The sequence below is a fragment of the Macrobrachium nipponense genome, chromosome 22 (assembly GCF_015104395.2).
Source record: "Macrobrachium nipponense isolate FS-2020 chromosome 22, ASM1510439v2, whole genome shotgun sequence".
Lineage (NCBI taxonomy): Eukaryota > Metazoa > Arthropoda > Malacostraca > Decapoda > Palaemonidae > Macrobrachium > Macrobrachium nipponense.
Window position 1 is genome coordinate 7,463,976 of NC_087213.1, and position 144,179 is coordinate 7,608,154.

Sequence of the window (144,179 nt, forward strand, 5' to 3'; positions counted from 1 at the left end):
CCAGGACATCTAACTCCATAAAGGGAAAAGGCGGATTCAAAATCTTTTATGGTGATGATTTAGTCCAGGACATACAGTTTTGTTGTAAAAATTTTAGAATTTGGTTGATTGACAATCATGGAGAATCCAACAAAATTTCTTTAAACTGATTTGTTTCCAAAGCTTGACATTCATTATTATTTATATTTTGGACATTGACATGAAATATATTTAACTTTAGTATGTTATACAAAAACAGATTGGATCATGTAGGCAATTGTCAAAGATCCATTGGCCTAATTCTAAGGAGTCAAAATTATTTGTGTATGCATTTTTATATGATAACTTAATTGTTCCAAGATTAGGCTTGATCTGTTTCTAATTTGTTCCGGTCTTGTTCATTGTTTCATATATTCAGCCCTTTATTGATGATAATGGATTTTGGAGATGTTATGTAAGTTAGATAATATCACTAATGTGCTGATTTCATACGTATAAAATATCAGTACTAAAATTGTTTTTAGTATTAAGGTCACTAAAATTGTTTTAAAGTGTCTTTACATCAGAATGTAGTGGACAGACAGTAAAGTAAGGCCAAAATTCCAATAGCTATGCCTACTGGTTGATATTGGTGGAGGCACTTTTAATACTTTTTTGTATGTAAACAAAATTAAATAGAATTTTTAAATTGTGTACAGTAGTTGCAATTTATGCAATATAAGCACAATTTTAAACCTGGGTTTGGTACATTTATTGTTGACTACCATACACTTGCCTTGAGCAGTCTTGTGTTACACAGTTTAAATTAAAATTGTTTTAAAGTGTCTTTACATCAGAATGTAGTGGACAGACAGTAAAGTAAGGCCAAAATTCCAATAGCTATGCCTACTGGTTGATATTGGTGGATGCATTTTAATATTTTTTTAGTATGTAAACAAAATTAATGAAATAGAATTTTTAAATTGTGTACAGTAGTTGCAATTTATGCAATATAAGCACAATTTTAAACCTGGGTTTGGTACATTTATTGTTGACTACCATACATTTGCCTTGAGCAGTCTTGTGTTACACAATTTAAATTAAATTGCTATTGTATTCACAGAAATAAATCTGCTGCATCTAAGAGTTAGCAATGTTTGAAAAATTGTATGATTTTATGTAGCAGCACTTTTGAGCACCTATGTACAATAAGCTACGAATCACTGCCAATAGAGAAAGATGCCCTGTTTAGACATGATGATGCTCTAGACCTTCCAGTCTTTAGTTATATTTTTATGTACTGTAAAGTGTATTTGTTTCATTGTATTTCATTTAAACCTTGGATATTCAATTTGTGCTTCTTTTCTCAGTTTTCCATTTTCTTGCTTCTGGGAACTATAAATTACAAGCTTACCAAGAGAGTGAGTGTAATGGCATTAGCACTTGGAATTAAAACAATTCAGTCTTGCAAAAAAAAAAAAAAAAAAAAAAAAAAAAAAAAAAAAAAAAAAATGTTTTAGCAGGTTTGGACCCACTTGGTTTTTATACCAATGAAATAAAAAAAAATTTAGAGATGGGAATCTTATTGTTATACAATTCACCTTCAAGTACCATATTCCCCACTGTTGAAGACACATCCCAGTTCTTACAAGCAAAATTATGAAACAAAAAATAATCAGAAATATAGCAAAAGGATTTTTTCAATTGGTGCATGCAGAAATTTAACTCTCCCAAATGTTCAAGTAACTTGACTTTTGCTACTACATTTTGATTTTGTTAATTCATTTATTTAACAACGTGTTTTTCAAGTTTTTCTATTCTAATATTAAATAAGAGTTTCTGGCACATTTGTGTACTGAAAACTGTTAAGAATATGAAGTAACCTAGGGTTATGTATTAACACTTTAGTCTCAGAGAAAAAAAAACTAGACACCACATTAGAATATTACAAAATACAAAATATTTTATTGCACAGTGACATTTCATTAAAAGATGGCATAACATCAAATCTCAAGAACAAAATTAATATTGAATAAAGATTAAAAATCATAAAATACAGATCATATAAATAAGAAAAACATGCTATACTTTCAAAACCTGGAAAAATTTTGCAAATTGTTGCAAGGTAAAAAAGTCAGGTGTGAATTTCTGAAAAAAAAAAAATGATAAAATTTCCAATTTGATTTAAATAATCTAGTCTTGCTGTAGTAAGATTTACTGGTAAATCCTTTCTAACATATTGTTTTACCTATTTTTGTTAGCTCATAATGTTTACTGAAAGTCAGGGTTGTTTGAAAACAGCAAAAATACTGATAATATTGATATACAATACTTAAAATTTTATATTCACTTCATTATTCATGCAAGGGTTGTGTCCCAGAATAGGCTGGGTAAACTGAATTGAATTTGCACAAAAAATTTAGTGGTATAAGTGACAGACGTGTAACACAAGGATAACCTCATTATGTACAAATATTTTTTTATTTTTATATTTACATAATTATAAGAAACTTAACAAAATAATTTGCACATAAAAAACCACGGTATTACACATAAAATGTACCTCGAAAATAGTCAGCCTGATTAGCTTATAAATCAGAAAAATCACAATTTTTGGAAGTAAATTGTATTTTTCCTATCTATACAACCTGAGGTCCTTTACATAAGGAATTACTATTCAGCGCCAGCTGGACCAGTTGTAAGATTTCTAACAAGGTAGTTCGGTAGTAACTGCTTGTCCGATGGTCGGGAGCCCCGCCCGACTGAAGGTAAACATATCACTTTGTTTAGGCCCAGGAAGAGTAAGGGGTGGCATGAGGTGGGACTATACATAAAGGCCCTCATGTTTGTATAGTTAGGAAAAATACAATTTACTTCCAAAAATTGTGATTTGTTCCGACACGTAATACAAACCCTCGGTCCTTTACATAAGGAAGACTCACTTATTGGTGGATGGAATCTGAGTCTTGCGAACAGACTGATGTTCGCCCAACCTGGGTTTCCTCCCTGGTCGTAAGAGCAAAGGGGGGGAATTTAGCCTCTGTCCAACTGATTGGAGTGTGCGCTGCAAGATCAGTGGTCAGGCCTCTGGACCAATTCATAAGAGGGAGGCAAGCGTGCCTCTCATGAATAGCAAGCAAGAACTAGGTCCTATGTAAGAGCTAAATATAAAGTCTTGGGTTTGTCTCTCACTGGTGTCCGCTTTCCCCCTTGTTAGGGAAGGGACGGATAAACACTTCTATCCCTAATGAAAGGGACAGAATGGAGCTCGGTTACGTAGCTTACTTGCATTGTCATCCTGTCCAGCGTGGTGACGACTGCTACCCTCTGCCCGCAGGGAGAGGGAAGAAAAAGAGGAGGAAGAGAAGCCAGTCACACACTCATTCACTCTCCATTCATGCAGTCTCACAAGGATGAGATGCTACCTTGTGCCTCTGGCTTCGTGGGCTTTGGACGAAGGGTACTGGTGTCGGCATTACTGTCTGAGTCGACGCCTTCCGGATTACCTCACGAAGCCGGAAAGAAACTGTGTTTTTGGACACTTCTTTCTTGGTAACCCCAGTGCTAACGAAGAGGCGTCGACACTCAGGCCTGAGGTGTCGAGTTTTCTTCAGGTAGCGCATCATTATCGGTGAAGTCTTCCAGGGAGGGGATCGTGAAGGACTCGAACCTGGCGTCAGGGACCGAAGGGTTCTGCGTCTTCACTACGAAGTCCGGGATGAAATCAAGCGTCACTCTTCCCCATCCCCTCGAGTGTTTAACACTGAAGGAAAGACCGCGGAGTTCTACTCTCTTTGCCCTCTTTGCCGATACCAGGGCCAGCAGAAAGACGATCTTGAGGGTCAGATCCCTGTCTGATGACTCTCGGAGCGGCTCATAGGGTCTGCGAGTCAAGCTCCTAAGGACGAGTCACATCCCACCCTGGGGGCCTGAGATCCCTGGGTGGGCAAGACCTCTCGAAGCTCCTCATTAGGAGTGATGTTTTCATGAAGGTGGAAATGTCGACTCCTCGCAGTTTAAGGACTAGGGACAGGGCAGCTCTGTAGCCTTTAACTACAGAGAAAGGCTTCTCTCAGCGAAGAAAGACGAGGAAATCCGCTACCTGCTGAAGAGTGGCTCTAAGTGGAGAGAGACCCCGTCTACGACACCAACCACAGAAGACGGACCACTTTCCCTGGTATACTGCTGCAGAGGACTGTCTGAGGTACCCTGCCACCTCTGTTGCTGCTCGGTGAGAAAAGCCTCTCGCTCACAAGAGATGGTGGATAACCACCAGCCGTGAAGAGACAGGGACTGAACTGCTTGGTGGTCCCGTTCTATGTGCGGTTGGCACAGCAGCTTGTGCCAAGGGAGAATCTCTCGCAGTGCCTCCGAGAGAAGAGCCAGCAGGCCCAGGCCATTGGGTGTCACCAGAATCATCCGAAGGTTGCTAGTGATCAACACTGCTGATCCCCTTGCAAATCAGGCAGAACGGGGGAAAGGCATACACTACGAGGTTGTCCCTTGGGTGCTGGAACGCGTCCTCTGCAGCTGCTCATGGGTCCGGCACAACTGAGAAGAAAACCTGGAGTTTTCTGTTGTGCTGGGTGCCGAACAGATCCACAACTGGACGCCCCCACAGGTCGAAGAGCCTTTCCGCCACGTCTGAGTGTAGAGACCATTGGTCCCAATCACATGATTCTGGCAGCTGAGCTTGTCTGCCACTACATTCCTCTTGCCTGGAATGTATCTGGCTAACAGCTCTACCGAGTGAGCTACGGCCCACTTGTGCACCTGCATCGTCAACTGGTGCAACGAGAGGGACACTGGGCCCCCGTTTGTTGATGTATGCCACTACCATGGTGGTGTCGCTTATCAACACTACTGAGTGTCCCATCAGTCGTTCCCGGAACTCTTGGAATGTGAAGAACGCAGCCTTGAGATCCAGGAAGTTGATGTGAAGGTGCCTGTCGTGATGGTTCCACACTCCTGCAACCAGCAACTCTTCCAGGTGGGCGCCCCAACCCTTGGTCGATGCGTCTGAGAACAGCAGCATCTCCAGAGGGGGAGTGCGCAGGGGCATTCCTATTAAGAGGTTCCTGTCGTCTAGCCACCAGGCCAGGTCCTGTGAGAGGAACCAGGAAGGATTGTGGATCCCATGTCTATGACCAGCACTCCTTTAATCTCCACTGAAGAGACCGCAGGTGAAGACGCCGGTGAGGGACTAACTTCTCCAGTGACAACAGTTGACCGATCACAACTTGCCACTGCTGAGCTGACTGTTCCTGTCAAGACAGGAACCGTCTGGCTGCCTCCCTGAACCTGCTGATCCGCAAGTCTGCGGGAAAGACTTGTGCTGCTACCATATCGATCAGCATGCCCAGGTACTTTATCCTCTGCTTGGGCTCGAGATCTGACTTCTCGACATTACCACGATCCCCAGATCGCAGCATAAGTCAAGGAGTCAATCTCTGTCCTGTAGCAACTGCAAGCAGCAGCTCGCCAGGACCAGCCAATCATCGAGATACCTCATCAGACATATCCCGACCGAATGGGCCCAAGCCGACACCAGAGTGAACACTCGCGTGAACACCTGTGGGGCGGTTGAGAGACCTAAGCAAAGTGCCCTGAATTGGTACACCATCCCGTTGAGGATAAAGCGGAGGTACTTCCTGGAGGACTGATGGATGGGTGTTTGGAAATACGCATCCTTCAGGTCCACCTAAAGCATGAAGTCGTTCTACCTGATGGAATCGAGCACTGAGCATGCTGTTTCCATCGTGAACCGAGTCTGGCGAACAAATCGGTTCAAGGTAGAAGACATTCACCAGTCTCCAGCCCCTCGAAGACATCTCCACTAGGAAGAGTCGGCTGTAGAAACCCGGCGACTGATCTCGAACTGGGAACGTACGTCTGAAGGTGGACTGGGTACGAAGTGAGGGGTGGCCGCGACTGGAAGGGTAGTAGGTATCCCTCCTGAAGAACATCCACTACCCAGGTCTTGGCTCTGTAACGCTGCCAAGTTGCCCAATGGCTCGCCAGGAACCCCCCCTCCCTCCACTTCCAGCAGCAGGTGAGGGGAACACCGTCCTTAGTGTTTCCCTCTCTTTGTCTTCTGCTTGGCAGGTCTCCCATGGGATTAGGAGGCTTGGGAGGAGGGCTGATGCTCACTCCTCGAAGCAGAAGACAAAGGCTGGGTCTTTCCTCGCGACCTCGACAGTGCAGTGTCTTGCAAGCGGAGGAAGGGCTAGCCAAGCTCCGAGGCTTGGCCGCAGTTGCTCGAGGCTGCCCAGAAGCTTTCAAGACTGCCTGGTATACTAGGTGGTCACTGTCCTCAGTGCGACGCTTTTCCACCGCAGCATCCACCATCTCTCTGGAGAAGAGAGAGGAGGAACCCAGCAACAGTCCGTTCCGTAGACCCAGTGTCACCTCTCGACCAGCCGCTCTGGTCACCCGAGCCAGGACAGAGTCCCATCCTCTCAGGACCAGGTTGGCCGTCTGGTGGGCGAGGTAGGAGATGACCCTACCTCCAGACTGGCAGAGTCTCCCAGACGCCGAGCCTTCCTCAGGAACGATAGCTCCCGAGGAGGCTGCGACTCTGGATACTGTGAGAGACCACAGATCCAGCCAGGAGACTACCTGGAAGGCTGCCATGGCAGTTGCTTCAAGGGCCAATGCCTCTTGCTGTGAGAACCAGAGGTTCTCAGCCAGCAGGTGATGGAGAGGCACCCCCAGAGTTAGCCTAGCTATCTCTGGGTCAACCTCCTTGGTTGGCAACGGGTCCACTGATGGCACGTAGAAACGCCACTGGCGAGGCAGAGGAGGGGGAAGCAGCTTGTCCGACCTGCTGGACCTAAGCGAACCCTCCTGTCCAGAGACGAGAGCGTTCACCTGGCCCAGCACACCGTCAGCCAAGGTGGACCGGGGTAAACCCACCATTGCTCTGGGTTCCTTCTTGGGTCCCCAGAACGACTCCAACCTTGACGGAGGTTCAGAGGGAGCAACCACCGATCCTTCCCCCAAGGTCATTGTGCTGATGAATCAGCGTGATGAGCTCTGCGAAGGACCTCTGTATCTCGGGGGTGATCGTGTCCTGAGGCGATGGACCGTCAGACCCATCCAAGCCGATCACCTCTCTAGACACTCTTCCTTCAGAAGGAAGAACCTCACCAGACCCCGCATGGTCTCCTCCAACCACTTGCACCTACGACCTGCTAGGTCCAAGGACCTAGCCAGGATCATAGGCTCCCGTGGTGGGACCGTGAGGAGCGCTTCTCGTGGTCACCCCTGCTCGCCTCGCTCCTCCCGGTGTAACCCGAGGAGGTTGAAGAGACAGGTGAGATAGACCTGACGCTCCTACCCTGCCTACCACCAGAGCTGGTGGGCTGCGAGGACTGCAGATGATCGCCAACCCGCGGTAGCGATTGAGCTGCAGGTCTGGACCAGCGGTCTCAGTGTGGAGAAACGCTGGACTGAGAATGGTAGCGTCAGTCTCGTGCGTCAAGAGAACTGCTACCAGTCAGGTGACTGGTAGTGTCCCCACTGATGCATTGAGAGCAAGCCACGTCCTCTCGACGCGCCACGGTACCTGGTGACTGGGGGGACCTCTTCCTAGCCTCGACACGTGGATGGTCTGGTGGGAGCGTCACGTCAACCCTGGGAACCGGGGGATTGCCACGAGAGCGATCGCCGGCCTGGCGAGAGTCACCTGAATGACACTTTCCAGTCTTCCGGTCCGTGCCTGGGTCCTGACGGTGAGCAGGCTCAACAGTCTGGACCCTGGCTGCACGGTCACTGGTAGGTGACCGTACACTCTGTGACGCTCGCGAGCGAGCAGCCGAGACAGTTCCTGGGTCGGAGGTGGAACCTCTGGAACTAGGAGCAGAGGTACCAGCGGTAGCTGGCACCCCTACGGTCCCCGTCTTCATCATCCCTGGGGAAGGAGAGACAGGCCCTGTTCCCAAAGGAATGGGAGGACCAGCGGAAGACCCACCTGTTCCACCGAAGCGGGACAGACCCTTAGAAGTCTCTGTACAAGAATTCTTGGGGGAGGGTGGGGGGGCACCTTCTTCTTTCTCGGCTGGACTACTTCTTCGCCAACTTTCTCAGGACAAACAACAGGTCCTCCATCCAGGACAGAGCTGGGGTAGTTGCAGTAGCAACACGGCCCAACTGCACCTGTCCAGAGGAACCTGCGGAAGGAGCAGCACAATCACAGGCAGGAATGGAGACAGCAGGAACAGGCACAGGAACCGGTGAGCGGTCAAGTGGGGAGCTCTTTGGGCACTCAAAGTCGGGACGGGGGAAGGACAGCAAATCCAGGCGACGGAGAAACCATTTCCTTCCGCAGCACAAAAGTCAGCAGGGCTTGTACAGCGGCTGAAGGGGTCACCGAAGTCACATGCTGCGTGTACACCAGGTGCGGCATACCCTGGTGTTGATAGAGTGGTGGTGGTCATTGTCACCGCCCCATGAGTCACTGGGGCCACAGCCAGATGTTGTAACAGCCCCCGGATACTGGGAGTGCCCGGAAGACTCAACGAGCGCCATACCCGCTGAAGGTCTCCACTCGCGGAGGCAGACACACCTAGGGAAGCAACAGTTGGGTTAATGGGGGGGGTTCCTGTTTGCTCAGAGGGGGAAAGATCCCACCCTGAACGGACCGAAGACCCCGAGTACAACTCCATGTCGGGGTGTCGCGTTCCTTCCGCTGCGCTCGACAGATGGAATGAAGAGGCGGAACGGGACACGTTTCCCGAAGGGGAGAGAGCCATACGCGGGAGCCGTCTAGGAGTGAGGAAGACGACGTTTTAGTCACCAGAGGTGTCGAGAGAGAGCTTTCCGACGACACCTTGGCAACATGGTTTCCTCCTCTTCTCATAGAGCTCCCACTGCTGCTCCAACCAGGAGATACAAAAATCACATGGTATGGCCCGAGAGCATTCGCACCCTCGGCACCGCATACACAATAAATGAGGGTCCACCACATCAGTGGACCTGAATGCCCCACACTTACGGCCCTCCACTCCAGGGCACTTTCCAGTTGGATGGGGGACGAGGAGGCTTCTCCCCTTCATGAGCTTGCATGACATCAGCGATGCAAAACCACAAATAATAACAAAAAAGATTAATAAGTACTTACAGTGCCCACACACTAGTAATACAACAAGAAAAAGCGCAGAAGTAAGTAGCTCAATTATTGACATCAACGAAAATCTCATGACGAAGGCGGGCAAAGAGGCGAACGCACGTCTGCACCCGACAGCGGCCGAAAGCAAAGTGATATGTTTACCTCCAGTCGGGCGGAACTCCCGACCATCGGACAAGCAGTTACTACCGAACTACCTTGTTAGAAATCTTATGGCCAGTCCAGCTGGCACTGAATAGTAATACCTTATGTAAAGGACCGAGGGTTTGTATTACGTGTCAGAACAAAACTTTTGATATGGTGTGTTTTTGGCACACTGTTCATATTTACTTTGGTAGGCTGTGTTTTGGGTTCAGTAAAAATAAACTAGTTGGAGAATGGGAAAAATAAAACAAGACTTACTTGCAGAAAAGCTACATGACATTGGCTTGACAGGATGAAAAGGAGGCAGGTACAAGTTTGCAAGTTTGGCTGAAAGATAGAAGGATGATCCACAACAGGTTCTCCCTATTCTGACAAAGAAGTTTCTCTAACCTGTGTGCAGTTATGGTGAAGCAGAGGTGTCAGGGTTGGTGCTGGCACATGGGCTACAATATGCATCAATTGTTTGGTTTTCTTACATGCTGCCATTTTTCTAGCAGCAAATTCTAATAGCATGCAACATCTGAAAAAAATCTTACGCTACATGAGATTGCTTTGATCCATACTAGGATCAAAATCAGCAGCAGTTGAAAACCCTTCTGTATAAGTGCCAAAGCACAGCACAGTGTTTTCTCTAAAGTCATGTTGGTGTTGCAACCTGCAATTCCCACTCAGGTTCTTCTGTCCTGGCAATTGATGTAATTAATTTCTTCTTCATTCATCTCTCCTAAATTTAGTTGGCAAACTAACAGAAAACGGCTCTTCCTTGTTCTTACCTTGGACTGGGCAGGAACTAACAAAGGAAAAATTTGGGCAATATCTGGGCAAAGGTTCTTCCCATGAAAAAAAAACTTAAGAGCATCCTTAATATTGAACAGACCTCTTGAATGAAATTAAGGGCATCCTTAATATTGAAGCCCCCTAGGGGGTAGTGCCATCAGTGAACCTCATGCAGTGCACTGTAGGCATTAGTTAGATTCTTTGTAGTATGTCTTCAGCCCCTAGCTGCAACCAATTTCATTCTTATTACTGTACCTCCTTTCATATTCTCTTTCTTCATCTTATTTACCAACCTATATTAACACTTGATTAACAGTGCAACTGTGAGTTTTTTCATGATACACCTATCAAACCTTTACTGATAATTTCATTTTAGTGCTGAATGACCTTATAGATGCAGGTGCTTGGCCTCTGGTATAAATTCTATATTCAACTCAACTTAATATTGAAGGGCTACCAATAATCTTTACTGGTATACCAGTTTGCTGTCTTTTTATGAAGATCAGTGAAGCACATCATCTTCAAGGACTTTAGCTTGAAGAACTTATATATATTAATCCAGGGGCTGTTGAGGGACATGTGTCCAATCAAGAAGTAACAGGTTTGTACTAAAAAAAATTGTTTTAGTCATTCACTTTGTTTCATCACACACTCATAACTTTTACATATAACCTTAATAACAACCAAGATGGAGGAAGTTGAGCTGCTGTCACCCATTTGGTAGAAAGGATCTTAGAAAACAGTATACAGGCAGTACCCGGGTTACGACGGGGGTTCCGTTCTTGAGACGCCTTGTAACCTGAAAATCGTCATAAGCCGGAACATCATCAAAAATCCTAAGAAAACCTTACCTTTAATGCATTGGGTGCATTCAAAACTATGTAAACTGCATTCTTATTGCATTATTCATCAAAAAAATCCTTTCAATATTTATTTTGCATTTTTGGTGTCATATTTCTTCTGCCAGATCAGAGTTGTAGGCGTCGTAACCCTGGAAATAATTTCTGATGAATATAATTGAAAAGCGCCTTAATCTCGGAATGTCGTAAGCCGAACCCGTCGTAACCCGGGGACTGCCTTAGAATCTTTGAACTAGAACCCTCCATGTAAAATTACAAAGTTGTATTGTATAGAGGAAAACACTTTTGGTTATACTGAATATTGGTTGAAATTTTTCCTGTGACACTACAAGTACTAGATATAGAATACTAAAGATAGGTGGTTAATAAGGTGATAATGATCACCATAAGTCGTTAAGGTATGACCTGCAGCCTCCACTAAACCTTGAAAAGTAAAATATTATATTCTAAGTGCCTACCATTACAATAGAGTAGAGACTGAAAGGTCTGCAAAGTGAAGCCTAATCGATAGGTTCATAAAGCTGGATGAACAGTGCCATGGTCGGTATGGTGTTGGCATACCACCTCGGTGGCTGCAAGTTCGATTCTCGGCCATTCCATTGAGGTGTGAGAGGTGTATTTCTGGTGATAGAAATTCACTCTCGGTGTGGCTCGGAAGTCGCGTAAAGCCATTGGTCCCATTGCTGAGTAACCATTGGTTCCATAAATTTAGGGGCTTGAGGTGGTTTTTCCTTCTCAAAATACAGACAAAACCTCTTCAGTTGAGGTCAAGACCTATAAGGGCAGATGTTCATTCCTAAACTGCCTAGAAAAAAAAACCAGTCCTGACAAGGAAAAGTCTTGAACCACCTTAACATAAAGAACCTGCTACTTGTAGAACTGAGCCTCCAACCAGATCAAATTCCTCTCAGCACATCAATTAGACAGCAAATCTTCATAGGATCTGGTGATGACTTTGGCTACTGATACCAAAAATCATCTCTGTGAAGCTTTACTTGATAACCTCCTGGCATAAAGCCGACATGTTCAGGTTCTGGTGGAATATCCAATACTATGGTTGATGCAGTAACTTCTACACCCTAAAAAACTTCTAAGATACATCTAGATAGGATTGTAGGTCATAGAACTCTTGCAAGTCCAAAGTAAGGTCATGCATAGGTTTACTTACTGTTCCACAATTGCATGCTCCAGTGTTTGTGTTTGCTGAGCAATAGTTTACTTGTTTGCAAGCAGGGTCAAGAGCCACAGTTTCCACAGTGCATGGCATATCCTCTAAACTCTCAACAAACTGATTTGCTGAATTCAAATTGTCTCAAATATTTAAGGTGATCATTATCAAAGGTATAAAATAGTTTCTTACAAAATCTATCTAAAAAGAATACTATCATAATCTAAAGATGCAAATTATCAACATTTCAAATGATTAATTTGACATCTAGAAAAGCTGATGTCATTATCAGCCAAACAGGAAAAAAAAAATTGCATATTTTAATTTTGAGCTTCATTAAGAATTTAAACAACATTCCCGAGTAAAAAATATTTACTTTATTTGCACATCAGCTAAAGTTTGTGCTTTTACTACACCTTTACCTCCAACAGTTAGTGGGACACCTTTGTAAGTAGCAATCAAATTGCTGTCTGTCCTTAAGTCAGGAGCACAAGTTTCAAATATCTTCTTCTTGGGATTAAGCACGCTATCAGGATTTCGAGGATATCCCTCACATAACACAACATCACCTGGTTGACTTCCTTCTGGTGGTGCCAAAATCTCAACCTGTGTATGGGAAATTTTATGATCAGCTTGTACATCATACACACAATTCTGGTATCAATTACCTTCTGAGACTTTATACGACACAAAAAAACTAATCTGTACTGCATTACTTTTCAGAGCTTGATAAATAAATGTAGCCCAAAAATGCTCTAGTATTACCTCATTCAAGCCCTTGCAGGTAACAGAATTTTGCACTCTCAAAAAATACCTCTATAAATGTAAAACAGAATTTAGTAACTTAATATTCTACAAATCTCTACTCATCTCCAGCCTCCCTTTTCATAGATTTCATGCAAGTAGACTTGGGTCTTCTGATAAGAGCCAGTCTACCTTCTTCATGTTTTGCCTCAGGGATACAACTCTTTAAGCCCATAGCGAGTGTGGGGCAGATAGCACTGGTTGGGGATCTCCTGCAAGTGCTCTGACCTCCTAGACCTTCATAGGCCTCCTATTTTTGGAGCAGACCACAGTTATACCATGGCACATCTCTTGGCTTTTCCACCCTTTGCAGTGTGTCTATATTATAAAAGGACAAATTTTTTACAGTTATTTGTAATTTTCCAAAAATACAAGCCTGAGGTCTTTAAATATGGGGATTAACTTTCAGTGCAAGCTGGAGCTGGCCATTTAACTAAAACAAGGTGGTTATTAAGAGTTGGCTACTACTAATGTTAAGGGTGGAAGACCCACCATCCTTTTGGCCCAAGTAGCAGGATGGAGTAGCTAGAGATTAGCCATTTATGTAAAGACCTCAGGTTTGTACTTTAGGAAAAATACAAATTACTCGAAACATTTGTCATTTGTTCAGGCAAAATGCAGGGATTTGGGTACTGCATGTCTGGCTAAAGCAATCCTTTATAATAATAACAAGGAATAAGGCATGTTATAAACTACTATATTAGCTTTCTATTAAAATATTGTTTTTATAAAGAAAAATAACCTTTTCATATGATACTCCTTTCTTCCAGTAATAGGTATAATCTTTTAACACTTACTGGATGGATGGATACCTTCTTTAGGAGTAGTAATAACAGGTTTAGGGTGGTGGACAGATTGATCTTGTAGAGAAGCAATAATAAGCATCACCGATTTGGAAAAAATCGGGCGGATAGGAGGTGCCAATACTTTTATAGCCCATAAACTCACTAATGGCAACTTTTAAACTGGCTAAAATCAGGAGTCTAGTATTTCAGGACTTCAGTTCTGCTTCTGACTTGAAGGGAGAATGTACGACGTCTCTGACTCACATGACGTCTTTTGGTAAATCTGCTCAAATATACTAACTGGTTACTGTTGGTTTTAGTGCTTGTCCTTTATGATAGTATGTCAGCTGTAAATGTAATTTTGCAAAGAAATATTAGAAAAAACATGTATAAATCCAAACAAGTTACTGCATCTTCGTTCTTTGTAAATTTATGTAAACTATTTTTTAACACATATGCTACAAATTTGTTACTGCTTTTATTTCTTATCTGTTTTGATATTGTGTCAGCTGTAATTACAATTTTACAAAATGCAATAAAATAATTTATTAGAAAAAACATACGTTGGCAAAATTTACAATTGTCTTGTAAAAGAGGCCCCACAAGGAGTTATAAATAGCCTTTTTCAACTTCTCGTGGAAGGTAGGGAACATTTTTTTGAATTTTTTTTCTTCTCCATGTGCATTTGCATATCTTCCTCTTTCCATTGATATGTTTTTTCATAAATCAGCTGACCTCAAAGTTTACCCAGCCTGGGAGCTGCATATTGATTTTTTTTACCGGTCCAGGAAGGGCTAACTAGTTATCATCAGTTTCAATATTCCTTAAATTTCTATCTACTTAACATTTTAATGATCTTAGGAAATTACTCCAGGAGAATGGGTGTACAGTTTTTAATCTGGTGCTTTACTATAATCTTTTCAACAGACAACTAATAACAATGATGTAGGTAAACAAATTATGGGGTTTGTTTCCACGGCTTGATATTCAATGTTGGTTGCATATTACACAATCATATAAAACATTTTAAACTGAAATTATGTATTATTTTGCATTCTATGAATACTCGGACTGGGTCATGTGGATTTTACAAAAATACCCCTGCATCAAACAAGTGACCATTTTAAAGACTATAGAAAATTACTTCAATGTGGAATTTTTAAAATGCAAATGCCCTGAAAAACAGGTTTAATTTATTTTGTCATCAGATTCATTGTGCACACATCTTGTAAATATCACTTATATGAACAGTTATAGTAGATCTGGTCACAGCTTTGGCTGCTTTAGTAGCATCTTCATTTTCCTTAAAGTTTACATGAAAAGGATTAAAACATATTTTACTAATTAAACAGCTTCATATAGTGTGTAGAAACGTAAAATTTTAATCTGTTAGACATAAGGCTTTCATGATGATTTTAGGATAAGAGAAAAATAAGAGAAGGGCATTACTGCAATTTGTATGAGTAAATTTAGTTGCAACAGCAGTAGCATGAAATATGGGGAGATATTGGATTCAAGTACATTAACATTATATAGTAAAAGATGTTTACTGGGAACTATTAGAAATGAAGTGGGCTTCAGTTTGATTGTATTTATCAGTTTTGTAAGTTATTTTATTTTCATTTTCTGTAATTGTGAAATGTGGTCAATGTTCAATGTATGGGAAATGCGTTTGATTTTAGAAAATGTCTTAATGTACAAATATTTCTGTTGTGACGTCATAGAAGACAAGGTGACGGCAGTGTGCACTGGAAAGGTAAACAATAACAGAGCGTGCAGTAAAGGACACATGGAACTGGTGGTTGGTAGGGTAGGAGAGAGCTCTCAATCTTATAGGAGTTTGTGGATCGAAGTCATGTTGTGGTGTTGTTCTAAGTCTTAAGCTGGAGCACACTGGTACAGAAGAATGTGAACAGGTGGGTAAACAGTAGAATAGTATCACAAACGAAAGATTAAGCTAGGAGAATATTCAAACTGGTAGCATAGCATGGTTGATTAAGATAGTCAGATCAGATAGTGAACAAAGGGAGATAAGATGAAGAAGGGATTGTTAGAGATTTAGTGGGATACAAGAAAAGTTGAAGATTGGCTAGTGGTGTGTGGAGAGGAAGAAAAATATCCGGGGATAGAGATACGAATGAGCTTAAAAGGGAAAGCCCTAGAATTAGCAGAAGAATAGATAGAGATGAACTTAATGGTAAAGAGGGGTCAAAGATAATCCTATCCAAACTAGATGAAGTTCATCTAAAAGACATGCTAATGGAGAATTTCGGTAAAGTGAAAAACTATTTTAAAATAGGAAGAGAATCTAGTGAAAAGATAAGACTTTAATTAGGTTCAAAAAGACAGTCAAGAGTATAATAGAGCCATAGGGAACAGTATGCTTGAAAAAGCTAAGGGTTTTTGTGTATTGGAACAAGCAAATCTCACAAAAAATAAAAAACAAATGGTACTATGTAGCAGCTTGTGATCACAGAAAATTAGAATATAAAAAGAGTGTCACAAATAATGAAAAGAATATTTGAGGGATTAGGGAATAAAGAGGAACGGGAATGATGGGGCTCAGAAGGCAATGCAAATTCTAGTAGAGAGGGAAAACCAGAGATACATATTGGGGAAAATGAACCAAGGTAGAGGTGGAAGAAATCCTATAAACAAAGAAGGGAAAGTAACATTATATGTAATATGCAAATTGGAATGGCATTGGGCTAGGGATTGCCCTTAGAATTTTCAAAATAGGAAGAAAACAGAAACAAAACAACAAGAGGAAAATAAGCAGAAAACAGAAACTGAGCCAGTAGTAGTTTATGTAGAAGTTAGTAAAATACAGGAAGAGTCTTGGAAAGTGGTTGACACAATTTTAGACATAAGATGTAAATCGACAGTTTGTGGGGAATTGTGACTAGCAAGTATTGTCATGGGTTTGAGTCAAGAAAAGTTGAGGAGAATGGAAGATACTAGGGCAGAGTCTAATAAAGTATTTAATTTTGGTGAGACCTCTTAAAAGTCAAAAGGAGTAATAGAAATACCAGTGATTTTGAAAAACAAGTTTCATCTGAAGACAGAAGTTCTGCAGGGTGATATACCATGGTTCATAGGTAAGAAAACCATGAGCATTTAAAATGGGATGACCATAAATTTGAAAGAAAACTGTAATAATAGAAGTATTAGGGGAAACAAAGGTAAAGTTAAGAGAGGACAAACAGGGTAATTCAAGATTACCAATAAGGAGGAAGGTAGAAGAAGAATTATTACTGGAGGATTTGGAAAGGAAAGAGTCTGAGGGAAATTAAGGACACAACGATGAAATTACATCTACAGTCTGGTCACAGACGCAGAGATAAAATAAGGAAGCTAACAGAGGAAGCACAATGGAGTGATGGTTTGACAGAGAAAGAAAATAAGGAAATAAAGTTACTAACGGAATCGACTGGAAATTGTGAGGTATGTGAAAGATACAAAAGAACCCCAGCTAAAACTAGTAGTAGGATTTTCTTGGAGTAAAACTTTTAATGAAGTTGTAGCAATGGATGTGGGAGAGATACAAGAGAGAAAGTTCTGGGTAATGGTAGATATGGCCATGAAGTATTGTTAGGCTTTTTGGATAAAAGATAAACCAGAAACTATAATGAATTACTTTTTGATGGTAGGTTTGCAATATTTGGAGCACCTTCCAAAATATTCAGACAATGGGGGTGAATTTCAAAACGAAAATGTAAGGAGGGTGGCAGAAAGATGGAATATTAAAGTATTAGCCACAGCATCGGAATCTCCATGGAGTAAGAGATTATGTGAAAAGACTGTAGGCATAATCAAAGAAAGTTTAATATAGATGATGGAGGATGCGGAAGTGGATTGGTCCATAGCATTAAGATGGATACGTAGTGAGTGCTAGGAACTGCTTAATAAATAATGGAAGTTTCTCTCCTAACCAATTAGTATTTGGAAAAACCCTTCCTTGCCTAATCTAAAAGGAAAAGAGAGTTCAAGTCCTGCAAGCAGAGAGAAAGGTATGGAAGAGAGTATGATAAGGGGCACACTGAATGCAATGCAGAAGGCCAGAGAAGTGTTTATAAAAAATTAGATGTATAATAAAATAAGAATGGCTTTAAATAAAAATGTCAAAGAGAACATAAATTTGAAGAAGCATTAGTGGGAGATGAGGTATTCTATAAGAGATCAAATGAAAATGAATGGAGAGGACCTGCTCAGGTAGTGGGAGTATCAGGGAAAACAGTAGTAGTTAAACATGAGATTCTAAAATACACGTTATTAGGATTCAAAGACTATCACTAGAAACAGAAAAGATATCTAAAAGAGGTAAATCACATGTTGTGAAAGGTAGATCCAATGGTCCAAAGGATGGAAATGTAGATGGGTAGGAAAGAAAGGAGATAATAATGGGCTGGAGAAGGAATGCATACACAAGAGAGGCTCTAGAAAGAGATGTGGTAGAGGAAACAATGGAAGATGACGGGGAAGTGAGTTAATAGAAAAGATACCCAAATTCAAAAAGGGAAATAGAGTTAGAGTTGTAAACAATGATACAGGACAAGTAGAAGAATGGACTATAGTAAGTCTTGTAGAAAAAACCAAGCAAATCTTGTTCATACAATGAACAAGACTCTCAGACAGGTGATAAGGGATGGGTTAACTTAAGGGATTATAGTCATGTAGAAAAAACTGAAGATGAAGAAGAGCTGTTGCTAGGACTTGAAAATAGAAACATAACGGAACTAAAGAAAAAAGAACTACATTGAAAATAGAAACATAACGGCGCTAAAGAAAAAAGAACTACAAAGTAGGAGAAAAAACAAGGTATAAGAGGAGGTAAATGACATTGGACAAAAAGCTATATCTACAAGATGGATAGTAACTGAAAAGGTAAAAGGAGGGAGAAGGATATGTAAAGCAAGATTGGTAGCTAGAGGCTTTGAAGAAGAGATGGCTGAATGGGAAAATGACGCTCCTACATGCAATGCTGAAATTTTAAAATTTTGTTTGATAATAAAATTGAAAGACTGGAATTGTTATACATTGGATATCAAAACTGCATATTTACAAGGTGACAAAATACAAAGAGAAATATATTTAAAGCCACTTAAGGAAGATGGTTGAAGCAGATTATGGAAGTTGAAAAAAACTGTTTATGGGCAGAGGACGCAGCAAAAGCAAGGTATTGTAAGGTGGTAAAAGTAGTGGAGGAGCTTAAAGGTAAGAGAACTAGACTAGATCCTAATATATTCTTTTGGGAAAAAGACAATAAAGACAGTCTTTGGTTATCGGCGGACTCGGTTAATGGCGATCTGGTTTTATGTTGCGCCATAAAATCGGCGATTTATGGCGCCAAATTGTGCCAAGTTTCCGTTATCAGCGCCATTAAGCGCCGTAAATCACAGTTTCAGTTAATGATGGGTTTCGCTTATCAGGACCCTGCCAAGAACGGGACTCCCGCCAATAACCAGGGAATGCTTATAAATTGAATGGTATTTTGTGTCCACATTTGATGATTTTTGCTACAGAGGAACTGAAGGATTTTTAAAGGAAACCACTGGGAAACTGCAATGAAAATTCTAAGTAGGAGAACAAGAAAGTAAAAGGTTTAACTACATAGTGGTCCCCCCGTATTCACGGGGGATGCGTACCAGACCCCCCCGTGAATAGTTGGAACCCCTATAAAATGCTGAAAACAGTGTATTTTGTTAGATAAAACTCAAGAAAAACTCACTAAAAATTTTTATACTTGATTTTTTTTATAGTTTATCACAAAAAGTGCATTTTATGATGAAATTGATAAAAAAAACCCAGAAATTTGTGGATATTTCTCATAGAAAAATACCGCGAATAGGCGAATTTTCCGCAAATAATGCAGGGAAACGTTCCCAAGAGAAATCCGCGAAAGTGTGAGTCCGCGAATCCGGAGAACACGAATACGGGGGGGTCCACTGTATATGAGTAATAGCAGAGCAGAAGGAGAATAGATTTTGTCGTAATCAGTTGCAGTATAAAAATTCTATAAGAGAACTAAAAGTTAGAAGATTTACAAGTAATACAGTGTTAGGACAGAAAGAGTTACCAGAGTATAAATCAGTGGTAGGACAGTTGAATTGGGTATCGCTACATACCATGCCATGAATTAAGTAAAGCCTTTAAAGAAGGAATGACTCAAGATTTGAAGAAGCTTATTAAATTTATGAGAATAAGAACATAATGGGAGAAGTTACAATAAGTGAGATGGACGAAGAAAAGATTCATTGGGAGGCCTTTGCATATGTTAACCCTCTTACGCCGATTGGACGTATTAAACGTCGAGTCAAAATGTCTCCCGTATGCCGATTGGACGTATCATACGTCGGCTCAAAAAAGTTTTTTTAAAAATTCGCGGAAAAATACTTATAGGCCTACCAGCCGAAAACTTTTGTATCACGCGCCTTGGGGGATGCTGGGAGTTCACGGATCAAGGCGTTGTTTTGTTTACAATCGCTACGCAGGCGCGCAAGCGCGAATTTCTTTCTTATCGCACTAAAAAGTATCAGTGACACATCTCGGAAATTATTTTGTCACTTTGACATAATTATTGCACCATTTTAAATTATCCTTTACATGAAGTATTATATATGAAAATGTGCGCATTTCATGCACTACAACTAAAAAACAAAATATTCATGATTGTAGCTTTTATCAGTTTTGCAATATTTTCATATAAATAACGATAAGTGCAAAAATTTCAACCTTCGGTCAACTTTGACTCTACAGAAATGGTCGAGAAACGCAATTGTAAGCTACAACTCTTACATTATAGTAATATTCAATCATTTGCCTTCATTTTGCAACAAATTGGACGTCTCTAGCACAATATTTCGATTATGGTGAATTTATGAAAAAACTTTTTCCTTACGTTCGTGCGATAACTCTTCCGATAAATTTTTTCGTTTGCGATTGTCCTAATGTTTGCACCCTTTTAAATTGCCGTTACATAAAGTTTTATATATGGAAATGTGCGCAATTTCATGCACAATACAACAAAAACAACCCATGGTTGTAGCTTTTATCAGTTTTGAAATATTTTCATATAAATAACGTTAAGTGCAAAAATTTCAACTTTTCGGTCAACTTTGACTCTACCGAAATGGTCGAAAAAACGCAATTGTAAGCTAAAACTCTTATATTCTAGTAATATTCAATCATTTACCTTCATTTTGCAACGACTTGGAAGTCTCTAGCACAATATTTCGATTTATGGTGAATTTATGAAAAAAAAACATTACGTTCGCGCGGTAACTTCCGAAAAAATCAGAAGTGTGCGATTGTCGAAATGTTTGCACCATTTAAAATTAGCTGTTACATAAAGTTTTATATATGAAAATGTGCGTAATTTCATGTAGAATACAACTAAAAATGATTGAAGGTTGTAGCTTTTCTCTTTTTTCGAAATATTTGCATATAAATCACGATAAATAGAAAAAAAACCACGTTCGGTCAAATTTGACTCTCCAGAAATAGTTGAAAAAACGCAATTGTAAGCTAAAACTCTTACGGCCTAGTAATATTCTGTCATTTTTCTTCATTTTGAAACAAATTTGAAGTCTCTAAAACAATATTGTGATTTATGGTGAATTTTTGAAAAATATATTTACCTTCACTCCGCGCGCCGATTCGCGGCCGCAAGTCTCCGAAATACGTACATGGCATTATCCTAATATTTGCTCCTTTTCATATTAGCCTTTTTATAGAGTTTCATATATCAAAATGTGCGCAAATTCATGAAGAATACAATAAAAAATAATTGAAGGTTGTAGCTTTTTCGATCTTTGAATATGTCCATATAAAAAAATATATATAAAATTAAAATTTCGACATTCGGTCAAATTTAACTCGTCCGAAATGGTCGAAATCTGCAATTTCTAATCTAAAACTCTTACAGTATCGTAATATTCAATCATTTGTCTTAATTTTGAAACAAATTGGAAGTCTCTAGAACATTATTTAGAATTACGGTGAATTTTTGAAAATAACATTTTTTTACGTCCGCTCGTTACGAATTCGTACATCATTTTGTGATAATATTTTTCCGGTGTTGCTTTTATTGTTTTACAATGTATTATATATCAAAATGATCGCAATTTAGTGTACAATACAACGCAAATAAAAGTAACTGGTTAGGTTTGACCGTTTTCTGCACAGCGTGATTTGAATACAATTATGTATGAATTTTTTTTTTTTTCGCTACCATATATCGCATTATTTACATATGATAATGATATCATTTTTCATTTCTGATGGTTGCATTCTAAACTTCAGGCAATGACAAAAAAAGGAGCCAAAAATGAACTCTTAATCTTCAAAAGTACGCGCGCTGTAAATTTTTGAAAAAATTATTTTTTCCACTTCCGCGCTCACTCCAAACCAGGCCCGGCATACGGGAGACGTTTTGATTTTTAGGGCTCCGGCGTAAGAGGGTTAATATGGGTATACTATATGGAAGATGGTCATACTCAATTGGGTTATATTATATCCTTGACAGATGGTTAAGTAAAGTATATTTTAGTTTTACCAGACCACTGAGCTGATTAACAGCTCTCCTAGGGCTGGTCTGAAAGATTAGATATTTTTACTTGACTAGGAACCAATTGCTTAGCTAGCAACGGGACCTGCAGCTTATTGTGGGATCCGAATCACATTATGTCAAGGAATGAATTTCTATCATCAGAAATTAATTCCTCTGGTTTCGCATTGGTAAGAGAAGTCCCATATGGTGGAAGTCCAGAAAATCCCAGAAAATAGCAAAACCCACCATTGAAGCAGAAGCTCTGAGTATGGGGGAGGCTATAGAAGGATTGATATATTTCAAACATTTGTGGGAAGAGGCAGTAGGACGGAGAAAATTAGAAGTGTTGGTTAATACTGATAGTAAAACACTAATGACTGCAATAAAATAGAGTACAGGAGTTTCAAGGGAAAATATTAGAAACTATGTAAAGGGTAAAGAGTTGGAGAATACAGGAAATTAGAGGGGATTATGTTAGGAAGAGGTTGGAGGGTAGGGAGAAAGAGATAAGGGTTAGAAGAGGTTGGAGGAAAGGAAGAAAGAAATATGTGTAATTATATATATCGGTTTAGTAAAGTTATTCTATTTTTATGCTTAATTTCTGTATTGGTGAAATTTGGTCAATGTTCAATGTATGGAAAACGTGTTTGATTTTAGAAAATTTCTTGATGTATTTAAGTTGTGTTAAGACCTCATAGAAGACAAAATGGCAGCGGCGTGGGGTGGAAAGGTAAACAATAACAGAGCGTGCAGTAGAGCAGACACGGAACTGGTGTTTGGTAGGGTAGGTGAGAGCTCTCGGTCTTATAGGAGTTTGTGGGTTGTAAGTCATGTTGTTAGGTTGTTCAAAGTCTTAAGCTGGGGCATAATGGGACCGAAGAACGTGAACAGGTGGGTAAATTGCAGAGTTGTGTCACAAAGGAAAGATTAGGCTACGAAAATAGTCAAAACAGTTGCCATTGCTTTTTTACCATTGAATTATACATAAGTAAAATGACAAGAATGTAAGTCATTTTAAACATAACAGTATTTGTAACCCTGTTCCTCAGAGCTCTACACCATATCTCACACTAAAAATATATCTAAATTGGTGGGAACTAAGAATGATAAAGTTCAAAATATCATGTCACACTGGATTACACCTAAGCTACATACAAATATGGGAAAGAGTTTACACTAACCTTCTCAGGTGTTGAGGCGCACATAACCATGGCTTCAGATGTTACACCACGCATTTTAGCTGGTTTCAAGTTGCACAGTAAAACCACCATACGATTTTGCATCTCTGCTTCTGGGATAAATTTAACTAATCCAGATACCACCACTCTGTGTTTCTCTTCACCAACATCCACCTATAACAAATATAAAAATATTTTAATGAGTTAATTTTTAGCATGCAACAAACTGTTGTATTACATCATAAGTGCTCCCCACGTGATTACATAGCTGTAAGGGGATCTAGTTTGGATGTTTGTAAATGTTCCATCATAAGCTAGTCAATGAAAAGGTAATGTTTTTTTTATAAATTTTCCATCACAAGGTAGTTTATGAAAAGGTAACAAAATAAGCACACAGCCAATCCATTGATTACACACTTAGCCAATACAGAGTATAACCAAGAACCTAAAGTGAGGTCTAATGTAAAAGAAAGCAATTTTAAATTGTTCTTGATGAAAAAGTATTCATCAGTGAGAAGCAGTACAGTGCTTTTTTGAAGAATACAGAAACTTTAGTACTTTTTTCTAATGGTCACAAAGAGTATACCTATGGTGACCTTAAAGATGCAGGGTTCATTAGGTATCATAAATTTGGAGAAATTTTTAGAACCTTCTATGTAAGATTATTCTTCAAAATAAGCTGATTTCAGTTGTGATACTTGGTAACAAGGTAGTCAACTGGTGGTTGCAAGACACTTGCTCTAACTCCCTGTGACCAGAAATATTTTTCCAGCTTCTTGAGCAATGGGAAAAATGTCCACCTCACTGTAAAACTGTGTCTGCTTTATTGTTTCACAAAACAAGAAAGGAGTGCCTTGAACACTTCCTTTTTGTGCCTGCCAATACTACACAAAGACAACTACATTTTAAAAGAATGACACAACATATCAACCAAAGGTCTACCTATTCACTGTTCTTCTCACTTTCTCCTCTTTTTTTTTGTGAAGTATTATGGGCTGGATAAGGGTTTTTATTGTGTCAAACTGCCTTTCACATCAACAAAATTGCTGAAAATTATCAGTGCATCAATTTACAGATCACAGACAAGTGTTAAACATTCAAAACACTGAAATGATATACAGATAATAGGATGCTCTGTAGTACTAGTAACTGGAGTTTGAACATTTTTATACTTTGGAGGTACAAATTCACAATTGTAACTGACCACAACTGTAACTGACATTTTCTTATAACTAACTCACACAATTTCAGTTCAGCACATGTGCAAAACTTTTATACTTTTTTGGATGGATGTAAGTACAGTATTTAGAGCAAAAGTCTAGGCACTGTGGTCAAGCTTATTCAGGACTGTATCACATTGATAAAAGAAAAATTATTAAGATATTCAATGGAAAGTGTTAACTGTTCCAGTAATATAGAGAGAAATTGCAAATGTTGATAAACATACATTACCTTTTCTACATACAATGCATCAGCATCCGGATGCTTGCTTGCTTCTACAATTCTTCCGACCCTGAAGTCCAACCGCCCAACATCTACAGGAAGGTCCTCTTCAGGTTTCTTGCCACCACCTCCCTTCTCTTTCTTCTCAGATTTATCAGCTTTCTCCTAAAAATAAGCAAACGCATAAAACAATGCAGCTGAGGCTAAAGACACACTACAAAGAAACCTTACACCACCAGGCAAAGTGGTAACCCCTTTGGAATCTGAAATTGCTTAGAACTTGCCTAGCAACTTTCCACACAATAGCATGTCCTTAGGGTAATCAAGAAACAGCAACAAAGACATTTGTAACTAAATTCTAAAAAAATTAAGTTTTTATAATACATAAAAGAAAGTTTTATATACTTACCAAGTAATTACATAGCTATTAGTTTCTACTTAAATGGCAGCCTTAGATTTTGAAATCTATGGTAGCACTATTTTGTTTTTGGTGTAGGTAACTGACCCCACCCACTTTCAGGGAAGAATAGGTACAAAACAGCTGAACAGCTCGATTCGTTTATAGACATGCATGGGGAGGGAGGGAGGGCTCTGATGATGTAATACTTGGTCCCCCCCATATTTGCGGGGCATATGTACCAGACCACCCCCCCTGAATAGTTAGAACCCGCGAATGTTTGGAACCCCTATAAAAACGCTAAAAACAACCTATTTTGTTAGTTAAAACTCAAGAAAAACCACTAAAAATTTAAATACTTGGTTTTTTTAATAGTTTTATCACAAAAAGTGAATTTTATGATGAAATTGATAAAGAAAAAAAAAACAGGAATTTGTGTATATTTCTCATAGAAAAATACCGCGAATGCGCTAATTTTCCGCGAATAATGCGGGGAAATGTTCCCGATAGAAATCCGCGAATGTGAGAGTCCGTGAATCCGGAGAACGCGAATACGGGGGGCTCACTGTATAACACTTTATTTATAAAAATTGTCATTGTCATATAAGTTAACTTACCAAGTAATTACATGGCTGAATCCCACATTGACAGCATGTGGGATAAGACATGAATTTGAAATAGCAAATTTGCTAGCATTGGTGAAATGCTTGTTGTAATCTTACCAGGTAAGGGAACTGCAGCAGGAGGATACTGCCTCTGGTTGGAGCTCATCTTGACTTGAAGGGGATGAGTAGTAAAACCAAGAACCACCCCTACTTCCCTGGGAGCTTTGCAGTCAAGGAGTATTCCGATGACTGCCAAACCATTACAAAACAATGCATGCCCTTGCCCTGGGTACATTAAAAAATAACCAGATACAAATATTACCTACACACCACATTAAAAACATTACCCATCCATTAAAAACAATGATTAGAGATACTCCATGTACATGATACCACCCAGGCTTCCCAAAACTCAACAACCTTTACCAAGGTGAGGAGATAGGTAAAATAGAAGGTATACTATGTACTTCCTATCCTTCATTTCCTAATATACCATGCTAATTGGGTTGCTTGAGAAGACTTCATCTCTGATGAAGAAGTCTTAGGAAGTCCACTAGAAGCTTTATGAGGTCTGGGAACCACTCTTTCTGCGGCCAAAATGGAGCTATGAAGGGTCATCAACGTCTTGTTGTGGGAACAAAACTTGTTTACGACTTCCCTCACCACACTGAATGTTGGGAAGGCAAGGCATAAACATCCATGTTCGTACAATCCTGAATTATTGTATATGTTGCCCATGCTCGAGGGTCTGGAACTGGCGAGCCATACAGGGGCAGACAGTCATTCCTTGACGTTGCAAGCAAGTCCACAGATGGCTTTCCCAACCGTCTCCACAGATCAGTGCACACCTGTGGATTCAGTGTCCATTCCATGGGCAGAACTTGTTTGCAATGACTTAATTCATCCACTAGGACTGGACATTCATTTGCCTTGAACGAAGCAGGTGATACTTGAGCACAATTCCCGTGTCCAGAAAAGAAGGTCCTTGGTTGCTTTGCACAGGGAGTATGTGGTGCCTGCTAGCCTTTTTATGTGTGCCAGTGCTGTCATATTGTCTGAATAGATTGCAACTTTTTGTCGCATGTCACCGAAGCAAAATGTTGAAGGGCTAAGTGAACTGCCTTCAACTCCTATACACTGATATGGAGGTTCCTCTCCTCCCGAGACCACGTCCTGGCAACTTCCATATCCTCCTAGAGAGCCCCCCAACACAGATCTGATGTCTCTTGAGTACATATAAGGTTAGGCTTGGTTTCAACGGGTGGAGCAGAGTGATTTCCTGACTAGCAATCTCCCTTCTTTGAGCCACCTCTGAAGGGTTTCCTTGATCTCGGGTGTGATGGGGAATACGAAAGAGTCCGGGAGTTTCCTTTGCCAACTGGCCTTTAGAAAGAACTGCATGGGTCTTATGTGCAGTCTCCCTAAAGGCACGAACTTCTCGACTGACAAGAGGGTGCCTAGAAGGCTCATCCATGCATTGGCTGAGCAGGATGGGAAAGCTAAGAATTTTAGAACTATTCGATAGCAGGATTTTACTCTCTTGTGGGATGGAAAAACTAAAAAGCTAGATTGCCTATCCTCATCACTAAATAGACTAAGTATTTTCTGAGTTGGTACTATAACTAATTCACAGCACCCATGCCTCTGGTACCCAGCCCATCCCTTACAATGTTCCTGATTGGCTGTTGATCAGCCAACCACAGGGCTGGAAAGTTGCAAAGTAATCAGACCTTAAGAAAAGTAGTTACCAATTTCATCACTAAACATCGTCAAGCCAATGATCTAAGGATTTTAGTGATAGTATATGAATTATGTGCTTCAGTAAAATTACTGCTAAAATATGTAAGTGAAATAAATATAAAATATTAAGACAAAATATATTCTTTCATTCCTTAAATGACATTACAGTGCATTCATCATTTATCATCTTGTGTTTCATACAGAATTATAGCTTAAATGCCATAAATGACAATGCTACCAAATAATTATAGGTAGGGCTATCAATGTCACAATAACAAGCAAAAGATTATGAAAATTAATCTCTCTCTATCTCATCTTCATATAGTCACGTGACCAGTCAATGATGTCACCATCGTGATCATGATCCCTCGATAGAAGTAGTCTTATGAAGAAAAAAGAAAAATAAGATTCACTATCACCTTCTCTCATATCCTATAGTGGAAGCCTCTCTCTCTAAGGAAAAAAATTTTAGAACAATATACTACAATAAAAAGGAATAATAAGTGGGATATAGGAGAAAATGAGAAAAGATTGTAGTGAAAGAAAAACCAATAAGATGAATGAATTTCTTCCATAAGGTATCAATACCTCTCTACATACCTATTTTTTTATGCAGAGATTTCCACTGTAGGATATGACGTCTTATTTTTATTTTTCTCCCATAAGACTACTTTTATTGAGGGATCATGATCATAATTATGAAATCATGGACAAGTCACTTGACCAGGATGTGACTACACAAAGATGAGATCGAGAGATGAATATTCTTAATTTTTACTTGTTATTTTCACATTGATAGCCCCTACCTATAATTTTTTATTGGCATTGTCATCCATGGCATTTAAGCTACGATACTGTATGAAACACAAGATGATAAATGATTAATGCACTGCCATCTCATGTAAGGAATAAAAGAATATATTTCATCTTAAAATTTCATGTTTATTTCACTATACCCACATTTTATCATAAAGTTTACTGAAGCACATAATTCATATATCATTAAAATCCTTAAATCTTCAGTTTGACGATGTTTAGTTATGAAATTGAGAAACACTACTTTTCTTCCAGTAAAACTGAGGTGTAATGAAAGTTATAATTTTTGAAAGACTTTTTGTCAGGAGAGGTGGGAGCATAGGTCCTCACTATGACATTTTTAGAGACACTGACGAGTTTGCAACTTTCCAACCCTGTGGTTGGCTGATCAACTGCCAATCAGGAACAACATATGGGAAGGGGCTGGGCACCAGGTACACGGGTGCTGTGAGTTAATTATAGCTGCGAATTCTTTGAGTTGATCAGTAGGGCCAACTCTTGGGCAAGTCAAAGACACTTCTGAAGGTTATCCATGCCTTTCTAAAACCTCTGCGAGCCTAACAAGTAGGCTTTCGAGCTGATGGGAGATGACACTAAGGGAGGTTTTCCTCTGAAGAGGATGGTATAACCCTCCCTAAGGACTTCTGATACCCACAGATCTACTTTTCTTGATTCCCATTTTCTCGAAAAATGGAGAAGCCTGGCGCCCACCAGGACACAAAGGATCAGATCCTCACTTGCTAGAGGAGGGTCTGAAGGATGACTTTTTACCAACAGGGCAAGATGATCTAAGATTCAAAAGGGCCATGGTTGCAAAGGGGAAAAAGACCTAGCACCAAAAGATACAGCAGGCACTTGGTTCAATTTTTCAAGGAGTTTGGCAGAATGTGCCAACAAGTCCTGAGTCGCTTCTTCTGCAACTCTGTTGCTACTCGTTCTCTTGTGGCAAGAGGAGACAGACTGCCACAATCCATGGGAGCATACACAAGGGACAATCTCTAGGAGGGAGTGACCCCTTTTGTGGTAAACAAGCACCACAGCTCCCTTTTCTTGAGAATACCAGATGGAAATTTTGCAGCAAACTCTTGTGACCCATCTCTTTCTTATCAGCACAAGAAAGTACTCCCAGCCAACCTGCTGAAAAATTGTCTTGGAGGGAAGCACAGTCCTCAATTTTCTTCATCAAAGTTCCTACCATCCATCACGAAAGCTGAGTATCTCAAATACTTTAAAACGGTCCCATACTTAATGGTCCAATTCTGGCTGAGAACATGATTTTGGTGGAGTTAAACAGCGATCTACGTGCAGGATTGATTAGGCCAAAGAAGTCCCCCTTGAGAGGAGACATAATTTCCAAACAAATGAACTCACCCAGTGGTATAAGAAAGATATCTCCTTTTGAAAAGATGTGGAGAACAAAATACAGCTTTGCCCATCTCACTCATCAGCGGAAGACCCACCTGTCCCACCAAAGTGGGACAGACCCTTAGAAGTCTCTGAGTGAGACTTCTTAGGAGGGGGGGGTGGGCCGAGGCCACCTTCTTCCTCGGCTGGGGGGCCTTGGAAGTTGAAGGAGAAGAGGCGGCAGAAAACGACGACAAAGATGATGACGACGACGACGACGACACCTTCCTCTTCTTCCTGGACTTCTTCTTTGCCAGCTTCCTCAGGACAGCAGACAGGTCCCCCATCCAGGATGGAGCTGGGGCAGTTGTGGTGGCAACAGGGCCCAACTCCACCTCTCCAGAGGGACCTGCGGAAGTGGCAGCACTTCCACAGGCAAGAACAGAGCAGCAGGTATGGCAACAGCTACAGGAGGATGATCCAAGGGGGAGCTCTTCGGGCACTTGAAGTCAGGGGCCGGGCAAGGACAGCAAAACCAGGTGGAGGAGGAACCATTTCCCTCCGGAGCACATACGGCAGCGGAATTGTATCACGGCCAAAGGGGTGACCATAGTCACGTGCTTAGTGTACACCAGGTGAGGTGGAGCAGCATAACCTGGTGTTGAGACGGTAGTAGTCAACATCGTCTCCACCCTGTGAGTGACCGGGGTTGCAGCCAGATGTTGAATCAGCCCGAATACTCGGAGTGCCCGGAAGACTCAGAGATCACCACACCTACTGAAGATCACCCACGGAGGCGGACACACCTGAAGAAGCAACAGTCAGGTTGGTGGTGTGGTGGTGGTGGTGGTGGTGGTGGTGGTGGTGGGGGGGGGGGGGGGGGGGGGGGGGGGGGGGGGGGGTTCAACTCCTCTCCTCGTACAACTCCCACTGCTCCTCTTACCAATAGACACAAACTTCACAAGTAATGGACCGAGAGCATTCACGCCCTCGGCACCTAGTACATAAAGGATGAGGGTCCACAGCATTGCTGGACCTAAAGCCCCACACTTACGGTCTCCCACTCCAGGGCACACTCTCTGGTTGGATGGGGTGGGGGGGGGGTGGGGCTTCTCTGATTCGTGGGACTGCATTGCATGTTCTATTAGCGATGCACGTCCACAAATAAAGAAAATAAAATAATACAGAGTACTTACATTCACTTCCACACTATAGTATTCTAACACTAACAGGCTGAAATAAGGTAATCAGCTTTGGTAATCTCACAATAGAGGCGGGCAGAGGCGCGAGCACACGTCTTCACCCGACGGCAGTCGGAAGCAAAGTGATATGCTTACCTCCTTAAGGCGCCGACAACCAAAACTTGGCCCATTATGGCACCATAAATTGCTGATTTTTATGGCACTAGACAAGCACCATATAACCAGATCGCCATTAACCAGGAACTGCCTGTACAATTAGTATTTAAACTTTCAAGATAGGCAGTTACAAACATTTTTAGTGGGGGTGGGGTTTCTAAGTATTCACAAGGGGTCTGGTATGCATCCCCCACGAATACAGGGCGTCCGCTGTATAGCATAACACTGGTTATAGAGGTTGCTATAAATGTGGTGTTGGTTAAGTACCAGGTTTTAAACTATGTATAGTCATGATGTCACTGACTGAATATAACATCCTGCAAAAAAGTCAAACTGACTCCTTCATCTTATCAAAATAATATTATGTATTCTATATGTATGATCATTAATACATGATACAGAATTCAGAGATTTCAAAATGGAGTGAAATTTGTTTATTTTATATATTTGGAAATTGCCATTTTTTCCAAACCATATGCAACACTTGCACCCAAGACATCCACCTTTTGCAAGGGGTGATACACTATATACTTTCTTGGCTTAATTCTCCAATCAGAGGATCCTAATTTTGAGTTGCCATGTTATTGGTATGATTGCTGAAATTCATGCATTGAACCAGCAGATGACATACGGAAATATCCTCACATTTCTTTCAGTAAAATTTTTTTTTAAATTAGCAGAACTGGCACTCTCTCTCTCTGCTTTAGCATGATGCATACATGTACACCTGCACACATACATGTATACACACATATAAAATGCTTAAAAAATCACAGTAGATGCACGTGGCTTCATTAAATAAGCAAATACCACAGGTATTCGCTTACATGTATACAGATACATGTTAGCTGTAGGATATCTGGAATGTTCAAGTGTAGGTTACACTGTAAGACCTCTGTTAATTAGGATATTTTTTTACTTATAAGAAGAAATGACACTGGAACATCTGACAAATTGGAGGACTACTGTTATTTGACACAATAAGCATGCACCAATGCTGCTATCAAATACAGTCATCACCTGACACATTATAAGAATTAAATTTAAACAAAATAAGGTTATAAACATAACTTTTGGCATTACATATAAAAATTTTAAAATAATCTGTAATTTTCCTAAATAGTATACAAAACAGAGCCAGAATCACTTGAAGTCCTATGTAACAGGTAATGGTTTGTATCCTTGAAAGAACAAAGTCAATTTGATGACATATGCAACATGACATTTTAGACAAATCAACATTCAAATAGAAGAGTAAGACAAATGTAATACAAACCAAATAACAGGCTGAAAACGATGGCAGATAAAAGAATGGATTTACTTTGATTTAATGGACATACAGTTCTTATTAACATATCTAAATTAATGGAACCTTAAACTACGCTCTCTAAATTTTCACTCAAAATCTTTATTATGTAACTACTAGTACATAAATGTAATTTCACTGAATACGTATTGTAAACAAGTACATTTGTCTGAAGACTATTCAAACACAAAAATCTTTTATGTTATAGAGTATAGTAATTGTTTCATTTTATTGCAGCAATAAAGATAAAGTGAAAGTAAAGTAATAATTTCTAAAAACAGGTTATACCACAATGACTGCAATGCATATCTAATTAATTAAAACCTAATCCCCTGATCCAATTAAAAAAAAATTAATTAGACTAATTTTGTATTTTATTGAAACAAGCCTATTTGCATTCTACTGTCACCTATATTTATCTTTTCTTGATTAATTCTGAAAAAATAAGCTACAAATTTATTCAATATTTCATAATTTCTCTGTTATAATAATACTGCTTAAAGATCTTTCACACAGGTAACTAGTCAAGTAAAAATAATTTCTTTATTCATTCAAATATAAGTTCAATGACTAACTTATTGTTATGTATGGAAGTACAGTGGACCTCCCGTATTCGCGTTCTCCGGATTCGCGGACTCACACATTCGCGGATTTCTCTCGGGAATGTTTTCCCGCATTATTCGCGGAAAATTCACTGTATTTTTCTATGAGAAATATCCACAAATTCCTGGGTTTTTTTTATCAATTTCATCATAAAATGCACTTTTTGTGATAAAACTATTAAAAAAACCAAGTATGAAAATTTTTAGTGGGTTTTTCTTGAGTTTTAACTAAGAAAATAGGCTGTTTTTAGCATTTTTATAGGGGTTCCAAACATTCGCGGGTTCTAACTATTCACGGAGGGGGGGAGGGGGTCTGGTACGCATACCCCGCGAATACGGGGGGACCACTATATTGCTATCTCTTATACAAATCAGCCACACAATACAACATCCCCTTAACCTAACCCAACATATATTACTGTACGTACCTTTTTAGGCTTTTCTTTCTTTGGTTTTGCTTCTATAATTTCTTCTGCTTTACTTGGAGGTGGAGCATTCTGAATACTAACATCATTGGTATCTTGAACACATGGCACACCCTCTTCAGTTTTCTTTGTGAAGTCGTAGTACTGTAAATTACATTCGTAACTAGACTTACAGGTTACTGAATAAACAAATATTTATGTAACATGCAACAGTGCTTAACTACTATCACATACAAGTATAGAATCTGAAATAGATATGCATTATCTTGTGCCAAAGTTAAGAAACAATTAGTCCACAGAACTGAAAAGAGAAGACACCATACAAATATGTTATTGTTATAATACAATTAAGTTTGTTCATACTTACCTGGCAGATATATATATAGCTGTATTTCTGACGTCCGACAGAATTTCAAAACTCGCGGCACACGTAGTGGGCGGCCAGGTGGTAGTACCCATTCCCGCCGCTGGGAGGCGGATATCAGGAACCATTCCCATTTTCTGTTCATATTTATTCATGACCCTTGTCTCCTGAGGGGAGGAGGGTGGGCACTCTAATTATATATATCTGCCAGGTAAGTATGAACAAACTTAATTGTATTATAACAATAACATTTTGTTCATGAAACTTACCTGTCAGATATATATACTATAGCTGAATCCCACCTTCGGATGGTGGGTAGAGACAGAATAGGATTTTTAGGAAACTTAAATTAAGTAAGATTTACTTCTTGGTTCCTTACCTGATAGCAAAGTAGACTCTGTGATTACTGTCACTTAAGCCTGCTTCTGCTTTTATCAGAGTTGCCAGCCAGGTTTGGACCTGTAGTGCTGGTGCACTCTGGATGCTCTGTCAACGGGGACGTGACCTCAATGTGACAAGACCATCTAGCCAAACATATGGCAGTAACACAGCAACCGACCACCACCTGACCAAGTTAAACTAAGGAATGGGAGATTTCACAGAAGATCTCACCATCAACCAAAAACACAATAAAAAACTAACCTAACTAAGCTAAGGGATAGGGAGAGAGCTACCTTCAGCCCCCAAAACTGTGTCTGCCGAAATGTAAGGCCCCAAAGAACTACAGTTCTTGTAAATCGTTCTCACATCCCGGAGGTAATGTGAGGCGAATACAGAATTGCTCCTCCAAAAGGTGCTATCAAGTATATCTTTGATAGACATATTCCTTTGGAAGGCCAAGAAGAACAGTAGCTACGGCTCTGACTTCGTTGAGACTTTCAACTTTAAAGAGGCTCAAATCAGTCTTCTGGCAAGATGAATGAGCCTCTTTAATGACGTCCCTCAAGAAGAAAGCTACAGCATTCTTCGACAACGGCAAATCTGGTCTCTTCACCGAGCACCAGAGATTACCTGAGGGACCTCTTATCTCTTTAGTTCTATTAACATAGAACTTGAGAGCCCTGACAGGGCACAGGGCTCTCTCTGGTTCTTGACCCACGAGACTCGACATTCCTTTGATTTCAAAGCTCTTCGGCCAAGGATTAGACGGGTTCTCGTTCTTAGCCAAGAAAGACGGGCTCAACGAGCAGACAGCGTTGTCCCCCTTGAAGCCCACTAGGCTACTGAACGCTTGGATTTCACTAACTCTCTTCGCCGTCGCCAGAGAAGCTAGAAAAAGCGCTTTCCTCGTCAAGTCCCTTAGAGAAGCTTCATGGAGAGGCTCAAAGGGACTTAGCATAAGATGTTTCAAAACCACATCGAGATTCCATGAGGTGCTCTTGCTTGTGGAAATCTTGGAGGTTTCGAACGACCTTAAGAATCGTGTTAGATCCTTATGTGTCGGAAGAGGTCCAGTCCTCTGTGGCGAAAAACGGCAGACAACATACTCCTATAACCTTTAATTGTAGGAACTGCCAATTTCTGCACATTTCTTAGATAGAGTAAGAAACTGCTATCTGGTTCACAGAGATCGTGGAAGAGGAAATTCCTTCCTTTTTGCACCATGCCCTGAAGGAGGCCCACTTAGACTGGTAGACAGCTCTTGAAGAGGCTCTTCGAGCATTAGCGATTGCTCTCGCAGCTGCCTTTGAAAAGCCTCTCGCTCTGGCCAACTTTTCGATAGTCTGAACGCAGTCAGAGCCAGAGCGGAGAGGTTTTGGTGAAACACCTTTTGAAGTGAGGCTGTCTGAGTAGATCTCTCCTCCAGGCAACGTTCTTGGAAGTCCACAAGGAAAGTCATGACCTCTGTGAACCACTCTCTTGCTGGCCACACATTGGGGCAATCAGAGTCAACCTTGTCCCTTCTGAAGCTGCGAACTTCCTCATGACCTCCCCCCCCATGATCTTGAATGGGGGAAAGGCGTAAAGATCCAGGTCTGTCCAGTTCCAGAGCAACGCGTCCACCGCAATTGCCCCTGGATCCAGAACCGGGGAGCAATACAGAGGAAGCCTCTTCGTCCTCGATGTAGCGAACAGGTCGACAAGAGGACGTCCCCACAATCTCCATAATTGTTGACAGACTTCCTGGTGCAAGGTCCATTCTGTTGGCAGAATCTGATTTCGTCGACTGAGAAGGTCCGCCCTGACATTCTGAACCCCTGCCACGAATCTCGTCAGGATCTTGATGTGCCTGCGTCTGCCCATAGCAGAACTTCCCTCGCAAGGAGAAAAGGGATCTGGAGTGAGTTCCTCCCTGATTCTTTAGATATGCAAGGGCTGTGGTACTGTCTGAGTTGACTTGAACGACCTTGCTTGACAGTTTGTCTTCGAAGAACTGCAGCGACAGGAATATCACTGCCAGTTCCTTTACATTGATGTGCCAGGCTACCTGTTCCCCTCTCCAGGAGCCTGACACTTCCTCCCCCCCTAGTGTTTGCTCCCCAACCGGAAATGGAAGCGTCTGAGAACAACACTAGGTCGGGGCTCAGAAGATTTAGGGAGAAGCCCTCTCGCAACTTCTGAGGGTCGAGCCACCATCTTAAGTGGCCTTTTACTTTGTTTGAGATCCTTAGGATCGCATTCAGGTCCTCCTTCGACTTCCATTCTTCCGCAAGGAAAAATTGAAGAGGCCTGAGGTGCAGTCTTCCCAGCGAGACAAACTTTTCTAGCGAGGAAATGGTGCCCAGCAGACTCATCCACTCCCTCGCCAAACAAGCTTCTCTCTCTAGGAAGGCTGCGACTTTCTCTAAACCCAGCCGCTGACGTTCCTGGGGATGGAAACGCCCGAAAAGCCACTGAATCCATCTGAATCCCCAGATACACGATGGACTGTGTCGGGGTCAGATGCGACTTTTCGGAGTTGACCAAAAGACCCAGAGACTTTGCTAGGGCTAACGTTAACTGAAGGTCCTTCAGACATTTCCGCCTCGACGATGCTCTGATCAGCCAATCGTCGAGGTAGAGGGATATCCTGATCCCTGACGAATGGAGCCACTTCGCTACATTCCTCATTATCATTGTGAAAACCATCGGGGCCGTGCTGAGACCGAAACAAAGGGCTCTGAATTGCCAAACCCTGTTGTCTAAGATGAATCTCAGGTACTTCCTTGAAAGAGGGTGGACGGGGACGTGAAAGTAGGCGTCCTGCAGGTCCAGAGACACCATCCAGTCGCCAGGTCTCAAGGCTCCTAGCACAAATTGAGGCGTCTCCATTTTGAACTTGATCTTTTCCACAAAAAGATTGAGCCTGCTCACATCCAGGACTGGGCGCCAACCCGACGACTGCTTCGGCACCAGGAAAATCCTGTTGTAGAAGCCCGGTGACCCCAGGTCCAAGACTTGCTCCACCGCTCTTTTTTTCGACCATCTGGTCTAACAGATCGAAAAGGATACTTTTCTTCTCTCCCTGATAAGACGGGGAGAGAGGTCTCTGGGAGTTGATGTTAAAGGAGGAGGATGTAAAAAGGGGATCTTGTACCCCTGCTCTACGATCTTGAGAGTCCAAGGATCCGCCCCTCTCTGCCTCCATGCCTCCGCAAAGAACTTCAGCCTGGCCCCGACTGGCGTCTGAAGGACAAGATCTTCATTTGGTGGATTTGGTTTTAAATGAAGCTCTTCCTCTCGAAAAACCTCTCCCTCGAGGAGCTGCTCTCGCGGGGGGTGCCCCGCGAAAGGGTTTGACTTTCTTCGGGGGGGGTTTACTGAATGAAGATGTGAAGGAACTGCTGGCGTCTTGAAGACTGTACCAAGAGGTCCTGGGTCGCCTTCTCCTGCAAACTCGTTGCAAGATCCTTTACCATAGCCTGGGGGAAGAGATGGTCCGAAAGAGGCGCAAAGAGCAATTCCGCTTTCTGAGCGGGAGAAACCGACTTCGCGGTAAAATTGCATAAAAGAGCTCTTTTTCTTTAGGAAAGCCGTTCCAAAATGAGAAACTAGCTCCTCCGAAAACCATCCCTGACGGCCTTGTCCATACATGACAACACGCTGGACAGCTCCCCAGACTGAGAGAATCAGGACTTCTAGACTGAAGGTCTAAAACTCCCAAGCACCAGTCTAAGAAATTAAAGACATTCAAAGTGCGAAGCAGTCCCTTCAAGTGGTGGTCCGTCTCCACAGAATCCAGGACACCTTAGCAGACGATAAGAGGGACCTCCTCTGAGCGTCCACTAAACTGGAGAAGTCCCCAAGAGCGGACGAAGGAACCTTTACTCCCACGTCCTCCTTGGTTTCATACCAAATTCCTCCTTTCCCGGAGAGTCTAGAGGGAGGAAGGGCGAAAGTGGTCTTGCCCTGGTCCTTCCTTCGAGACATGAAATCTTGAAGCTTCTTGAAAGCCCTCTTGGTCGAAAGCGACGTCTTCATTTCGACGAACTCAGGGGTCTTAACAGACTTGGAAGACGAAAGTTGAGAGGGAGGAGACCTAGGGGCTGCCGGCTGAAACTTATCCCCGAAGGATGAACGTAACAGCCTGACAAGAACCTTATAGTCCGAGACAGCTGAAGCTACAGGAGGTTCTTCTTCGACTGAACTCCCTGGACTACTAAGTTCCCCTTCCTCCCTAAGAGGAACTGGAGAACGTCCATCGGACGAGGGCGTACGTCCAGCAGTCTCAGGCCTGAACAAAGACTTCCGTTGATTGGAAGTACCCGCTTCAGGTACGGAATCGCCCTTACGACGATCCTTAGAAGGACGGACATCCTGCGAATGTAGCGCGTCCTTTGAAGCAACGGGAACTGTCTTAGCAGACATGTCCCTACGAGAGGAAGCGCGAGCTTCCTGACGAGAGGCGCCAAAAGTGTCCTGCTTAGCCAAGCAAGCGTCCTGCTGAGCGTCCTCAAAAGCGTCCTGCCTCGTTCGAAAAGCGTCCTGCTTCGAACGGCGAGCGTCCTGCCGAGCGTCCTCAAAAGCGTCCTGCCGAGAACGCAAAGCGACCTGCTTCGAACGGCAAGCGTCCTGCCGAGCGTCCTCAAAAGCGCCCTGCCGAGAGCGCAAAGCGTCCTGCTTCGAACACCGAGCGTCCTGGCGAGCGTCCTCTACAGCGTGAGCGAAAGATCTACTCGGAGAACGAGAACGGTGACGATCCGGAGGTGGAGAGAGAGACGAACGAGACGAGAGAGAATGAGACTGCTTCGTCCTCTTGACGGGTAGCCTAACGTCCTTTCTACGCTTAGGCTCGACTGCTGCTGGGCGAGTCCTCTGAGCCATAAGAGACGTAATCTGGTCCTGAAGGGACACAAGGATATCCTTCGTAGGTAACGAAGGAGCAGAAGAAGGGGCAGGACTGACCCTGCGAGAAGGCGAGGGGCGAGGGGACGCCTCCTTCCTTCTAGCAGGTACAGCTACCTGCATCTCAGGTGAACACGCCTGTGCGCGGAAACCAACGTCCTCGTCGGTAGAAACTCTACCTCTCTTCTGAGGAGGAAAAGCGTCATACGCGTCCTCTGACGAAAGTGTGACATAGGACTTGTGAAGCGTCCTCAAAACGAAAAGTCCTTTTCAACGGACGCGAGTCTCTCCGAGCGCTCCACCCCTTGCGCGGGGAGGACGCTTCGGAGGACGAAAAGCAATCCTTCAGGACACGTGCTCGTGCGCGCTCCTTGGCAGCCTGGGACTTAGCAACAAGGCCTGCCGAAGGGACGCCAGATCGGTGGGGAGCCCCTGTAACCCTCTTGCGGCTTTCGACATACCCACTCCCTGAGTCCTGGGAGTCCGATAGAGGTCTAGGCCTAGAGGCATTATGGGGCCGATCTGACGCCCCCTCCACAACACTAGGGGCACTATCACAAACTTTCACAGGGCCAGTTTCTAAGGCCAACACTTTCGATTCAAGAGCGCGAATAGACTCAAGAATCAGAGAAAGGGTGTTACCTTCTCCAGACACAGCACTGGGGCCCGAAGGCAACAAAACAGGATTAGGTTGAGCAAAATCTAACGGTGTTAGAGGAGGAGAAATGTTACATTCCTTACCTTTTGTAGAACTGCTCTTGGAGGAAGACCTCCTGACTCTATCGCGCTCCAATTTACGTCGATAGGTCTCATACATCTTCCACTTATCATCAGACAAATCCTTGCATTCATTGCACCGATCATCAACCAAGCAAACATTGCCCCCTGCATTCCATACAAACTGTGTGAGGATCAACTGAAGGTTAAGAAGCCTCACCTACATTCACATCCTCACACACCACTCTGAAACTCCCAGTACTTGATCCCGACATCATGTACACAGAAAAGCCAATCCAAAATCAAAAACCAATCCACTATTACGCGTGCCAATCTAACAATCCAGAAGTCGATACCAAAAGTCAATCCAGATAATTTAAAGCGAGATAAATCAAAAATCCTAGACGGAGGTACTGTAAACAGTTGTTTCCAGCACCGGCGACAGAAAAAATATGAACAGAAAATGGGAATGGTTCCTGATATCCGCCTCCCAGCGGCGGGAATGGGTACTACCACCTGGCCGCCCACTACATGTGCCGCGAGTTTTGAAATTCTGTCGGACGTCAGAAATACAGCTATATATATATCTGACAGGTAAGTTTCATGAACAAAATGTAGTTTGAGCACAAGCCTGAATCCCTCTTCAGATATGTTCAAAGACAAATAACACTACCTAACACACAAAACTAGAACAATTATTTTTACTAGACATTCAACATAATATTTACTTTCAATATATTCATCTCTTAAATGTATAGGTCTCCTTATCAAAAATAATAAAAATGTAACAAGTTTGTCCTTACCTGCGGAATACCTTGTGCTGTCTCCAGTTTCACCAGTATGTTCTTCAATCTGTCTACCTCTCTGCACAACCCTACGTTCTCCTGGCGCAGTTCCTCCTTATGCTTATTAACAGCTGCAGTCTTGATTTGATTTATCTGAAACATTTTCCATCACTTTAAAAATAATGCTCTAGCAAAAGTATTGTTAAAAAAATATTTATATCATTTATCTAAAAAAAAATGGTCTTTTCATAATATGTACAAATATGTTTCACATATACTTACCAAGTAATTACAGTTATAATTTTCTACTCGCATAACAGTTAAAATTTGAAATTTGGGGTAGCAATTTATTTGCTTTTAGTGTAGGTAACCACCCAGTCCTCTATTGGGGAACCATGGGTACAATAACACAGAGAAAATCACTTTTGTGTTTGAATGTCCATAAGAGGGGTGGAGGGAGGGCTCCAATCTGCAATTACTTGGTAAGTATATGTGAAACAATTTGATTATGGAAATACCATTTTCACATAAGTAACTTTTCAAGTAACTACACAGCTGAATCCCACATTGATAGGTGGTGGGATAAATGGACATATTTGCTTCAAACACAGCTAATAATAATTATGAATTTGAAACATACAAATTCTATTAGCCTTGATAAAAAGTCTACTGTATCTTTACCTGGTAAGAGAGCTAGAGCAGGTGATTACTGCCTTTTGGTTGTTGCTCTTCTACTTTTGAGAGGGGACTTTAGAGTGAAGGAGTATTCTAAACGGTTATGTGCCTTTTCGTCCAACATCACTTTGTCCAATGTGTCTTGTCCACGCCCTTTGGTCCAACGTTTCTTTGTCCGATGACATTTTAGTCCAACGTCTTTTTGTTCATGAGTTTTTTGATCCATTGTCTTTTAGTCCAATATCCATGATTTTTGTTGGCTCATTTAGTTCATTGCTGTATTTAAAACTAAGGTAGTTTTCTCTCTCAGTAATCCAGTGATTCTTCAATAGTTAGGTTTCTGCTAAGAGTAATTTTCCAAAAATAGAAGCAATGTTGTTTTTTTAGAAAAGTAAGTAAAATTAGCAAAAGCCTCTGAAACTGAAAGGAAGGACCACCACAATGGCAACATTTATAACGTCAACGAAAGGAAAGAGAAAGGAAGCAGTTGAAAACAATTGTGTATGATTTTCACTTCCACAATTCAAAATTGGAGAACGATTATTGGCATTGTGAACACAGAAAATCGTGCTCTGTGCGTATTCATACAGTAATGGAGGAAGATATTTCAAGAATTGTTTGTGTCAGGCGACCACAAACATCCAGCTGAAGCAACTTTAGTAACAGCAAGAATCGCTGTAGCTGAAATGAAGGACGAGGCAGTTCAAAGTATTTCAGAAAGTGTTCATAACATTATATCAGAAAGTGCAATGCATCATGATGAAAACACCCGTGCTCAGCTTCCTTCCATCCCAGTGCTTTCACGAACACTCCATAAGGACAGGAAAATTGCCGACAACATTCCTACACTTCCAAGGAGCAGAGATGGATTTGAAATCCCAGATAGGTTTAAAAATCTTAGTAAAGGGGAGCAATTTTTACAATTTGACTCTGGTTCACAAGATACCCACCAAATTTTAATATTTGCAACTGACAGTGGACTGAGTGACCTTGAAACTTTTCCTGTATGGTCATGTGACGGGACTTTTAAGAGTGCGCTTAATCGGTGGACGCAGCTATTCTGTATTTATGTGCAAATTGGAGAATGCAGTTTTCCTCGACTTTGTGTTTTGTTACCAGATAAAACAAAAACAACATAGCGTCTATTTTCACAGGTGAAAATTATGCAACCTTTGGTTTGCCCAAAAGAACTGATGGTAGACTTTGAAATTGCCATTCATAGAGCATTCAATTCTATCTTTCCAAATTGCTCAATAATAGGATGTTTGTTTCATTTAGGGAAATCATTATATCGGATGATTACTGATTTAGGGCTACGAAAAATGTACAACACTGAATCTGAATTCTGCTTAAAATTAAGGTGCTTTTCAGCATTGGCCTTTCTTCCAGTGGCTGATGTTGAGGAAGCCTATGAAGAGCTCACAGATTCCCCTCAAGTGTATACACTGAAGAAAAGACTGTGAAGTTCTCCTACGTCTTGAGGCTCAGATCCCTGTCTGACGACTCCTGGAGAGGCTTGTAGGGTCAACGTGTCAAACTCCTTAAGACAAGAGTCACATCCCACCCCGGGGGCCTGAGTTCCCTGGGTGGGCAAAGACCTCTTGAAGCTCCTCATTTGGAGAGATATTTCCATGGAGGAGGAAATATCAACTCCTCGCAGCTTAAGGACTAGGGCCAGGGCGGCGGAGACAGAGAGGAGCTTCTCTCAGCGAAGAAAGATAAGGAAATCAGCTACCTGCTGAAGAGTGGCTCTGAGCAGAGAGAGCCCCCGTCTACGACACCAACCACAAAAGACAGACCAGTTTCCCTTGTATACTGCTGCAGAGGACTGTCTGAGATATCCAGCCATCTCTGTTGCTGCTTGGTGAGAAAAGCCTCTCGCTCGCAAGAGATGGTGGATAACCACCAGCCATGAAGACACAGGAATTGAACTACCTGGTGGTACCGTTCTACATGCAGTTGACACAGCAGGTTGAGCCATGGGGGAATCTCTCACGGTGCCTCCAAGAAAGGAGCCAGCAGGTCCGAATACCAAATGGCCTGAGGCCATTTGGGTGCCACCAGAATCATCCAAAGATTGCTGGTGACCAGCACCCTGCTGACCACCTTGCGAATCAGGCAGAATTGGGGAAAGGCGTAGACTATGGGGTTGTCCCACGGGTGTTGGAACGCAGCCTCTGCAGCTGCCCATGGATCCGGCACAACTGAGAAGAAAACCTGGAGTTTTCTGTTGTGCCGGGTGGCAAACAGATCTACTACTGGATGGCCCCACAGGTCGAAGAGCCTTTCTGCCATGTCTGGGTGAAGAGACCATTCGGTCCCACTCACCAATTCTGGTGGCTGAGCTCATCTGCCACTACATTCCTCTTGCCTGGAATGTATCTGGCTGACAGCTCTACCGAGTGAGCTACAGCCGTAGACTTCTCCATCAGGAAAAGTCGGCTGTAGAAACCAGGTCACTGATCTCCCACGATCTGCACAGCTCCTTTGCTCAATATGGTCTTGACTTCTTGAATCAATCCCACGTCCCTGGCAGAACCGGGGACGTATGTCTGAAGGTGGACCAGGTGTGAGGTGAGGGGCGGCCCCGACTCGAAGAGCAGTAGATATCCCTCCTGAAGGACATCCACTACCCAGGTCTCGGCTCTGTAGCACTGCCAAGTTGCCAAATGGCTTGCCAGGCACCCCCACCACTTCTGGCAGCAGTTGAGGGGTAACGCTGTCCCTAGCGTCTCCCTCTCTTCCCCTTCCACTTAGCCCCTTTCCCGCGAGAAAAAGAGGCTTGAGAGGAGGGCTAACGCTCACTTCTCAAAGCAAAACAGGAAGGCTGGGTCTTACCTCGCGCTACCCTCAATGGTGCTGACATCTTAGGAGTGGAGGAAGCACTAGCCAAGCTCCGAGGCTTGGCCACAGTTGAACGAGACTGCCCAGAAATCTTCGTAACTGCCTGATGTACGAAGCAGTCACTGTCTTCAGTTCTCTGCTTTTCTACCGCAGCATCCACCATCTCTCTGGGGAAAAGAGAGAGGAGGAACCCAGCAACAGTCCGTTGTGTAGACCCAACATCATCTCTCAACTGGCCACTCTGGTTACACAAGTCAGGACTGAGTCCAGTCTCCTCAGAACCAGGTTGGCCTACAGGTTGGCTGTCTGGTGGACGAGGTAGGAGATGGTCCTACCTCCAGACTGGCAGTCTCTCCAGAACGTAGAGTCTTCCTCTGAAGACACCTTGGCAGCTCTACGCGGCTTCTTCCACAGTATCACTGGACCTAAAAGCCCCACACTTATGGCCTCCCACTCCAGGGCACACTCTCTGGTTGGATGGGGGCGAGGAGGCTTCTCTGATTCGTGGGACTGCATGATACACTGCAATGCACTTCCACAAAAATGAACAAAATAATAATAAGAGTACTTACAATCACTTCCACACTATTCTAAGAGAAACAGGTTGAAAAGTAATCCATAGCTTTGATAATATCACGACAGAGGTGGGCAGAGAGGCGAGCATGTCTTCACCCGACGGTGGTCAAAAGCAAAGTGATAGCCTATGTTTACCTCCAGTCGGGCGGGACTCCCGACTATCAGACAAGCAGTTACTGCCAAACTAACTTGTTAGTAAATCTTACGACCGGTCCAGCTAGTGCTGAATAGTAATTCTTTGGTGGAATCACAAGCCTAAAAGCAAGCAGGCAAACCCCACCTCCCCCCCCCCCCCCCCCCCCCCCCCCCCCCCCCCCCCCCCGCCCCCCCCCCCCCCACCCCCCCCCCCCCCCCCCCCCCCCCCCCCCCCCCCCCCCCCCCCCACACATAAACCTAATCAATCCAGCTGCCACACTTTCCTCTTCATACTACGGAATACACGCAGGACAATTGACTACACAAACCTAAAAACAAAAATTCTCTAGACACATGTACTTACCAACCACTTCTTGACACACTCAGGGCAAGGAGCTGTACTGTCGACTGGATATGGCCGTTGTAACACACAACCAACAACAAAGACAAAAACCAAGAACTACAACCCCACAACTCAACAACCAAGGAACACAACCACAACTCAACAACACAACAACCAAGGACCACAACTCAACACAACACCCACGGACCACAACCCCACAACTCAACAGCACAACAACAAACAAGGAACACAACCACACTCAACAACCAAAAAGGCAACCCACACACCCACACCAACAACACCAAGGGATCACAACAGCTCACCAATAACAACCCTCAACAACTCACAACCACACTAAGAAACCACAACAGCTCCCAACAACAACCCTCAACCACAACAACTCACATACGTATAGGCTAACAACAGAAACTCAAAAGCACAACAAATCCAACACAGGCACAACAACTCTAAGCAACTACTAATATCAAACCCAACAACAATCAGCAACAAACCAATAACAATTCAAAAACACACAACTTAAGTGACTATGGCTATCAATGCCTTCACAGACTGCTGCCGACACTACTGACTATCACAGCTTCTGACTTAAGACTGACCAATGACTCAAAACACAGAACTCTAACTATCAACTCCAGCTGCACCAGCAGACAACCCAGAACTCATCAACAGCCAATTCAATCGTTAACTATCCAAACAGCAATTACGGCCCTCTCTCTCTCTCTCTCTCTCTCTCTCTCTCTCTCTCTCTCTCTCTCTCTCTCTCTCTCTCTCTCTCTCTCTCTCTCTCTCTCACACACACACAGACGTTGAAAATAGAACTCCATAATTCCTTATGTAAAGGACATTGGTTTGTATAACCTGTTGGAACAAACATTTTGTTGCCTATATTAGTGAAAGTATGAGACGTCTTATTCATGGGGTCATGTTTTGAACTGGAATCCATTTTTGCCTTGTACCTAATTGGTGGTTTTGTCCTTACTGCCATCACAAATGAAACTCCACAGTGCTTATTTGTTTGTAATTTTACACACTTCGTTCTTAATTCACTCAAAATTCAACTTAAAATATGTGAGTTTGTTTACGGCAAAGCCATGACGTGAATAATTTTATACGTCTGGCAGCCAGAATTCACGAGTCGAGCAAACGACAGGTTACTGAATTGTTTATGACAAAAAAATTATTTTTTGCTAGCACTTTTCATTTATTCAAGTCTATATTACTAGTATATTTTGATTAAAAAAAATTATTTTTAATAATTAGATGGCTGAAATAATTTGTTTTTCATTTTTAATAGGGTAAAAAACCGCATGGTACAGGGGTGGACCATGTACGATCAATGTGTACAACCCCAAAAAAAGTACATTATAACGCGTCCTGACACCAGAGTAGAGGTCTTTAGCTCCATTTCTCACCAACAAGAAGTCGCGTCTGATGCCCATCTCCGATGTCAGGACGCGTTATAATGTACTTTTCTTGGGGTTGTACACATTGATCGTACATGGTCCACCCCTGTACCATGCGGTTTTTTACCCTAACCATATGGCTGAAACAAATGTCGGGTTTACGATTGTGATGAAAGTGCCCCAGCGTCTATGGGTACAAGTGGTGTGCGGATTTAGCAGAGGAAATGGGAAGTTTGTTGACACAAGCGACTCCGCAAACATGAGATGGCATCAATCTTTGAAATATTTGGAGTTGTAAGTAAAAACTTTGAAAGCGTTTTGGGGTGGTGTGTACTGTGTTGGCCACACTTTTCATTACCCTCTGTTTAAATCTTAAAATATGGCCTTAATTTCTAACTTTGGAGAGTAGAGGTCTTGAGCTCCTGCTATCACCACCAAAAACTCATGACTGATGACCATCTCTGGTGTCAGGACGTGTTAAAGTACTTTTTTGGAGGGTGGCCAAATACGCAGTAGTCGGTGAGTTGGCCAGTCCAGTCGGTTGTTTACCCTAGTCTAGTACTCAAGCTAGCTAGGTACCACAACCTTAGAATTAATGAAATCTGGAGGTAGGCCCATTAAGAAACGGGTTTAGCCTACGGTGGACATTGAAAATAGCTAATACTACTAGGTATGAAATACACAGAAAAAGGTTAAGCTACGTAAATTATAATAAGTAAAACGGTAATATGGCTAACATGTAGCAAGGGTAGGATAAGCGTAAGCTTGGACACAAGAAAACATGATTTTCTGTGCCGTAAGAAGGTTAGGCTACCTCTAAGACTTTTTTACCTGTTTGGTCAACAATTCAATCATTTGCTCAGCCTGCACAGCTCGCTGCTCCAGCATCTGCGTTGGTGAAAGAGACATCCTGCCGAGGATCGTACTCAATAACCTAACGGTTGCCGCCACTGTTAAAAATAATAATAACCGGAAGGTATCGCCGACCAAACGATGCTTGCGAGCGTTCACGTGTGCTCACGGCCTTATTTACAACACCGTCGGTCAATCATACTGGATGACGGTGACGTTTTAACACCCACCAAAAAATATTACGTGTCATGTTTCCCCCAATTATACATTTCCCATACTTCATTATTCATCATTAGGATATATAAGAAATGCTCTTGTACATTTCATAAATAGAATTTTAAATAATTTGTATATTTTTCTGGATTCATGTCGTCATACTTACGACCGATACCGTTCCATTTCAGTATTCATCATTATTTAGTATATATCAAACAGCGCTATTACATATTTAATGAAAATACCTATGCATACTATTTGTATATTTTTGTAATTTAATTAAAATATAGCTCATGTATATCCCTTTTCTTTAATTTATGCTGAGAGACGTATAAGCTAGAGTTTCAGCCTATCAAAAGTGGTACACGAAAGTTTTCTTCTGCCACGGAAATTTGTAATTTTAGGGTCTTGTATTGTCAGGCATTGTTCTATGTATATAGAATAGACTCTTTAGAAACGAAAAAAAGTTATTGACTAACTAGTTGGATACAAAATAAATTATATTGCGTTGTATTTATCAATTTTTATTATTAACTTCTATAATTTTGGAAATGTCTCGAAATCGTGCTTTTTTTAAAAAGAAAACTGCCCCAATATACTACAGTCGTGTTGTGAGTCTAATGCCCGCAGGAAATGATCGTCACCAGATTCATCTATATTTAGCAAAGTAACTAGGGCAAGTTATTTAATGCGTCTTACAAAATGTAAGTAACAGCATTCTGAATAAATATTTATGGAAGACGAAATGCTTGACGCAATCTTAATTAAATTATTTTGAACTATGGTTTGCTTCCCATGTATTGACCAAAAGTCTGTCGCAAACGTTAACTCTTGCGTGAATTTCGGTAGTGGGAAAAGTTCACAAATATCGGCGAACGATTTTTAAAACATTTTGAGACTGACTAGTCCCTATAGTTGAACGATTTTTCCTGTAGCCTTCTCTCTTCTTGGAAGCATACACAGGTTCACCCTGTTACAGTACGTCAAATTATTGTAAATAAATTTGGCTGTACATTACAATCGTTTGGATCATCAATATGCTGCCCTTTGCTAGGAAATTCCATTAAGAACTTTCCTAGCATTGGGACTTGTGGTTTGAAATAACTTTGTTTTCCGTGATACCTTAAAGTGATTCAAGCCCAATCTCTCGTTTCTATAAACATCATATTGTTCTCGTTGTTAAGCTGCTTTTACACATTAGGTATTTTATTTTGATAACACAAACTCTCTTCGTTGTTAGGGTAGATTAAGTTTCATATTTGTCCTTTTACAACCATGTTTACATATTATATATATAATATAATATATATATATATAATAATATCTATATCTATATATATATATTAATATATATATATATATAGATATATATATATTATATTAATACTGGAAGTAGTTCGTTATTTCAGGAATGGATTAACTTCTCTATATCTTCTTTCTAATACAGGTAAGCATAATACTCTATACCTACAAGTACTCTTTTGACCATTGTTACACTGAGCTTGGAATGAGAATGCTTTCTCCTTTTAATCTACTTAGCGGAGATCACCAACTAGGCCTAGACTTGGTATGATATCAGCTGAATTCCTCTTCTACCAAATTGCTAAAGGTTCTTTATACCTTTACTCTTTTGGCTGTGATCCTTCCTTTTGAGTTAACGTAATTACCTTTACCTTATAATATTTTGTTAATTCTCTTCCTTTATGCGTGGCATAACTATGGACCTGAAAGCTGCTGGTGCGTTCGTGTGTAATCTATTATAATGAAAATCACATTATGAATCCATGCAGATGCCGTGGTCCACAAGAACACTTATGAATATATGAACACTAGACAAATGTTAATTAATAAATTGATCATGAGGTCTTTTTGCCACGGAATGATTGATATTCGAATAACCAGGATGCGATGCAATGTTATCTTGAGCAGAGATCTTTTTATTCAAGTGTCCCTTGCTTGAGTGTTGACGCTCCGGACTGTAAAGGAGGCTGTAATGCTACTTAATATTTTCGATGTTAGTCTCTTTTCTTTTAACAAATTTTCATCTCTGTTTTGCAGAACTGCACTCGTTCTGTAAGAATGGGGTAGCTTCGTGAAATGTGATTTACATGCCTATGTAAAAAAAAAAAAAAAAAAAAAAAACAAAACAAACAAACAACAAGAGATTATTAACCTCTCACTCAAACTATTTGCTGAATATCCAAGGAAAACTGGGTCGGAGGGTCTTATACATAAACAATCGTATTATTGTGTCAAACTGAGGTGACATAAAGGTCCATGAACAGTGATTATGATTGTACATCTATGAGGAAGAGTGTTTGCTGTCTTCCCCCTGAAAATCAAATCAGACTCTCTCTGGGATTTTAGATTGCTGAAAAAATTTTGCTATTAATCTGAGTAACAAACTATGGGAAATGCCTCAACCCAGAACTTAGTTTTATCATTCTTTTACCTGGATGAAATCACTTTAGCAGCAGATACCGTTAATTTTACCGAGTGTCAAAAACAACAAAGGAAGCTAGAGACATGATTGGTAGCTAAGGAGCGAGCTCTGAAGTATGCGTGGAATAAGATACTGACCATCTTGAACGTAGCTGTGATGTAGATGGCGCTTGTGTTTCTCCGCAGTTCAGTGCTCTGACATGCAAAGCAAATTTCACAAGAAGATGGCAAACTGTAGTCTCTTATTTTTGTGGTCCTTGTTGTGGTATCTTATATTTCATTGGTAATCAAGCATAAATGGTAAACGTAGTGTTTTGAAAACGTTCTTCCTTGCATAAATTTTGCAAAACCGAGATTATCAACTTGTATGATATTTCACCATAAATTTTCGAAAAGATATGCAGATTCTTTCAGTTCGGTTTCAAGCAAATGAAACTGGCAAAGAGAAGAATAAGCAAAAAAAATGTAAAAAGTGCTGGTTGCCAAGTGGGTTACGGGGTATAGGTGACTAGAAGGAAGTCTGGCACGTCTTTTTTTTTTTCTTTCTTTCTTACAGCATGCACAATTTGGTTCTAAGGTTACGCACCGTGAGTAAGCGTATTGTGGTTAGTTATCTATTATCGTTAAAAAGTAGCTTCCAATCGCGGACATTTGACCTTCCGGCTGTAGTAATCTATAGGATAATCGCAAAATCTCGACTGAAAACACGAGCAGTGAAACAATGAAGAAAATAATGTCCCACAGTCAACCCAAGAAACATGCCTCCACGGATATACTTACAGAATAAGACAGGGTAAGACATCTTAGTTACTTTAGATCACATTTTTTTTTTATCAAGCTGCCCTGTCTCACTGTTATCTGCATTTAATAATGCTTCACAATATTCACTCCAACGATACGACTACAGTGTTGTCGGAGGGTCAACTTTCCATCTGCACTTTCATTCTGATGTTCACTTACTCTTTAACCATTTTCTCTGCATTCAGTTCCATTGTAACTACTTTTTCTCCTTTATACAGAAACATTCAATGTGACTTACCCTTCTCTCCCTCTTTCCATTTTCTTTCTTCGCACGCACGTACGCGATTCTTCATTATATCTGTCATCAGTTATACATGTCTTCAAATGATGAACGTTACATGGGACTAGTGTAGATCGTACTAAAATAGATTCATGACGCGTAGTTGACAATTAAGCCAAAATAGCACCTCATTCTTTTCCCCAAAAGTTTAGAGAGGAATTTGTCGACACATTTACAGTTTTTTGTGCCTCATTCCTACTATATACTTGCATTTATTTATTTTGAAGGCATGCTTTTCTACAGCCTAGCCTATTTTCACAAAAAGTTATGTTTATTATGACTTTGCTGTTGTCCTATTTCCGCTATAAGGAATGTTTTGCAACAGCAGGAATCGAGCTACGTTCTTTACGATTACAGTCCCGTGCCGAGGGGTGGGGGGGGGGGTGTTGGGCGGGGGTTTCGAACGACCCCCACCCCGCAAATTTCTGGAAGTCCATATTTTCTGTGACTATCTTTTTCATAGAACCGTTCTCAAAGTAATAAATAATTATTGCTTTTTGTTAAGTCAAAGTATATAACATAACAACAAATAAAGTAATATGCATGTTATCACTAACATAATAAATGAATCAATCAATAAAACTGAAGAAATATTCTTGAATTTCAGTGCAAACTTTCAACATTATGGGTAAAATTCTGTTTAACCAAAGTCGGTACTTTGAATAACATCTAATCAGGTAGAAGGCATAGACTGCATACCCAATTTTTCTTATTAATATAACTAAAATAACATTTTCAAGTATTTCATCTTGTATATACCTATATATGCAATGACATTTACAGAAGAAAAGGTCCAGTTTTGGGAAAAACGACCCCGCCACCATAAAAAAAAAACTCTAGGCAAGGGCCTGGATTATCCAGCTAAGTACCTTCCAGCAGAAATGAATGACAATTATTCCCTAGAGTATCTTACCTGGTCAGCCGCTTTCAGGAATTTGAAGGAATCTTATGTCACTGATGTTGGTATTGGAGGAAAGGGAATAAAACACTGAAATGCATTTTTTATTAAAAGACTGCTGAGGATGTGCTAAACAACCCCTTCTTCTTGAGAGAATAAAAGACATTCTGTATAGCCTAAGAGGTAGGTATACCTCAGGAAGTAACCTCGTTGCTGTGGTTCGCTCGCTAAGGTGTCTTGACTATTATTGTCGTCACCGCTTTCTCGGCCACTCCTTTCTGTTGGCTGGTTACAGTCCGGTGCGGCGGTGCTCCACTGCCTCCACATCAGGTCTTTTATCTCCTACAACAACTTCAACAAAGCCAGCCTGATTAAACTAACTAGCTATCATTGCCACATTCTCTGTCTCCTCCGAGAAATGAACTCATTAGAACTCATCATAGTGGCTATCGTCGTTACCATCAACGTTTTACGTCAGATTTTCCTTACTCAGAACTGAACACGAGATAATTTTTTTTTTTCATTCTTCAGTCTTAAATATCTATCCATTTGGTCAAAGTCTAGATTCCCTAGTCCTCCTCCCTCATCATAAGATATTAATAAAAATGTCAAAGAATAGAAAACCTTCACATTTACAAATCATCGGATCTCTGTCAAATGGAAAGTAAGTTGATGCGTTTAGGTATAAACCGTTAATTTTATGTCAACATTGAAATCAAGGTCTTTAGACCTTGATTGAAATGTCAGAGTGACAATGTCATTCACTAAAAATTTTGTATAGACTCAATCGAATTTGGAGTGTATAATCCTTAGATTTACTTCGGTCCCAAGATTTTATTCCCTTCAAAAAATGTGCTGCCTTGAAGGCTATGCCAGTGAGGACAGTTGTTATGACATATCAGCTAAACATTGCACTGCATTTCGTTGTTCCAGGTTTAGAGAAAATTCATCAATAAGAGAAATTCGTACCTGCAATCAATATTTAATGCCTTAGTCTATACATATGTTTATCTAAGACGAATAGTAAATGGTCCATTAACTATTTGTTTTATTTCATATATTATCATTTCAGGGAAAAGGTCGGGTTCCTGAATTCTTTATCCTTATCAATGTTACAAGGACAGTTTAATTAGAAAGCAAAATAAATATCTCGCTTAGTAACAATGTTTTCCTTCAGCGTCGGAAAACAACAAACAACCAAAATTCCCAGAGTTGGCGCAGCGTTCAATGTCAGGTTCTCACGGAAATCTCAAGTGACTAAATTTACTCAATTATTTTTTATTCCTTAAACCAATATTCGTTTACTGGGAACTACATTTATCCAGATGAGGAACTGAAATAGCTTGTATCGATAGAGGAATGTTTAAAACGAGTAGTAATTACGGGTTTATTAGATACTGAAGGAAATACAAACGTATGTAGCATATTCGTTTGTTTCGTCATCACGTCACACGTTGACCAACCTTCCCGAGTCACACAGCACGTCAATCCGTTTTATCGATTTTAGTGAATTGATGCAATATGAATAGCTTTTTGTATGGAAAGAATGAATATTGACCCACATATACACTGTTTATAGCGATCAAACACATCGAGAGATGTATCTAAAGGTGAAAACGGGAACGCTTTTGTGTAAACATTTCTTCCGGTGTTGGCCAGCCCGAAGAGTCACTTCTAACTATGGCTACAAGAGGATAAGACATACGGATACAACGCTCTACGAGTCTTCGTACTTTTTTCAAACACTTGTTTAATTTTTCTGGAAGAGGTTCTCTCAGCGATGCAGATGAAGTAAATAGACGTAAGTAAAACCCCCATCGCCCTAACTTGTTGAATCGTTGCCTGTAAACGTGTGCGTCTGTCGGAGTATGATGCAATACTGAAATCGAAGGGTTTCGTCATTGTTCCTTGGGCGGATTTGTGCGAGCAGTTCTCAGTCAAGAGGTGGACATGGCCAGAAGAGTAACAATCACTGTGTGTAGATTTCCCTGCCCATTAAGAAATAACACGAAGCCAAGATTGACATCAAGAGAGCTGAATCCTTGAAAGAGTTCAAGTCTTACGGTAGGTGCGCTTACAAATTTGTATCGCCATTCAACATTGGCTGATGTTCACGCCATCACCGAAATCAATGGCTTGATCTTTAATTAAAGCACAGTAGGTACAGTGCTTTGTCAGTTTTGAGTTTTACTGCATTACTACAAATGCCTATTAACCACTTGCGTTAGAGGAAATTCCAAATGTCGGCACAGCCATACTGAAGCTGATGCAATTTCAGTCTACATGACGCAATCTTATTTGACTGCATTACTAGTTAAATATCTTATCTTGCGTGTTATTTGGCTTAGTACGAATCTGATTTAGATGACCTTTATTGATATGAATAAAGTGAGAAGTATGTGAAACCTAAGGGTCATGGGTTTTGGGTTAGGCACACTGCCTGAGGGCTACTTTTCTTCCAGGAAAAATGATCCATTCATTACGGAAACCACAGTTGTAATCGCATCCTTATCTAAGGTCTGCAGTATTTATTATGATTGCAGGTTCATTGTAGACCAGTTAAGATAAATGAAACCAACCCTTGTTTTAGGGTATGACGTAGGTGGTCAACCTCCTTTCGAAAAATTGTTTCAAATTTTAGTGCTTTAAAGAGTTCATATTTATCTTATCATTTTAAATGTTCCTTGCGTCATGGCGTTCCAATGGTGCTGTTATTGGCTCACGTGACTTACTGTCATAGTAAACATAGTAAATGATGGTATTGTAGGGAAGGGCGAGTGGGCGTTTTGTATCGCTCCGAAGCTGGGATTAATGTAATGGGTCATGGTGGTCTTGATTCGGTGCCTTCGTCATTTTGTATACCTAAATTGAATCAGTGTTAGGGAGTTTTTGATGTTTACATGTTGATTCTAGTATTAAGTTCAGTTCACCATAAGATTATTGACCAGGTTTGATTAACAAACTAATTAGTTGGTTTAATTAAACCTTATTTTATTAATTAATGTTAGGCCGTTTCAAGTATATACTCCACTTTGAGTGTTTTTAGGCTGTATGGCTTTGAAGTGATTGTTCCGTCATAGCTAGTATTATTGGGGCCTCTGCTCTTTTTGTCAGCTCCCGCTCTTGACCTAGGCGAATGAAAACAACTTGAATGACATTTACGGGAGGCCAGAGATTAATAATGCTCATCCTGATTGGATTTTGTTTTGTTTTGTTTTCGTTTGTTAACAATGCTCACAAGTCAAAAAAAGTTGACAATAGTTTGACAGGTGGATCATGAAATCTGACGTCAACGACGAGAGCTGCATGAATTGTCAAAGGAGGCTGGTGAAAGTTTAGGCAGTGGAAAGGGTCACTGAACTGACAAAATTTCCTGTAAAATTGACGAAGGTGATGTTTGTCGTTGCCCCTTGGGTGGGAAAGCATTCAGACGTATTCATGGCGTGACTGCAGTCATCTGCGCCGCTGGTAAACTAAGAGAACTTGTATTGCATTGCTGTGATGCAACCATCACTTTTATGGGTTTTCACGTAGTAGACGTATGTGAAGGGTTACGCGGTTTTAATATTTATTCGTACACTAGCCTCGGCTAAAATGTGTTGTGAGAATGCTAATAAACTTAGTTTTGTAAACTGCAGCGATATGTGTATGTTTAGGTAGCATTATGGCTCCCTATTGTTGGTGACTGTAGTACATGCCAGCTCCTGAACTCTTTTTCTGCACATGCGAAGGTCCATGTCTGTATGCATATGTGCTAGGGTTGGGGCATAAAATTCAAGAAAGCCATGTTAATTTCCTGCTCCCCTTAGAAATTTTGCAATGCTCTATTACTTCCCACGTCAGTCATATCTGTTTGTCCCCTTAAAACTGCTGCTGTGACGGCATAATTTTATCGTGGTCGCCAGTCTGTTTCTATGGCTCTGTTAGCTGTGATATCGCTGTGTTGAAAGGTAGGGTAGGTAGTCTCCTTGAGCAACTGGTCAGGTTGCTCCTTGTGTAAGAGAAAGGCCTACGTGATTCACGAAACGTACCGGTTTGAGGCTGTTCCACTCCATGATTTGATAAGTGTCCGGAAAGTGTGTGTGTGGAGAGAGAGAGAGAGAGAGAGAGAGAGAGAGAGAGAGAGCGAGAGAGAGAGAGAGAGAGAGAGAGAGAGAGAGAGAGAGAGAGAGAGAGAGAGAGAGAGAGAGAGAGAGAATTGCACTCGAATGATCTGATAGCCAGAGGACGTGCTATTATTTTGCTTTCATCGTGAAGAATATTTAAAATTTATGTACAGAAAGCCAGTTATTTACTTGATTTGTGGATAAATGTTAATGTTGAGATAAAGGAAGCCATCTGTTTTCATGTTAGTGGAATTGACTTATCAAAAAAAAAAAAAAAAAAAAAACTCTCCCAACTGTTACTATGTCTATTGTTATTGTTGTCTAGTAGATGTGTTGTTAGATACTATATTGTTCATAGCATCATCGCCTAAGTCTATTTAGATTTTTATAAAGTCAAATCCACAAAGCCTCCATTGTTGCGAAATGCCAATGGAAGTGAACTTTGATTTTACACGCGTAACTCTGCTTTAGTGAGTAGAGCTCCATAAAAAATTGTCACTAAATGTCCATGATCCAAATATTTTTCTCCGGTTTTAGGAATAAGCAAGATTAAATAGTGTCAAGTCAGAATAGGTCTAAGGCAATTTAAATAGATTTTGTTGCTGTAAACGATTCAGAGAATTAGCATGATGCGTAAGTGAATCACAGTGGAAGCCGGAAATTGTTTAAATGATTCTGTGAGTACCCATTTATTGAATTGATTCTCGAATATTATGATCAAGGAAGAATGAAAAAACTTTCGGCAAGAGGCTCTGCTGTACAAAGGAACCTTGTGGTATACCAGTATTGTGTTGAGCGTTTCTCCTGCGAACCCAGCCTACTTGGCATAGCAGCCTACCTGACTGTTCTCGTAGCTACAGCTTTCCCGTCTGAGCCAACGAAAGCTTTTGTTGTCGGATTCGACCAGACGGATCGTTGTGTTGTAGTATTCGTGTGAATAGAGGAGGAAGAAGTCATGCAGTTTCTTTACCGTTACGTCTAACGTTTCGCTAATAGAAGAGTTCGGTTGAAAATCTATTGTCAAGACAGTCCGTCCCTAAGGAATGTAAATAGGCGTAAGGGGTCACCTGCCACAAAGATATAGGGAAGGAGGGGGGGGGGGGGCAGCGTGGTGTTGAGACTTGTGAGGGTGGTCTCCTCCGGTCTACTGGTACATGTTGAGGTTTTTGGGGGTAGGGGGTCCGAATCCCAAGTTCATTGTGTACGCGCCGCCCTTGGTGTGACTTCGGAGTCCTAGACTACTCCATTCCCATGTTTTTATGGGGATTGGAGTTTGCACTTGTGTCAAATAAAGATTGTTGGTGGATGTCATCTCTCAATCTATTTTCGTCCATGTTTTATTTCCTTTAATCGGTACAGCTCGTGACGTTTCTACTGTCAACGGTAATATTGTCTTCCGGGTTTTGCCATTCGAGTAAACGTCAGTTTGTGTCGGGAAAACCTTTTCCACAATTCAATCTTCATTCATGCGTCACAACTTACCTGGCAACTGAAATTGCTTCGGAGTGGTTACGTAACCATCCTGCAATTTTGTTAAAATAAATTGCGAGGTGGCCGGTGTTCACAATTGCCGGGTTTGTTGTGCAGAGGTTCCAACTGGAACATTGTGAATTCCTCAACATTTTTTCCCTCTAGCCACATTGATGTTTCATTTGTCAGTACTGTATTATTTTCACGAGAAGTTCGTATTTCTTGTTAGTTCATTGCTTATTTGTCAGTCTTGAAATTATAGGTAACGGTAAATAAAGGTATCGTTGCCAAATGTTTTCTTTTGGTGTTTATTAATACAATACAAGAGCCGACGATAGTGGGAAGTTAACACACGTGAAGAATGGCATCGACTACAATAGACCTAACCATCCAATGAAACGATTAGTCCAACCTCGTCAAAGAGGATGGGGTCATGGGAATCAATAGGTTAGTTACCATGTGGGAAGTTACTCGACCAGTGACACTCCGTGTGGCGACCAAGTAGTTAGTAGGAGTTTTGGGATTGGTGTTAACAGTTTGCTGTGGACTCGGGTCATACCACAGTTGAGGCAGGGAGTCGGGGTTAATGGTAGTGCATAGGGGGAGGGGAAGTTGAAGACTATCGACATGGGTTGTTGTTGGATGGAAGGAGGAGGGAGAGCCGCTGTTGCCGTTCGCAGCAGACCGGAATGGTGTTGTCGGGTGAATGGTGGTGGGGCGGGGGGAGACGGAAGATTTCAAGGTCATACAGAGGACTCCATCTCCTCCCTCCCCTCTCCCCGGCCCCCTTCATTCCTTTCGTAACAGCAGCGGAACCGGGAGGAGACAAGAGGAGGTATAATGTGCAGGATGTGTGGATGCAAGCCAAGAGGAGGAGGATGCTCCAGGTTCACAAACTAAGCTGTGCTTCCATGGGCTGCGGTGGATTCAGGCAATTTTTGTGTATTTTTAATATTGCCATTCTTTAGCGGCCTGACCTTTTTGAGAGATGGAACTGTTGCATAGCTATCAAAGATGTGTTGTAGTTTGACCAGTATCGTGAGTCCTAAATGGAAGGATGGCTACCATCTTTGATTTCGATTGAATTTTCGTAGTCTTATTTGGAGTTGCCTTACACGCAGGCTGATTTTTTTCACGTTTGTCCGTAGAATGGAATTTTCTAGATTCTTGCTGCTATAAATGGGCTTATTTTTTAAGTATTGATAATCGTTACAAATCTGTTAAATGTTTCTACACTGAATAAAAACGTTTAAGCATTTTCTATAGTTAATAATTTAGTGACTAAACACTTATTTAATTGCTACGTACAACTAAAGTGTTATACGTGTACAAGTTATATTTATAGCATATCCACCAGTTGTGAAAGCTAATGTCGGCACGAACCTTCCATTTATAGCAGTGTTAAAAATAGCCCTTTATGTTGGAAACGAAGATACTGTAAATCTTTTTTGTGTTGTGAAATATGAACGTATACCATTTATGTAACAGCCATTGGTTTAGTACAAATTGGTTTGTGTGTGGCGTCAGGATTTCAAATAGTAGGCGCAAGGTCTAAAGAATTACCGCATACCTTGGGCACACCATGTTACCTCAAAGGGGGTCCATTTTTCTTATAACGTTCATGTGGTGTAATTTCAACTCCCTTGGGGCATTTCTTAATCCTCGTTTCCTGCCGGTACTTAGCTTCCAAGTTTCTCAAACAGTATTTACACATTTCTTTACTGAACTCATCTTGACGAAGTCGTATCATAAGATCGTAACTTGGTCTAAAGTTGTAGCTCCTATGTTGATTTTTTTTTTCTTTTCCATTTACAGCTTTGACTCAGTCATATTTTCTGTCGCCATCAGTAATGGTTAAGGTGATTTGTCATGTGTTCGACAGATGTTTTAATCTCTGTTCCTTTGTTGTAGTTTTTCCCTATAGTGCCTTCCAAACTTCGCTTTATCATCCTGTCTTTCGAGTTATCGTTGCCCCTTTTGGGGGAAGAGATGATGCTATTGGTTTTAGCACCAGTCTCTCTCTCTCTCTCTCTCTCTCTCTCTCTCTCTCTCTCTCTCTCTCTCTCTATGTGCGTGCGCGCGTGCGCAATACCTGTTGGAGTGCCGGCGAATTGCTTGTAGTATAAAAGTTTAGTAAACACACTGTGATCAGGTATTGTCTGTTCTTGTGACTGCGTTCTTGGAAGTTAGTTACCCGTTTGGTATTCAGAGAGGATCACCTTCCCTTATTCATGAAGATGGGTATCTCGAGATTCTCGACACACACACACACACACACACAACATGCGTCTGCTATGCCAAACGACGTTAGGATGAAAGTTGTTAGTGTCTTACGTAAACTAGTTTGCGAACGGTGTTGTTAACATAAAACGTCATTTATGCGTATACAGAGGTTCTTGTAAATACTTTTTTTAAGGGTTTCTTTTTTCCAGCTTGCCCCAGTAAATATAAACATATTTTTTCAAAGTAACTGGCAGAATAGGACTCGCCAATGATTAATTGAATATAGTTCATATTGAATAAAATTCTCTCTCTCTCTCTCTCTCTCTCTCTCTCTCTCTCCTCTCTCTCTCTATATATATATATATATATATATAATATATATATCTCTATATATATATATAGATCATATATATAATATATAATATAAAGCCTGCACTATACAAATCCACATTTCTTGACCAATTTTGATGAGATTTTAAATATAAGTTAATGTCAAACCCGGGAAAGTCATGGTGAAAACAGATTTGAAGTCGGACCAGTGGTTGGGTAAAAGGGGGTGTATGGGTAAGGGGCTGAAATGTAAAAATCACTAAAAACAACAGATATTAGTCCAATCTATTGTTTTCAAGGTCGCTGATAAAAATAGTGACACTCCTGATGCCCTGTGAAAAGGGGTGGGAAGTGGTGACAAGTGAAAATAACTGGAAAAGATACTTGTGTCTAATCTTAGTTTTCGAAGTATCCGTGATGAATAGCGACACTCTTATGCCCATTAGAGACTAAGGTCAGCCCTGATAGGATTAGGGGGGTTGGATCAGAAGTGGATGGGAAGGGGGAGACATGATAATAATAACAGAAAACTACCTATATTACGTATGCAATCCATAGTTTTCTAGGTCGCTGAGTTGAATAGTGACACTCTTGATGCCCTTCAAGTGCAGGTTCAGCCCAGTTAGGGAGAGGGGTCTTGTGGGAAGGGGCGACATGTAAAAATAACCGGAAATGACAGGTGTTAGTGTCTAATCCATAGTTTCTAAGGTCACTGCGAAGAATAGTGACTCCCGATGTCCATCAAGTCCAAGTTCAGCAACCGCAGGAATGGGGGGTTGAGAAGTGGTGAAAAATGAATGCTGGATAATGTAACTGAAGTATCTTAACGAGAGAGAGAGAGAGAGAGAGAGAGAGAGAGAGAGAGAGAGAGAGAGAGAGAGAGACGAACAGCATGCAGTAAATTATTTGTGACGAAAGTTACACGTATCTCTAGTAAACACGCCGTTAACTGAAATTGAGAGTGACCATGACTTCACCATCAATCTTGTAATGGTTTTGAGAGACCACCTTCGTCATCAGAATGCAAGAGGCATTCCCCTTAACATCAACATCTTCCCCAAGGCCATTGAAGGCAAGAGTCGGCGGATTAATTCTGATTTTGAAGATAGTAACATTACCATCCACTACACCGTGGTCACTACGCTGTGGCTGGTGCTCTTGTCATTTTTTTTCTCTTTGGTTTGGGTCTTGTCACGTCCGTTGTCGTTGACGTACAGAAGCTGGGACTTGCTCTCTTCTTTGCTGTGTGTGTGTGTTTTTTTTTATCGCATTGTGTATGTCGATGAGTCTACGCTCAACTTGGGAAAGTGCAGATCGTTGCCGGAAGTCTTGACTGTTAGGACAAGGGACGGGAATTTCCAACCCAGTCGTGTATAAATTACTCCACAACGATTTGAAGAGCTGTTATTCCTCTGTAAGGTTTGTCATGCTCTAGTGTAAGCATAATGCCTGGCCTTTTTATGCCGCCCTCTCCCTTTCATAGGTTTTCTGTGACGAATTGCGTCTTTGGCGGGAATTCTGCAATATTGACACGAGACCTTGTTGCTTTGCAAAATGTATTTACAGTCGTATCGAGACCGTCATTTTCATTCACTCTGAGCCAAATATGACGCGTTTCGCATACTTCATTGCTTGGCGTGGGAGGAGTCGGTGGAAGCAACAGCGGTTGCTCTGTGCCCTGGTTGAGGTGGCTTTGTGCGTAGCACGTTGTAACATAGTTGTGGAAGGGCGTGAATAGAGAGAGAGAGAGAGAGAGAGACGTCAAGCAGATAAGCGGCAAGCAAAGTCTCTTCGGCACTGGCAACGATGCTCTTCCATGGTAAATTGCTCCCCCCTACCCCGCCTCCTAACCTCCCATGACAAGGGAACCCCTGGTGAGAACTCAAAGTAAGGTTTTCGGCAAAAGTATGCTTGGTTGGCGTGGGAATCAATGTTGGTATCACACACACAGTTTTAATAATTTATATAAGAATTAAAGCAAGTTTTTTTTTATTCAATCTGCCACGAAGATGATTTCGAGCGGCGTTGCCACATGTACAGTACTTTGCCATGTAGTGTATAAAACATAAGTTAGTGAACGGAAATCATTGATAAAATGAATTATGGATATGCGCCGGGTAATGCATCCTTGGAGTCTGGTACCTTGAGTGAGATGTACGTACCTTCGTGGCATTTCTCCTCGGCTAAATGGACACAGCTTGTAAGGGGAGCTATATTACGTAAGAATCTGTCGGCCGTTGCCTAGCAGACACGCCACGCCTCGCCCCTTCTCAAGAGTGCAGAAAATGCAACATCTGTATTTAGTTAACTTTTCCAGCGATGGCCGCCGGCACCTAAAAGTCGTGATTTAAGTAATGTGACGTATATTCTCGTTGATTGAGTTTTGGATGGAGTCCCAATCTCATCCTCTCCCATATACCTCTTGCGTCATCGATTTTCAGTTCTCTTGTGGTTACGCAACACCGCCTGATTCTCTTGTGGCGCGATTGGCTACAGCTCTACTTCGACACCTGGCTGTTTTTGCGTGTGTGGTCTGTCTGTGTATATTAATGGTGGTGATAGAGCAAATTAAAATTATTTTTTAATGTGAGAATAAATTTATTTTTGGTTGGTAATAGAAAGGGGTATCCTATATTTACTCCAGTTTTTGTTTCGGAATCACTCTTGAATTTTATTACGCCATGAAGAATGTTATATACTTGGGAACAAAACCAAATGTTTACAAATTATAAATGCAAATAAAATTTTGAAAGCGCTTCTATCATTTGTGATTTTCTACGCACATCGCAGCTGGTGTCAAACCGTAATTTTAAACAGTATTAATTATTGTGTCGCATAGATGGAGCCGATTTGAAAGCTTAAATCTCACATCCCGTAACTTAAAAAAAAATAGGTTAGAAATAAATGCACACCGCCTGTGGGGGAGTCTTTTGTCCCTAGCAACTGACGTTTGAGTTTAGCAACACCGTTTATCTTGTCTTCGAGGAATTTGGCATTGCCTGAGAGCTTTAGGTAAGCCAAGAAACAGCGACGGTGATGGTGATTATAATGGGATGTTGGACTATCGTGAATAATTTCTGCTTTGTCCCAAGACTGTTATTCTGCATGGTCTTAACTTGAAAACTATTGATGGTCTCTCTCTCTCTCTCTCTCTCTCTCTCTCTCTCTCTCTCTCTCTCTCTCTCTCTCTCTCTTTGAAGGTTTGTTTTAAATGACTGTGCGTGTATCAACGCGAATTTTTTTTTCTTCAGTATTGCGTTTAGTGAAAATGAGTGAATAGAAATGACATTGTCATCCTGGTCTTTCATATCAGCGCAAGGATGAATGCAGACTATAAAGCTGTAGGCAGTTGGCAGGACCAACGCGGCTGCTCGGTATAAATTTAGCTTCTCGTACGACTGAATGCTTGTTGCTGGCTTGCGTTGTACGCTTACGCCGTATAGTAGTAATAACATTCCGTGTCCACCTCCCCCTCCCCCCAACCTACTTCCTCTCGTCATTGAGCCGTGGTGGTATTTAATGCTTTGGCGGTTGCGTCTAGTTCTCCTCGTTTGAGATCCCCTCTTGGTCGCCAGTGCAGGGCAGAATATGTCTGTGGCATGAGACTAACAAATGCCACACTTGATGCGGTCTGCCAAGGCTGAAAGAAGTGAACTTATTTTATTTCATTCTCCGTCACTTCGTTTCTTCAGTGGCCAACGGAAGCGCGTGCTTGTGGAGGGTCAGTGAGTCTGAAGATTTCTTTGTGTGACTTGAAGCTTTGTTTTTGTTTACAAGATCACTTCCTGGTGTTTTGCAATAATTAGATTTGTCGTAGTGGTTTTTTGTCGTAGTCACTCTCTCTCTCTCTCTCTCTCTCTCTCTCTCTCTCTCTCTCTCTCTCGTATAACTTTGTCTACAGTACTTTTTTATGCTTTAAAATATATAATTTTTTTTTTATTTCGACCCTTTTGATAATCGGTCGTTAACAGTTTGAGTTTTGCAAGTGGCCATAAGATTTTTAACCGTGTTTTTCTTATTTCTAATTCCATGGGTTTTGCTGCCTTCTATACTGACGTTGGATGCTATCACTAGAAGAAAATACAACTGTATTATTATATATTCCGGCCATGTGTTGCCGCAGCTAGCCTTCAATGAATTAGTTGAATACTACCATGCTATTTCCTCGTAGTGTCTTGAAAAGCTTTCTAATGTGCTATTATAGTCGGTTAATCTGCCGATGATATTTACACTTCCGATGTAAGGAAGCACCAGGCAGCACTCGTAGTGCACAAGCGAGTCGCCACGGCATGGACGATGTTCAATATTGACCGAGCCTTCTTGTATCACAAATTTCTCCCAGTTGGTTTAAGTTCTCACCAAGAAATGTCTAGCATATTAATGCACCGCCCATCTGGAGTTTGGACATGTCGCTGTATTCGTTTTCACGCACCGCTACAGAAGTCGGCTTTCGCTGGCGTTGGCGGTGCTCTTGATTGTGTACGGCCTTGGAATAACTTCTTTCTTTTATTTCTAAAATAGAAGAGGTTATTGTGCTCGTATTGTTCAGAGGACGGGAGAAGTGATGATTCCTACGAGCGAGTATTCCTTGCCTGTGAGAAGGGAGGAATCCTTGAGACGTGCCGTTGGAGGTAGGGCTAGTGAGTAGGTGTCAAGTGGGCGGAAGAGGAGCTAGGGAGTGGAGAGGAAGCGGTCTATGGGTGATTAGGTGGGTGGCGGGAGTTAGGGAGAAGGGGAGGGGGGGGGGGTTGATGGAGCAGGAGAGGCTAACTCAAGGTAAAGCCACGGTGGAGGAAGAGGAACAACACATTGCCTTTGTTGTTAAGCGGAAGTTTTATTGAAGTCTTTTAAGATATGGCAGTATTTAAATTGTAGTTTCTTGGCGTATGCCACTTTCATCTTTACTTGCATATTATAAATAATAATTTATAGAGGTTGTAAACATGACGGGAAGGTGTCCGTTCGGATGTGTAACTTAAGTCAGTCTTGGGACGAATTTCAGTACTAAACCTAGTCCGTAATTTAGTGACAAGATAAGCAGACGACGTTTGGGAAGAAAGCCGCAGATAACGTTTATGGTCTATTTACAGAAGGAACGGAAGGCTGACTAAAACAGCGACCCCATATAGAAATGGGAAAAGCTGAAGGTAAAGATGATGATGATTTATAGAAGGAGCGCCGTAGGGGCGCCGAAATGCCTGTTTAAACGGAAGTGTATTCTGAATGATAGAGCGGTACAACAAAGGTCCAGAGTCAGACAGAAGTAATTTTGATTTAGTCTTCATTTGATTAATGAATATGCATTTTAAAGTGTTGAATGTGAAACATTTGTACAATTTTTTGAATTGAGTAAGTTATATAAATTAGTAAATTATTCAATGAATACAAACTTAACGGGAAAAATCCATCTACTTTAAGGAAAGTGTTAAGTATTTGTATGCTTAGCGAGTGGAGAGAGGGATAATAGTCCATAACTTTTAAGAAAGTGTCATGAGAGTTCAGTGGCACCCTAGCCAAAAACAAGAGGAAAATTAAAATAATGACGAAGTTACGTAAGGTGAAAAACAAGAAAATCCAAATGGCCAGCGTGGCGTGTCTGTAACCCGTAGCGCTTGCGGTGGAAGATTTGCATGGACGGTGACTCCGACCCCGCCTGTTTTTGCTTGGTGTTGAAACGCACTGCGTAGCAAACTAGCCTGAGCAGTTTTGCATGGAGTCTCGGCTTTAAAACTCTCTCTCTCTCTCTCTCTCTCTCTCTCTCTCTCTCTCTCTCTCTCTCTCATGAAAGCTGCCATATGGTGATCGCTCCTCTTGGTACGGAAATGGTTCTTTTTGTTGCTTGGTGGCTTCGGTCTAATTTGTTACAAAACATACGCCACGACTCTAGCAGTAGCGTAGCCCCCCCCCCCCCCCCCCCCCCCCCCTTCCCATCTCATGTCTACAATCCTTCGTCTGGCGAGGCCAAAGTTCTTTTAAAGATAGTAGGTTCGTAGGCTTGTTGCCTAGCTACTAGCAGGTCCGAAGCTCCACCATCATACTGTTCTTATGTCACGTACTATTATCCACCATAAAGCTTATTTTAATTTGTTTATTTTTAGCTAACCACCAATTTTCTGCTTCGTATTAGATCTGCGTCGTTAGGTTTCTCGTTTTCAAGTACTTGTGGGGTTTGAGTCTGGAAGCTTGGATAATTAGCAGCGTTTTTGGTTACCACATGAACACGATACTGACTGACCGTAATCGTATATGAAATTATATTAATGGGGATATTTGTAAACGTTCTGCTAACTTATTACTGCTTAGTATGTTTATGATGTGGAATATTTTTTTCGCACAGCATTACGATTGGTATGTTTTATCAATATTTTTGTATATTTACGGTGTAGACTTGCGTAGTGTAATAGTTTTTTTTGTGAAATTACTTCTTAAATCAGACAGTTTCAATTTTTTTTTCCTGTCATCACAAAATAATTCGGATCTCACAATCTTGTTGGTAAGAATGCCCTACGGGTGTAGTAGGTTCCTTTAGGGTTCTTTTTGGTAAGTTTTGTTTATTTATATTTTGTTTTATTTCTTTGATGATCAACGTACGATTGTTAGACAAGCAGCGTGAATGTAGCTCAACGGATTTTCCAACGTGTTTATTTTCACAAGAAAGCATTGTTTGTACACTAGTCTCTCTCTCTCTCTCTCTCTCTCTCTCTCTCTCTCTCTCTCTCTCTCTCTCTCTCTCTCTCTCTCTCTCTCTCTCTCTCGGTTTATGAGAACTCAATTGAAAATTAGCTTTGTTTATGACCACACATTAATATTTAATTCTAGGATTTTAAGAAAGCTGTGTACGTAATTGTACATGTTCAATGAATATGGCAACAATAGCCACGTTAGGCTGCATCAGGATTTCCTCCCCCAACTTTGACAAAATATCGCTGGTATTCGATTCATTTCCGGAAGATGTCCCAGCATATGTTTTAAGGGCAGAGTCGAATATATTTTTACCCCACCCCTTCAACAACCAGGGCTCTGTACCGCCTTCAGTGAACCATGTTAGGATTCTCTTAACGATTAGCCCTAGACCAATACAGTTTGAACTTTTAGGAAGTAGCTTTCCGTCAGCTGTTCACGACAAGTCATTGTTGCGTCTCCCCTCCTTTTTTTCTGTCTATTTTGGTCGTGATAGTGTGTTAGTTAGTATTATATATTCAAAAGAAACTTGTGTAATAACGAATGCGTTGGACAGTAACTGAAGTTCAGTACAGTACTGTACAGTAATTTCTAATCTGCCGATAAGGCAACGAAACTTTTCAAGGAGTGTAATTAATTGACGATACACCACCGCGTAATCAGTTCATTGGGTATCTGAAAAGATAAGATAATATTATTTGGGACCATAGCAACTAGCATCTATAGAGGACTTGGCTTTATCACAAACTTGAACCAAGAACAAAAGTAAGAAATGTTGTTAAAAGATGCTTGTGACATAGCCAACTAATTGACACACTCTGCAGTGTTCTATTTCTGCCGCTGTTATTTTTATGGCTCTCCCTCAAGAAAGAAGAAAAGGCTCGACTGAATGTCGAGTTCATCCAATTTTATTTGTTCGTTTTTCATGCCGTTTCGTGGTCCAGGGTGAGATTATGTTAGAATAACCTTTATCATTTGAATCTTGTACATAACTGTTATTTTGGTGAGTTGTCATTTCATTAACTACGTCTTTTTTAAAAGTCTCTTGAGTATCTATATGTTAAAACGCGACAGGGGAAAAAAAGTAAATCTCCTGAACAACGCCTTAATGGCGACAGACCCATTCTTAGAATAGTCAGCCGCTTGTTGTAAGGCACGGAAAGCATGACTGAGATGACAAGTTTGGTGCTGTGCCCGAGGAACGACAGGCGCCGCCTCGTTGGTGGATGCCCCCACGTGTCTTTTCGTTGCGTAAGCTCTACCTACACCAGGAGGGTTCGGCAAGGCTCCCCTCAGGGGATTAAAGAGGACTGACTATCTCGAGGAGAAATCGGGCCTGAACTATGTGATGATAAGGTTAAGATGGCGTTATGAGATTTTCCGCGTACAACCTTCAGATCTTTATCATTGTATGGGTGCCGGAAGTTTGGTAAATTTTGTCAAGATATCGTAGTGAGCATTTGATTTTTAGCGTCGGTAATAATAGTAAGAGGTTGATCTTATTAACTTTCATTGTCTTTTAATACGTGATTTTCTGTGGACGTTTTTAGTGTAAGAAGTCGTAGTACTATATATATATATTATATGTATTAATTAAATATCTTATATATATATATATATATATATATATACTATATAATAAATTATATTTCCTTCTGTGTCAAGTTGCTAATTAAGAAAATTTCTTTGGATGACAAGACAACAAAGATATTTTTTGTTTAAACCAGAATAGTCCCACGTGCACGCATCATCACCCATAAATAAGAAGATAAAAAGATGAAACGAATCAGTATCCAAACTACTTTGAGAGGCATTCGCAGTGGACGAGTTAATGCCTTCCAGTGATTCCTATCTAGTGGAAGTGATGAATGATAATTGGAAGAAAGCGAGTCATTAGTAACAGAAAAGTTAATGGGAATGTAATGTAAATTCGTAGGTTGGTTGTCTGCTGCTGGATGTAAACTGTTGATGACTGTAGTTAATTTAGTCAGTTTTATCTTTTTTCTTAGTTGTTGCGCCTGGTGTTCGTGATTGTCTTTTTCGTTATTACACGTGTATGTTTTAGTTTTCATGATGACCCTTATTCGAATCTTTTATTTGTTGACCACAGACAGACTGACAGGCAGATGTGTTTTACAGTAATGCTTTCGTATTTATTAATTTTCAGCGTTAATCAGTAAACATTATGAAATAGGACTTCTTGAAGTGTTATGGGTGCAATGCAAACAATAAAGAAAACCCATCACTAAAGTTCTGCAATGTGTGATGGATTTTACTCTTATTTTATATATATATTAAAAAAAATTGCTTTCGCATTCAAAATGAGAGATTTATATGTAGCATGTCCGGTTGCCAGTCAGTGAATTTTGAACGAAATCCTACGTAGACATGTAGTATCACTTATGAGTATGGCTGTACCATAGGTATGTTTAAATATAAAAATTCACCAGACCTCCATTGTTGTGACTTAATGCACCATCTATGTCAACGTTGGAATGAACGATGAACAATCATTAGAGTTGGTATTGCGTAAAGTGCGAAGTACGGCATCAAAGGGTCTGTGATCGTCCTTGGAAGTGGGGAGGGAGGGACCACTGTAGTGAAGGCACGCCCATCCCCTCCCACAAACCTCCCCCCTACACCTTGTTACTTTTTTGACACGTGTGGCTCACTGTTGCTGGGCGTTCTGGCAGTGCTGTTTGAGATTTGGCAACGTCAGTTAACGCGTATTACAGTACCTCGGTTTTTAAAGCAGACAATAATTTTAGTCTTGTCACTTCACGACCTTCAGACTTGCTGCTGTCACTTTTTTTTTTATTTAATTAAGAGAGACTGGTTTATGTAATATTAACTTCGATGTGGACACAGTAGTAAACTAAAGACTCTCTTACAAGATAACTTGAAGATTCTAGGCTGTTATTTCAAACTTTTTGCCCCCAAAAAAGGATCCCTTTTCTTCTACTCGAAGGACTCAAAGAATAATGAAAAGTCTGTGCCACACTTATCAGCTGCTGTATCAAGGACGAACTTGATAACCCGACCCCTGTTTCATGCATTAGTGAACGAATTGCAACCAGCGTCATCAAGGCTTAATTATCAACCTCGCCATGAAGATAAAAAAGTTCTTTGAGACAGTATGCCTATTTATAACGAATATGAGAATATATTAACGAGGTAATAGAGTAAACGAGCTATTTAGGCGAGTTACGTATAAGGAAATTGAGAAAGGAATCTGGATTGAGATCCTCTGGGACTGCGTACGTGGTCACGGCCATCACGCATCGGTGGCGGTTGTCAAAGTTGCAGTGGTACTAGCACTTTTGTCCTTCGTTATACGTCGATGCGCCTGTTCTTACGTCACACTATTATCTCGTCAATCCCTCGCGCTTATGTAGCGCCATTGTTCTTTAGCTTGCACGTAGCTCCGAGTGAGCTTCCTTGGTTTTTTATAGTTTCTTGAGCATTGTCGTCACTTGCTGAATCTTATTATTATTATTATTATTATTATTATTATTATTATTATTATTATTATTATTATTATTATTATTAATTGTAGTTGTTGTGGGGATTGCTTGGTTTGAATTTATATCGCGATGAAGTACTGATTACGTAATGACTTTTGATGAATCATATTTTTCCCAAACCAAGCACCATAGACATTTAAGATGAAGTTATGATTACGTAATGACTTTTGATGAATCATATTTTTCCCAAACCAAGCACCATAGACATTTATATTGAAGTTGTATACTTTCTTGAAATCTTCGTCTGAAACCCCTTGGCGTTATAATCAACAAACTTACCCAAGTAGGTTTCAAAGGAAATTCCGCCTGCAGAGAGAAATTATAAGACAAAGTGCCAAATTAATATGGGGTGATAAAAATAAAACTAATGCACCTTAAATTCAGAAGTCATCAGAGAGCAGAAATGCATTGCTCCCCGCTTAAATATTTGGACATTAGTAGATTACACAACTGCACTAGGCATACTATTCCATATTTTAGTGCTAGACGAGCAAAAACTAGAAAATGTATGAGTATTGAACCTTATTCTAGAAAACAACCCATTGTTTGCAGCAGCAACCTGTCTAGAGTAGAAGAGTCCAGAGGATGGTCGTAGTTTTGTATAGCACAAATTATGCGACAGCTATAACGAAATCGCTGTATGTCAGTGCCAGAAATAATTACAATTGGACAAAGTAAACTTGACTATACTCGGTTTTTTTCCATCTGTCCATCCGCCTGTGGTGTTTGCGTATGGTAAAAGTGCGTCCCGGGCTTTAGATAGTTACATTCAGCTATATTCAACAATAATAACAATATCCTATTTCGAATATTAACGGTGTAATTCGCATACAGTAAATAATTAAAACACTTTTCAGTTGCAAATGTACACACAGATATCCTTTTATTTACCTAAAACTTACACATAGCGTAACTATTTAAAGCCCGGGACGCAGTGTTACCATACAAAAACACCACGGCGGATGGACAGATGGAAAAAAAAAGAGAGTATAGTGACATTAATCTGATCAAGATTTTGAGATGGGATTAAGCATCGGAAGACCACACTGGAGGACATTACTCCTAAAAATAATAAGTTAAAAAAGGGATTGATATAATAGCAACATTAAGAAACATTCCGCAAGATAGCTTTTTGGGAAACAGAGGAAGCAGTATTATGTATATATATGCCTCAAATGCCAATTTCCTATCAAAGGTTAACCTAAGATCTTGAGTCACTGATACCGAAAACCGTACTATTTATTATGTGAATCAGGGTGCTAAAGTGTTCTGGATCGACTATATATCATGTCCCAATCGATGCCTGATTCATTCATGAATGCGCTTGACATCTTTATTAAAGGATTACTTTATGTAAACATGTATGGTAGTCAAATGTAATCCGTAAGTCTGCAGCAGTGGAATTTCAAAAAAACACTTATTTTATGTTTCGAGAACTGTTTGGTGCCGTAGAAGATTAAATGTGATCAAGTTTTGTGTGTAAATGTGCGTGAGAAACGCGGCCGGAGACAGGTATGTTACGTAAATTCAAGTGTGGCCAGACGAACTCTAGAGCCATCTCCGGTAGTAGGGAGGTTGGGCGTCGGGAAGTACAGGAGAGAGAGAGAGAGAGAGAGAGAGAGAGAGAGAGAGAGAGAGAGAGCAAGCTGAGCCGTTGTTTTTAGCTCAACGAAATATAATTATATTATTGCAACCGCATCAGTGAATAATGAACATATTGAAAATGGAAGTTAGTGCCATCAGAATGTTTCTTTTTAACCACAAGAATATTAAACCCTCAAGGGATGCTTAAACGTGAAGGTATACGGGGGACCTCTTTTGGAATTCAGAGGTCAGGTAGTGACCTTGGGTTGGAATCGGCTGGGTCGGCAGTTGATCTTAGACGTACGGAAGGGAGAAAAACCAACCAAACCGGTAACTACAAACCAGCCGTTGTAAGATTAGAGCAATCTGGAATATAAAACTGTGATTTAGTCTGTATTTTTAGTTGTGATTCAGTGTTTATTTTGAATTCTCACGTTTACTTATGAAGGTGAGAATTTGTAGGATTCTGACTTGCAGAAACCGTCCAAGGCTTCAGCCAAATGCCCTCACTCAAAGAAAGCACGGGAGAATTCCAAATAGTTGCATGGATTATATGGCGAAAAAAAACAAAAAAAACACGGTCGCCCAACTCTACTGAATACGCAAAGCATATTGTGATTTCTGAGCGACTACTGGGATATGCCACTTCAAGGTTCCTCCAAGGAGAGCTTTGAAAACTTATGGAGAAGATTGTCAACTGGTAGAAAAAATAACTTTTTCGAGAGGTATTGAAAGTACTGATTGATGCATGTAAACTGGCCCTATTGGAATTTAAGTGAATTGAAAGATAAACCATTGTAAGTCGAAGCTCAAGTACACATACATGTATTTCACACGTAATACTTAATTTAGTAAACCATTTTATTTGGTCTTCACAATTACTGTTAATGGGATGTTTGTATATTTGTCATTCAGATTTTGAAAAAGCAAGCTATTTATTGCTTAAAATTAAATGCTCTTAACGTCACCTTGTCGCCTCCCAACTGCCTTCTTTTGCCTCACCGCCCCCTGGTATCAATCCACGGATCCCGGGGTCCGCGGTACCGCCCACTTTGAGAACCACTGATTTAGTGTATCAGTTACTTTTTTGTCATCTCGGCTCATACTTTGTTGATGGATTCAATCAAACTTAATTAAAGGCATGTATTTATCATATTTCACCAGTATTATCGGATTGATTTTATAAGATTAGTTGGTTGAATCTGTTTCATCAGTCGGGTCGGAATGCTTGATGGGACTAGATGGTTGCTTTTGGTTTTGTTAGACCTATACGCATAGAATACTTGGTTTTTCAACGGTACGGGCTTGTCAGTCCGATAAGGACAGAAGTAAAAATATCGTTTCTGGGGCGCTCACGTCAAAACATAGGACAAGCTGGAGATGAGAAAAATTGTGGGGGGGGGGGGGGGGTTGGTGCATGCGGTCGCCGGTTCGAGACACATACAGAGAAAGGGCTATTCTTGGAGGTTGCCCCTACATTTTTTTTTTTTTTTTTTTTTTTTGGGGGGGGGGCGTGGGTGAGCACTCTGGTAGTCTAACTGTAGCCTTGATTTAAAAAAAAAAATGTCAGAGATGCCCACGTGACTTGGTTCATTATAACAAAATAGATATCTCCCCCTTGCAATGCAATGTTTGCCTAAGCCGTAGACGGTAATAGTCTGACTGTATTTTAGTAGCTCTGTTGCTGGTCAGTGGAAAGTGTAAGTTTCTCTTATTAACGATTTATTTTTTAAAAGTTTTATTTAATTATATTTTATTGATATATTTTATGAAAGTTGTATGCAATTTAGTTATTTTTATGTTTTACTATCCAGCCCAAATAAAAGTAATTTTATCTTATAGATTGTAAGAATTTCTCTCTCTCTCTCTCTCTCTCTTCTCTCTCTCTCTCTCTCTCTCTCTCTATCTCTCTCTCTCTTCTCTTCTCTAATAATAATAATAATAATAATAATAAAAATAATAATAAAAAGGGCATCAATAAAAATGCCTAGTGTCATATATCAGATGATTGCGGACACATTGTCTCAAATGAGGTTCAACCCAACAGGATCTGGCAAACGGGAGTGTGGAACCAACCATCCCATCGTCAGCCAGCCAGTTAAGTTCATTTTCAAGACAGTAGTCGAAGTCGGTGATTTGGAATTGCAGCTATCATAGCCAGAGAGAGAGAGAGAGAGAGAGAGAGAGAGAGAGAGAGAGAGAGAGAGAGAGAGAGAGAAATATTTAATGGGCATATGAAACTTGTCCATCAAGAGAAGTAAAGTGTTCAAGTTAAATCCCTCCAATGATAACTTTCAGCAGGGAAATTCCGTTGTATGTGACTATACATAAACAGTCGTACCCCTCTTATGATGTTGGTTTTTGAGATTATCGGCGTAACCGCTCCCTTCCCCTCTCCTCAACACCCCTCTCTTTCTAATATTTATCTTATCATACTTCTTTTGAATCGGATCTCCAGTTGATTACGTTGAGATTACGTTTTAATATGTTATGCTTAGTGTTCACAGCTGCTGATTGATGACATACCATTAAAATCTTGATACCCTTAAAATCTTGTTCTCAGTATTGTAAACTATTTGAAGGTATTCATCTCTAGTGGTCAGGTGACTTGAAGATCTTTTGGCTTGATGTATTACACTTGATTTTGGGAGGAAGCCTCCTAACATCTTTTATAGTGAAGTTGACAACGTTACGCCAAGCATCATCATCTCTCCATTCAGTTTCAAAATTCGCAACAGTTATCTTTGTTAATCTGCCGTCACCAGCTTTTAATTCCACTCAAAGCCTCAGCTAGAACCAGGAGAGTTTTGTTCGCACTCTTCTCGCTGTTCTTGGCCCGCATGAGCATACGGAGGTTTCGATGCGTCGTTTGAGTACTTCAATTATCTTACCGATGACCTCATCTATGATTTATCGAACTTTGCAGAAATATGATCGTACTATCTGCTCTAGTGTCATCCACAGTTTATCTTTGGTTGCCACTCATCTTCACTTTTCACTCCACCGGCACGTTTCTTGTGTGCCCGTTTGGTAGACGCATGAGGGAACACCACTCGATCAAATCGCTACTACTGTTCCAAAATTCAGATCGAAAATAGGCCTAAAGGGGGAGACAATGGTAATTCAGAAGGAATGTACTCTGGACGGAAAGTCTAGAGAGGGTTCATTGCACGCCGAAGTGAGTCATTGTAAAATTTAACTTCAAAACGTTGATCAGATGGTCGAAATTATCCTATATAATGAAGTGTGCAGTTTTCCTCGGTCATTTCATGTTATTTAAAGTACCCTTTGACACTGCCCTTCCCACTGCCGTTAACCATTGTTAACAAGTACCAGGGAGAGAGAGATTGGTGTGGTAGCACTCTTCGTACCCCGAGGAAAGTTCGGATCCATTTGTGTACCGTGCTCCCTTACAAAGGGTGCCTACTCGTGAATAGGATGTACCCCTTAGCAACAGACAGACAGCAGTTATCGTTACAGAGAGAAAACACTATGATTCATCGATACAGGTGTTCTACCGATAACTTTTTCTGAACAGCTGTGGTGGTAAATGGAAACACATGTGAAAGTGGAGAGGTTTCATTTGGGAGAAGTCAGTCTGCTTTCGATGCTGGAAGTTCCAGGCAAAATCCAACTCGTTTATTTTTCAATGACTGCAGAGATTGAAACTCACTTTCTTTGGGGTTACAGGTGTATGATGTACTGATAACACAGTACGCTTAACGCCAGGCTACATAGTACAGTGATACTGAGAAGTTAATTAATCCGTTAATAGGGCAAAAAAGATTATTTGACTGATAGTACTGAAAATACCGCACATTTTATTTTTTTCATAATTATGCTACTGTGAATTGTAGTACCCCTTTTTTGCTTCATGAATAATTTTACTAGAAGTTGGTTGGACCTTGTTCTTTTGGCAGAAATAGATAAGCATATTGCCTTTGCAACATAACACGGTAATGACGTTTGCGAGTACTGGACCTGATGTGGTGGGTTTTTCTTAATGGTTTGAAGACACCATTAATGTTGTTGATATAATAGTAATAGTTGGTATTATTAGTAGCTGTTGTTTTTAATTCTGCTGTTGTAGGGTTCTTGCAGCGTGAGCAGATTTCGGGTATATTGTTAACTTCGATCTTCAGGATTTTGGATAAAAGTAGAGTTGTTTGACGTTTAGTTATACAGTTAAAAGTTTGCAGAGGTTGAATCACTAATTTTTTTACTATCGAGTTTTCTCAACATAAATTTTGTTCGGACCGGTCTGTAAAATTGACCAAAAACCACACTGCAGTATTGCGATGCGATAAGAGTATGTTGCAGAGAACGAATTTTGGATATTTAAAATATCCAATATACAAAATACCAATTCCATTTAAAGCGTCCTTTAATACATTGCAGCTGAAGATAGGTTGAGTTTTATAGTACACATCTGATATTCCCAATTCCCTTGACTACTATGCAAACACAACGTAGCCCTTTTTATTGCATTGTACTTACAGCCCCTTCCAAATGTACTGAAAGATAATGCATTAATTTTACAAATATATTTATTTTAAGGGGTTAACTTATGGGCTGTATTCACAATAACTGACCAATTTTCATCGTACATAGAAGTTAATACAAAAGATAATACGAAAATAACCATACTACGAACAATCTGTATGCAATCGAAAGGCCAGTCATGCTCGTTAATCCAGTTACCTACCTGTGCGTGTGTGGTGTGTTTTTTTTTTTGTCAGCAAACCCTTATACTAAACGCCTCAGTGGCGTGGTCGGCTTGGTCTTGGCCTGCCACGTCGGTGGTCGCGAGTTCGATTCTCGGGCATTCCACTGAGGTGTGAGATATGTGTATTTCTGGTGATAGAAGTTCACTCTCGACGTGGTTCGGGAGTCACGTAAAGCTATTGGACCCGTTGCTGAACAACCACTGGTTCCATGCAACGTAAAAACACCATACAAACAAACCCTTATACTACTTTCATGACTGATTTGGAAGACTTAATACCTACTATATACGCAGTTACTTTTCTTGAATTGCCCAAGATAAGGTTCTTGAAAAATACAGAGCAGCAACATACGACATAAAGCAGCCTTGCCTAACGACCTCTTGATGGGAAAAGGACTGCTTAAAGAGCTGTTAATACAAAACTTACACATTTGCAAATAAAATGTTTTTGTTGCTAAATTTTGCCGGAATACCGAATTAAGCTGACACTTGTATACAAAACCAGTGTGCACTTTTTCTTTTGAAGTATACATAAAGTACATAATTGTCTGCTTTTAAGGCCTGGTTTCAGTATGGTTTATCAGTGATGGCATCACTTCAAACAAAAATTATTCTGGAATGCATGCACACCCTGAAGTAAACAAACCCCGCGAGAGCAACCTGGTTGTAAGGGTATGTTGCTTGCCGAAGTGGTTAGGTTACTTGGTGTCCTTGAGTTTCCAAGCAGGGGCACTGATCTCTCTCTCTCTCTCTCTCTCTCTCTCTCACACATAAACAAAGGGCAGTATGTTACCCAGGTGGTTTGCTTGTTTAAGCTTGCATGTGTGCTTGTCAGTCGCAACCAATTAATATTAGTGCTGAAAATTGAATACTGATAGAATGCTGACCCAGGTAAGTAAATAAGTAAATTTTTGAGATGTTTTGAAAACAAATTTTAATTGGGAATGAAGAAACTTCTATTTATTGCATACTGACAAGAACGTTAATGCTGAGCGTGGATCAAGATTAGTCCAGGCCTCTCAAGGGTGGAGAGGTAAAACTAGGCGTAAGAATAGGCCTCTCAAGGTGGAGAGAGAGAGAATTAGTAATGGCGATTCAGTGTACACAAGGCGTTTTTTTTAATTGGTGGAACTCATTTTCGAATGATCGGAAATGTGTATTGAGTGTAACTAATTTAATTGTCTCGTGTATAACCAACAAACATTTTCCTAAATCAAAGTTTCAGTTGTGTTGAAATGAAAAATGTGACCGAATACACATTTGCCAAAATGTTTAATTTGAATAGAAAATAACTGATGGGTTCGTATGTGTAAATGACTCTAGTCATGCAACAAATGACAGTTTCTAATGATCGACTTCCCTTGGAAAAAAACGTTCTTATCAGGTTGACCTTTTAGTCCTTATCCTGTTGTAGTCTCGGAGATTCTTTGTGCTTACATCATCCTTTTGTTTGTAAAAGAGGACGAGCGTTCATGGAAAGTGCCGGCAACACATGATTTAGATGCTGACGAAGGCAGGATTCTAGAAGCAAGTATAAATGCCCGTAGGGCTGACCTCACTATTGACGTCCTTGTTGATGTTTTGAGTGGTTATTGCCCTCTGCCCCTCCCAAGGGTTGTTTTGACTGGATATTACCCCTTCCCCCCTTCAGAGGTTTGGTACCTCCACTTTCGACGCCGTCGGCAGTCGCCTCGACTTCTAGTCTTCTAGAGGTCACACTGCACTTGATTGCGCAACAAGTCGTTGGGAAATGTTTTGGCTTAGGTTCGCAGGCATACTACGAGTTATGAGCCTCTGTTGATGCCCCTGTGGATTGTATGGCGTGTGTATATGTATGTGTATGTTCTGTTTCTACCATGTGGTTTTAAAAAGTTATTTTCAAGGACTTCAAACTGTACATTGAAAGTTGAAAATCCGTGAATGATTTGGTTATTCTTAATCGCCGATCTATAGTACTAGCGGATGGAATATGCGCTGGAAGTAGGTTAAGTAAATTTATTTAATGAAAAGTTACTTGCCCAAGTCGATGTTTTAGGCCACCCTTTTTTAGAGCATGTCGTGACAGAACAAAAAGTACAACTTGAAAAGTCTTTGATGATGTATACTGCACCTTGGATACTATGCTTGTCAGTTTCGTCATTCCAGACCATAGCCTATCATATGCGTAACAGATGATAATGAGATAGTGTTAAGAGGCAGCGTTTTTGTGCAGAGATGCTAGAGAGAAAAAATGCACTAGTACTTACATCCTTATCTTGAAGGAAACCATACACTCTTTGAGATAACAGGTGAGATATTGTTAGGGTTTTATGAATTTTAAGTTCCATAAACTGCATCTTCGGTTTACTTTCCACCTTCTCCAAACAGTTGTTTCAACATTATTTTCAGCGCTGAATGATCTCATAGGTCCCCGGCTTAAATTGTATATTCCAGTATATTCCGTAACGTGCTTTTATATTAGCCGTTGTTTTAATTATTGAGTTTCATCAGTATTTACAGTGTTGTAAATTTGAACATAGGGTATTATGATTTGCTCAGACTACATAAAGTATCTTCTTCCTCTGTATCATTTCCTACTTCCATGTGAGGCTCTATGAGACTGTACAAGTATTATTCTAATGATGAACCTGACTGGTGACACGTGTAATTTAGATTTTAGAACAATATAATATGGTTTTTGCCAGTCTTTGCATTTGACCTACCATTTGATTTTGAATCTGTGCAATTTGACACTAGTGGTTTCACGTAATCTCTCACTTCCATCTCCAAATTTATTTGCTTTACGCAAATTTGAAATTGATGAGACGAGCACAACGAAATGCGCGATTTTTTTTTATGCTACCTTGTACAAATAAGGACAATTCTCTCTCTGTAGATATTTATATTCCGTTTTGTGTAGATATTTATAGTTCCGTTTTGTGTGTTGTTTGGGGAGTGAGTTCAGCCAGCGAGCTTGTGTGGGATAGGGCAAGGTAATTATGCTTGAGTAATAGCGAGGCGGTAACGAATTTAATGACTGACTGACTAATCCCAGCGCGTCCCCGTGGCCCCGTGTTTTGGTTGTGATGTTTTGTCAAGAATGTTTTGATGACAACTCATGAGTATTTTCTTTCATTTTACCAACCGACCATCTTTGGGGGTTGTGAAAGGCTTTTGTTGTCGAGAGTTGCGTCATCGCCAGGCTTTCTTAAGTTTCGTCATTCACCAAAGCGCAGGGTTGCCACCGTCGAAGCCAAGCTCTGCTTCCTGGGGTGAATGTATATGATCCCTTTTCAGAGATATATTCCGGTAAGTTCAGTGGCAACATCTCACTGGGAGAACCTTGTTTGACGTGGTTTTGGGATGAAATGTGATTTAACATATGTAGGTTGGATGGTTTTTGTCAGAAAATTAGCAACTTCGACCTTCTAACAAGGAAGTTCGTTGCGACGAATTATTCCATGAAATGACATTTATTTTCCGCTTCTGCCAGCTTAGATTAAATAGCTTTCATATTTTTTATGTCTTTGCTTTAGGTTTTTCACGCTGTTACCGCTTTCCAAAGAAAGTTTTGCAGTAAATGACTCGGGATGGAAGACGCGTTGCGTCTAGTGTACAGCATCGCTATTCACTCGGATACGAAAAAATATCCATGACCTAAAAACGGGAAGTGGCGGGTGTTTGGTGTACGTGGTATTATGGAGGTTGGTAGTGTTGGCTGTTTGGGTTCTCATTGGGGTTGTGAGAGTGGGCGCGCGCACACACACACACACACACACACACACACAGAGAGAGAGAGAGAGAGAGAGAGAGAGAGAGAGAGAGAGAGAGAGAGAGAGAGAGCACACCCTAGCAACAGCTACTCGTCTCACACTGGTCGTTGGGTTTGTGGTCGGCTGGTTGCGTTATTTAGGATGTACGGTATTCTTAGTTTTATCACTTACAGATAGGGGAAGATACCTCATACCAAAGTACTTTTTACTCTTGTGGCATAGGAAAACTCGAGAGTTCTTGGAACAAAAGCCAGAACCGGTCGCTAACAGATCTAGTTAGTTATTTTGAACGCGAGAGCTGCTTTTGCTCTATCTACCTCGAAATGAATTTTGGAAGTTATGATCTTCGAATAACGTTGACAGTATCGTGGCGTTTGACTTTAGTCTCAGATAAGAGATCTGATACATAACTACTACACACCTGGGACTTATTTAGTTCATTGATGCCAGATCGACAGTAGAAAATTCCATCTTCTAAGTTGTTTTTAATGAACAAACGAAATCCCAGATCACAACTTATATTAACGAATAAAATGAATCCGTCATCGCATTTTTCTATTACGCTATGTCATGGATTTTCACGCCATGTGGTATGATTGTTTACATTCCCTACGTGAACATTTCGCCTGTGAAGCTCAACTTGGTGAACGAACGGTTAGATCGCTGTGCGTCTGTGTGCGGTAGTGTTGGTACTCCTGCGTTCTCTATGACCGAAAACCTGTTTGGCGTCTTATTCGCATCGAGGAACTGAATATAGAGTATATTAATCAAGTAAATTGGTTGCTTACAAATCCGAGTTTGAATTATGACAGTCTTTTTGTTAAAAAAGCAGTCGTTTAGCACTGCAATGTGCTTTATTTCCTTCCATTTGATAAAAGGCCAAATTAACCCCCTTGGGAATTCTCCAGATGTTCTCGTGACTCTGAAATTCACAAAGAATCAAGTCTTAAATGAGCATAATTTAATCCCCCCCCCCCCCCCCCACAAGGAAATTTATGACGGATGTTTAATTTTGAAGCTCTCCGAACACAGCTGAATAGTCGTCTGTCGAAGGGAAGTCTTGGATGTAGTACGTAGTATTTGAGTAGAAGGAAAAGAGTTGCTTTCGTAATAAACTTGTGTTGAGTTCATAGAAAATATGATGGAACCTACTGTTTTGAAAATGTGCATGGTTGGGTTGTTTGTTTAATTTGGGAGATTTATACAAACTGTTATTGTATTAAGTAAATTGTGAAGATAGTTTACAAATAGGCCGTGTGTTTGTTCCCCAGACTATTTTTTCTTAATTCCTTAACGTTGACCGTTAATGTTGATGCAGATTGAAAAAGTACTGTATATCTTTTAATCGTTTTAGTCACCGACTGTTAAAATTATTTGATGGTTGACCTTACTGTCACATTAGTATGAAGCTAGTTAATTTTAGCTCGAACAATTACGTTATTCGTAAATCATACTTTTTTGTGTTGGATGAAGTATAAGTAAAACAGTTTTGTAAAAGATGTTATTAAACGTAGTTACCGTTAGCTGTCAATACAGCAGTTCTTTACGATTGGCAGATTGGAGTTGACTGGAAAAAAATATTTAGGTGACTTAAAATTTTTCCATGGAAAACGGCCATATACATTCAATTTTCCGTGCTTTTTTCCTATGTTTTAAGTGCATGTGTATCCATCAGAATTAGAAGCATAAACTCATTCGTACACGACTTCATTAGCTGCGTTAAGCTGAGGATGTGTCAGACGTCCTTGGCTTTTATCCTCCCCATATCTGTAATCTGAAGGGTCACGTCTTGAGAAGTGTGGGGTAGTTATAATTTCCCGTTGAAATCTGTTATTTAGTGGGTGGAGCACGGGCTGCAGACGAGGAGTTTGGGTTTTGTGGATACTGCGTGATACACTCCACCCCGGCAACAGGCGAAAGAGAAGCCCGGGCAATGGTTGGGGCCTTGGGGATGTGTGTGTTGTTCATGGTGTGGGACAGGGTAGGGACTAGGGAGTGAGAGGCACGACAGTAGGAGCAGCAGCCTTGCCTTGATGGGTGTTGTCGCCAGTTGAATGTGTGGCTTCCTGGACTCTCTCTCTCTCTCTGGTAGTGTGACTGCTGATATGTGCATCGTAAAATTATGCGAAATACATCTCTGATATGCCAGGTAATTAGGTAACGGACTCGTTACTTTTACCTGTTAAATGTATTTGAACTTTGTATCACATATTTGATAATCTAATCGTGTTAGAGATCAAGGTTAACACACAAGTAACCCTGACGGTAATTAAGTTTGGCAATGTAAATAGCTTTTCTTATAGCATCATTATTGTGTCGTCCTTGTACTTGACACTTAGCAACAAATTCTATCGGAAATTAGACTTGCCGTGACTAATTCAATACCTTACGAAGATTTAGTTACACTACACCACTACTATATGTAGTACATGCGCGCACGCATTCATTTCATATTGGTGTTGGTAAGCATTGGGAGTGTTTCGTCATGGGGTAAAATTGGTAGCGGCTTTGGCTCCCTTGCAGACTGCTCCTTTCAGATGCACTCGCACCAACACGTGTGGGGCATATTGTTAACCACCGACGTATTCAGGTTAAAAAGCTTGTTATAGAATTTGAAGCAAGCTTTTAAAATGTTATATCAGTCGGCATCTGGTTAGATTCATCATGAGTGCAGTGTATACTGAATTGCCTTAGGCAATAATGAACGGTTTCTTTCTCGTATGCACAGAAACTTTCTCGTATATGATGCACTGAAGCGGATTTAGTAAATCTTAGGATTACACACCTGCACGTATACCCTAAGATTTCTTTGACCTCACTACAGTACTGTGAGAACAGTAGCTATTAAAGAACATATTTTTTACGTGCTAATTAAGTGTTGGTAAATGTAACATTAACCCCGGGTTCGTTATCACATGATAAATTACGGTTTTCACATAAGTATTAAATCGCATGAGTATGACTTGTGTAGACCAACATCTTACTTGAATTTGTTGTATGTGTGAACATAATTTCAGACATTGAATTAGTCATAATTTGTTTGTAATTCAATTTAACTGATGTGGAGTTGAACAAGGACTGCATAAAGTTCAAACGAGCTTGTTTTATAAGCGTGCATCCTCTTTATTGCAGGGTAAACAAACGTGAGAGGTTTGTGCTGTGGGGGGGACAGCCCCTGGAGATTGAGCTCACACGTCCTCGGATCGGAATTGAGACGGCTAGGAACACCAGCTGATTAGAAACGGAAACATTCTTAACCATCTCCTGTGTTTCTAATTAAATTTGAAGTTTACCTCTGAATTTCTATACTAGCCTGTGGTAAGCAATGATTGTCCGGAAGTGTAAACTTTAAATATTTTTATACATTTTACCCCACTTTAAGTCTTATCATCACTTCTCTCTGCATTTCCCTTCATCACCTCTTTCTTCTTAATAAACACCATATTCTTTGGAAACTTTATTTCAAGTCTATGGCCCCTGTGGACCTGTTCCATATGAATAGGTTCCTCTTATGAATATGTAATAACTTTTTTCATTATTACCTTATTATACATACTAAGGAACCTGATTTTCATATATTTATGATTGTTGTACCATTTTCTAGGTAAGCATATGGCACCAAAGATGGAGGGACTAAGCAGTGAAAGCGGAGATGATTCTAGCACTGGGAGGTCAAGCTCTCGTCGTTTGGTCAAGAATACTGAAGAATATCGAAAGTATGTAGGACTAGTCTTTAAAGTATTAAACCACCTTCATGTATATTTAAAGCACTAAACCACCTTTATAATGCTCTTATTTGCTTCTATTGTATTTTTTTCTTTTTGCTTAACCAGCAATTTTAGTTCACAGTACAGAAGTCACTTTTGCTATATTTTTCATGCAAGAAGTTACAGAAAGGTTGCTTGAGCCTCGGAGCAGTATTAAAGTGTTAAAGAAAGTATTATCTGTTTCTTGGAGGCATATGAATTTAGTTTTGTACGTGCATACAATTGAAATTTGTTCATTCTTTCTACATAGCTTTTCACCATTTTTTTTTCAGGCGCCGTGAACGTAACAATTTGGCAGTCAAGAAATCCCGTCTAAAAACAAAGATGAAGACTCAGCAAATGATGGATCGAGTAACTCAGTTGAAAACCGAAAATGATGAATTAGAGGAAAACATAAAGATCCTTACAAAGGAGTTGAGCATTCTGAAGGACATGTTTGTTGCACATGCAGGTATGCTATGAAATTTACATGGACATGTTTGTTGCACATGCAGGTGTTATGATATTTACATTATTATGAGTACAGGCATACATGTGTAGGTAGAACAAGGAACTTTTAATGAAGTGTTGTCTTTGAATTCATTCTTTCCTGTTGATTAAAAGACATCTGTGTAATGTTAATTTTTGTTGTCCAAATCTTTAGGTCAGAGTTTGTATATTATAAAAAAAAAAGTGAATAAATATATAAAGGAAATTTTTATATCTAGTACCCGATGAGTGGGGGTTGTGATGGGCCTGTAGTTTAAGTTTCTACCTCCAATTGAGTACACGGTTCTTGTTAGCCTTCTAACCTTTTGATATCTAGCCAATTACAATCTGATGACGGGGAATATCTCATAAGGGTGCCTAGCATGACACATTTTAGTTTGTAATTAGTAGTACTGGAGTAGTAGTCTAACCACACCACTTGGGTAAAATACTATCCAGTAGGGTTGGCCTTTAAGAATAATCATTCATAATTGTATAAGAATGAAAGTTAGAATTGGCAAAATTAAAATCTCCTTCAATAATTCCCAAAACTTGACTTGCACTGTTGTTTGAAATTTCCTATAATAATTTCCAAAACTAGTTGCACTTGTTTGATGCTTGGCCTGTGACAGATTTGTTACTGGTGACCTGTTTCATGCCCTGCATGTAGGGATTGGGTCACTGTGATTATTCAGTATCCACAGGTCATCAGTTTGACCAGTTCAGAATAAAAGGCAATCTAAAACTTTATCAATTTGGTATGGCATTCTTTTGAGACCTTAAATTATTCTGAATCTTGATAATTACATTTGATGTGGTCAGATTAGTTGCAGCTTTGACTGCTTAACTGGCATCGTCATTTCTTTATCCATGGATACAATTTTTTATTCTCAAAATCAAATAATTTAGGTAAGCCATATTACAGCCTGCAAATGTAACTGATTTTGCTAGACATATCTTAATTTGGGCAGTACATTTTTAAAATTTATCCTAAATACTGAATTTTTGTGTCCACAGGTCATGCTCATGGTGTTAAACTGAATGATGCAGATTTAGTGAAGATGCTGTGTGAAGACTCTGATGTTGATGAGGGCGTGTCACTTTTGATGAGCCTTTCCCAGGGTCCCCCCCTGTAACTGAAATTTCACAGAGCATAACCAAGTTAATGACAATACGTTAAGTCCTTCAAGGACTTCACTTTTAGGATATGAATACATTCAGTGCATAACAGTACACTTTGGCTACCAGTAAAATCAGTAAGCATCTCGTAACGTACTTAGCCATAACCATCTGCAGAAGATTTTTGCTAAATGATTCCCATAACGATATTAATGTTTCCTGTGGAAACTTCATTTACTGGTATCCTTGTGTAGTGTAGAATTGCACATAAATCTCAAACCATTGACGTTTCATGTCCTTTTGCACTTAAGTGTGTATAAGGTATGGGAATATAGGCTTGATTAAATGTTAGTGGGTTGAAAGTGTCATTAAAAGTTTTCTGTTGGTATCTACTGTGTAGTTACTGTGATACCAACCAATTTAGGGGATAACATTTTTCTTCTACTATTATAGTATATTCTCTCGTAAAAAATTGTGTGGATGCAGAAAATTTATTCCTTCTACAGAACAGTTAGAAGTGGTCCTTATCTAGGATAATGTTGAAAAGAAATTACTGTAAGACTTCTTAAAATATTTGTTACCGGCAGATTACAACTATAGCCAGTGCCAAAATGCTTAATTTCAAGTTTTGAGAATGCATGTTATAATTATAATAGCTTTGAATTTCATTAACTTTTGAATATTAGAATAGTATAAAAAATAATCTAAACACTTCTACCTCTCCTGAGGATTATGGTGAAATATTACCTGGACCATTTACCATTTTTGTTGTTTCATAGACCATTATGAAAATGTTCATTGGAGGCAAAAAGGAAAAAAGAAAGAAAAAAAAAAGGAAATTTTCTGCATAGCAGCAGCTTACTAGTCAAGTGAATTTGAAGTATGAACTAATACGAATGTGCTTTAATTTGGAGTCTTTCTCTCCCTCAACTCCTCCTTTCTTTGGGTGACAATCTTACATTATGCCATGCTGAATGAGTGCAGTTGTATACAATAGTGATATTGTCTTTATTCTAAGTACTATATTTTTTCCAGTATACACTATTATTCTCGTACATTGTGATAAATTCCAAGGCAATTGCATGAAGAGGTTCATTTTATGATTTGCATCTGTAGATTAAAACCCTGTTAATGTGTGGTAATGTCATGTATGTTTTGTTCACATTGTCTACATATTGGGTTTTAGGTAATGCATATGGACGTTTTCCATATTGTCTGCAAATAAGGTTTTATTTTCTTTTCTAAGAAACAATAATTTTGTCACCTGTAAAATAGGATTTTTATACTCTTAGCAAATAGTCCTAAGATATATCATTCTTCCATACTAAAAGGAGAAAGTGTCAGGACTTTGACTAGTGTTACCTTAAATATTGTCTACAGTACAAATTAAAAAACACTTTCAGATAATCGTGTTTTAATCATAATCAAATTTGGAAAGTAAAATACAGAGTTAAAGTTACCTCTAACATTCTATTGTCAGAATATGTAACTTTAACATTCTATTGTCAGAATATCATGTCTATATTTGTACCAGTGTGCTGTAGGGCTGCTAATAAGGAGATTGCCACTCTTTAAATATAAAATAAGTGATTGAAATTTGGATGAACTTGGTACAGTAGCAATTTTAAACCACCCCTTAACCATTCTCAATTAAAGATTATAAGACAGTAATTTAAGTTATAGCAATATCACTCAAAAGTATATTGCATTTTAATTTTTTTTAAACTTATTGAAGATCAAGGTTATGAAAAGACCAAAAGCTTTCTCACTCCTTGCTTAGCGCCTGTGGGAGTGCAAAAAAATTGATCATTAATTAAGGTTATAAATAAGCTTCCCCTCATACTATTGTTCCTAGGTGGCGAATGTGGTGCAAGCCCATAATATCATAATCATTTGTACGAAACTGGTTCAAAACATCTGTGTTATGGGCCGAGTTCTGAAGTATCACATCATAAAATAGCATCTGAGCTGAAAGCAAATTAGGGCAAAAACGTGTTATTGCATGTTAATTAATCTACAATGATCAAGGCTACTGTTTTGTACCCAATGTCAAAAGTTCACAGAATTATAGCACCACAAGCAAACCATTCAAGATTAAATTGAACTATTTAGAACTGTTAACCATTAAATGCAAATGGTGATGCTGGTGAACAGATAAAATCAGGAAAATAAAAAAAAACTGGGAGAAACCTTACTTTCTGGACAAAATAACCTGCAAAGCAAATGAAAAAGAGGAGTAAGAGACTAGCTACAGCAAGGATGAAATCTATAGCTGTAATAAGTGAATAAAAATGTCAGAATGACTTCTGTGTGCTGTAAAAAATAAAAATAAATGTGGCCCAGCTGTGGCAAATTTTAGGTCACAAATGTCACACTAGTGGTATAAATGAAGTCTCATTTGTCTTTGCACTTGGCAGTCCTTACATAAAGACAGTTTGAGACACCTTCAACTAGGTATAGTGTGAAAATGTAAGTATGAGACCGATTAAAAACTGATGATCTTTCAAGCATATATTATTGCATGATATGTGTGCCTGTTTACGCAGCATTGCTAAATAGCTAACATAGTCTATTCTCATCCAAAGGACATGGTGTTATGAAGACATTCTTATCCTATGCTTCCTTTGTTTCAATTTGTTCAAACTGAAGCTATTAAAAAGTTCCTTTCCAACCTGTTTTGGTAATAGGATCAAATGTAATATTGGATAACGTAATAGAGCGGCTTGCACTAGACTCATGACCCTATGACAAGCAAGTGTTGCCATTTTTAAGACACTTGGAAGTACTCTGATACAAAAATATTGTTTTATAAAAGTTACTGTTATCATTATGACTCCAGTACTACTATACCTTGAGCTGTTCTGTGACAATTTCTAAAGATGGGATTGAAATACATACATACAATTTCTAAAGATGGGATTGAAATACAAACTAGCAAGAGTCGGTGGGCTTGTCCAATACTTTCCATACTACTTAAGAATCCTTTTACTCAATTGCAATTCTGACAAAATTATGAATATGCTTTGTTATCAACCTAATCTCTCAATTTTTTTAGCCCTCTGCTTGGGTTTCACTTCTCTATAAACTTAATTATTAAAATCCAAACAAAACCTCAGGCATTATCACTAAAGATACATTATGTACTTTGTAATGTGTTTCTTCTGCAGAAAATACTAGTTGGTACATATATACTGCAATTTTTGTATTACAAAAGACAAAGATAATCGCTGAACAACTTCTTACTATGCATATTAAAACACACTTCAGTTTATATCAATAAAATTGATATAAACTATATCAGTTTTTCAACAATCCATATTCTTGAGGAAAAACAGGACAATCACGAACATTCCTTTTTTTAATGGCTCATGGAAAAAATATAAATACTACTGTAATGTTAGTTGCTAAAGAAGTCTTATATACGTCAAAGCCCTTACACAGTCATTCTCAAGTAATTTCACTCATTTCCTAGATATTAAGGCCTCCTTGTTTTGATACTCCTATTTGTCTTTCATCACTTGATAGGGTACTCTTTTCTTTTTCCAAAAAATTTCATCAACTTCCATAAGGGAAAGCTGGCTCAAAATTCAGTCACACACATTTTTCCAACTCCCCTACTCTGGGATTCATCTCTTCTCTTACTAAAATATCATCCCTTACATTTACTCCTCAATACCTGTACCCACCACACACATGCAACCACCATCAATTACATTAAACATTCTGTTTGCATTTCATTTATCTCCTAACCTTACTCAATTTATATCTTCTTTCAACTTTTTTTTACAAGCACTTCTAACTCCTTCTTCATTATTCTGCTTCTTCTCATTATTAATCATCTGCAAACACCTTCCATGTCACACACACTATTCACAACCACTATATTTTTTTATTCCCACCCTCAAGCATCATACTGTCCACAGATATAGACAGTAGACAGTTTTGATCTCGCCATTAAAAAAATGTTTGGGGCTCTCGACAAATAACTTCTACTGCTTTTGAACATCCAACACATCAAATTTCAGTCGATTATAATCAAGTATTTTCTAGGTCATTTGAGCCATATACAACTTGTTTGCTTTACTTCTGAAATGTTCAAGGAAAAATACTCTATCTAAACAACCTTTGCATAGTATAAACAAACAATGCTCTTCCCCTAATAATCTGAATGTGTTATAATTTCTCTTGAAAATGTTGGAAAAACGTTGAAATCGTGTACATATCCAACCAATTATATTCTCTTTCATAAAATTTCTTAATTATACAATGAAATTATTATATGAAAACTATAAAATACATAAAAAAGGTTTGTATTTATTTAGTTATATGAAATGTAAAATTTTGTATATAGTACATACAATGCACTGCATGCTCTTTCCATAAAATGCTTTAAAAAAATCAAATTGGTTGTTACAGATAATGCCTTGGCCAGGAAAACTCCTAAAAGGAAATAAACATGAACAATTTCTGGCCACAGTAAATGCTATATAAAATTATAACTTGTTCTTTGAATATGGCATTTAAAAATTATGACAAAGTAACAGGGACCCCTTATTATCAATCATTAATTTACAGCTTCTGAAATATCTAAAATTTTCATAGAACTCACCAATCGTAATCAGTCATTAATTACATTTAGGTTTTGAAGTCTTAAAAATGGAATAGTAGCTAGAAATAAAAAATCTTCTAGTATTATGTGATAGTACGCACATGTGCACCTTTGACCCACTAGTAGAGGAAGATGCCCAACTACCTCATTCTTTTGCATATAATTTGTAAAACAGCCTAAATATGGGTGACAGAGAGATGCAGAGAGATGAAGTTTATGGAAAATTTTCTTTTATTTCATAGGCTGCTATTGTTTTATAATAGACATCGATCACAATTGGCTTGAATTGCTTTTCAGGACAGGAGAAAATTACCCACAGTCTAAAGCAATCTCATGAGCTAAGTAAAGACAAACAACTTGAGAGTGAGACATTAGTTAGTATAATAAACACTATACTCTCGTTGTTGTATCCTACAAGAAGACATGCCTTTCAGTGGGTCAAAGGTGCTTACATATACAGAGTAGCTGACTTTATAGCTATCCATCAATCTTCAAGACTTATGAAGTTATGTGCCTGGGAATTCTGACAATGCAAATTAAGGCTAATTGATCAGTTTAGCATGAAACAAATGGTGGTATAAAAAATATTCAGTAGGTTAAGAAGTCTAGAAATCTCCAAAAATCTTGTGACTGACCATTGAAAGCTCAAAACTTGATACAAAATTATAGGGGATTACAGTATTTTAACTGATCAACATGTAAAACACCACACATGGGCTTAGTTATGATTATTTACACTTAAAAATATGTAACCATAACCTTTAAGGGTTAAACTTAGTATGTACTGTAAAACTATTATTCTGAAGCTATTTTCATCATTGGGAAGTCCAAGGTTGTCACCGTCTCAGAAGACATGAGACACTTACTTTATGTTAACATGAAAACAAATACAACTAGCTATGAAGCACTTGAACAGCTAGAAGACAAGAGAATTTGGGTCTACGACAGTTCGCCGCGGACAGTTCGCCGCGTGCCAGTTCGCCGCAGAGCCAGTTCGCCGCGGCGACTGGCGACAGTTCGCCGCGGAACCATTTCGCCGCGAATGTAAAAGCTGGCAAACATGCACAGGGTATATTAAATTAGGAATAGGATAATAGGAAAGTATAGCCTAGAGATTGATAATTTAGCACGTTAGTATTATTATCATTTTGTCAATGAAAATACCAAATTTGCCTCAAAATGAAGAAGCTAATATAAAGCTTATACAGTTTTTTACTCGACCGCATCTATTCAGAGATTAAAGGAGGCAAACTACCACAAGTTGGGTTAGCGTGGTCAGACAGTTTGCCAAATGAGTAAAGTATTGCTCGCAGTTTTTTCACTCGACCGCATCTCAGAGATCAAAGGCAAAAATAGGCAAAAATAAAGAAAGATTGTTTTGAAAAATTTAATCATGAAACTTCATTTGAACACTATATCTAAAACATGATTCATACCGTTATTGAATAGCATTAGGTTGGTTTATGTGATTAGCAAATGATACCACTATATTGAAGAAACGTTATGCACAAAAACAAACTGATTACTTGATACTGCACAGATACAGAAACTGATACTCCACAGATCGTGCTGTCTCTTCAGAAGTTATGTGCTAGTCCTCGTAGATAGTCCATGTTATCTCTATTACGATAATCATTCACGATAGTTTTCGATTCTCTCATTTAAAAGTTCATATTGGGGGGGGGGGGGATTTCCAGCCAAGAATCCTTCAATATCAATGTCTCTAAGTTTTTGCGATCGAGTAATTCCTTTATTAAATTTCCATATCGAAGGCCGAATTTCACCCAGTGTGACTTGGACAGAACAAGCCATGCCTCGACAACATTGTTGGTGCGGTCTTCACCATTTATGACACGGTCATGTACATTCTACAATTCAATGAAATGTAGGAGCACATCTTAATCCACGGCGATTCGGACGTCCTATATAAGTGTCCTCAAAATAGTCCCACTGGCTGCAAAACATCTGGAAGGTGTTGGCTGAGCTCCTCGAAAATATCAGGTACGTCATCAGACGGGACAAAGGCTAGAGCTGGGGTGGTGCAGCACTGTAGCGCAAAATCAGCGTCGTTCTCGTACCGCTGTTTCAAGCCTTCCGCTGTATTCGACGATGAACACTCTGGCCAGGTGAAAGAAGCAACCCCTGTTTTCAGCGTGCGGGAAAACGACGTTGGAGGCGCGAATGGCAGCATCTCGAAATCTGTGATGATCGACTAAGGACAGCTAACCCAACTTGAGGTAGTTAGCCTCCTTTGATCTCTGAGATGCGATCGAGTTTAAAAAAAAACTGCATAAGCTTCGTAAGCTTTTTCATTGAGGCAAATTTGGGCTTTTTCATTGAGAAAATGATAATAATACCAATAATGATAATAATAGTAAAAATTATAAATTCATCAATCTCTAGGCTATACTTTCCTATTATCCTATTCCTCATTTAATATATCCTTTGCATGTTTGCCAGCTTTTATATTGGCGGCGAAAAGGTTGGCGGCGAACTGTCGCCACGGCGAACTGGCACGCGACGAACTGTCCGCGGCGAACTGGCGGCGGCGAACTGTCGTGCTCCCAGTTTCTCTACCCTTAAAAGGTGAACCTTGATAAATCTACGGAGTTGCTACTGCAATTTATCAGGAAAAGACCATCATAAATAGCTGCTAATGATGTATTCACACCTTAAACTGTGATCTTGACCTATGAGCTTCAACTGAATCTTTTTAAAGCTATTTGTTGTCAGGTCTTAAAATGTCTCCACAAATTTTCATAAAAATTTTTTTCATTAATTTTCATGTAAGCCTGCAGACAGACTACTAAAATCATAACTACCTTTGTTGTTCTGTTGAATAAAATGGCAGAATTCAGCGAATTAATCTTATATATTATCTTTTCTACTTTTCTTATTAGTACTCACTTTTCTGGCTCAGTGATACTTCGCAATAATTGTCCAATATTCATATTAGGGATAATGCTGAAAGTGGTATTTTATTCAGAACAGGCTTTATTAATCAAAGACTGGTATTATCAGTATACTGGTATATGGGAAGGAGTTCCTCTGGTTCAGATCAAGCAGGGATCGTCGTCGGTGTTGGTATCATTCCGTAAGAGAGGTCAATGTCAGGCCGGGGTCATCTCTGGTATTCAGGTGGTATTACTGCTGGTATAGCTCTGGCTTATCGCGACTTTTCAACCTTCTCATAGGTCATCTTCTTGGCTGGTTAGCAGTAGAAGTGGAGAGATGGTGTCTGCAAGCCGATATTTATAGCGGCTCGAATCCTAGAGCTGCGTTCTCATTGGTCGAGCCGGTCTGGGGTGCAGTCTGGGATCTCTCGTCGATGGTTGCAGGGATGCAGCTGTGCGAGCGCTAGAGTAGTGCATCGGGGAATGAATGTCAGGGGTCCTACCTGCGGTAGGAATCCTATCATCCCACTGGTGCTCCTGGATATTTGGGTGTTCGTTCGCTGCTCATCATCAGGTGGCGGTAGGGAGGAGAAACGTTTCTTGGGTAATGTTCAAGTTATGTTTCTCCTTTCCTATATGGAGGGCTTCCAGGATTCATAAACGTCGGGGATCGGTGGTTTGGTCAATTATTTTGATATTAGGTACAATATCGCTCCTTTTTAATTTTGCGTTATGGGCAGTCCTGGCGTGATTATAAATGGCTCCCTCTTGGGCGTGGCAGGAGATTCTCTTGGAGAATGGCATGGTGGTCATGCCGATGTATTTGCCGAGGCATCCTCGGATGGGGCACGTGTATCCTTGCAGAATGATACCAACACCGACGACAAGCCCTGCTTGATCTGAAGCAGAGGAACACCTTCCCATATATACAAGTATTCTGATAATACCAGTATACTGATAATACCAGTCTTTGATTAATAAAGTCTGTTCTGAATAAAATACCACTTTCAGCATTATCCCTAATATGAATATTGGACAATTATTGCGAAGTATCGCTGAGCCAGAAAAGCGAATAATAAGAAAAATAGAAAAGATAATATATAAGATTAATTTGCTGAATTCTGCTTTTTTATTCAACAGAACTTGTTTAAAAGAGGGTCTTCTTCTAAAATATACCTTTGTTGTAATAATAAAAAATACCAGTTCTTGTTCCTTTTTTAGTCACACAATATTCATGTATGCCAGCCTGATAATTTTTTTTTTTTTTTAAAAAAAGAGTACTTTTCATTAAAATTCCACATAAAATTTATAAAACTAATATAGAATAAATTATAGAAAATTATATATAACTTATTTGAAATGTAAAGAATTAAATAACTTCTATTTATTGCTTCTTTATATGTACTATTTACAAAATACATTATACATAATATCGATAAATGCCCTGCCACTGTATTCATATACAGGTTATGCATAAATATTATAAAATATGGCTTTATAACAACACAAGCTCTTATATATTAAGTATAATGACCTTTAACTGTGTTGAACACATCCAGATGAAAGAAATTTAAAAAATAAAGATAAATGGATGTATAAAAATTTTTATTAAACTCAATTAACCATTGCAAACATACTGATCAGCCTGAATCACAATTCACGCTGGAGGATAAAAGAACATTAGTTCAAAAAGTAGGGGAAGTAGCTGCCAGATGTCCAGTTCCAGTGCCATACAAAAATTATGGAAGTTCCACAAGCAGTGGATTTGTGATGGAAGACTACCTTAGCTAATTAGTGCTTCCATAAGTAATGGATGTACAATGGAAGACGAACTTGTGGAAAAACACTCAATAAGCACAACAGGAATAGAGAGTGGTATTCTAGGAAATACATGTCTCCGGTGTGCCCAAATACATGGATGAATCAAGCTGATCAAAGTCTCTCCCCACAGAAATAACATGGATTGCTGCATTGATAGACCCAAATGCAAATAAAGTCTTATGAGTGACACCATGAAAATAAAACTTATCAAAGGTGTTCTAATAATGCCAGGCACCATTCCAAGGATGGCAGAGAGCTCCAAATTATACTTAAAAAGGTCAAGTGGAATGAGATGACCAGTCTCATGGGCCTTAATCCTGTCCATAGCAACATCCACTCTGGATTCAGTAGAATAAACACTTTCTGTCTTCCTATGCATATGCAGATGATTCTGAATCATACAATTAATATCTTTTCTCAATCTCCTTTTGCTTATTTTTAATCTCATTCCATCTCATGTGATGCTATTTATGCAGACGCTATAGGATTTCTGGATGGGCAGATAAAACTGGTTCACTTCTAAATTCCAATCCCTTCAACAATACTTTGCATTCTCCATGCCATGTATGGTTGGAAGCTTGTAAATTGCACCCCTCAGTTCTGTGAGCATTTTGGCCTTGATAGTACATACCATCTTATTAAGCCTTAATTAAAAAAAAAAAAAATCATTGAAGATTCTAGGCATTACTTGAATTATTCCTCTGATTAGCTGCTCCAGATTTGAGCCATCAGCCCTTGCAATATTTTCCTCATCTTTATATTTTTTTAGAAAGGCTCTCCAAATAAAAATTTTTCATACTGGACAAGCTGACATTCTTTTGAAAGTTGAATATACAGTACCCCAAAAGGGGTACAGCCTGCCAATTGCTTTTACCAAGTCCCTTTGGTCTCTTCCCATCTTGTTATCCAACTTTAACTTAACTATTGTGTTTCAACATTCACCTCTCTCATCAACAAACCTTTGAGGATCAGTTGTAAGTCCAGATATGATTCAGTGGTCAGGTTACACATTTTACTATGTAAGAAAACAACAACCTTGAATAGACTGTAATCTTTGCTGGAGTATTAATAACCATTGTAAACTATTTTTGGCCTTAGCCCAGGTTGTTTGTTATAATTACAAAGCAGTTTGAAAATTTCATTTCTAGACTCTAGCAGAGTTCAGCCAAAGAATTTGTTTTTTCAGAAAAAATTAGGACAAGTAAAGGTAAAGGATTTGGACTTACAGATAGGTACAAACCAAAAATAAAAGAATGACTGAATGGCAGAAGGAAATCTGGACAAGGGTTGAAGGGCACCTTCAATATCATCTACAGTGCACCATCATGCAATGTTCACTGTATGCCAAGAGCCTTTACGAGAACGTTTTCTTCATACTGTATACGGATAAGTATAGTAATAATATTCAAATATACAAGTATCTAACCTTCTAAAAACAATCAAAAGAAAACTTGAACATTTATTTTAAGACCCAGTATAAAATCCAACTATTTCTTCCCAAAAAAGGCCATGATATTCTTTGTTCCTGCTGCTGACTTTGCAAGTGCTTTGGCTTTTGCTGTCTGAGGCGTCTTATTCTGGAAAAGAAGGAATACAAATCAGTAACTGTTAATTTAATACAATGGTGTAAAAGCTACACAATCACAGTGAGATTACTCTCATGAAATAAAATCTAAACAAGATGTCATTTGAAAAAACTCATCACAATTTTTTTTACAAGTTACAGAGTTAGGAGCTGTTGCTATATTATACATACTGGGGGTCAAAGAGCTCCAAACTTACATGTTTTTAAAGAACATGAAATCAGTAAAAATGTATAAAATGTAAAAGCTTTAAGGAGTGAACATAAACTTAATCTAATATAAAAAATCTGTCAGTAAGTGGGTGTGAATATATTTCCTTTGAGGAAAACAATTATTTTATAATAAAAAAAAGTGTTTATACAAACCTTTTAATCATAATTAACCTTATCCTATATCCCGAGTGAAACAGACCCACTCACAGTGTTGGATGGGTTAAAAGAAGAGAAGTCACACCACACTTGACAAGCTCACAGTCCATATTGTCAATTGACATTACTCACTCTTCTGTCACAAACCTCATCTAGAGGCGTGAGAGATGGCAGGAGGGAACACTGAGATGAAGATTGCAGGCTTGTTAAATTTGTTTTATACAAACAAAACCAATTAATCATAATTACTCCAAAGCATGGAACTGACTAGAGAATGCTTGAGAATGAAAGAAATGAGGTAAGATAAAGACATGCTATACAGTAAGTGAAGAGCTTTATACCATCAAGTGAACAAACTGACCTTTGCTATAGCGTCCTACCCTAACACACTGACTCAACAAGAAGTCACAAAGGCAAAAGGGTCTGAGAAGAGTAACAGCATATCAGAATCTGAATCCCAGCAAATCATAATTCTACAGGCATGTCTCATGGTGCATATACCTGGGGAGATCATTTGGATCATCTACATGGACATAGGTTGAGTCACTGTAGGGCTACGCAAAAGATTCTGGGTTGTGAACAATCTGTTGAATGAAAGTAGATGGTCATAAGCCAGTTGTCCACCATCCAGCATTCACTCCTGAAGATAGAACAGGCCCCCATCAAAGGACAAAGTGTATTACCTCTACTAACAAACCTGAGTCCCATGACCAGATTAGCAGCAACAAAGCCATGTAGATTTAACAAAGACCTATGAAAGTGATTGGGTTACTGAAAAGTGAGTGGAATGTACCTGTAACTCTTGTTACTGAGCTTCAAAAACCAAACCAGCTTTTGTTGAAGGTTTACCTATACGTACAGAAAACAAGATTTCAAACCTGACGTGTGAGTTTGAGAGAAACAGTGTACCAAAGCTGGGAAACAGACTGAGCTTTCAAAAACTGAGGTCAGCAAGACATGTGCTAGGAGATGAGAAGTCAGTCTGAGAAGTAATGAATGTAATTAACTAGATGTACACTAGTGGGGAAAGCCCAGAAAGTTGCCGATGAGAAAACGCATAGGTAGAGATCTGTACCAAATGGGAATTCAAATTGAGTGCATAAGGTAGAAGACAATGGTGAGAACTAATTACACATCTAATACTTTAAATGAACTGCCAACAAAAAAAAAAGTTATGATTATGATGTATACTTTTTATCACTGCGATTTAATGTCAAACACAACCAATGCTTACCTTTTCTCCTTCAACCTTTCCTTTAGAGTAATCTTCAATTGGTCCTTCCACTTTTTGCTTCTTTGATGGCGGTTCATTCTCAGTTCCTTTGGATGTTTTCTGTTTATTGGTAATTTCAGGCAATTCAAGATGCCTATGTAAGACCTTTGACAGCTCTTCTGGAAGGTAGTCTGCTATGATACCATGAGCTAATACTTTGTAAGCCTCTGAGGATGAAAAACGAAAGGTAATTAGTTCTGTTCTTCATGCATAAAGTTTCTTGCAGATTAATAGTTTTAATAAAATATAATATATAATCTGTTAGTAACTTGAAAAACTGAACAACCCATTTAAAATTTGAAAAAATGTTTTTTATAATATAACACATTTTCTACTAACCATCAACTGATAAAATAATCTTACTCTGCAAAGGGCTCACTATCACAATAACATGACAGATCTTGAAAGAAGTCATAATGTGCATGTGTAGATCACAGTTCACTGGCCTGGATGGTAGGCTGTCAAACCTCAGTGCTAATTTCCACCTCAAGAGTGTGGGGAAGAGTGGAGCACACAAGAAGTTTATGGACACTGAGTTTGTAGGAAAATACCTTGTGAAGTCACTAAACATGGAATAGCCTGAATTATAATTTAGGAGGGAGAACAATGAATATGTGCCATGGAAAAGGAGTGCAGAATATAATGAAAGAAGTCCAACCACTCACTACTGATGGGCAGTAGAATGATACTGGATCTTTCAAAATAATGGGAGCTTCTGTTAAGAAAAGAATCTGTAACAGCAGACATCCTATAATTCCAAAACACCACACTCATTAATTACACACACCAAAAAGGCAATTATTCCAGGGTTAAGCACACCATATGCCCCAAGAGGGATAAGATCATGAAAAGGATGAGGATAATTGATTTAGGTCAATCCTAACTATCAAAACATGATTAACTCTAACACTTGGATTCAAAAACAAATCAAGACACTTGTGTGTTGCATCACAGGTACAATCTTGCAACATCTGAATCTTAAAAGACATCCATTTAATTTTACCACTACAAAGGCAATATCTGATTAGCCTAGGTCACATGGTTCTGCAGTAACCCTACAAAATCAAATGCTTAAGAGGCCTGGATGAAGACCTAGATCATATAGGATTTTAGGCAGAAACTGCACAAGAAAGATTGGAGTGGAAAAAACTTATTTTATATGGAACACTCAAGAAACTAACATAATATTAGAATTAGAATATAAGATTTAAGCCAAAGGCCAAGTGCTGGGATCTACAAAATTATTCAGCGCTGAAGATGAAAATGTTACTTAGTGATTACTTACCAAGTAATTACACTACCATATTTTCCGCTTGTCCGGCAGCTTAAATTTTAAAAAATCACTGTAGCACTTCAATTGTTTTTGTGTTGGTGACTACCCCATCCATTATCTGAGAACAATAGGAACAACAAAGCAAAAGACTTCACTTCTTTTGTGACTTTATGTCCAAGAGAGGGGAGGTGGGAGGGCTCTGATCTGTAATTACTTTGTAAGCAAGTAACTTCCCAAGTAATTAAACAGGTGAATCCCACATTAACAGGAGGTGGGATACATGGACATATTCTTCTCCAAAACGTTGAGACATGAAAATGAACTTGAAACAGGCAATTTGCTACCATTGATATAATGCTTATTGTTTCCTTACCTGGTAAGAAAGCTACAGCAGGTAATTACTGCCTTTGGTCAGTGGTCATCTTGACCTGTAATGATGTGGCCGAATAGCCGCGAGACACACCTACTTCTAAATGGGAGCTTTGGAGCTAAGGACAATTCCGATGACCAGCAAAGCATAAAAAATAGTTTCCCTTGTCCTGGGTGCAGTACCAAAAAATCAGTAACCACACAATGCTGCCACCTATACTGAAATAAAGTAAAAAAAAAAAAAAAAAAAAAAAAAAAAAAAAAAAAAAAAAACAACCATCCACTATAAAACTGGTGGGCATTCCAGATACAAAGCTCTAATGACTCGACACCTTATTGCAGTGATCCCCAAACTGGACCATACCAAGGACCTCAGCCAATCAAAAGTTATCACTGCCATACCGGGATACCAAACACAACACAGTACATTTAATATTTGCATAATTCTGCACAAAGAAAGTATAAGTAAATATATAAAATATACAAAGTAAAATAGATGAAAAAAGCCACAATTTTTTTTATGAAGTTGAAAACCACAATTCTTTTTATGGAGTTGAAAAAATATTAATTTTATCATTGTGTCGCAAACACCCTAGGGCTTTCTCCTCAAACACCAGGGGTCCGCAGACCCCAGTTTGGGAACCACTGCCCTATTGCAAGGCAAAGAGATCAAAGAGGAAAGGAATACTTCCTTCACTTCTTCCTCCAATACCATGCCAGCCACTGATAAAGGTCCCAGGGTACTGCAGTTTTCAAACACTGTTTTTATCTCCTTTAAATAATGTGTCACGAATACAGACTTACACTTCCAGTAAGTAAACTAGAATTGCAGAGAGACATATGTATTATGTTTTTGACAGAGCCCCAGAGATTGCTGGCAGGGCCTCTGATTTTCTTGTTTCTGCCTAGGTAATACCATAGCGCCAAAACAGGACAAAGGACTCTTTCCTTCTTTTCTGGCCAAGGATATCCATAAGGTTCTTGATAGTGAAAAGCGTGGCCAGGGATTGGATGGTGTCTCATTCTTGGCCAGGAAACCAAGAGTGAAAGTGCAGACTGCGTTTCCCTGAGTGAATCGTCCAAGATATGGAGTAGACCTTTATTTGCTTGGAAGTCTTGAAGGATTTAACCAGGTTGCCAAGATAAGGGGAAAGATCTAGATCTCTGTGTTTAAAAACCAAACTGAGCATGGACTTATACCCTTTAATGGTGGAAGAAGTAAGCTCCTTAACAGTCCTCAGGAAGAGAAGGAAGTCTGCTATCTGAGTTACATAGGTTTTAGCAGACGAGATGTTATGTCTGCTACACCATCTTCAGAAGACTGCCCACTTAAGATTGGTAGACCTGGCAAGAAGACTGATGTCTACATCTTGCAAAAGCCTCCACAGCTGATCTTGAAACACTGCCCACCCCCTCACAAGTCTCCTGACAATCTGAAGCCTGTCACAGCTAGAGCAGATAGTCCCTGGTGGAATTTCCAGAAGTGGGTCTGTTTGAGTAGATGTGGATTTTGCAGGAGCAGTCTCGGGAAATCCACTAAAGTCTCCGGGTGTCCAGGAACCACTCCTTGAGAGGCCAAAATGGAGCTACCAGGGTCATTGTCACATTGTGATGAGACTGAAATTTGTTGAGCACTTCCCTTACCACACTGAACAGTGGGAATGCTTTGTCTAGATTTGACAAATTTAGTAGCATGGCATCTGTCGCCTATGCCCAAGGGTCCGGGACCAGAGAACAGAAGAGAAATGCAATAATTCCTTGACATAGCGAACAGGCCTAATGTTGGTCTGCCCTATTATTTCCAAGGAACACTGCAGACCATGGGGTCCAATGTCCACTCCATCAGCTCGTCCGCCGGTACATTGATTTTCCCCCTCAATGCAACATGCAACTAGTTTCACTCAATACTGGTCTGCCAAAATGAGGAGTTCTTTCATCAATTTGCTGAGGGAGAAGGAATGAGCCCCATCTTGTTTCCTGATGTAGGAAAGAACAGTGGTGTTGTCTGAGTGCACCGCTAGTTTTGCCGGCGACTGTTCCCGCAATAGACATGAGACCTAAATGAATGGCTGTATATTCCTTGACATTGATAAGCAGGTTCCGTTGTTCTGGAGACCATGTCCTGGAAGCTTCCATATTCCCCAGAAGGGTTCCCCACCATAGATCTGAGGGGTCTGAAAAGCAGTCTAAGTTGAGGCCCACAGGATGCAGCAACTTTCCCTCCAAAAGTCTTTCTTCAGCCTTCCACCACCACAGGTCCAATTTGATATCTGTTGTTATGGGGAACACCAGAGTCTGGTTGTGCTTTCTTTTTCCACTCTGTTCTGAGGAAAAACTGAAGGACTCTCATGTATAGTCTGCCAAATTTACAAACTGTTTGATGAGGCTAGCATTCCTAAACGATTCATCCACCAATTTACTGAGCAAGATGGAAGAGAGAGAAAGCTGTGGACTGTCTGTAGACAGGACTTGATTCTCTTGGGGGATGGAGCAACCCAAAAACTCAAGAGTTCATCCTTATCCCAAATGAAGAATCTCCAGAGCTGGTACTAGCTGCAACTTATGCCTGTTGATCAGAATTCCTAGCTCTTGGGCAAGGAGGGGGGGTGTTCTGTAGGTCCTTTGTGCACTTTTCCTGTGATGGTGACAGGAGGAGCCAGTCATTCAGGTAATGGCATACATTGATACCGAGATGTAGCCACTTTGTGAGAGGGGCTAGCACTCTTGTAAAGACTTGAGGGGCTGTAGAAAGGCTGAAACATAGATATAGAGGGGAGAGATTGGACAGACAAGTGATGATCGCGTGCATGTAAGGCGCCATTATTATGTGATGCCTCTGAGAAATGGCAGCGGCAGTGACAAAGCAGCATCAACAAAGCCACTTCTGGCACCCAGTGCTGGGCCATCAACCATGTTCCATACAGAAACAGGATTACCTAAGAACTGGGGACCATATTTCACAAGACAGTGACATATTTTCTTTCATGAAATCTTTATAACTGAGTTGAAACAACCTCAAGTAAACATCTGTTAGATCAAAGTCCTCTTGCTATCAACTACAGACTGCTTTTTGAACTAATAACAAAATACATTTTGCAATAAGCTTTTTATTAAAGCCTATTTGACATTAAATTCATGTAGCCTAATAAATTAGCGTGTCGTGTAGGGTTACTGTCAGTCCGTATATCCATGGTTAAGTCTGACAATTTTCCCTACTACTAGTACTACAATGTACATAGTATCATGAGGCCTAGCCCTAGGCCTGCTGCAGTTGTCCAGTGTTAATAAAGTATTATAATGTCATCAATAAGTTTTCAAACCTTCTAGTATGTAGAGGACTTGGCTGAATTTGACCTGCCAGAAAACTTGAAGGTAGTAGGCTATTATTTTTATCCTAGACTTCATATTTATACTACATACATTATAGCTTTAAAAGTAAACTTTACTAACTAGCTAGCCTACCAGTAAACTTTACCAACTAGCTAGTCTACCATGGCTGATCATCAAATAACCAAGGGTAATCTACCATAGCCTAACCTTAGCTTAGAAAGGTAGCCTAATTTGGCATAACCTACAGGAATGCTGATGTTTCTATCTGTCCCCCTCTACAAGCTATGAAATACAGCTATGAAAGTTTAAGTTATTCTTACAGGTTAGCCTAATTTAGACTACAATCTAAATAAATATGTTGAATTACAGGTCAGTATGATTGTGACATGTTACATAGCTTTATACTATATGGTTACTATATGTCTGCAGACTGCAACACATAGCAATTATTAGTTAATGAATATTTTGCCATGTTATTTCTCTAACAATATTCATTTGACTTTCTATTAGATTCTGTAGTAGTTGTGTTTTATTTTTCAATCAATCTTTTAATGGAATCCCTCTATTCATAACAGAAGAATTGTCAGAATTCTATTTTTATTTTTCTTTGTTGGAACAAATACTTTTATGCACAATATTGTTTAAGAATTGTGATTGTACAAAAAAAAGGATAAGTATTGAAAATCCATTCTTTAAAATTTCAAGTATATATTTCTTGATTGTGAAAAATGACAAATTTTCTAAGACAATTTGTATTTTTCATAGCTACAAACCTGAGGTCTTAACAGTGGAGGAAGTTTTTTGGTAAGAGGGAACATCAGAGTGTCTCTACTCTTCCTTCTTGGGAGGGCTTTGCTCCTATTCCTGATGTTTCGTCTTCCGCAGTAGTCAACCCCCATAGTAGCGTTGTCCCTGCATCTCCTTCCTTTTCTTCCATTGATTCGTCAATGGAAGTATCGGGAGGTCACCAGGGCATTTTTTGTAATGTAGCCCCCTTTTCCTCGGGAGCTTTTTCGGTTCCCGAGAAGGGTGAGGTTTTTTCATCATTCTTTTCTCTTCCAGAGTTGGAGGCGTCTAAAATGGCGGCGATTTGGAACATACTTGGGCTAGGGGGTACCCCGTCCTTGGAGGGGTTGCTAGCGCATTTTGTGGAGGCTCGCAACCCCCTTCCCCATTCCTTCAAGTCTATCGACAGCACGAAGTCGCCTTCCCTCACAGCTGTCAACACAGAGCATGGGGTCTCCATCTTGAACCGTGTCTTCCTGATGAACATTTTCTTGCTTCTAGTTAGCATAAACAAATACTATCTAGATACTTGACTTATATGAGAAAAGATCATCTTTCATTATATGACGTGTTTTAAGGGGGCCGGCCGGCTAATGCTGTTTTTTAACGACAGGACTTTGACATTCATACCACTTAATAAGGTGGCTTGGGACATCTCCAAACCGCATATGATTTTTGCCTCTGACCTTCGGTTTTGTGATGCCAGGGCAATTTATCCCAAAAAAAGGATTTTGACGTAGGAAAAATCTATTTCTGGGCGATGGGTTTGTGTCGCCCAGTGAAATAATCCTTTAGTTCATTATTTCTAAGGTAAATGAGCTAACAAATACCAGAGAAAAAACAAATCAAAGGAGATGTCAGTATAACTGACTCGCTCACCCAAAATAAAAGAAGGGTGTCGGTATGGTAACTGGGGCGAGTGAGCCCACTACCACGAACTTCTTGCCATTTAGAATTCTCCTATATCAAAATTTCCTAAACGAGAGAGCCGATCCACAGGTCGAGGCGGCAACTACTACCACTACACCCCACGCCACACCGATCGCCGCGCCTCTGGTGGCCATCCTGAAGTTAGCAGGCAATCTTGGGCGGCAGGGCAGGGCAGTGGTGGGATTTCACTAGGCGACATGAACCCATCGCCCAGAAATAGATTTTTCCTACGTCAAAATCCTTTTCCTGGGCTCAGTTCGTGTTGCTGCGTGAAATAGTACCAGAGAAATAGCACAAGATTGAAGAAAATAAAAGAGGGTCTCAATAAAACCAAAAATTAAATCTACAATACTATAATTTAGAGAATAAGGCATGTATATAAAATAACAACATCAAAAGGGACTTGTGAAACTATATACAAACTTACAACTAATCATGTCCACTTAATCTCTAAATGTGAGATAAACCATAGTAATTACTTACTCACAAACATATAAAGAATTAATAAAATATATAAAATATTATAAAGCATCAAAACATTACTATATGAGTGTGTGTGTAACCCTAACAATACAATAAGGGGAACACACTCAATAGGTTTCACATACACAAATATTGAAAAATCACCAAGTATCAAAACCATTGTAAGATGAGTGTGTGGAACCCTAGCATAAAAATGATGTTATTATGATATAACAAAGTTTCATGTATACTTACCTGGCAGGTATATATATAGCTATATTCTCTGTTCGCACTGGCAGAATTTTCAAAACTCGCGGCAACCGCTAGATCACTGGTAGTTCAGGTGATCGCCACCCCGCTCCCGTGGCGCTGGTGCTCGGAATCATTCCCATTTTCGTCAGATTTTTTTCTCTGAACCCTGTCTCCTGAGGGGAGGTGGGTGGGAATTTAACTTCAGCTATAACCTGCCAGGTAAGTATACATGAAACTTTGTTATATCATAATAACTCATTTTCATGTATGACACTTACCTGGCAGGTATATATATAGCTGACTGACACATTTGGAGGTGGGTCAAAGACAGCAACATTGTAAGAGTTTTAAAATTTAAAATTTAAAAATACTCTTAGATTCCTTACCTGCTAAGGTAGCTGACTTTCAGCATTCCTGCCTCTTAGCCTGCTAAGCCTTAGTAGCTTCCAACTAGGACGTACCCTATTAGTTGATGAGCTAAATACAAGGGTCTGACAACTGGACGGGACCAATTTGTTGACAGGAAACCCTAGCCCTCTCTTACCACGGGCATTCATGCTAGGAGTAAGACCACCTGAACCACACAACAACACTAACCTAACACACTACACACCTAACTTCACAGACTGAAGAGGAAATCACCCTCTCAGACAACCGTAAAAACACACCACTTCATTAAAATACCTAGCATAGTAAGTTATGGGTGGAAAATCCTTTGCCCAATACTGCTCCTGAGGATACATATGGACCCAACGTTTGACAATTGTCAAACGTTGTTTTGACGTTTCTTCTAAGGTAATGACTTGCAAACACTGAATTAGTCCTCCAAAACGTCGTTTCAATGATATCTTTGAGGGGCCATATTCTTTTTTAAAAGCCAACGAAGTAGCTACTGCTCTCACTTCGTGTGCCTTAACCTTAAGGATGCCGAAATTTTCTTCTTGGCATAACATATGAGATTCTTTAATTAGTTCCCTAAGGAAAAAGGCAATAGCATTTTTGGTCATTGCTCTGCTAGGGTCCTTCACAGAGCACCACAGTGATTCTGAAGTTCCTCTAATCTTACTGGTTTTATCCAAATAATAGCGCAATGCCCTTACTGGACAAAGATTTTTTTTTTCTATCTCTTGTTCCTGTCCTACTAGATCTGAAAGACCCATAAATTTCAAACGACCTTGGCCATGGATGAGCTGGGTTCTCGTTCTTGGCCAAGAACCCCTCCTGAAAAGAGCAAACCGCTTTGTCATGTTTCCAACCAATATGTTTGCTAATTGCTTGCAGCTCACTCACCCTTTTAGCTGTGGCCAATGCCACCAAAAAGATGGTCTTTTTTGTGATATCTCTCAACGAAGCTTGATCCATCGGTTCAAACTTACTAGTTCCTAAAAATTTCAGGACCACATCGAGATTCCAGGAAGGAGCTCTGTATTGGGGCTCCTTCCTTGTTGCAAAGGACCTTATGAGGTCTCTCAGATCTAGATTATTTGTAATATCTAGACCCTCTATGTCTAAATACAGAAGACAACATACTCCGATACCCTTTAATCGTCTGAGTTGACAATTTTATTTCCTTCTTTAAGTTATAAAGGAAGTCGGCAATTTGGGTCACAGAAGTACTGGATGAAGAAATCTTCCGACTCTTGCACCACTTGCGAAAGATTCCCCACTCGCCTGGTACAAACTTAATAGTAGAGGCTCTTCTAGCTCCGGCCACCGCTCTGGCCGCCTCTCTAGAAAACCCCCTCGCTCTGACAAGTCTTTCGATAGTCTGAACGCAGTCAGACCCAGAGCGAGGGTGTTCTTGTGGTACCTGTTGAAGTGAGCTGTTTGAGTAGATCTACTCTTGCTGGAAGTGTCCTTGGTACATCTATTGTCCATTCCAGTACCTCTGTGAACCAATCTCGGGCGGCCAGTATGGAGCTATGAGAGTCATTCTTGTCCCTTTTGACTCTCCCTGAATTTCTTCAAAACCTTCCCTAATATCTTGAACGGGGGAAAGGCGTAGACGTCTAGCCCCGTCCAATCTAGAAGAAAGGCGTTCTACTGCGACTGCTTGACGGTCTGGGACTGGAGAGCAATACGTCGTCAATCTCTTCGTCATTGCTGTCGCAAACAAGTCTACCACTGGGCGACCCCATAATTTCCACAGACTCTGGCATACTTCTAAATGAAGCGTCCATTCTGTTGATAGAAGTTGACCTTCCCTGCTCAACAGGTCCGCTCTCACATTCTTCTCTCCTTGAATGAATCTGGTGAGAAGGGTTACGTTTTCCTTCTCTGCCCAAAGAAGGATCTCCTCCGCCAACTTGCAAAGAGAGATTGAATGTGTCCCTCCTTGTTTGCGGATGTACGCCAGAGCTGTGGTATTGTCCGCGTTGACTTGTACCACCTTGTTGCGAATCACCGCGTTAACTCCTTCAAGGCCAAGAAAATCGCCATCAGTTCCTTCCTGTTTATTATGCCAAGAAGCCGTTTCTCCTTGCTCCAACGACCTGAAACTTCTTGAAGTCCGAGAGTCGCTCCCCAGCCCTGCGTCCAAGGCGTCTGAGAACAATACATGGTCTGGGTTCTTTTGCTGGAGAGACTCTCCCTTTGCTAACTTCCCCGGAGTTAGCCACCACTTTAACTCCTCTTTGATCTTGCGAGGAATTCGAAACAGGAAGGAATCTGGTTGCGATTTTCTTGGCCAGACTTGGTTCAAAAATATTTGTAGGGGTCTCATGTGAAGCCTTCCTAGAGAAAACGAACCGTTTCAGTGACGAGAGTGTCCCCAGTAAGCTCATCCACTCTCGTGCTGAACATTGTTCTTTCTCTAGAAAGGCTTGCACTTTCCGGATGCACAGATCTTGTCTGTTGGGAGACGGAAAAGCCCGAAAAGTCACTGAGGAGATCAGAATCCCCAAATAAACTAGCTCCTGACTGGGGTTCATATTCGACTTTTCTAAGTTCACCATCAACCCTAACTCTTTCGTTAATGTTAACGTCATTTCTAAGTCCTCCAGACATTGCTTTCTTGATTGGGCTCTTATGAGCCAATCGTTCCAGGTATAGAGACACTCTTATTCCTAGAATGTGTAGCCACTTCGCTACGCTCGCCATCACTCTTGTAAAAACTTGTGGGGCTGTGCACAGTCCAAAACAGAGGGCTGAACTTTGAACTGAAAAACCCTTGTCTGGATCACAAATCTCAGGTACTTCCTGGATCTTGTATGAATTGGGATATGAAAATATGCGTCTTGAAGGTCCAGGGTGACCATCCAGTCCCCTGGACGTACCGCTGCCAGTACTGAATCGGTCGTCTCCATCGTAAATTTTGTTTTCTCCACAAATAAATTGAGTTGACTTACGTCCAGTACTGGTCTCCATCCCCCCGAGGAGTTTTGGCTACTAAAAAACAGACGGTTTGTAAAATCCCGGAGATAAGTGATCCCAAGAACAGGTTCTTTATTGCTCCTTTCTTGAGCATAGAAAGAACTTGTTCTTGTAGTGCTTCTTGTTTCCCTGGATCGCTGTAGTGAGCTCCCAGCTCTCTTGGTGATGTCGCAAGAGGTGGTCTCTTTAGAAAAGGGATCTTGTAACCTTCTTTGGCCACCTTGGACTACCCAAGGATCTGCTCCCTTTTTCTTGCCAAATCTCCCAAAACTTCTGGGAGTCTGGCACCTACTGATGTCTGAAGGACTTGCTGTTCATTTGTTTAGTACTGGGTTTCGAACCCCTCTTGGACGGAGCTCTTCTTGCTCTGAAGGCCGGACGAGAAAATGACTTGCCTCGAAAGGGCTGACTAGCTTGCCTTGATTCCTTAGGGGTCTTCTTAACTACCTTGTTGGGTAAAAATTTCCTTACCGAGGAAGTTAACAGATCTTGCGTCGCCTTCTGAGTTAGGGAAAGCGAAATATCCTTGATAATATCCGCAGGAAACCAATTGCTGCGAAAGTGGGGGAATAAAGCAATTCGGATTTCTGGCGTTAGAAACGCCCTTAGCAGCAAAAGAGCATAGGAGTGACCTTTTCTTTAAAACTCCTGCGGTGAAAAGAGATGCTAATTCATTCGCTCCATCCCTTAAGGCTTTGTCCATGCAGGACATAATACTGCTTGGGAGTTGAGAAGCCGTTGCTCATTAATCTTCCACTGTTCGTCCCAGAGCTCCCAAGGACCAATCCAGAAAATTAAAAACCTCGAAGGTCCGGAAAATCCCTTTCAAGAGATGATCTAATTCTGATGGAGACCACCACACTTTGGCCGAATTCAAGGCATGTCTGCGGGAACTGTCAACCATGTTGGAAAAATCCCCCTGGGAGGAGGCAGGCACTCCCAGGGAAAAGGAAAAAAAGGCCAAGGCCTCCCAAGGCCGAGATTTTCCCCTGTCGCATACCAAATTCCGGACTTCGATGCCAATTTTGGCAGGAGGGAAAGAGAACACAGTCGTTGCCCGCTTCCCTCTTTTCCTTCAACCACGTTATCAATTCTTTGAAGCGCCTTCTAGCCGTAATCGAACTTCATCTTCAAAAACGAGGACTTCTTCGGAGTTTTATTCTTGGAGAATTGAGAAAGGGGTGATGTCGGAGCTGCAGGCTGAAAATCCCCTCCAAAAAGTGAAAGAAGGCAATTCGTCAATTTCTTATAATCTGAAGAAGGTGCTTCACCTTCTTTTTCTTCCTCAGATTCTAAGTCTTCTATTTCCTCTTCTGCCGAAGACACATCCTGTAAACCCAGGTCTTGCTGCAGAAAATCTTCTCCAACCTCGCGGGAAGAAACCGGCTCCTGCCGCCTGCGTCCTGCGTCCTTCTGAGCTCCGAGGTTGCGTCCTGCGTCCTGTTCCGGAAGCTTGCGTCCTGCGTCCTGCTCCGGAAACTTGCGTCCTGCTTCCTGTTCTCGTAACTTGCGTCCTGCGTCCTGCTCCATAACTTGCGTCCTACCCGAGACTCCGAAGCCTGACGAGAAGGAGGCCTAACCATCATGCGTCCTCTTAGACGACTTGACTGGGAGAGATGCTCCTTACGCCTCGTAGGAAGAAGTTCCGATGTTCCCCACGATTTAACCAAACAAATCGGCTAACCTTCCTTGCATCTCTTCAAGGAAGTTCCTAGTCTCTGCTTCCTGGCGGGAAGTCTGAGCAAGCGGGAGAACGACGACGAGACGGATCATCAACACGAGAAACTCGATCTTGAGTTCTACGAAAAGGAGAAGATATCGGAGAGACTGCTCCGTATTCAGAAGGAGAGCTCCTATCCCGAGAACCGTCGTACACCTGAGGTCTTGCGTCTTGTCTTGACTTAAAGGATCTCCTCCTTTTAATCGGAACCACCTCTTCCTCATCACTAGAAGAGAAAATCTCGGGACTACTCCACCGTTCTTGCGGGTAACGCTCATCTTGAGAAGACGCAAGTCTATGCGTCCTCTTCAGAGGACGCGAAGCTTCCGCATAACGTCCATACCTGCCTGACGCAGCACTATCTGTCGAGGAAAAACAATTCCCAGTGTCGCCTTTTTCTATGGCGCACTGCTGCAGCCTGGGACGCAACAGGACTGCCTGAAGGACGACTGATCGTAAGGGAACCCCTCTCGCCTCCCTTCAACTGTCGACATGCCTTCTCCCTTGGGTCTGGGAGCTTGGCAGAGGCCTAGGTCTAGGAGCACGAGTGAGACGATCAGCCCCCCCCGCCCCTACCCTGCACTGACACTTTCAATCGTACCCCACTTTTGTCTGTAAGACGCTGAATCTGATCTACCCATTGACGCAAGGGCGGCAAACACTTTCACAATATTAGTATCCTCAGAAACAGCAGCGGGCGCAGGAGAGACCTGAGGAGAAGGATTAAACAACTTCTACTTGGGAAGAGGGGAGAAATAACAGAAGTATTCAAGGCCTTACTAGAAGAACCTGACCTCTCACTCCGAGACACCGATCTTCTTACTCTATCCTTTTCAAGTCTCTCAACATATTTGGTGAAAGTCTTCCATTCTTTCTCATTTAAACTTTCACACTCATTACATCTATTATCCCAAGTACACAAAACCTCTCTACACTTCTTACATACTGTGTGAGGGTCTACCGAAGCTTTCGGCAGTCTCACCTTACACCCTTCTTTCATACACACTCGAAATACTATACCAGAATCAGACATTATAATAACTTCCAATCGCGATTGCCAATCCAACTTTCCAATACGATACCCAATAAACCATCCAAGTACAGCGAAAGTCAGCTAACGAGTTTCGAATTCTAGCAGGGAACCAACAACGATGTTGCCGGTTCAGTGGCAGAAAAAAATCTGACGAAAATGGGAATGATTCCGAGCACCAGCGCCACGGAGCGGGGTCGGGGGTGGCGATCACCTGAACTACCAGTGATCTAGCGGTTGCCGCGAGTTTTGAAAATTCTGCCAGTGCGAACAGAGAATATAGCTATATATATACCTGCCAGGTAAGTGTCATACATGAAAATAAGGGGACCACACTCGTTAAGTTTATATATACAAAAAATGTGGGTGACCCTAGCAAAAATATAAGGGACACACCTCTAAGCCATTATGATAAGCAGCTAAGGCTAAAGGCAAAGTGTAGAGCACTACGGTAGGATGGACGAAATGTTAAATGAGGCAGGCAGAAAGGAGATCTGGATCTTCAACTACAACTACTGGGCAGTGTCAGGAGAAACTATGTTTCCCGCTGCCACTGCTGAAAATTTTAAAGATTCTAAGGACTTTAAATAGTGTCGCTTAAACACTGTCGGCGATTTCCATCCAGTATACTTTTTCAAATCATCAAAGTTCATGTGCTGGAAATAGTTAATTGAGGTGGCTACTGCCCTGTCATCATGTGCTTTAGGGAAAGATTCAGGGTTTGCTTGTTTAATAAAGTAGAGGATCTGTTGTCTTATGCCTTTAATTGATAAAGTGCCACCCTTTTCTCTCCTAAAGAGGGGACCCAAAGAGGAGGAGGATGTTCTAGACAGAAAGGCTCGTAAGGTCATTACTGGACAAAGAGAAGGGTCTTGAGGAAGAGGAATGACTTTCCAAGGTTCCCACCTCAATAAAGGATCCTCATTTTTAGCTAAAAAGCTGCGATCCTGGGAGAGTAGAACTTCTCCTGAGGGGAGAAATTCTATATGTCCCGTATCTCTGGACAGAGCCGACAGTTCTGAAATTCTAGCTCCTGAAGCCAGGCTTAGCAAAAATAATGTTTTTCTTAAGAGCATTATAAACGGACAAGTAGAGTTGTCAGTGTCTGAAGCCAATTTGAGGACATCATTCAAAAACCATGACACAGAAGTAGGCCTTACAGAAGGTCTAAGTCTAGCACAAGCCTTGGGAATAGACGAAAAATAGGAATCTGTTAAGTCTATGTTAAACCCCATTTGAAAGATCTTCTCCAAGGCTGATTTATTTGTAGTAATAGTGCTAGCTGCTAACCCTTTTTCAAACAAGGACCTAAAAAAGGATATAGCTGAATTGATAGTCATGGTTTTGATGTTTGATTCCTTCAGAAAAGATGTCAACTTCTTAACTGCAGCGTCATACTGCCTCAGAGTTGAATCCCTTTTATCTGATTTTCCAGGAAAAGGATATTCTGGGATTCTATACCTGCATCTTTTTTAGCCGCAAACTTCATGAAGTCCATAAAGTTAGGGCTTTGAGAATTCCTGAGGAAGCGAAACACCACAGTCTTCATTTGTACTGATTGAGAGAGTCTGGGATTGGGAATCCGTGGGGTGGGCGAAGACCCAATTCCAGAAGCAGGGGATACCAGTTGCTCTCGGCCAGTCCGGTGCTACTAGGGCCACTTGTCCCTTGAAAGTCCTGAGTTTGTTCAGAACTTTAATTCAGAAGAAGATTCACTGGAGGAAAGATGTAAACCTTCTTCCACTGGTTCCAGTCTATGGACAGAGTATCTGTGGCATATGCCAGAGGGTCCAGGTTGGGAGCCACATAGCATGGAAGCTTGTGGTTCGCTTGAGAAGCGAAGAGATCTACTTGGAGACCTGGGACACTCCGGCGTATCCATTGAAACGAACTGTTGTCCAGAGACCATTCTGACTCCAAGGGAACTGACCGGGATAGAGCGTCTGCTATCACATTCCTTACTCCCGCCAGGTGGTGGAGGAGAGATGCCATTTGTACTTGTCCGCCAGGGAAAAGATGGCTATCATGACATGGTTTAGATGTCTTGATTTGGAACCTCCCCTGTTGAGCAGTGAACTACTACTGCGCTGTCCAGAACCAATTTTACATGAGAGTTCTTTGGTGGAAGGAGCCTCTTTAGGGTCAGGAACACTGCCATGGCTTCCAATACGTTTATGTGAAGCTGGCAGAACTGTGGTGACCAAGTTCCCTGAACCTTCTTGAACTGAGAATACCCTCCCCAGCCGCTTAATGAAGCGTCTGTGTGGATAGTTATTACCGGGGGAGGATATTGAAGAGGTACCGACATGGACAGATTCTTCATCTGTGTCCAAGGACGCAGACGGTTCCGAAGGATTTGCGGGATTGCTGACAACTTGTCCCGAGATCTGACATTTGCTCTTGAGCGCCAGATCCGGTTTATGTCTTTCAGTTTGGCTTTCATCAAGATGTTTGTCACTGAAGCAAACTGAAGAGAACCTAGGATCCTTTCCTGGTTTCTCCTTGAAGCATATTTGTACTTTAGAAATTGCTTTACTGACTTCATTATTTCTTTCCTCTTGACTATTGGAATTGACAGATTGTGAGAGTATAAATCCCATTGGATGCCTAGCCATTGAAATCGGGACTCTGGAGTGAGTCTTGATTTTCCCTTGTTTATCTGGAACCCCAGATATTCCAGGACTGATTACTTTCTTTTGTGGCTTTTTTTCGGCATTCCTCGACGGTTGGTGCCCAGATCAACCAATCGTCGAGGTATGCTACTACCATTATCCCTTGCGACCTCAGTTGTTGAACGACTACTTCCACTAATTTCGTGAATACCCTGGGAGCTACGTTCAGCCCGAAGGGCATCACTTTGAACGAGAATGCCTGGTCCCCTAGCTTGAAGCCTAGGTAAGGGCGAAAGTGTCTTGCTATTGGGATATGATAGTATGCGTCTGTAAGATCGATAGAGGTGGTGACGGCCCCACGGGGAAGTAAGGTCCGTACCTGCGAGATGGTCAGCATTTTGAACTTGTCGCAGCGAATGGATAAGTTTAACTGGGACAAGTCTAAAGAATTACTCTTCTTTTTAATGAGCCTTTCTTTGGCACGCTGAACAAGCGACCTTGTTTTTAAATTTTAAATGCTTGACTCTCGATATTGCTCCTTTCTGAAGGAGTTCCTCCGCATAATCTGTCAATTCCTTCGATGGAAGTTGAAGGAATGGTCTGGGTGGAGGGGGGCCCTTGATCCAGCTCCAACCCAGACCTTTTGACACAATACTTTGTGCCCATTTGCTGAACCCCCACCGATGCCGGAAGAGGAACAGCCTCCCTCCTACCTTGGGGATCTCACTGTTGCTGTGCTGGGTGAGCTCCACGGCCTCCACGGAAGTGTTTTCCTCTGTTGTTAACTCTGCCTGATCCTCTCTGACGAAACGTTCCTCTGGCTCTACTTCCCCTGGCAAACTGGTTGAAGTGCTGAAAAGCCTGGCCTTCATACACTTGGTTGAACGCCGGGGAGACAGCGTAAGAGGTGGATGGTTGAGCCTGAGGTGAGATCAGGAGGATAGGTTGAGTCTGGTTCTTCGTTGTGGCAGCTTGTCCTGGTTGGGTGACTGGGACAGCTGAAACTGCCTGAACAAAGTGTTGAGGTTTCTTTTGGTAGGGTTGAAACCTCTTCGACTTTTTCAGCTTCTTGCCTGAAGCAGACGAGTCCTGCTTTCTCTTAGCAGAGAGGCCCCAACGATCTTTGAGAGACTGGTTGAGTCTCGTAGCTTCGTTCTGGACCTCTTTAACCGCTGACCTCCGGGAAGAGGTCCGCCCCCAGATGTTGGAGGAAAGCAACTTATTTGGCTCATGCCGAATAGTTGCTTCCTGGAGGACATGCTTCCTGCAGTTGACTCTTGCAACCACAAACTCATCAAGTCCGATTGGATTGTGTATAAGTCTGTGATTTAGTCAAAAGCTTGAAGAGTGGTTCCGATGCATAGGAAAGGGCCGCTACTTCTGTCATTACCATCGTGTTTAGAGTTCTTGCCAGCCTGGACCTTGCCTCGAATTCTGTTTTGGATGAGGTTGTCCGGAAGCCTTGGGAGTTTTTTCGCCGAAACTGGTCCATAGCGCAGTCCGGTTTAAACTTTCCCACTGTAAGGTGGCTGGGCAAGTCCTCCCACATATCGCCAAACGAAGGGAACAGAGGAGATGTGGGATCTGCCTCCCTCAACTGCGGCAAAGGGTCCCCTTTCAAGCCTGCTTGGATGGTGACGCTAGCAATCTTCGTCAGGAAAGGAAGTGGTGCTTCCTCTTCCGTCGTGAAGATTGTGAATGGGCTCTCAAAGGCTTGAAGCCTGGTATTAATGCAGTCCCATTCTTCCAAACAGCGGAGCCATTCCCTCTGTGCCTGATCCCTACTATAGAGAACTGTCTCCTTCGGAATCTTGTCCTCTCTATTCAATGCTGACTCCGTCAGCCTGGCGTAGCCAATGAAAGGAGGCTGCAAATTTTCAGGGTAGAACTCGAAGTCTTCAATTCTTCGAGTTCCGCACTCCGGGTGGATGAGATGAGACATCTTGGAAAGGGGCGAAAGACGCTACTCTCCAAGGGTTACTCATGGAGAAATGCGCGGGGAGGGACTCATATGGAGGGAGTTGAAGGAGACTGGCACTACTGCTGGAGTAGCAGCTTGCGGAGCTTGATTAAAGCCAGACAGGAGGTTCTCTTGAGTGGACATCCTGTCCGACAGCTGGGTAAACATCTGCTACATACTAGATCTTAAAGAACCTACTAGATCTCCTACCTGCTGCATCATCCCGGCGGAAAATGCAGCAGGATCAAAGCCACTTACTGGCACAGAAGCAGATGAGGTCCCCGAAGGAACTACCCTAGTGGAAGGAGAGACCACCGACTCCGCCGGAGTGCGGGATCTCTCTTTGGAGGACTTGCTCCTCGACCCCTTAGGAAGTGAAGCCGAAGACGTAGACGCTTTCACTTTCTCTGCTCCGGGGTGAGAAGCCGGAGACTTATGAGCTGAAGACGACGAAGAAGTCTTTTTAGACGACGACGTCTTGCTTAGGGTTTTCTGTGCCCTGTGGCCCTTCACCTGGTGGGGACCACAGAGGCGATTTCGGGGCCATGCCTCTACCCCGGGAGCCCTCCTATACCCCGTAAAGCCCTGGAAGGAAGAAGAAGAAGAAGGGACAGGAGAAGAAGATCCAGGAACGTCCAAGGGAAGCCCTTGAGCGTCCAACATACCTACCTCAACCAATAAGTCATCCACACCTACCATAGGCTCTACATTAATGTCTAAGGTGGCGACTTCCACCGAGATATCCTGGCCTGGTCCTTCCTTCATGCATTGCTCCACCTGTCGTTGTATAGTTGCGATCGTCGAGGCTGCCTCAGTAGGGTCGACGTACCCCGTCGACTTGCCTCCGGGAAACAACAAGACAGCCAGCCTTTTCTCCAAGATGTAGGACTGTCCTTTAGCGGCGTTTTTCCCGAATCCGCCGACCCAAGCTCTCAGGGTTGTGAGAGCGGTCTCCCTGACTGCGGCAGCCTGAAGGAGAGGGCAATTATTAAAACTTAAGGCTAAAGGTGAACCCTAACCATTAGACTAAATTAAGCTTAAGTCTAGCAATATATCAGAACTTCTATTGCAAAAAGTTACTACTATACTAAGGAGAACTTAAGCTTAATCATAATATCAGAACTCATATTGTATGAATGTGCTGATGAGCAAAGTACTTACCCCATCCAAAAACTGACTCACAAGCTCGTAACAGATGGAACAAGCTTCATGAAACCAGACCTGCAGATCCGCATGGCTGGTGGAGCAGGGAGCATGAGTCCTGCAGACCTCGTGCCCACAGGGGTCCTGCAACACGGCGTTACAGCCGGGATGCTGGCAGTTGGTAGCCTGTAAGTGGAAAGATACACGAGTATCAAGATTACACTCACATGGCTACTCTAGTACTCCGCCGCATGCCGGAGATTAATGAAAAATCGGGCATAACCCCTCCCCTGAGAACCTTATGGGATAAATAGGTGATACAATAACTCCGGTGTAAGCCGGAGGAGGAAATTTCACAAACCAGAGGTAAATATATAGGTATATGACATATAACTATAAAAGAAATTTCCAACATAGGGCAGGGGAGGGACCCAAGCTTAAGATAAAATACTTAAACTAACTTGAGCATAACTAAAATAAATCGGAGAATGACTCTGAAGCGCGGCGCTGTCCAACGCTACCGGAAGAATGCCCAAAGGGGCATACGCCGGAGACGAAGGAATGATGGAAAGCTAAGGACCAACTGAAAACATATCCACTCCGTTGGTTGGCGGAGCCTACCACGCCCCCTCCCGTAACTGATGGGACGCCGGGGAAGACGAGGCAGAGGCCCGCCGTCACCGGGGGGGAAAAAACGAGGGGGGAAGAAATCAGTTCCCGTGTACACTGCGGGACGCCGGAGCAACCAGGGAGGGGGGAGGCCAACCCCGCAACCCTTGCCACACTGAGGCACCACAGAGCACGAGGGAGAACAAGGTCACTCCCAGCCTAAAAGTCTGTCCAGACTCCCCTACTCCCTCCGCTTAGGGAGAGAGGGAGCCGGGCCCGGATGGAGCGAGCAAGAACAGACATCCCTCCCTCCTACTCTATGGCGAGAGGAGGAGGGGGGAAGCGACTGGGGCGGGCGTCTAGCCGTACCGCGATCGAGAGTGGACCAAGGTACGATAACACAACACAACCGACTGGGTTGGAAAGCCAAGGGTCTAATGCAACCAAACTGACCAGGATGGTGCAACAATGCATGATGCAACAAAACTGATAAGAGAGGATGCAACAAAACTGTAACTAACATGGACCATAGGACCACCGAGACCCATGCTACAAGGCTAGACGCCCTAGGCTAACCAGAACATAACTATACATCGATAAAAGAAAGTAGGGGAAAAACAATGAGTGAAAGAGAAAGGACGTCCAGGAGTGCACGACTGACTCGGAAGAAAGTCTATCACTCAGAGCTAGCCTAAGCCGATAAGGTGAGCAATGGCTAGGGTCTGGACAAGCAAACACTCAGATGCCTACGTTAGGTAGAGAGACATGCATGCATGAACTAACACCGGGGGTAGGCTACATCCCCTAAAACGATGTTAAAAGCAACATGGCATAAATAAAAATGAATAATAGGACTAGAGTCACACGTGAATAAATCAAAAGGAAAGGTTCCAGGTATGGAGGACCGAGAACCTAACTGAACACGAGGCGGGACAATGCCGCCATGCTCCAGACCGGGAACCCGTATTTATACCTAAAAAACGGCAAATACAGTGGGGCCTCGCTTAGTCGCGGATCAGCAATCACGGATTCAGTTAATCACGGGTTTTTCCTTGGACCACTTCTCAGTCTATATATCCTGGTGTGAATCACAGCATCTCGTGCTTGTCCGGTGGTAGGCTAAGCCTCGTCCGGTTCCGATAACAACAAATGCATGAACAGATTCACATTATGATATTAACTGACAATAAAGGTAATAAAACCATTCTCACCTTATATATTATTGGCATATCTTCATAATATATAGCCTATTCATGGAATAATTCCACGTCATTGACATCAACTTGTAGTTGAGCGGCCAGCAGAAATGTAAACATTGAGTTACACTTCACAGCACCTTTGTCCTTCTTAACCTTTTAGAAATGTTAATAGTAGTAGTTTAATTACAGTAGTAATAACATTTAGGAAAACATAAATTTTCAATTCGAACTTCATTATTGTTTTGGTATAACGTAATCAACTTCTCTGAACACTGCAGTCATACAAACGAATAGATTATCGTATGTTGTTTGCAATCGGCGACGAAGCATAAACGTAATAAAACCATTTTTACCTTATATATTATTGTCATATATTCATAATAAAATGCAAATCTTATATATTATTGGCATATCTTCATAATAAAAAGCCTCTCAAGGAATAATTCATTGGGGAATCCATTTTTCAAAAGACAAAAATACACTTACATGTTACAGTATCAATGAACAATGATTACTTCATTTTGATGTGATTACATTAATATTACAATATGGTTCTCTAAGCAGTACAGTAACTATTTTTTATCAAATAATGTATATTCACTCACGAAAAAAATACATATGACCACCGTGACGTCACCGTTCTACAAAGTACCGATGTATTTTTACGTAAGTATCCTCTAAACTCTGTCATAAATCACTTTACTTACTTTTTTGTGAAGCCCAAATGCTACGTATATTCCGGAAAATTAACGAAATCACGAATTTTATCATAGAGCAAGATTCGCTGATTACTGTTTTCTTCTTCTTTTCATGACTAAATGCATTTTTAGAATAAAACTCATTCACAAATTTTCAAATACATGAATGTAAATAGCAAAATCTCTCTCTCTCTCTCTCATCACTTACAGAAAAAAACTATAATACTGATCTATTATTATCGTAATAAAAGAACAAGATGGTCCCCGAAAGAATAAAAATATGTGTTGTCATACTTTTATTTTCTGTGATTTACGAAACTGTGCTTCAATACAACTTTTATAGTTGACTGAATTATTATCACATAACCGTATACAAGAGAATATCTTATCACTATCCATGTTTCATTTCTTATCATCTTAAAATATCTAAAATACAAATTTCATAGTTATTCTCGTGCTAAGATAGTCAACAATACTCTAGTCCCAAGCTGCTCTCTCAAGCTATTCTCGTCCTAAGCTGCTATCTCAAGCTATTCAAGTCACTCTCGTCACAAGCTGCTCTCTCTCTCTCTCTCTCTCTCTCTCTCTCTCTCTCTCTCTCTCTCTCTCTCAATGAAATATGAATTAGTGTATCATAATATCATTCACTATCCATGTTTCATTTCTTATCATCATAAAATATTTAAATTACAAATGTCATTGTTATTCTCGAGCTAAGATAGTCAACAATACTCTAGTCCCAAGCTGCTCTCTCAAGCTATTCTCGTCCTAAGCTGCTATCTCAAGCTATTCAAGTTACTCTCGTCACAAGCTGCTCTCTCTCTCTCTCTCTCTCTCTCTCTCCCTCTCTCTCTTCTCTCTCTCTCTCAATGAAATATGAATTACTGTATCATAATATCATAAACTATTATGTACAAAGTTAATAATAATAATAATAATTCCATTAATAAATCCGTTTCTTTTAGCAACTAAATTGTTTTCCAAAATAATTCTTTCGGTAATAAACGTCCATCAGCTGATTCTAAACGTAACAAAAGACAAAACTATTTTTTTATTATTGCTGTATTTTGCTGTTTATATATTAATATTATAGTTGGGTGCTGTAATCATTACAGTAAATCATGTTTTTTTATCATAAATATGTTCATTCATGAAATAGATATACTATGTACTTTAAGTTTGGTGCAGCAGCCAAATCATGAAAATAGAAAGGAATTGTTAGGTAATTATAATTTTGTTTGCTGATCTGATACAGGGGAAATTGAAGATAGGAAAGAATAACTTTGAAACTGTCTTGAATTTAGTTTAAGGTGATAGTTGAAGAAATATTTGGTGCTTGAACTAAAGTGGGCAGTTATAAACCATTGAAATAGTGGTCTTGGGTGGGTTAATTATTAAAGTAGGCGGTTTAAAGCAATTTTCAGGGGGGTACCAGGATAACACGGGTATTTACTTATCACGGGGGGTTCTGGGCCCTATCCCCCGTGATTAACGAGGCCCTACTGTACAGGCACCTGGATGGAACGAAACTAAATCCAAACCTTTACAGGACACTTAACTGCTGCAATCGCTGCACGTTCCATCACGAAGAAGGGAAAAAGATAAATCCACAAATCACAGAGCGAAAGAAAACACGTGTGGTTCTAAGTCCGCTAACTGAAAGGATGGCCACCAGAGGCTCGGCGATCGGCGTGGCGTGGGGTGTAGTGGTAGTAGTTGCCGCCTCGACCTGTGGATCGGCTCTCTCATTTGGGAAATTTTGATATAGGAGAATTCTAAACGGCAAGAAGTTCGTGGTAGTGGTCTCACTCGCCCCAGTTACCATACCAACACCCTTCTTTTATTTTGGGTGAGCGAGTCAGTTATACAGACATCTTCTTTGATTTGTTTTTTCTCTGGTATTTGTTAGCTCATTTACCTTAGAAATAATGAACTAAAGGATTATTTCACTGGGCGACACAAACTGAGCCCAGAAATAACCATTTTTCAAATTCTAATAATAACACCTGGGATTACTACCATATACCGTATATACTCGCATATTATGCGACTTTTGAAACCTAATTTTGAAGCTAATTTTAAAGGGGTCGCATCATACACGCGGTATAAAATTAGCGTACCATCTATGTTTTCCCAAATCGGCAGATTGCGATAGTTACTACCGGAGGAAAACAGTAGATCTTTTAAAAAGTTATGCTTTACTTGTACTTCACTATATCCAATAATATTGTATGCACTCTCATATTACTATTGTATTTTAAAATACAAAAGAGCGATCATGCGCCATTTGCATTATTTTGGTTTATACAGCATGTTTAACTGTTCTAGACTAACCATCTATAATTTCCAAATCAGTTGATTAAGGCACAATACCTTAGGAATTTTTACTTTTTGTTTTACTCGGTAAAAGAAACATTTGTTACTTCAACTACTATTTTTATTTTAGGATATGCAGTTAAGTGAAAATTTATTAAAGTAAAAAAAAATCCATAAAATGAATGAACTAAAATCCTCCAAAGTCGCTCTCCGTGTCTGTATCATCAAATACTGCTCTGAATTCTTCGCCATCAAGGCAGTCATATTCGTCATCTTCCAGATCTTTGATCATTTCATCTTCATATGGAAGGTATAGTCTTGTCACCGTGGCGAGCTCTCTGGCGTGGCTTTTAAAGATCTGCCCTTATGCTAATTTTACAAAAACAACAACTGCCCGTGTTTGACAGACCTTTGAATGTCCTTGAGACAAACCCAGAGGCTATAATTATAAGATTATAAGGGGTTTTCATTCCCGCAGGTACTTTAATCTCCTTCCTATTCGGCCCGTTCTCTGTCTCTCTCTCTCTCTCTCGTCTCTCTCTCTCTCATCGTCTCTCTCTCTCTCTCTCTCTCTCTCTCTCTCTCTCTCTCTTTCCTGTCCGAGCGAGAGTTTTCTTTATGGGACAACATAGGCCCGCATTTCGCATTTTCCATACCTAATTATTTTGTATACGATTGCCCTTTCTCGGCTGTGAAGTTGATGTCTATCCATGGCTGTGAGATGACCATGAATAACTTGTAGTCGGTGTCAAAGTCACTCCACACTTCAGTCAGGCCAAAACTTTGCCATATCGCATTCAAGCAATATTCAGTCATTGTTTCCTATCTTATTTTGTCAGAGAGAGAGAGAGAGAGAGAGAGAGAGAGAGAGAGAGAGAGAGAGAGAATCTGTTTGTATATGATTGTTTATTTTCTCACTCGTCAAACTTACTCTTGTTATGCTTTATTTCATATTTCCTTGCTCACCAATTTATTCTATACATACGATATTAAGAAATCAGGATATGTGTAGAAGAGAGAACTGCCTCCAGACTGTACAGTCAGTATGGATTTAAACACACGTGGAACTGGTTGAAATATTCGCAACAGCGCCAAAATGAGATGCCATGGTGATAGAAAATCTGACTCCGTTTCTTGTTATTGCATAAAAAAACTTTATCAATCGTGAACCTACGTAATTTATTTAGAATTCTGCGTAACGGAAAAGATAAAATTTGATATCTGTAATGGGAGAAATGGTTTTATCTCTGTTGTTGTTATAAATTTGGCAGATATGCGATCAAACACGTGGGAGGACCAAAACAGCCCAGCCAGAGAGCTCGGCTCATTTTGTAAATACTATTGTTTGGCGTGCTAGGCTTACCCGATTCATTTGGGTGTGCGCTGCAGCTGCTGCTACTGCTATTCAAATAATTGCATTTTTCTTACTAATCCCAAGAGTTGACCATGGAAAATCCCAAGATTAACCAAAAATCCCAAGATAATAAAATAATTGACATATGCCAAGCCTTGGAGTCCTAAATATTTACTCTGTCTGTCTATCAGGAAAAGATACTGATAAATTGAATTGACAGTATCTTTTCTTAGAGAGAGAGAGAGAGAGAGAGAGAGAGAGAGAGAGAGAGAGAGAGAGAGAGAGAGAGAGAGAGAGAGTATAATGCAGTGTGTTCATGCTTGTTAAAAATGTGCAGTACGGGTAATTCATATCTGGAAGAAAAAAAAATTTGAATTTTGTTGCTGTCAGTCGCATGGACTAAATTTATAAAGAGCAGGAAACAAATCTTGACATTCCTCGAGAGATGAGATGAACCAAGGCCATCTAGGATGAACTCTCTCTCTCCCCTCTCAACTAAACTGTAAGTGTTAACTTGAGTCTCTGAAACCAATAGGTAATAGCACAAGCGCAACTGTATGTATGTGTGTGTGTGTGTATGGGCATACTGTTAAAAAATATGCTGTACCTACAGGTAATAAATACCTACATCTTGGAAGATAAAACAACAAACAAATTTTGTTGTTGTTAGTCGCCGGGGATATAAAGGGTGTGACCAGCAGATAGAAAGATTAACATTTTTCCAGAGATTAAAGAGCTGAATTTTGTTTTGAAACTATGTCAACCGCGTTAGTAAATAGGTATCATCTTCTAAAGAAATTTTTTTTTCTTTTCGTTTTGCGGAAGAATCTTCAAACCATTTTGCATTCAAACTAATGAGAAGGAATCATTCTATTCTTCATGTAATCAGTAAAATACTTACACTAATAAAAACTAAAACTACGTATTGTATGCAAAACACACACATCATCGCTAGCTTCGCGTGTGTAAACGTTCATTCTAAGAAATTCACAGAGTGGTATAACTAACACCTGATTGGTTGGTTGGTAGCCATGGAGATCTGTTATCCAATGACTGCCCTCTGCTTCTGTTCTATTTATAGACATGCCGTGGATGGCACTAGTTTTGAACGTTACCATGTTCGTGATTTTCTGACTGCTGACGGCAAAAATTACTCAATAATTTTCTTTATATAATTATTTCTTCGTGAAAACAATAATATAATATGATCATTTTAACTTTAATGTATAGTGGTATGAAAATACCACATGGTGTTGTAGCGATGCATAATCACAAAGTACAAATCCTTTTCCAAGACCATCCTCAAAATTTTACGACTCTTCAACTTCAAGATCGATATATGGTGAAATATATTATATAGTCATACTTATGGTTAAAATTCACAAGTTGAACTGCAAAACATTATTATATTTTGATTGTCATGTACATATATTTTTTGCATTTTATGGAATGTTTGTTTTGAAAATATAGCTATTAGTGAACATATGGTATTAATTGTCCCACTATTTTGTTATAGGTGATCTTAGTTATCTCACATTCATTTAACAGTATTGTATTAATATTTATTTAAATAAACTGTAATTAATAAATAACAATAATGAAAAATATAAAGGGAAAATTTTTTTTTTTGCTGCAGTAGTGTTGTTTGTTTGATTATGCATCTGACCTCACATTAGCGAAATCTGAAAAATTCCAAAAACCAAAACATTGGAATGTGTGTGTACTGCACATTTTTTTTAAACATGCACACAATGTCTACACATTTACTGATACCCGTTGGTGAAAGACTCAAATTACAGTATTTATTCCTGAGAGAGAGAGAGAGAAGAGAGAGAGAGAGAGAGAGAGAGAGAGAGAGAGAGAGACCTTACCTTACAGACCTTACAGTTCGTTCGGGTTGCCCCAGGTCCCTCAGTGTGAGGCACCTCTAATGTCTACCAGAGAGTTGCTAGTACATCTTCCGGTATATTTTGCATCTTCCAATCTTGGATGGTCTGGGATGCAGTTTAGATATTTGTCGAGCTTATTCTTAAACACATCTACGCTCACTCCTGATATATTCCTCAGATGAGCTGGCAACGCATTGAATAGATGCTGCATTTATCGATGCTGGTGCGTAGTGGATAATTGCCTAAGTGTGCTTTCCTTATTTTTCCTGGTATTGTTTTGGGCACTATTAATCTACCTCTGCTTGCTCTTTCTGATATTTTTTGTTATTCCTTCTATCTGTTTCCATGCCTGAATTATCATGTAGCGTTCTCTTCTCCTTTCTAGACTATATAATTTTAATGATTGTAGTCTTTCCCAGTAGTCAAGGTCCTTAACTTCTTCTATTCTAGCTGTAAAGGACCTTTGTACACTCTCTATTTGTGCAATATCCTTTTGATAGTGTGGGTACCCTATCATATTGCAATATTCAAGTGGACTACGAACATATGGGTTATAAAGCATAATCATGTGTTCAGCTTTTCTTGTTTTGAAGTGCCGTAACAACATTCCCATTTTTGCTTTACATTTTGCCAAAAGAATTGCAATTTGATCATTGCATAACATGTTCCTATTCATCATCACACCAAGGTCTTTAACTGCTTCCTTATTTGTGATTGTCTCATTATTGGGACCCCTATATGCATATAGCTTTCCTTCTCTGTCTCCATAATTTATTGATTCAAATTTATCAGAGTTAAATACCATCCTATTTTCCTCTGCCCATCTATACTTTGTTAAGGTCTCTTTGTAGAGCGTTCCTATCTTCATCACAAGTAATTTCTCTACTTATTCTTGTGTCATCAGCGAAACTACTCACTACCGAATCCTTAACATTACTGTCTATGTCTTCAATCATAATAACAAACAGTATTGCAGCTAACACCGTACCTTGTGGCACACCGGATATTACCTTGGTTTCATCCGATTTCTCATCATTTGCAATAACTATCTGTTTTCTGTTGTGTAAAAATTCTTTTAACCATCTTCCTATTTTATCTACGATATTGTGTTTTCTAATTTTCTTTGCTAATATATATTATGGTCTACTTTGTCAAAAGCTTTTGCAAAGTCTAGATAAACCACATCTGTTTCATTTCCGCTTTTCATATTTTTGAATATGTTCTCACGGTGGACTAACAGTTGGGTTTGTGTACTTTTTCCGGGTACGAAACCGTGTTGTCCTATATTAAACAAATTATTTTTTATTAAACGTTTCATAATATTTTTCTTCATTACCCTTTCATACACTTTCATAATATGTGATGTTAGACTCACAGGCCTATAATTACTTGCCTCAAGTCTTGATCCACTTTTGAAAGTAGGGTGATATATGTCTAATTTTGTGCTCATCATAAATCTTGCCTGTATCTACACTTTGTCTTAATAATATTGCAAGTGGCTTTGCGATAGAATGAACTACTTTCTTTAACAAAATAGCAGGGATTCATCAGGCCCTGCAGCAGCTCCATTTTTAATTTCATTATTGCTGCCTGCACAATATCAGCTTCATTAATTTCTATGTCAGCTAAATATTCACTATTTTCGTCCCTTACTTCTATATCATTATCTTCATTATCTATTCTAGGGGTGAATTCTCTCTTATATCGTTCTGCCAGTATGTTGCAAATTTCCTTTTTTTTCATTCGTTAATCTCCCTTCAATTCTCAGAGGGCCTTTTATTTCTATTCTTCTTTTATTCATCTTCTTCGCATATGAGTATAATAGTTTGGGTTTTGCTTGATATTTAATATTTGGGTTTTTTTCTTCCAATTCCCATTTTTCATTTCTTTTGATTGCTACAATCTTTTGGTTCTGGCATTTTCATATCTTACTTTTTAGTTCTATAACTTTCCATGCATTTTTTCTTTTGCAAGACCTTTTTTTTCCACTTTCTGATTTTCTGGAACAAGATCCTTCTGTCTCTTGGTATGCATGAATGATGTTTACTTTTCTTCTTCGGTATATATTTATCCACTATTTTCTCTAATATTTTATATAATATCTCCGTATTTACCCTCATGTCATCGCTTACGAAAATGTTATCCCAATCTTTGTTTAATTCTTCATTTATTTCTGACCCATTTTATATTTTACTGTAGAAGTTGTATTTTCCATATCCTTCCCACTTTTTCATTTCTTGCTTATCTCTATTTTCACTTGCTTTGGAATGAAACTGTTATTCTATGACATTATGGTCTGAAATACTCGCATTATAAACTATTATTTCTTTAACATAATTCACCTCGTTCACAAATACTAGGTCTAAAGTATTTTCCTTTCTTGTTGGCAGGTGATTTATTTGTTGAATGTTGTATTCTAGTAGCATATCTAATAGCTTTTCGAATTGCCTCTTATCTTCTGCACTACTATTACTCTCTTTTTTATATGTATAAGTACATCCACAATCTCCTATTCGTCTTTCCATTCTACGAAAGGAAAGTTTGAAGTCACCAGATAGGAGAATAGTCCAGTCCTTGTGATTTCTACATATATCATCCAATTTTTCAATTATTAAGTCAAACTCTTTAGTATTAGGAGGTCTATATATTACTATGTTCATTAATTTTTCAGATTCAAATTCTACCGCTATTAGTTCACATTCTGAGTTACTATATTTCTCATATATTTTCCTTGTTTTTTTGTCTTTCCCATATATTGCGGTTCCCCCTTGATTCCTATTTTTTTCTATCTTATCTATAAGTTTGGAACCCTTTTATTTGATCATCATTCCCAGTCTCTTGGGAATACCAGGTTTCACTTATATTCATTATACCTATTTTCTTTTCAATTTGGGTTAGTTCTTCTAAGTACTCTATTTTTCTTTTTGAGTTACTCATAACTAAACCCTGCGCATTCATCACTATGATGGTTTCGGCGTGTTTTCTCCTTCATTTAATATTGGTAGTAATAAGGATTTTCCCATGTCTCTTTCCCTGTTTTGGTATGTTGTTCTTTTTTTTTTTCATTTCCAGAAATTCTGACATTAAAAAATCCAACTTTTCCATAATATTTGATCTTCCTTCATCATAATTATTCATTTTGTGTCTGAATCTGCAATTTTTCTCCGTTTCTGCAATTATCCTCTTGCATAATAAATACAGTTATTATCCCTTGAGTAGAATTTTGGAAGCTGATGCAAATTGAAATTTTTTGCTGACATCTCTGCATAATCTCATTGGTGGTTTGCTTTTCTCTTTTACCTGATATTCTTGATTTCTCTCTTTATTTGTTTCTTTCTTATTTTGGTTTGGATTTTTATTACTTGGTTGGTTATTTATTTGATTATGATTCATGGCTACAGGGTGCATATATTTGCATTTTTTGTCGAACTTACATACTTTTCCTTCTTTTAGGTTTTTGCATATTTTTGGATGCAGATCTCTGCAATCATCCCCATATCCATCTAGGTATGCACATTTACCATATATTTCATAGTTGTGACATACCTTAGGATGTTTGTAGTAACATATTTCTCCAAATCTGCAATTCCCTCTTTTCAAAAGGTTGCAGATTTTGTCTTTGTCTATTTTTTCCTCTTTCCCGTCATTGTGTAGATCTGGGTAGAGCCTCTTCGGGATTTGCTTTTCTGTTGCCATATCGTAATTTATTTCTTCATAGGTATGCTGCTTTATTGCCTCATATGTAGTATCAATGAGTATCTCTGCATCCATACTTTTATCTTGTTCTTTGTTTTCCTTATTTTTTTCTGTCATTTCATTTTTGTTTACTTCTCTTCCGTTTTCCTCTTCTTCTTCTTCCTCTTCTTCTTCATCCTCAACTATTTGTACATTCAATCTTGATTTAATAACATTGTCTATCCATGATAGAGAGAGAGAGAGAGAATGATTTTAGGACTCCAAGGCGTGTTATTTTTACAATTATTTTATTATCTTGGGATTCTTTTTTAATCTTGAGATTTTCTATTCAAATCTCGAGATTAGTAAGAAAATTACCGTAACTTGACTAGCAGCAGCACACATCTGAATGACTCGGCCATTAGAATGTTAAACCACCAACCTTATGAACTGACGCTCTCGGAAAAGGAACTCGCATGATACATGAGAAAACCACTGTTTATTGGTGAAAATTTGGGGGTCGCATGATATGCGAGATCACACGTTACTCGAGTATATACGGTATAGACCTGATGTAGACCTCCAATCAAATGGAGTTTTTTTTTTCTAAAAGTCATTTTTTTGCTAGATATGAATGTTTCAATATGGTAAAAAAATAAACCCTATATATCACGAGAAAAAAATTATAAAAAAAAAGACGAAACAAAAATTGGAAAAAAGGGCTCTATTTGATTGTTCTATATTGTCTTTCTGAGTTATATACCAAATTCCAATGTTATAGCTTTAAAACTAAGTGAGGAGATAGATTTTGAAGGTCAATAAGTATAGTTTTGAGATACGGGCGTTCAAAGTTTTCCTTCGTATTTCTATAAAGACAATGTTAATAAATAATGATTATTATGAATGTATATTTGTTTTTTGTGTATTAATAAACCAAAACTATTTTATTTATCATAATTTAATCATAAATGATGATCCCTTTGCTCATATATCGTAGCCTGGGGCACTGCTTGAGGCAAGATGGGGCACTCCTTCCTACGTAACCCCCTCTCTCCCCTTCACTAACTCGGCTTATTACAGCGAATTTTCTTCTGTATGTTAGCGAGATGTTTTCCTTGTATTTTCCTCTTTGGCATGATGACATTCTTGCCGAAACTAAAGATAAACAAATGTAAATGCAAGAGAATGTCAGAGGTGAAACTCGAAGGTGTACTCTCTTTTTACAAAGACAATTTATAATGATTATTATGAATTTCATATTCTATTTTGGGTATTAAAAAACCAAAACTGTGTTACTTATCATAAATGAAGATCTCTTTGCTCAAAGATCGTAGCCTTGGGCACAGTGTGACGTGTGCTGTCAGGCAAGAAGGGGGCGTTACTAGGCAACCCTCCCCTCCCTCTTCACTAACTACGCGTATATTATGATATCTGTAATTAATACTTGAGCGATTTTTTCTTTCTTGGCTGTATGTTAGCGAGATGTTTTCCTTGTCTTTTCCTCATTGGCATGATGAACTTCTTGCCGAAACATACATAAACATACGTAAAAGCAAGCGAATGTCACGAGGTGAAACTCAAACGTGTAAACTACTTGAAGTCTGTGGTCCAACTGATTCATGATTGAACCAGATACTCGCTTCTGCGAGCCACGGAATCTCTAGAGATGCCATTTCTCACAATTTCTTCGACAATAATTATCAAAATTTATGATAACAGAAGAAATATTGCATTTTCTTGTACGGATGAATGTTTTAGGCTTATTGAGTTATGTTTACTAATTACCCTGTAACTACGAAAGTAAGAGGAATTTTTACGAAATATTTCATATGCGTATTCTCAATTGCCATATGAAGCCCCATGAATTTTTTAATGACTGCATTTTTCGCCCTATACCACCATATATAGGGGTTCCGGCCGGCCCCCTTAAGTCAGAATGTGACTTGAATACGTCTCGTTGTGATTGAGATTATGTTGTCAGTATGTTTACAGGTATTAAGTTAAAAAATTGTGATTCCGTTCACTATTTTCACTTTATTTCATCGTTATACGAGCTTTACGGTGTTTATCTTTAATCAGCTTGAGAACAGTGAAGTGTTCTTTCAAGCCCAGTAGTTTTTATTAAAATGATTTTCTCTCAATTTTATCTATGGTTGTGTTTGATGGCATAAATTTACGGGAGTTTTATCCTTGTTGCCGATGCATGATTATAGTCATAAGCAACTTACACAGTTTTCTCAGCTTCAGCTACAACCTGGTTTAAATTTAACAGTATATCTCCTTGTTGATCTTTGATCTATAGCAAATAAAGTTATTACAGTACATAGTACCTCAGGATACGAAATTAATCCGTTACGAGGCGGCCTTCGTAACCTGATTTTTTCGTATGTTGAACCACATTTTACATGTAAATTGTCTAATTCGTTCCAAGCCCTAAAAAACACCCCAGTAAAATAACAATTTGTCAAAAAAGGGATTTTGACGTAGGAAAAATCTATTTCTGGGCGAGGAAGCCGTGTCGCCCAGTGAAATATGTCTGCTTTAGCACTATTTCTAGTAAAATATTGCTATAATACCAGAGAACTGCTAAATTGGACATGTCAGAAGCTTCTGACTCGCTCACCTATATAAAAGGTGTCGGTATAAAACTGGGGCGAGTGTTAAACACTACCACAGCAACCCCTCCAATTAGCCTTTTCCTCATCAAAAGACCCTAAATACGGGGAGCCGACCCATAGGTCACACCTAGCTACCCCGTTGAAGGCGTCTGTGACGTCATACTTATCGATAGCCATATCGTGTTCGTACGTTCGAATATAGCTATTTGTTCTTTTATTTTTATTCTTGATTACGGATCGTCAATCTACCTCTTCACCCAAGTTAAGTACTGGTTCCGCCCTTTTTCAATATTTAGAGAGTGAATTTGCCTTTCGTTTTGCCTTTATTTAGGATTTTATTAGGCGTCACTTATAAGTAGCGGTCGGGCGGCAAATCGCCTTTACGGCTTATCCTTGAATTGTACCGATTTCGAGTGGTCTTCCTCTCTGCTTGTAACATGTGATATTTCAGTACATATATTTATTTATTTATTTCTTGGGTGGCAGTTTTTAGTCGATCCTATTTTCGTTTATGTTTTGTTATTTTCATGTTTTTCACGGGGGTCTTCCTTCGAGCACGTTTCTTTATTTCGTGCTTCGCCGTTTATCCACCGTCCTCCCCCCCCCCCTGTTATTTTTAAGTTTGGTTTATTTAATTCAAGAATTTTCCCTTTTTTCTTTTCGTCAGCTTGCCGTTTCTTATCGTTTTGTCAGTAGGCTAGGTCCTGCCTCACCTCCTCCGTGAGGGACACGGGGAAGTACGGTGGGTCTCTTACCTGTGACCAACTCTCCTTTAGCCTCCACTGGAGAGACCGCAGGTCAAGACACCGGTAAGGGACTAACTTCTCGAGTGACGACAGGTGGCCGATCACGACCTGCCACTGCTGAGCTGGCTGTTCCTGCCGAGACAGGAACTGGTCTGCTGCCTCCCTGAATCTGCTGATCCGCGAGTCTGCGGGGAAGATTCGCAATGCTACCGTATCGATCAGCATACCCAGGTACTTCATCCTCTGCTTGGGCTCGAGCTCTGACTTCTCGAAGTTTACCACGATCCCCAGATTGCAGCAGAACTCGAGGAGCCGATCCCTGTCCTGTAGCAACTGCGAGTGGGAGCTCGCCAGGACTAACCAGTCGTCAAGATACCTCAGAAGACGTATCCCTAATGAGTGGGCCCAAGCAGACACCAGAGTGAACACTCGCGTGAACACCTGTGGGGCGGTCGAGAGACCGAAGCAAAGTGCCCTGAATTGGTACACCGTCCCGTCGAGGATGAAGCGGAGGTACTTCCTGGAGGATTGATGAACGGGTATCTGGAAATACACGTCCTTCAAGTCCACCGAAATCATGAAGTCATTCTCCCTGATGGAGTCGAGCACGTGGCGAACGAATCGGTTCAGGGGAGAGATCTATCATTGGGCACCAGCCCCCCGAAGACTTCTCCACCAGGAAAAGACGGCTGTAGAAGCCCGGTGACCGATCCCTGACGATCTCCACAGCTCCTTTGCTCAGCATGGCTTGGACTTCTTGCCAAAGTGCTTCGTCCTTGGATGAACCGGAAACGTAAGTCTGAAGGTGGACCGGGTTAGAGGTGAGGGGTGGCCGAGACTCGACGGGTAATAGATACCCCTCCCAAAGGACGTCTACTATCCAGGTCTCTGCTCTGTAGCACTGCCATGTTGCCCAATGGCTCGCCAGGCACCCCCCCACTTCTGGCAGCAGGTGAGGGGGAACGCCGTCCCTAGCGTTTCCCACCTCTCGACTTCTTCCCAGCTCCCCCTTGTGAGAAGGAGGGCTGGTGACGGTCGCTCCTTGAAGAAGTTGAAGGCAGAGTCCTCTGGGCTTCGACGATGCGATCGTCTTGGTCACAGAGGAAGCGCTAGCCAAACTCTTGGGCTTGGCCGCAGTAGCTCAAGGCTGCCAAGCCGCCTTCGAGACTGCCTGGTGGACTAGACGGTCACTGTCGTACACTGCAGTGTCCAACATCTCTCCTGGGAAGAGAGAAGAGGTACTCTGCACCGGTCCGTTGTGAAGCCCCAGAGCCGCCTCGTGCCCAGCCGCCCTGGTCACTCGGGTGAGGAGTGCGTCCCTACGCCGAAGAACCAGGTTGGCCCACAGGTTTGCCGTCTGGTGGGCTAGGTAGGAGATGGCTCTACCTCCAGACTGGCACAGTCTCTCAAAAGCCGGGTCACCTTCAGGAGTGAAGTTGCCCGAGGAGGCCGCAACCTTAGACACTGTGAGGGACCACAGGTCTAGCCAGGAGGCTGCTTGGAATGCTGCCATGGCGGTCGATTCCAAGGCAAGTGCCTCTTGCTGCGAGAACCATAGGTTCTCTGACAGGAGCTGCTGCAGAGACACCCCCGAGAGTTAGCCTAGCTAGCTCCGGGTTAACCTGTTTGGGCGGCAGAGGGTCCTCCGATGGCATGTAGAATATCTTCTATTGCAGTAGAGACGGGGGAAGTAGCTTGGACGACCTGCCAGACCGTAGCGAACCCTCCTGTCCGGAGACGAGAGCATTCACCTGGCCCAGCACCGAGTCATCCAGAGCAGATTGTGGCAGACCTACTGTCGTCCTGGGTTCCTTCTTAGGACCCCAGAACGACTCGAGCCTGGACGTAGGCTCAGCAGGCGGGAGCTGCGATCCTTCCCCGAGGTCATTGTGCTGACGAATCAGCTCAATAACCTCAGAAAACGACCTCTGGATCTCGGGAGTGACTGCGTCTTGCGGAGACGGACCCTCAAGTCCCTCCACCAAGAAAGCCTCCCGAGATCCTCCTCCTTCAGAAGGAGGAACCGCAACAGACCCCTCCCGGTCTCCTCCAGCCACTTCCGCGTACGATCTGGTCGGTCCTAAGACCGTGACAGGTTCGTACGGCATCGTGGTGGGACCGTGAGGAGCACGCTCCCCACGATCACTCCGGTTCGCCTCGCTCTTCCCGGTGTAACCCGAGGAAGTTGAAGGGATCGGAGAGGAAGACCTGATGCTCCCCCCTCGCCCATCAGCAGGATCGGTGTGCTTGGGGGGCTGCAGGTTGGCGATCGAACTGCAGGCCTGGTCGCGCGGCTCTCTGGGGGAGAGCGGCTGGACCGAGAACAGTGGCTCCGGTCCCTAGCGTCAGAAGAGCTGCTGCTGGTCCCCCTACCCATCCGGTCCCGGCAGAGTCCGCTGTCACGGTGGGAGCGGGGCCTGTCCTCACGGCGCGTCGTGGCCGGTCCCGGCGACCGAGGGGACCTCTTCCTTGCCTCAGCCTGCGGCCAGTCTGGGACCGTCGTGTCAACCCTGGGTACCAGCAGATCACCAAGAGAGCGATTGCTGGTCTGGCGGGAGTCACCTGAGCAGCTCTCACCAGCCTTCCACTCCGTGCCTCAGTCCTGGCGCCGAGCAAACTCGGAAGCCTGAGCCTTGGCTGCACGGTCACCTGCGGGCAACCGTACACCCGGTACCTCTCGTGAACGAGAGGCCGCGACGGAACCTGATATAGCGGCAGAGCCTCTAGCACCAGGTGAGGAGGTACCGGTGTTAGCCGATACCCCTCTGGTCCCCGTCTTCTTCTTCCTTGCAGAAGGAGACGAGTCCCGCTCTTCGGGGGAGCGGGAGGACCAACAGAAGACCCCCCCGTCACACCGGAGTGAGACGGGCCCTTAGAAGTTCCCAAACGAGACTTCTTAGGGGGGGAGGAGGCGGCCTTCTTCCTTGGAAGTTGAAGGGGAAGAGGCGGCAGCAGACAACGATGACGACACCTTTCTCCTCTTCCTCTTCTTCTTTGTCAGCTTCCTCAGGACAGTCGTCAGGTCCTCCATCCAGAAAGGAGCCGGGGCAGTTGCCGAAGCAACACGGCCCGGCTGCACCTGTCCAGAAGGACCTGCGACTGGAGCAGCAACACCACGGACAGGAACGACATCAGCAGGGGTTGGTCCAGGGACGGCAGGTGCGGCAGGAAGCGGGGCAGTGGCTAGTGACATCCTGGGCACCGGTGGCAGATCTAGGGGCAACCTCTTGGGGCTCCGGAAGTCAGGGGCTGAGGCGAGAGCGGCAAACCAGGACAGCAGTGTCACGACCCTCCTCAGTACGCCTGTACAGCAGCTGAAGGAGTTACCATGGTCACGTGTTGAGTATAGACCAGATGAGGAGGGGCGGCATACCCCGGAGTCGACACGGTGGTGGTAGTGGTGGTTACCGGACCGTGGGTTACCGGTCTGGAGCCACTCGCCAGGTGATACAACAGCCCCCGAACACTCGGTATCCCCTGGAGTCCCAGCAAGAACCAAACCTGACCAAGGTTGTTACCCGTGGCAGGCACACCTGAGGAGGCAAAGGTTGGGTTAGTAGGGGGTGCTCCCCCTTGCCGGCGAGTACAACTGGATGTTGGGGTATCTCGGCCCCTCCTCCACGCTCGACCAATCGGGCGAAGAGAAGGAGTGAGAAACCCCCCCCCAAAAGGGGGAGGAGCTATACTTGGGAGCTGAGACGGAGGGAGGAAAGAAGACGACATGTCCGTGACCAGGGGAGTAGCCGGAGAACCCTCCGATGACTCCCTGGCAGGCTTACGTTGTTTCTTCCTCCCCTCGTATTGCGCCCACTGCTCCTATGACCACAAACAACACAAATCACACAAGGCTCGGTGCGAGAGCTTTCGCGCCCCCGACACCGAGCACATAAATCATGAGGATCTACCTCGATAAAGGAGCGGAAGGCCCCATACTTACGGCCCTCCACACCAGGGCACAGTCTGCGGCTGATGGGGGGGCGTGGGGAACTCTCCAGCTCACGAGAATCCATAATGACAGAATAATTACAAAAATCACAAGTACTTACTGGATTTTCACACAAGCACACTAAAAATAGAAGGCAAAATGATATTGTCATGATACAATAAAGTTTTATACATACTTACCTGACAGATATATACTTAGCTATAGACTCCGTCGTCCCCGACAGAAATTCAAATTTCGCGGCACACGCTACCGGTAGGTCAGGTGATCTACCGCCTTGCCCTGGGTGGCAGGACTAGGAACCATTCCCATTTTCTAATCAGATTTCTTCTCCTCCACCTGTCTCCTGCGGGGAGGCTGGGTGGGCCATTAATCGTATATATCTGTCAGGTAAGTATGTATAAAACTTTATTGTATTATGACAATATCATTTTTATACATTCAACTTCCTGTTCAGATATATACTTAGCTGATTAGCACCCATTGGTGTGGGTAAAGAGACAGCTAACTACTGAAATAGACAGGTAAACAACATATGTTGTAGGTATTAATAAACCTTGGTTCCTACCTGATTAGGCGGAAGACTTCGTGGCTACTGCCATGAGTCTGCTTCGCCTCAAGAGCCTCAGCGAGATATTGATCTATGGCTAAGAGTTCTTTGTGGGTCTGCCAATGGGGTCTATCCACTTACTCGGCAGAGCCTAAAGGCCTTTGTCATTGTGCTATTCCACTAACATGACAAATACACCTTGTTCAAGGAGCACAACACCGATCCCGATCACCTGATCCTAACATCCATGTTAGTTCTAAGATTGCAAGGAGTTTATCCCCGAACTCCTTACAAACACCAAAAACCTCGAAACATAAATACACGTTCATTTATAACAAAACATAAAAAAAAAAATTTTGTACCCCCCTACTAGCCATACATACCCCTGATCCCCTACCAGCAATGACACCAGCCGCCCGTGCGACATCAGTACGCTTGCTAATAGGAAACCAAGCACATATCTGACAAGAGGGTTTATGTACATTAAAGATAAAAATATTTTAAGGATCAGTCTTTGCTCCAAGACCCAGAACTGTATCTGCTGATACAAATGGACCTAGAGAGAAGCACTTCTCATAAGTCACTTTCACATCCTTCAGGTAATGAGACGCAAACACTGAATTGCACCTCCAATATGTAGTCTCAATGATATTCCTGAGAGACATATTCTTTTGAAACACCAGGGACGTTGCTACTGCCCTCACCTCATGAGTCTTAACCTTTAGAAGACCGAAGGTTTCATCCGGGCAGTTCTTGTGTGCATCAGAAATCACGCTTCTCACGAAAGAAGGCCAAGGCGTTTTTAGACATGATTCTTTTGGGTTCTTCACAGCACACCCAAAAGACCTTGTTGACATCCTCCCATCTGTTTTCTTTGACCCATCCTAAATAAAATTTAAGAGCTCTAACTGGACAGAGAGACCTCTCTGTCTCTCTGCCTACGAGGTTCTGGGCCAAGGTTTTGATGGGTTCTCGTTTTTCGCCAGAAACAATGTCTGGAACGAACAGATAGCCGCATCTCCTTTGAATCCCACTGTGGAGTCCAGAGCGTGCAATTCGCTCGTCCTCTTGGCCGTCGCGAGAGACAACAGGAATAAACATTTCCTAGTGACATCGCGGAGGGAAGCCAGATGTAGAGGCTCGAATTTATCTGAGGCAAGGAATTTCAGGACCACGTCCAGATTCCACTAGGTGTTCTAGGGAGATGCTGATTTTGAAGTTTCAAAGGACCGAATCAAATCATGTAGATCCTTGTTCTCTGCAATCTCTAGCCCTCGATTCCTGAATACTGAAGACAGCATACTTCTGTATCCTTTGATTGTAGACACGGAAAGGTGCGATTCCTCTCTCAGAAAAAGGAGGAAATCTGCAATGTTAACTATAGAGGTACTGGAGGAGGACAGTTTCTTACTCTTACACCACCTCCTAAAGACTTCCCACTTCGATTGGTATACTCTTCTCGTTGAAGATCTGCGGCTCGAGCGATGCGCCTGCAGCCTTGCGAGAAAAACCCCTCGCTCTGACAAGTCTTTCGATAGTCGAAAGGCAGTCAGAGCAAGACCGGGGAGGTTGTGATGAAACCTCTCGAAGTGGGGTTGTCTGAGTAGATCTGCTCTGCTTGGCAGAGATCTGGGGAAGTCCACTATCCACTCCAGTACCTCCGTGAACCATTCTTGGGCTGGCCAAAATGGGGCTATGAGGGTCAACTTCGTGCCCTTTGAAGCTACGAATTTCCTGAGTACTTCCCCCAGGATCTTGAACGGGGGAAAGGTGTAGGCGTCTAGGCCCGACCAATCCAGGAGAAACGCGTCTATTGCAAAGGCTCTTGGATCCTCCACTAGAGAGCAAAAGATCTCTACTCTTTTGGAGAGGAATGTAGCAAACAGGTCTATGTGAGGCCTCCCCCACAGGGACCACAGACTTCGGCACACTTCTGTGTGTAGAGTCCACTCTGTGGGAAGGACCTGATTCCTCCTGCTTAGAATGTCCGCTCTCACATTCTTTATCCCTTGCACAAAACTTGTGAGGAGAGTTATGCCTCTTTCCTCTGTCCAGGTTAACAGGTCCTTTGTTATCTGATAGAGGGAGAATGAATGAGTCCCTCCTTGCTTGCGTATGTAAGCCAGAGCCGTGGTGTTGTCCGAGTTTATCTGAATCACCCCGCCTCTGACTATCTCCTCAAAGAATCTTAAATGCCAGGTATTGTTATGGCTACTAGCTCTTTGCAATTGATGTGCCAGGACACCTTTCCTTTGTCCAGGTGCCTGACACCTCCCTTGCTCCTAACGTCGCTCCCCATCCCGACTCCGAAGCGTCGGAAAATAACACTTGGCTGGGGTTCTGCAGGGCAAGTGACACGCCTTCGTTCTTCTGTAGAGGAAGGATCCACCACTTTAAGTGATTTCTTATCTCTTGTGGAATCGGGAAAGTGTCTGAGAGTTGTCCCGTCTTCCAACTCCACAACTCTTTCAGGAAAAACTGAAGAGGGCGAAGGTGAAGCCTCCCCAGAGAGAAGAACTTTTCTAGCGAGGACAGAGTCCTAAAGGCTCAGATAATCCCTCGCTGAACTGCTCTCTCTCTCTAAGAAGCTCGAGATTCTTGACAAACCTCGAGTGATTCTCTCTCAAAGGAAATACCCGAAAACCCTGAGAATCCATCTGAATCCCCAGATAGACCAAGTTCTGGCTGGGGATCAGTTGCGACTTCTCGAGGTTCACGAGCAATCCCAGAGATTCTACCATATTTCTTGTTATCAATAGGTCCTCCAAGCACTGATTCTCCGACTTGGCCCTGATCAGCCAGTCGTCTAAGTAGAGGGAGATGTTTATTCCCTCTAGGTGAAGCCATCTCGCTACATTTGCCATCAGGTTGGTGAAGACCTGTGGAGCTGTAGACAGGCCGAAACACAGAGCCCTGAACTGAAAAATCTTGCCTCCTATCATGAATCGAAGATATTTCTTTGACGAGTGGCGAATGGGAACGTGGAAATATGCATCTTGCAAGTCCAGAGAGACCATCCAATCTCCTGGACAAAGTGCTGACATTACTGAGGTGGACGTTTCCATACGGAACTTCTTTTTCTGAACAAAGCGGTTCAGAGCGCTTACGTCCAGTACTGGTCTCCACCCCCCCGATGCCTTTGGTACTAGAAATAGGCGATTGTAAAATCCCGGGGAGAGTGGATCCTGTACAAGTTCGATGGCCTCCTTTTCCCACATTTGCTCCACCATTTGAAGGAGAGTAGTTTCTCATTACAGGTCTCTGTACCTCGCTGACAGTTCCCGAGGAGTAGAGGTTAGGGGAGGACTGTCTTCGAAGGGGATTATGTATCCTTTCTTTAGGACTGAAACTGACCATGAGTCGGCTCCCCTTTTTGCCCTGGCTCCTGCAAAGTTCAGGAGTCTGGCGCCTACTGGTGCTTGGAGGATCATCAAGTCACTTTCCTTTCTTGAATGGCCTGAAGGAAGACCTTCCTCTCTTATCAGAGCTCTTCTTTCTGGAAGGGGGATGAGCCGTTGTACCTCCACGAAAGGGCTGCTGAGGAGGACGAGAGTCCTTTTTACTCGTCGACACTACAGGACGACTCTTCTTAGAAGTTTGGACAAGGAGGTCTTGTGTCGCCTTCTCAGTTAGCGAGCGAAATATATCTTTCACCAACTGAGAAGGAAACAGATGATCTGACAAAGGGGCAAACAATAACGCTGTCCTCTGGCTCGGAGAAACAGCTTTGGATAAAAGGGATCCATAAACTGATCTCTTTTTTTAGAAGACCAGCTCCAAATAGGGAAGCAACTTCTCCCGAACCGTCTTGTACCGCCTTGTCCATGCAAGACAGGACGCTATGGAGAATTTCTGGGTTTTTAAGAAAATCCGGGTCCTTAGACTTATTAGCCAGAACTCCGAGAGACCAATCCAGAAAATTGAACACTTCTAAAGTGATGAAAAGTCCCTTAAGAAAGTGGTTCAATTCTGAAATGCTCCACGTAGATCTGACCGAGACTAAAGAGTGTCGTCTTGGAGGCATCACTAGATTAGCAAAGTCAGTGTCTGCCGATGCAGGAAGAGAAAGACCCATAGTCTCTCCTGTCCCGTACCAAATACCTCTCTTTCCATGGAGTTTGGAAGGAGGCATGCAGAATACTGTTTTTGACCCAACTCTTCTTAGTGCCATCCAAGAATCCAAAGATTGGAGGGCCTTTTTCATTGAAATCGCTGGTTTCATTTTCAGGAAGGCCGAGGATTTTACAGTAGTCGTACTAGAAAAGAGAGAACGAGGAGAAGGAGGAGCGGCTGGACTAAGAGAGTCTCCAAACTCTTGCAGTAACAAGGAGGCTAAAGTCTTGTAATTTGAGAGTCCCTCATTTGTAGGAAGCTCATTATCAGACAACTCATCTAAGCCCCGATCCGAAGGAGAAAGTTCTCGTTTGGAGGAAGAGTCTTTCCAAGACCTCCTACGATCCGAAGGAGAGGAGCTTCTGTCTGGAGAAGAGTCATCGATTCCAGATACAAGTCTATTCGGATCTTGCCTCATGGAAGAACTCCGACTCCTGCCTCCTGGCTCTTGACTCCTGACTCCTGACTCCTGATCCGGACACCCTGCTCCGAATCCTGACTCCTACTCCTGACTCCTGACTCCTGACTCCTGACTCCTGACTCCTGACTCCTGCCTCCTGCCTCTTGACTCCTGCCTCTTGACTCCTGGCTCCTGCCTCCTGGCTCCTGCCTCCTGGCTCCTGCCTGGGTGACTCCTCACTCCTGGCTCTTGGCTCTTGCCTCCTGGGAGACTCCTCGCTTGGCTCCTGCCTCCTGGGTGACTCTTCACTCCTGGCTGGTGCCAGACGCCCTGATCGGCTCCCTCGAACTGATAAGAGTCTTGCGCTTGGATGACTCCTTACGTTTGGTTGACTCCTCGCTCTTGCTAGGAGCCTCACCTCTAGTAGGAGCATCGATCCTGGCGGCAGGTACCTCCACACGTCTGGAGGACCTCTTGATGGGAAGGGAAGTGTCTTTCCTTCGAGGAGGCTCCTTTGAAAGCACTCCTACCAAAGACGATATCTGTTCCTGCATGGAAACTAGAAATCTTTTAGTAACCTCCTCTTTATCCTCTTCGGGAGGAGGAGAAGGAGGAGGGGAGGAGTCCATGGGCTCCACCTCCTGACTCCTTCTAACTACGGGTGACAATATGGCTCTTTTTGCCCTCTTAACCTCCGAAGGAGACTCTTTAGGGAAGTGTTCCGGGCTCGAGTCAATAGTCGGAGCCTTCCCACTCCTCTTCAGTGGTCGCGAGCGATCTGAATCCCTCCAATCACGTCTAGGAGACGAAGACACTGACGATGAAAAACAATCACGCAGGACGCTTTTACAATAGTGATCCCTGGCAGTCTGGGGTGTCACAAAACCTGCCAAAGGGACACCTGATCGGTGGGGATTCTCCACAACCTCCTTACGGTTTTTGACATTCCTTCTCCTCTGGGCATGTGAGCTTGGAAGAGGTCTAGACCTGGGAGCGTTGTGGAGCCGACCAGATGCCCCCTCCACTACACTGGGGACACTCACATCACTGTCCACTGTAACATCACTAGCCTTACCTTGCAGGGCAGCCATTTTGTTTTCCATGATCTTGAAGGCTGCTTTTAGATCCGCAAGTTCTTTTGCCGAATCTACAGGATCTGCAATAGGTGAAGAGGCTGAAAAGGAAGGAGAAGTAGCAATTCTTACAATTGGGGAAGATCCCAAACTAGGAACTAGTTCATTCGATCTAGAACTACTCAAACTTCTAGAAGAAGCTTTCCTCACTCTTTCTCTCTCTAACTTTTTCAAATAATTAGTTAGATTCTTCCATTCTCTCTCACTCAAATTCTCACATTCCTTGCAAGTATTAGTGAAAGAACATTCATACTCCCTGCAACCCTTGCATACGGTGTGAGGGTCTACCGAAGCTTTCGGCAACCTCACCTTACAGCCTACATTCACACAACGTCTCACAACCATTCCAGCGTCAGACATTTTTAAGAAAAATCCAAAGCAAGTCCACAAAACAGTCCACAAAAGCGTATGCCAATCCAACAATCCAGATACGTCACCAAAAGTCGGTCAAGAAGATCAATTGCCGGTGAAAAAAGAAAATCCAGTCGAGAGGAACCAACAACAATGTTGACGGCCCGGGCGACAGAAGAAATCTGATTAGAAAACGGGAATGGTTCCTATTCCTGCCACCCAGGGCAGGGCGGTAGATCACCTGACCTACTGGTAGCGTGTGCCGCAAAATTTGAATTTCTGTCGGGGACGACGGAGTCTATAGCTAAGTATATATCTGGCAGGGAAGTTGAATGTATAAAACCAAAGTTTTAAAGGTACGAAGCATGCGACGATGGCGGGCAGAGAGAAGTGGAGAACATGTCTGTCACCCAGCGCGGCCGAAAGCAAAGTGATTCTTCACCTCCCAGTCGTGCGGTGCGCTGACTGTTGGACAAGCTGTTAACTACCGAACTCCCTTGTTCGAAGCTTACGATCGGTTCCAGCTGCCGCAAGTTACATTCCTATTGTTAAAGGACCGATGGTTTGTATTACATATCGGAACAATTTTATAATAAAGCTAAATTGACCAATAAATAATGAAATACAACAATTTGGACCATTCAATACCTAACAAACTACTTATACTACTATGTACTACATACCTGTAAATAAAGTGCATTAGTGTACATAGTACAAGAAATGCTGTATGTACATACGTACATATGTAGTAAAATGTGGAACCTTACCTTTCGAGTGTGGCGATCTCCGAAAGTGGCAACAGAGGAGGAGGACAAATGGCAGAAAGCTTGAACACTTAACTTTACAAAACACATTAAAAAATGACAGGAAACATTAACACTAAACTTTATGAAACACATTAACAAATGGCAGAAAACGTTGACACTCAACTTTACAAAAATCTTAAAATAATTTTTTTTTTTTTTCCCCAAAAAATTTCAATTTCTTCACCACTTTCAACCTTCTGTTTTTTTGTAGTATCACTTGGATCTTCCTGTTTGCTTACT

At 41.1% G+C, this 144,179-nt stretch overlaps 3 protein-coding genes across 4 annotated transcripts in view; 1 reads left to right on the forward strand and 2 right to left on the reverse strand.

The window, feature by feature from the left end:
* Positions 1-12,352: 12,352 nt before the first annotated feature.
* On the reverse strand, positions 12,353-47,554 carry LOC135198470 (aminoacyl tRNA synthase complex-interacting multifunctional protein 1-like). The gene is made up of 6 exons (XM_064226040.1): positions 47,345-47,554; positions 40,535-40,669; positions 33,389-33,529; positions 24,802-24,957; positions 23,353-23,523; positions 12,353-12,640 (listed from the first exon to the last, which is right to left on the reverse strand). The coding sequence occupies exons 1-6, from the start codon at positions 47,420-47,422 to the stop codon at positions 12,407-12,409; spliced, it is 915 nt and encodes a 304-aa protein (XP_064082110.1). The 5' UTR covers positions 47,423-47,554; the 3' UTR covers positions 12,353-12,406.
* Positions 47,555-53,644: 6,090 nt separating this feature from the next.
* On the forward strand, positions 53,645-87,159 carry LOC135198472 (CCAAT/enhancer-binding protein gamma-like). 2 transcript variants are annotated; one of them, XM_064226042.1, is made up of 5 exons: positions 53,645-53,803; positions 83,531-83,716; positions 84,003-84,114; positions 84,438-84,616; positions 85,651-87,159. In XM_064226042.1, exons 3-5 carry the CDS (start codon positions 84,011-84,013, stop codon positions 85,767-85,769), a joined length of 402 nt encoding a protein of 133 aa, XP_064082112.1. In that variant the 5' UTR covers positions 53,645-53,803; positions 83,531-83,716; positions 84,003-84,010; the 3' UTR covers positions 85,770-87,159. The 2 variants fall into 2 exon arrangements, with proteins under 2 accessions (XP_064082112.1, XP_064082113.1); XM_064226043.1 differs by lacking the exon at positions 53,645-53,803 and adding an exon at positions 53,911-54,066.
* Positions 87,160-96,521: 9,362 nt separating this feature from the next.
* Positions 96,522-144,179, reverse strand: part of LOC135198473 (ribonuclease H2 subunit B-like) — a 75,234-nt gene continuing 27,576 nt past the window's right edge. The window contains exons 5-6 of the mRNA XM_064226045.1: positions 98,262-98,467; positions 96,522-96,653 (exon numbers count right to left, since the gene is read on the reverse strand). Of these exons, the coding sequence (XP_064082115.1) occupies positions 96,564-96,653; positions 98,262-98,467 (296 nt within the window). The 3' untranslated portion in view covers positions 96,522-96,563. The remainder of the gene's footprint in view (positions 96,654-98,261; positions 98,468-144,179) is intronic.

Coding starts and splice junctions, on each gene's coding strand:
- LOC135198470 (XM_064226040.1), bottom strand. CDS start 47,422: ATGTCTCTTTCACCAACGCAGATGCTGGAGCAGCGAGCTGTGCAGGCT. Junction 24,958..33,388: donor AGAAAGAAAAGCCTAAAAAG/GTACGTACAGTA, acceptor GCTTATTTTTAG/GAGAAAGCTGATAAATCTGA. Junction 23,524..24,801: donor ATGCATTGTATGTAGAAAAG/GTAATGTATGTT, acceptor TATTTGTTATAG/GTGGATGTTGGTGAAGAGAA.
- LOC135198472 (XM_064226042.1), top strand. CDS start 84,011: ATGGCACCAAAGATGGAGGGACTAAGCAGTGAAAGCGGAGATGATTCT. Junction 84,115..84,437: donor AATACTGAAGAATATCGAAA/GTATGTAGGACT, acceptor TTTTTTTTTCAG/GCGCCGTGAACGTAACAATT. Junction 84,617..85,650: donor CATGTTTGTTGCACATGCAG/GTATGCTATGAA, acceptor TTGTGTCCACAG/GTCATGCTCATGGTGTTAAA.